The sequence below is a fragment of the Aulonocara stuartgranti genome, assembly GCF_965226115.1.
Source record: "Aulonocara stuartgranti genome assembly, chromosome: 14".
Classification (NCBI taxonomy): domain Eukaryota; kingdom Metazoa; phylum Chordata; class Actinopteri; order Cichliformes; family Cichlidae; genus Aulonocara; species Aulonocara stuartgranti.
This window is the reverse complement of record NC_138950.1, coordinates 849,354-993,532: the sequence shown is the minus strand read 5'-3', so window position 1 is coordinate 993,532 and position 144,179 is coordinate 849,354. Positions and strand designations below refer to the sequence as shown.

Below are 144,179 nucleotides of genomic sequence, written 5' to 3'. Positions count from 1 at the left end.
CTGAAAAACAAGGAGCACTGGAAAAGGAACCCCCCACACAGGTCCAGCTCCCCGTGGAAGGGTTCCAGCGGCGGAGGCGACACGCCGCGGTGCACGGGGTCGGACGGCCTAGTTTGTAATTTATTCTGAGTGTCACTGAGCTCTTGACAACGGTCTTGGAGAGACTGGAGCTGCTGATCGTGGCGACCGAGGATAGCGCCCTGTTTATTAATAGCGGAGCGGAGTGGATCTGCTGGGTCCATACTGGCCAGTCCGTACTGTCATGAACCGAAGTTCCGAGCGCAGGCAGGACCCAGTAGCAGAACACACACACTAGGGTAGGAGCGAATAAAGAAAGTAATTTTTATTGCAACTAAAGGTGTCCCGTGAGGGTAGCCAGAAAAACAACGTATGAAACCAGAAGAAACCGAGGGACCGCACAGGGAACGCCGAGAGCGGGGCTGTGAGAGGCTGTAAAACAAAAAGAGAGACAGATTACTGGGGTGCGGAAAAAAGGCAGCATACGAGGGAAGGTGGAGTGTGCGTCTCACGGTGATAGCCGGGCCGAGTGAACCAGAGGGGGGTGGAGCTCCAAAAGGGGTCGAGACGGCGAAGCTGAATGTGAACCAAATCTCAGGCGGACAGGTGGACAGGCAGGTGGCTCGAAAACAAAAACACGCCAAGTTGTGATCGCTGAGAGGCGACTACGGACTGGCGTGGAGCAGCAGGTAGGGCAGGATTAAATAGTCCACCTGGTGATCGCCTGGGATGGGATGCAGGTGTGGGGTTAGCAGCCACGCTCGTGGGCGTGGACATCCCAGCAGCACCCCGGACGCCGGGCCGCGGACCATGACACAGTTGGCATGGGGCAACCAAGATAATGAAGTACTATTCAATTCTATTCTATTTTATTCTATTCTATTCTAACAAAAGACAAATATACATTTTTCTGAAGGCCCATTTGTGTTTTCGAAACCACTAGTTTAAAATCTCTCCGGTGTGTCCCCTGATGATGACGTCATACTGCTGCAGTGAAAAGGATAAAACAAGAAGTGATTCAGTGCAGTTGGGAGGGACTTACAATCAGGCCGCTGATGGGTGATTCTCATCCTTAAATGTAGCTCCGTTTGTGCACAGTTTAAGTGATGTATGGTAAAAACAAAAAGAGGATCATGATGAACTCTTCACAGGTTTCATATTTCACACTCACTGCCTACCTCGACAGCGGGGCTTTGAAATATTTATATTTCACAGTTGTTGCATTTTTATATATTGTTATTGTTACTGTCAATGTCCTGCTGATTGTGGTTATCTGTGTGAACAGAAGCTTACATGAACCTATGTACATGTTTCTGTGCAGCCTGTTTGTGAATGAGCTGTATGGTAGTACAGGGCTGTTTCCGTTCCTCCTGGTTCAGATCCTCTCTGATGTTCACACTGTTTCTGCTCCTCTCTGCTTCCTGCAGATCTTCTGTGTGTACTCTTATGCAAATTTGCAGCTCAGTAACTTAGCCGTCATGTCTTATGACAGATATCTTGCAATATGTTTTCCTCTTCAATATCACACACGTATGAGTCCATGCAAGGTATCCATGCTCATTGTTCTAACGTGGTTTTCCTCATTTCTTGGAATCACTCTTTTGATTTCTCTGAGTGCTCCTCTGCAGCTGTGTGGGAACATCATTAACAAAGTGTACTGTGACAACTATTCTGTTGTTAAACTGGCCTGTTCTGACACCACAGTCAATAACATCTATGGAATACTTGGTGCTATTTTCATAACCATATCCTCTGTCACTCTGATTCTCTACACCTACATGAGGATCCTCAAAGTCTGTTTTTCTGGATCCAAACAGACGCGACAGAAAGCCGTCAGCACCTGCACGCCTCACCTCGCTTCTCTGCTCAACTTTTCATGTGGTTCCTTCTTCGAAACTGCACAAAGTAGATCCAACATGAAACACGTCCCAAATATGGTGCGTATTTTTTTATCATTATATTGGCTCATATGCCCACCGCTCTGTAATCCTTTACTTTATGGACTGAGTCTGACCAAAATCCGGATCATATATAAAGGTCTAATCTTTGTAAAATGCAGGTGCTTGATGTTGAAACTTAGACAAGGCAGTGCATTAGTAAAGAGGAAATGAGAGTAAGAGGGTTGTGGGCTGCTGGCTCATGCTCAATTTACTGTTGACAGTTTATGAGAATAAAGTCATCTCTTATTATCGCTTTATTTATCATAACTCACTATTAATTTATTGTTTAAATCCTTTGATCATTTGCTCTCATGTCAGCTACCATAAAGACACCTGCTTACAGACTAAATCTGAACAAAACTGAAACAAATGCAAACTTTAACCTGTAATTCTTTGCTAAAATATACATCGGTACTTTAGTCATTAAATATGTGACCTCAGTTTTTAAAAAAATATTTTTTCTTTTCCTGAATTTTCCGAGTTTAAGACTTTGAAGCGTGTCACATCTTGTTTAAGAAATCACTGTGATCATTTCATTTTGCTGCTATCATCAAACACAATGTTTGAATAATTTATTTTTTTATGAATAAAAATTTGTTGTAACTATGTGCCTGAAAACAAAAGCAGAATTACATTTTACTTTCGATTTGTAGCTCAAATGCAATTATATTTAAAGCAGTGTCATTGGTAGGCAGCTACTAGGCCAAATGATTTAAGTTTTATTCAGTCATCACAAATTACACATATTGCTCTTTAGTTTGAAGCCTAATCTTGAAAGTAGAGATAGTGTCTGTCTCCTGAATCCAAACTGAAGCTGGTTCCACAGAAGAGGGGCCTGAAAAACTTAAAATGGCGCCGATGAGGTCGGCTGCCGTGCTGGATGCTCTGCCCTAACTTCTCCACTTTTTGCAGTTTTTCGTCACTTTTTGCTATATCTGCGATAATCTTGCATGGGCATCATGCAAAACACACGAATCCGCTACAGTAGAGACACTTTGGTTTCTATTGGTCTGCAGTACACGAACATTTCACCATGTTTAACTCCGGACCCAAACTGGCCAAAGGAGATCCTGAGAGAGAACAAAGGACGCGACCCTAAGCGACGGCCTCGAGGTAAAAGAGCCGGCATCAGGAACAGGCTACGGGCTCGCGCACACCGCGCACCCATGCCCAGTATCCTGCTAGCCAATGTTCAATCCATCGAGAACAAGCTTGATGACCTCAGAGCCAGAATCAAGTTCCAGAGAGACATTCGGGACTGCAACCTCCTCTGCTTCACCGAGACTTGGCTGAACCCAGCGATACCAGACCACGCCGTGCAGCCGACGGGGTTCTTTTCGGTTTACCGCATGGACAGGACAATGGAGTCGGGGAAGAAAAGAGGTGGTGGAGTGTGTTTGATGGTGAACAACAGATGGTGCGACAGCACAAACATCTCCCCACTCACACGCTCTTGCTCGCCCAATCTGGAGCTTTTGATCGTTAAGTGTCGCCCTTTCTATCTCCCTCGGGAATTCACTGCGGTCGTTGCCTGCACTGTTTACATTCCGCCTCACGCGGACTCGGACACTGCCTTATGTGAGCTACATGAGGCTCTCACACATCAACAAACACTTCACCGAGATGCCGCACTCATTGTTATGGGAGATTTTGACAGAGTGAATCTCAAACGGACATTTCACAACCTTCACCAGCACATCAACTGCCCCACCCGGGGCACGAGGACATTAGACCACTGCTACACCCTGTTCAAGAACTGTTACAAGGCTCAGCCCCTGCCGGCATTTGGAAAATCGGACCATGCCGCCATCTTCCTCATGCCTGCTTACAAACAAAGGCTAAAGCAGCAACCGCCAATCAGGAGGGAGGTCGCTCGCTGGACGGACCAATCGGTGGCCGCGCTGCAGGACGCACTGGATGACGCAGACTGGGACATGTTTCGGCGCAGCTCTGATGACATCAACATGTTTACGGAAGCGGTTGTGGGATTTATCGGGAAACTAGCGGACGACACAGCAGAAAGAACTATCATCCGAACGTTTCCCAACCAGAAGCCGTGGGTGGATAAAAACATCCGCGACGCTCTGAGATCACGCACCGATGCCTACAATGAAGGGCTTGTCTCCGGTAATATGGACCTATACAAGGCTGCGTCCTACAACGTGCGCAGCACGGTCCGAAAGGCAAAGCGGAGCTACGGGGAAAAACTAGAGTCACAGCTACGACAGTGCGACTCTAGGAGCCTGTGGAAAGGACTGCGGACTATAACGGACTATAAACGACCAGCTTCTTCAATGATGAATGCAGATGCTTCACTGGCTGATGAGCTGAACACGTTTTATGCTCGCTTCGACGCCGCAGCAATTAAAACAACAAACGGCTGCGCGCGCTCGGAGTGCACCAGTGAAGAAAATGCATCGTCATCACAGAGCATGCCGTGAGGAACACCTTCAGGAGGGTGAACACCAGGAAGGCAGCAGGACCAGATGCAATCCCTGGCCGGGTCCTTAGAGCCTGCGCTGATCAACTAGCACCGGTGTTCACGGAGATCTTCAACCTCTCCCTGGCCCAAGCTGTGGTTCCCACGTGCTTCAAACGGTCCATTATTGTCCCTGTTCCAAAGAAACAACAGCCCGCTTGCCACAATGACTACCGTCCAGTAGCACTGACTTCAGTTGTGATGAAGTGTTTTGAAAGACTGATGAGAGATCACATCACTTCTTCACTTCCTCCCACCATCGACTCACTTCAGTTTGCTTACCGGACTAATCGTTCCACAGACGATGCCATATCTCACCTGCTCCACACATCCCTGAGTCACCTGGACACTGGCAGAGGGAATTATGTTAGGATGCTGTTCGTGGACTACAGTTCAGCATTCAACACAATAATTCCCTCTAAGCTTTTCACCAAGTTGACGGATCTAGGACTCAGCTCATCACTGTGTCAGTGGATCCTCAACTTCCTCACAGACAGACCCCAATCAGTGAGGGTGGGAAAACAAGTCTCCCCCTCCATCTCACTCAGCACTGGAGTGCCTCAGGGCTGTGTTTTAAGCCCCCTGCTGTACTCACTGTACACTTATGACTGTGTAGCCACATCCGACACCACCTTCATTGTCAAGTTTGCTGACGACACTGCTGTTGTGGGCCTGATCTCCGACAACATCGAGACGGCCTACCTGGAGGAGATTAGGAACCTGGAGACCTGGTGCCAGGAGAATAACCTCCTCCTAAACATCAGCAAGACTAAGGAGCTGATCGTGGACTTCACTACAAAGCAGGCGAGGAATTACAAACCCCTCATCATCAGTGGCACCGATACCTGGGTGTCCACATCACTCAGGACCTGTCATGGTCCTGTCACATCAACACCCTGGTTAAGAAAGCCCGTCAGCGTCTCTTCTTCCTCAGAAGACTTAGAGACTTCCATCTGCCACTGAAGGTGCTCAAGAACTTCTACTCCTGCACCATCGAGAGCGTCCTGACGGCAAACATCTGCACCTGGTTTGGGAACAGCACCAAGCAGGACAGACGAGATCTGCAAAGGGTGGTGCGCTCGGCAGAACGCATCATTCAATCAGAGCTCCCTGACCTGCTGTCCATCTACACCAAGCGGTGCAAGTCCAAAGCTAGGAAGATTATGATGGACCTCTCCCATCCCAACAATGGACTCTTCTCACTGTTGAGGTCTGGGAAGCGCTTCCGCTCCCTTAAAGCCAAAACAGAGAGAATGAGGAGGAGCTTCTTCCCCCAGGCTATTCGGGCCCTGAACCAGGTGTAGGACTGGACTCTCCCAAACACGTCACTATAAGACTGGACTCTCACACACGTCACCACATGCACCACCACACATTTCCTATAATCCTATAATTCCTATAATTTATAATCCTTATCTTTATAATCTCTTCTGCTATTTGCACATTCTTTACTGTAAATTTCTAAGTTAATTTGTAAATTTTGTAGTAACCTGTAAATTGTAAATATTGTAAAACTTTCTTCTGTCATTTAATGGTCGGGCATTGTACAGCTACAAGCATTTCACCCCCATGTCATACTGTGTATGGTTGTGTGTGTGTGACAAATAAAATTTGAATTTGAATTTGAATTTGAAAACTGAAGGCTCTGCCTCCCATTCTACTTTTAAATACTCTAGGAACAATTCTCACTGTTAAAGGCCTTAAAGGTGTTTGGGTGACAATCATTCCACCCTGGAAAAACAACAGCTCAAAGAATCATTAAACACTCGTGCCAGTGTGTGGCACTGATAGGAAAGAGGCCAAAAGTGCTGCAGAGATGGATTTGCTGCAGCAGTATCTGATTTCTGAGAGCTTGTGGGAAATTTGCAATAATTTTTTAAAATTCAACTAATAAACTCACAACATAGAAAAGCATCAACAATTTTTTGTTTTCTCTTATCTTTTTATTTTAATTAATAATTTTTATGGAACATAAATGTATTCTTGTTGAAAGGCCATTTTTACAGTTCAAAGTTAATTACTGATTTTTAACTTTCTTCAGGTTTGATCTTTGGCATTGTTATGATCCAATGTTGTCAGTGTTTGTTTTATGTGTGGTTCCTCCCACCAGACGATGGCTGTGGGTCTTTTTCCCCTTTTCTTTCTTAGGGGTGGACACCTGGGCGTGCCTGCTGAGTAGTTGGGTGGAGTCTCTTCCTGTCCTGGGACTGGATAATTGGTTGATCACCTCCAGTATTTAACATTCCCTGATCTGTAAACGTGTATTCATAGCCTAAAAACTCTTCACCTACTAAGAACTGTTATATTTCCGTCATATATATAACTCGAAAAGCTCTTGATAAACATGTGAAGCACTAATAAGCTAACAGTGTTTTTAATGTTAGAAGTGGTTACACATCACAGTGTGTTCAGTTACATCTCTGAGAGCAACGATGTTGCATTACAAACTAAAAATGTACAAAGAATTTAGTTTCCTTTTTTAACTTTGGGGGGAATAAAATATATTTATTGATATATTATGAAATTCTTACTTGGTTCCCAGTCAGCCGAGGATTTAATATTTTTGTTTGGAAAATGGAAAAAATATGTTTTTTTATGGTTTTGAGTTGAGTGTATTTCCTATAAACATGTGGTTTGTGCCTCAGCTGCAGGGGAGGCTGGAACAGCTAGCAGCCATGAGCTAATTAAGCCTCTCCTTGTTTTACGCTGGGACTGGGCCAGAAGGAGAGAAGCTGACAGCGAGGAGGCTGGTGCTGTACACTGAAGCTGACCAGGCATTAGTGCAAAAGCACTGAGTAAAAGCTGTATAAAACAATAAAGAGTTATACTGGACTGGAAATGCTGCATCCTGTTTGTGGTCAGCCTCTAAATTTAGAAGCTCGTTACAGTGATGAAAGCTGTAGGTGCTGGCTTGCTGGTACCTTTGCTAACCTTCAGTTATCACCACACTTTATTTAGCTTCCAAGACATGATTTGTTATCATTGTTGAGCTATTTCAGAACTTGTATTTGGAATTACTTGTCACATGAAAAATGAGTTTAGGCTCTGTGGAGTCTGGAAAGAGAGTAACTGGAATTTTGTTTCTGTTGTTTTCGAGAAACTTACAAAACCTCCTCAGGCTCATCCGTGTCCTGTAACACTTTCTAGCACTGGATTTACTAACCCTGGGCAAATTTGCTTAAAAGTACAGTGAATGCAACTTTGACACCTGTACCTTGAATGCATCACCGATTAAACACTTAACAATATTATGTTATTATCTCCCTGGCATATTGAATCACTTATTTACTGAGGGGCAACCGATCCGGCTAACTTTGCCCTGAGCTGTTAATGTACATTCAGGACAGTAACTAAGACAGATGTTTATTGCTGTGGTTATATTAGGCAGAAAACACGTAAAACATAAAAAAGCCACCATGAGAATAATCATAGAAATAATCTGAGTTATTTTCCCAAACAGTCAACCCATTTTTTCAACTCCTGACAGGAACATTTAATAAAAACATATCCAATTTTGTCAATGTTCATTCTGATCTTTTTATTTCAACTTATTGAATTTATTTATTTATTTATTTTAATATATTTTGATACTAAAACATGTTTATTTTTACTCATGTACAGGTGTTAAAATTGAAATTGGCAGGTGGGGAACCCTGAGATAGATGAAGCAGTGCCAAAAGGGGGATTTTTATTTTCCCCTTTACTTACTTCCCCAGCTTATTGAATTTAAAGAAATATACCACAGTTTCCACATCAAGCATTTGCATTTTACCAAAAATCAGAATTTTACATTCGATGCGGACTTTGGTCAGATTCAGTCCGTAGAGCACAGGATTGAAGAGCGGCTGAAATGTGAGCCAATATAAAGATTAAAAAAATACGCAACAGATTTGGGACGTGTTTCATATCAAGTCTGTTTTGCACAATTTAAAAAGAAAAGTAGAGTAGAGTAGAGAAGTGAGGTGAGGTGCTGACGGCTTTCTGTCGGGTCTGTTTGGACCCAGAAAAACAGACTTTGAGGATCCTCATGTAGGTGTAAAGCAGCGGTTCCCAAACCTTTTTGCAAACATTCAGTAAACAATTAAGCAAATACAAGTAACGCTGTGGCCACGTTATTGTTTACAGGAGATGAATCACAGAATGGCAGATAGAGACGAAATACTGTTAATCTGACTGTCTGCAGGTTTTACACGCAGTTACTGTCCCTCCATCTACAAAGGCAGAGGCGTCACAGTGTGATTATTTTACTGTAGTTGTTTTTTCCTGTGTAATAATGTTCAACATTGCTGTCAATACATTTTTCAAAAAATGCCTCTCTGTGCAAAATGGGTTTAAAAACATAAACAGCTGTGGGATCCTGTTTGTCCGTGATTTGAACGGGGGAGCAAATCGTGGCAGGATCAGCCTGATGTTATTTGTGTCCAGCTGTAACTTTACTGTATAAAGAGCAAACATCTCCAACATGTCAGGAGTCGTTAGTCATTACAACAAGTGTTTGAACTAAAGATCAAGAATGTGCGACCCCATCATAAGACCCCCACGGTGTGCTGCAAACTCTGTGTCTCTGTGTGTGTGTATGCACGTGCACGTGAGTGCCTGTGTGTCTATGTGAGTGCACGTGAGTGAGTGTGCATGTAGGTGTGGGTGTGTCGTAACAGTCAAAGCACTGTGTGTGTGTGTGTGTGTGTGTGTGTGTGTCTGTATACGTGACTTCCTGGGGTCATAAAAGTAATCTCCTCACCCAAGCTACACCAGATTCCTCTACACAACATAGAAAACACAGTTAACATATTAGAAACACTGAGACTCCCACTCTGCATCCACTGGGCCAGTGGCCTCTTGTTGACTTACATTTACAGATAAGGTGGAGAGTCTCCTGCAAACCTGCTTCTAAGTTTAGAACAATTATGAGTTTTATTAAAGGTACAAGCATCAGCAACCCCCAACTGTAGCTTCCTGTCTCCTTCTATGGCAGGCTGACCCCAGTGTCCATAAATTCCTTTCCTTCTAAACAATTACACTCTCAGGCTACAGCTAAGCCAAACTAAAACACAGACCAATCCTTCCTTATTCCTCTGATCTAAACAAATTTAGCACATCATATTATAATAATTATTTTCTTGAGCTAATCTGAAGGCCACATGAAGTTTGGCTCTGCAAAAAGTTGGTGACCTCTGCACACTGTGCATCTCAGCATCCACTGACCCCACTCTGTGATTTTACATGGCCATCATGGCTGAGCTGCTGTTGTTCCCAATCACTTCCACTTGGTTATTATCCCACTAACATCTCACTGTGGAATTTTTAGTTGCGCAGGTGTCGTCCTATCACAGTAACACACTGGAGTTCACTGAGCTCCTGAGAGCGAACCATTCATTCACAGTGAATTCAGTGATTTGGATGGGGGAGTAAACGTGTATTAGATGTATTATTGTGTATAATTACTAACACCTCTATGTGTTATCGTAGGATTTACCTTACATTATAAAGCACTTGGACATAACTGTTATTGTGATGTGACACTATAAATAAAATGTAACTGGACTAAGTATCTATTAATGTTGTTGTGGCTACATAAGTGGAAAAAAATAAGCATTTCAATGACAGGGTCAGAGGTTTTACTCCCGGCCCAGACCTTTGTGATAAATGACTTTAATTACAACCTAACCCCATATACATGTGCCGAGCTGGAAGCTTCTACACTGTATCCCACTCCCCAGTTTTAAACCATCACAGATTTAACAGTTTTTATGGAAAACCATTTTTAAGGGAACCATCATGGATTCTTGTGATGGATGTTTCTACCAATGTTTCTGTGAGTGTCTATCAGGCCAGCTTGAACTATTGAGGTCAGCGTTGATCGCTGTTCAGCTCCACATTTGTAATCACGGTGTTGCAAGAATTCAGCTGCCTCAGCAGAGTACTGTGACCACTGATAAACCTGCAGCTGCACAATGCTGTTCATTAACACGGCATATTATAATCAGCAATTAAAAGACAAAGATGAAGGCGCTTCCAAAGAATACTTTATTGGATTTCTTTTAATTTTAAATTAAAATGTTTCCATTCATTTATCCTGTTCGTTGAGACTTTTATGGACCGTTGTTTCCTCTAGTTTACAAAATCCTTGATTCATCATTGAGACTAGAAAAGTTTTACATAAACACCACGCTATGTACCATTCTGACTAATGTGCTTAAATATGTTTTATTCTCTGTTATGTGAGAATTGATTGTGTAAATAAATGTTTCATTTATAAGATTTCTAAATATCCTTATTGTGAAAGATTAGCATTTCATATTATTCAAAGTGACAATATGTGACAAAGATTTAAATAAACTAGTTTTGTTTGAACTTGTTTTGAAAAATGTAAATGTAATGCCTGTTACAGTCACACATATTCCAAACAGTTCCAGAAATCAACTTAGTAAAGTATCTATTAACTTTTTAAATTCATATCTTACCAAATAAAAGACTTTTACATATGAGTCGGATTTTGGTTAGTTTGAGTCCGTACAGGACGGGGTTGAAAGCTGGTTGGCAAGTGAGAAAATATATTGATAGGAAAATGCGTAAAATCATGGGAGCTCTGCTCAGGTTAAACCTGCTCTGCACTATTTCAAAGAAGCAACCAAATGAAAAGTTGAGCAGAGAAGCGAGGTGAGGCGTGCAGGTGCTGATGGCTTTCTGTCGGGTCTGTTTGGATCCAGAAAAACACACTTTAAGAATCTTAACATAAGTGAACAAGTTTAGCAATGCAAGACCAATTAGTACAGTGAATGTGTACATGAGTCCATAGATGTTATTAATTGTTGTGTCAAAGCAGGCCAGTTTCACGACAGAGTAATTGTTGCAGTACAGTGTGTCAACAGTGTGTCCACAGAGCTGCAGTGAGGCATTCAGTGATATCATCACGACTATATTCAGAATAGGGAACAGCCATGTGAGAACGATGAGCTTGGCAACCTTGTTAAACGTCATATGTGTGTGATACTGTAGAGGACAGCAGATAGCAAGATACCTGTCATAAGACATGATGGCTAAGTTATAAAACTCTACATTTGCATAAGTGTACAGACAGAAGATCTGCAGGAAGCAGAGAGGAGCAGAAACAGTGTGAACATCAGAGAGGATCTGAAGCAGGAGGGACGGAAACAGCCCTGTACTACCATACAGCTCATTCACAAACAGGCTGCACAGAAACATGTACATAGGTTCATGTAAGCTTCTGTTCACACAGATAACCACAATCAGCAGCAGGTTAGATCCAAATATAAACACATACAGAGACATGACAATAGTGAAATATAAGTATTTGAATGGCCCAGTGTCAAAGTAGGCACTGAAAGTGAAATATGAAACCTGTGAAAGGTTCGTCATGATCAACAGTTTGCTTCTCGGAACTATGAAAGTTAAACGAGGATCACAGTGTTATTTAATAGAACTGCCAAACAAAAGTAGTTTTCAGTCTACTTACAGCATGTTGCAGAAGTGAATTAGCATAAAACTGACTGACATGCAGACGTTCCTTCATTTAAACTCTTCAACCGGGTGATGTAATAGTCTGAGCTCATTGCCAACGGACACTAATTGTGTCTCACCGCTACTCTCAGCATGAAAACAACTTTTGCTGAAATACAAAAAACTGTAATTCTAAACTTATTAAAGGGTTTTATATGTGGAGCTGTTATATTTCTATAATTTTTGATCTTTTGATTGGCTGATATGTTTCAGTGTGAATGCCAAAATTATATAGTTTAACATTCAGGACTGCCCATCCGCCACCTAGTCTGGATCTTTGTAATATATCCCACTTTATACGTGAATGCCTGTTAATCCATATGAATGACTCGAGCAGAGCACTTTTTTCCAGTAATCGACTGGGGGGGGCTAAAGGAAACATTGAACTTATAAAATGAATTCTTGGTAATACATTCATTTTAACTACAGCGATCCGAGCTGGCACTGACGCATGCGTCCATCTATTAACATCCTTTTCTATCTTTTTAAAAATATCACAGCAGTTGCTCTTAACAATAGAGGCTACAGACATCACTACCTAAGTACCTAAATAATTAACCTGTCCTACAATGTTTATATCTGGTGGGGTATTGAGAGTGTTCCAGTCTAATTTGAGTAACATAAGAGCAGATTTCCCGAGGTTAATCTTAAAACCTGATAGCTTACCAAAAGTATCTATTAAGTTCAATAGTGTGGGTAAGGTCGACTGGATAGCCGACATGTCGTCCGACAGACATCATCGGCATATAATGAAATATGGTGTTTTGTACACCCTATAGAAACAGGGATGAAGGTGTTGTTTTGCCGTGTTGACTGTGCTAAGGGTTCTATAAAAAGGTTAAAGGAGTGGGGAGAGTTGACATCTGTTAGGTTTATATTGCTGGATTGTCATTTATGCTTAGAAATATTTACTCATATATGCTTACAGTTATATAATCAATTGCATATTGATAGGATGTCTGATCCTTAGCAGCCTGCAAAGACTCTGTGTGCCTCCCAGAGCACTCTGGCATACACACACATCTTAAGGTCACAAGAGAGGTCGTACCTTCTCTTACTGCAGGCATGTCCAAAGTCCGGCCCGCGGCCCAATCACGGCCCACAGCTTCAGTCTAATTATGTGTAATTTATGGCTCACTTTCTAAGTCTGAATAAATAAATCCTGGCTTTAAAGGTGTAGTTCCTTTTTTCACCACATGGTGGCTGCACATTTTTTCTGCTACTTGCGCCTGTGCGGCGAGCCCGCCCTTCTCTGCTCATTTCTGCCATGGCGACTGTACAAAAAAAGAGAAAGGTTGATGGTGAGGGCCGCTGCTTTCAGGAGCGGTGGGAATTGCAGTATTTTTTTACTGAAATTCGAGGCAATTGTGTTTGCCTGATTTGTAAAGACACTGTTGCCTTGTTTAAGGATTTTAACATTAGGAGACACTACGAGACTAAACATGCTGCAACATATAACAAGCTAACAAGGAGTGAGCGCGCTGAAAAAGTGAAGCAACTCCAAGCTGCTCTGGCTTCGCAACAGCGGTTTTTCATGCGGGCCTGTGAGACACATGAAAATATCATGAAAGCCAGCTACGAAGTGGCTATGTTAATAGCGAAACATGGCAAACCTTTCACTGAAGGTACGTTTGTCAAAGACTGTGTCATGAAAATGGTGGAGAACATTTGCCCCGAGTGGAAGCAAGAATTTCTGAATGCTTGCTTGGCACGCAACACTGTGGCACGAAGAGGTGAGGATATATCGTCAGACATTCACAGACAGCTGCGGGACAGAGGAGTGGATTTTGATTATTTCTCATTAGCCTGTGATGAAAGCACCGATGCATCTGACACCGCGCAACTGCTGATTCTTTTATGAGGAGTCGACGACAAGATGAACGTGACAGAGGAGCTGCTGGATCTCAAAAGCCTTAAGGGTCAAACCAGAGGATTGGATTTATTCATTTCTGTTTGTGAAGCTGTTGATGATATGAAGCTACCATGGAGTGAAGTTTCTGGGATCATTACTGATGGTGCACCTGCCGTGGCTGGTGAGCGAAGCGGATTGTCCACACTGATCTGCAATAAAGTCAGCAAACAAGCAGGTAACGGTGTTAAACTTCACTGTATCATTCATCAGCAGGCTCTCTGTGCCAAACATCTCAAATTTGATGATGTTATGAAACCAGTAGCAAAGACAGTCAACTGTATTCGCTCTAAAGCTCTGTACCACCGACAGTTTCAGGAGTTTCTGCACGACATCCAGGCTGAATATGGTGACTTAATTTATTACAATGATGTGAGGTGGCTCGCATCAAGTCCTTTGGAACCAAACTGCAACTTTTCCAAAGACACTTGTCCCTAACAGAGCCACTTCCCAGCTTTGAAAGAGGTTATTGACAGTTTCCCAGAGGACATTAATGTTCAAATGAAGAGGTACGCAACAGCTATCGCGTCTCTTTCTGGAGAATTTAACAAACGCTTTCAGGACTTTGCAGCTATTGAAAAAGACATGCTGCTTTTCTCATCTCCCTTCTCCGTGGACCCTGATGATGCTCCAGCTTCAGCTGGAGCTCATTGAACTGCAGTGTGACGATGAGTGGAAAACACCGGCAGTCTTCTCTTGTTGACTTTTATCGGCAGCTAGACAAAGACAGGTTTCCTGAAGTGCGATCTCTTGCCAAGAAAATGCTGAGCTTATTTGGTTCCACATATTTGTGTGAGCAAACTTTCTCTGTCATGAACTTAAACAAGAACCGATTGAGATCAAGGATGAGTGACTCCCACTTGCGTGATATTTTACGCATCTCAACCACTGCCCTCAAACCAGACCTAATTGCTTTACTAAAATCTAGATCTCAGTATCACCCCTCTCATTAGTCCAGGGATGCCCAAATTCTGTGCTGGAGAGCTGCTATGCATGTTTTAGTTCCTTCTGGTTTAGCACAGTTGAATCAAATGAAGAGCAGGCCTCCAGGAGTGACATCCCTGCATTAGTCATGTGTTCCTGAACAGTAAAAAGCATAAAGCATGCTAATGCAATCCACAAAAGGAAACGTATTTTGTTAAACTCTTAAGATTTGGTTTTAACTGTTGATGTTATGCTCTTAATTCATAGTTGAGTGTGTTGTGTACATATTGTGTAAATTTACAAATGTGGTTATTTCTTGCGGCAAGTGAACTTCCAGTTGTGCAATCTTCCAGTAGATGTGAAAAACTTTGGCTTCCTGAATAGTCTTGCAAAAGTCAAGGGCGAAATTCACTTTAAAAAAACGTTATTGATAACAGAACACTTTGCATTACTTATAACTCCTGTTTAAATGTTCATTAGGCAAAGATATGGCAAACTCATGGAAATTTAGGGTATTCTATACAGTTTGTTCACTGTTGTCTGACTCTCCAGATATAAATGAAAGGCGGAATTGTGTCTTTAGAGTTGTAAATGCTTGAGTGTCTTTTATTTAGGTACATTTCTATTTTAAAAATAAAGGTAATTGTGACTATTAAAACTGTTCTTCATTATATTTTCATGTAACTTTGTTATGAAAAAGAAAGTCAAAAGGAACCATTGGCCCCCAGGCATCTTCACTTTATAAAATTTGGCCCTCTTTGCAAAAAGTTTGGACACCCCGTCTTACTGATTTATGGTATTGGAGGCCACCTACTCTGTGTCTGGTTAAGTATAAGAGCCCTTTGTTTAGGTGGACGGATGGACTCCTGGCACCAGCTTTAGGGAGTCCAGCGTCATATCTTGACACACACACACACACACACAAACACACACGCATCCCTACACGACATACGGACAAGGTACACTCTCTTCACATGTATGCCTATGTAAGACGTCATATGTTAATGAACTTATGCATAGTCATGAAACTGCAATACAGAGCAGTGCTACGAGGGAGCAGACGAGAGCAACTGGGGTCAAGCGAAGGAACAGCGCTCGTCAGCCCTCCCTCGTGCACGAGTAACACAAAGAACTTTGGTGACTTGCGTCCTGCTTTTGCTGTTGTAGTAGAATTGTCTCGTTCCAGCGGTGGGACAGAACCATCAACATCCCTGTCTTGTCCTGTGAAATATACTAAATGTAGATGAGGGACTTTCACCAATACAGACATTGGCTGAAGGCTCGGTGTATAAAATTTTCATCATCTTAATAACTTTTGGGCCAAAGTTAAATTTTCTAATACTTTCTACAAAAACCTCCACTCCACTTGGTCAAATGCATTCTGGACGTTCATAAAGAAAAGACCAATCAGAGATCGGGACCTACTAGATTCATCAGTAATATGGCCTTAGTCGGAAATAGGTCGATAGTTATTGCACTCCAGGGGATCCTTGCCTTACCAGACTTTGGCAAGACTGTTATTAAGGCTGTACTAAAGGTTGTTTAGTCCCACACATGGGAAATTTGTTTTGTTACAGCAGACAGTGGACAGTGCATAGTTAGATCGCAAAAATAAGTAAAACACTGGAATAGGATAAGAATAAGATACTGTACACAATACATTAGAATAAAATAAAATAAAATACTATATACAACTGAGTATAATACAACATTGTCAGAAAAAGAATATTGCACTTAGTGTTATTGCTATTGCACATGTGGAGTCTGACAGTAGCTGGAAGGAGACCTGCGTCCCACATGCCAGGTGGGTGCCGCAGCCACTGAAGGAGCTGCTCAGTGCTGTCAGAGTCTGCTGCATGGGCTGGGAGATGTTGTCCAACAGGGATGACAGCTTAGCCACCATTCTCCTGTCACTCACCACCTCCACTGGGTCCAGAGGGCACCTGTGTCACCCTGTGTCACCCTGTGTTCCACGGTGTCCTGTTCCTCGTCTGCGTCTCTCTACTTCTCATCCCTTTATCGTATGCTCCCAGGTCTGTTATTTTTAGTTCCCCCAGTTTAGGTGTCTTCAGTTATTTGTCATGCCCCACTGCTTGTTTGCCACTACACCTTTGTAAATAAACCTCACTAGCATTTCATCCACTGCCTGCATCTTGGGTCCTTCTTCCAACTCCACACGGCTCGCCTCGGCAGCCGTGACAGTACGAACCGGCCACAATGGACCCAGCAGCATTCAACCCGCCCGAGGAGCTCCGGGAGGATATTATTTATTCTGTGGACCGTCTAATTAATTTATGGCTGGGGCATGAGGAGAAGGGATTCCGCCAAGCCATAACTAATCGATTGGAGCGACTGGTTTCCGGTCTCCCCAGGCTGCTCAGCTCACTCCACCCACTTGTTCAGAATTTCTTTCTGAACGAGCTGCACCTTCACCCCCCTACCGCTCGTCTGCTCAGCCCACCGGAGGATAAGCAGTCTGAACTGCCGGATGTGGAGTTACCCGGCCTGTCGGAGCGTTCTCCGAGGAGGAAGCAACGTTCGCGTTGTAGGCGCCTCACCCCACAGCCGGGTGGTGGGACTTCAGAACTGCCAGCTGTGGTGAGTGAAAAAGACACTCTTTCTGTTTCTCCAGACTTTGGGACTGTTAATTCTGGGGCTGTGTTTATTCAGTTAGCCGCCCGGCCTCAAGCTCAGTTAGCCGCCCGGCCTCAAGCTCAGTTAGCCGCCCGGCCTCAAGCTCAGTCTCCAATTCCACCACCGTCGTCATCCCAACCATTATTTCAGTCACCCTCAGTTCAGCCTCCTGTTCAGCAGCCACTAGCCCTGCATCCTGTGTCACTTGCTACTCCGGTACGACAAGCTCAGTCAAATCAATCTGAAAGGAACTGTGTTTCGTCCGTTTGTTCTAAGCAGAGAGACGAACCTAATAATAACGTAATCATTCCTAAAAAGCTGGCTAGTTCAGAGACTGTGATGCGCTCCAGGGCCTCCCCAGAGGCTGAGTTTCAGCCCTCAGCCCACTCTGGACCCCTGGAGGCTAGGAACCCAGCTGAGGACTGCACCCGTCTGTCACTGCCTGAGCAGAGTCAATGCTCTGCGCAGCTGCAGTCTGCTATGTGTTTGCCAGAGGCCACTGTGGCTGCTGGTCCTGTTCTGTCCCTGCCAGAGGCCCGTGCGCCTGCTGGTTTTGTCCTGTGTGTTCCAGGGGCCCCTGTACCCACTGGTCCTGAGACTGTTCTCGCTGGAGGGCCCGAGGAGCCCGTCCAGCCTTTTGCCTCGTCAGCTGGAGGGCCCGAGGAGCCCGTCCAGCCACCAGCTGCTCCACCAGCAGCCTCATCCACGCTTGCAGTGCCTCCGTCTCCAGCTTCCACGCCGCCGCCAGCTGCAGCCTCATCAGCGCCACCTGGTCCAGCTTCAGCATCCTCATCAGCGTCGCCTGGTCCAGCTTCAGCAGCTTCATCCTCGCCTGGTCCGGCCTCAGCAGCTTCATCCTCGCCCGCCTCGCCTGGTCCGGCTTCAGCCTCCGCCTCAGCTTCTGCCTTGTCTGGTCCAGCCTCCGCCTCGCCTGGTGCCGCAGGGATCACGCTACCTTCAGGTCCCAAACTGCCGCCTCAACATCATCGAGCATTTGTCAGGCCGCTTGTTGGGCATCATCACCACCGTGGCCGCCCTCCGGACTTCTGTTGCCGCCCCCGCCTTCTGCGTGGACGACCTCCTACACGCCGCCACTGCCTTCCGCATGGCCGGCCTCCAGACTTGCATTCCCGCCGCCGTTGCCGTCCGCACGGTCGGCCCCCAGAACTGCATTCGCGCCGCTGTTGCCGTCCGCACAGTCGGCCCCCAGAACTGTTTCCACGCCACTGCCTACTGCGTGGCCGGCCTCCGGACCTGCCCCACTGCCGCTGCCATTCGCATGGTCGGCCTCCGGAACTGAACTGTTTTGGCCTCCTGCACTGTCGGCTCCCTGAACTTGGCCATCTGGGCCTTTTTTGGACTCTGTCCCTCCGTCCTGGACCCTCTCCGCCCGCCCTGGTCGGGTCGTTTTCTGTTTTGTTTTGGTCCGTTTTTGTGTTTCTGCAGGGCTGTCTGGAGCCAGCCCTTGAGGGGGGGGGGGGGGGGGGGGGTACTGTCATGGTCCTGGGTCGGTGACCCAGTGCTTTTAGTTTGTTATCATTTTCTAGTTTATTATGATGATGATGATGATTATTGTTTGAGTTCTATGTGTTATATTCGGTCTGCCTTTGAGTCTGAGTCTGTATCTCTGTCTATCTATGGTGTCACCCCGTCTGTTTGTGAAGCTGTCTGTTTAGTTCTGTGTCTTGTTTGGTTCCCCGTGTTTGAGTTTCCTGTTTTATTGTGAAGGTCTCTGTCTGATGTGAGTGTCTTCAGTTTACGTTTCCCCTGTCCCGTCAGCTCCGATTCCTCCCAGCTGTGTTGCCCTCCTGTCTCTCATCCCCTGATTACTGGAGTGTGTATTTAAGCCCTGTGTGTTCTCCTGCCTGTTGCCCGTTCGTCTGTGTTACTTCGTGTCAGTCTGTGTTACCCGGTGTCCTGTTCCTCGTCTGCGTCTCTCTGCTTCTCATCCCTTTATCGTATGCTCCCAGGTCTGTTATTTTTAGTTCCCCCAGTTTAGGTGTCTTCAGTTATTTGTCATGCCCCACTGCTTGTTTGCCACTACACCTTTGTAAATAAACCTCACTAGCATTTCATCCACTGCCTGCATCTTGGGTCCTTCTTCCAACTCCACACGGCTCGCCTCTGCAGCCATGACATTTTCAGTCTCTTCCTGTCCACAGCAGAGATACTGCCACACCAGCAGACCACACCTTAAAAGATGGCTGAGGCCACCACAGAGTCATAGAAGCTCTTCAGGAGTGGGCCCTTCACTCCAAAAGACCTAAGCCTCCTCTCCAGGAACAGCCTGCTCTGCCCTTTGCCAGCAATATGGACTAAGCTATCACAACAGTTAAACACAGGGATTGATGGACACCTAAGCTGAATGAGATTGTATCTTTTCACCAACTCCATAAAACATGTAGACTGGTTCGGCAAACTCCCACACACCCTGAAATATCCTTTACAGAACAAAGAGCTTGTCCATTGTTCCATGACCAGGATGAAAACTCCATTGTTTGTCTTTCTTCCCAGTACCCTGCCATCAAAATTCCCAGGAGACTGAGGAGACTGAGGAGTGTGATGCCGCTGTAATTAGAGTGCAGAGTGTGAAGATGGCGCCCGTGCGGTCGGCTGCCGTCACGACTGCTCCGACCACCTTTTCTTTGTTTTTGTTTTTTAAGTTAGTTTTCAGCGTTTTTAAATGAGCAAAATCATCACCATGCGGTACATTAGGTATGACAGAGACACTCTTGTTTCTATTGGTATACAATGTACTCACAATTTAAAGTTTTTAACTCCGGATCCGAGCTGGCCGAGTGAGATCTTGAGGGAGAACAAAGGACGTGACGCGAAGCGGCAGCCTCGAGGGAAACGAGCCGGCGTCAGGAACAGGCTGAGAGCTCGTGCACACCGCACACCTCTGCCTAGCATCCTGCTCGCCAATGTCCAGTCACTGGAGAACAAGCTTGACGACCTCAGGGCCAGGATAAAGTTCCAGAGAGACATTCGGGACTGCAATCTCCTCTGCTTCACCGAGACATGGCTGAACCCAGCGGTGCCGGACCACGCCATCCAGCCGGCCGAGTTCTTCTCGGTTCACCGCATGGACAGGACACGGGACTCGGGGAAGTCAAGGGGAGGCGACGTGTGTTTAATGGTGAACAACAACTGATGCAACAGTGCGAACGTTGTTCCTCTCACACGCTCCTGCACACCAAATCTGGAACTACTGTCCATCATGTGTCGTCCTTTTTATCTACCTCGGGAATTTACATCGGTCATTGTAAGTGCCGTTTATATTCCACCACAAGCGGACACGGTCACCGCCTTATGCGAGCTGCATGAGGCACTCACACAGCACCAGACACAACACCGGGACGCTGCGCTTATTGTGACGGGGGACTTTAATAGCGCCAACCTCAAATGCGCAGCGCCGAACTTTTATCAACACATCACCTGCCCCACCAGGGGTGAAAGGACACTGGACCACTGCTACACTACGGTCAAGGACGGCTACAAGGCACAATCCCGCCCCCCGTTTGGCAAATCCGATCACGCTGCCATCTTCCTCATGCCAAAATACAAACAAAGGCTGAAACAGGAAGTTCCGGTTCAGAGGAAGGTCGCGCGCTGGACGGACCAATCGGTGGCCGCGTTACAGGACGCACTCGATGACGCAGACTGGGACATGTTCAGAAACAGCTCCAATGATGTCAACGTGTTTACGGAAGCGGTTGTGGGATTCATCGGGAAACTAGCGGATGATACCGTGGAGACAAAGACTATCACAACGTTTCCCAACCAGAAGCCGTGGGTGGATAAAACCATCCGCGACGCTCTGAGATCCCGCACCGCTGCCTACAACACGGGACTCACGACGGGGGACATGGACCCGTACAAAGCCGCGTCATATAACGTGCGGAGGGCGGTGAAAGAGGCGAAGCAGCGCTACGGGAGGAAACTAGAGTCACAACTCCAACAGAGTGACTCTAGGAGCCTGTGGCGGGGACTAAGGACAATAACGGACTATAAAGCACCAACAACCGGTATGATGAACGCGGCCGTGACTCTGGCAGACGAGCTGAACACCTTCTATGCTCGCTTCGAGGCTCCAGCTAAGGACTCCAATGATGCTAGTGCTAACGGCGCTAACGGCTGCAGACAGGAAGATACTGCCAGCACCGGAAACGTGCTCGTCATCTCCGAGCATGAAGTAAGGAGAGCCTTCAAGAGAGTGAACACCAGGAAAGCAGCAGGACCAGACGGCATCCCAGGTCGTATCCTCAGAGACTGCGCATACCAGCTAGCTCCTGTGTTCACTGAGATATTCAACATCTCTTTATCTCAGTCGGTGATCCCCACATGCTTCAAAGAGTCCATCATTGTTCCTGTCCCGAAGAAACCCCACCCTGCTTCTCTCAATGACTATCGCCCTGTAGCCCTCACCTCAGTAGTGATGAAGTGCTTTGAACGCCTGGTCAGAGACTTCATCATTTCTTCACTACCAGACACACTGGACCCACTACAGTTCGCTTACCGTCCAAATCGTTCCACAGACGATGCCATCTCTCATCTCCTCCACACATCACTCACTCACTTGGACACTAGAAGGGGGAATTATGTTAAAATGCTCTTCATAGACTACAGCTCTGCATTTAACACCATAATTCCCTCCACACTCACCACCAAGCTGGAGCATCTGGGACTCAGCTCATCTATGTGTCAGTGGATCTCCAACTTCCTAACTGGCAGACCACAGGCAGTAAGGATGGGCGGACATGTCTCAGCCTCCACCACTCTCAGCACTGGAGCCCCCCAGGGGTGTGTTCTGAGCCCCCTGCTGTACTCTTTGTACACATATGACTGTGTGGCCACTACCAGCTCCACCACCATCATCAAGTTTGCTGACGACACCGTCGTGGTGGGCCTGATCTCTGATAACAACGAGACGGCCTACCTGAAGGAGATTAGGAATCTGGAGAACTGGTGCCAGAGGAACAACCTCCTTCTAAACGTCAGTAAGACAAAGGAGCTGATAGTGGACTTCAGCACTAAGCAGGAGAGGAACTACCAGACCCCCGTCATCAACGAGTGCCCAGTGGAGAGAGTGGACAGCTTCAAATACCTCGGAGTTCACATCACGCAGGACCTGTCATGGTCCTGTCACATCAACACCGTGGTGAAAAAGGCCCAACAGCGTCTCTACCACCTCAGACGCTTGAGAGACTTCCAACTGCCCTCCAAGGTGCTCAGGAACTTTTACTCCTGCACCATAGAGAGCATCCTGGCGGGAAACATCTTAACCTGGTTCGGGAACAGCACCATGCAGGACAGACGAGCTCTACAGAGGGTTGTGCGGTCAGCTGAGCGCACCATCCGCTCCGAGCTCCCTGACCTGCACTCAATCTACAGCAGGCGGTGCTGGACCAAGGCCAGGAAGATGGTGAAGGACCTCAGCCATCCCAACAACAGACTGTTCTCTCTGCTGAGGTCAGGAAAGCGATTCCGCTCCCTGAAGACCAACACAGAGAGACTGAGGAGGAGCTTCTTCCCGCAGGCGATACGGTCTCTCAATCACACCACCACACAGTACTGACCCACACATACAGTTCTTACACACACACTGGACTTTCTGGACATTTATTTACACTTGTGGCCACTGCACAACTACACTGTGTGGTCATCTAATCGAATCACTTTATCACAAGTTGCTTAAATAAATCACTTTAAGCATATTTGCACTGCACAAGACACTTACACATGTGGATTGCACAACCCTGGACATTATATTTCTTCATTAGCATTTAGTATTTGTACAGCTGCTGTTACTGTTCTATATTTCCTCATATATTCTTATATATGTTCTATATTGTGTATTTGTGTATTTTGTTGTACAGTTATTTTATTTTTAACTTAAATTTTTGAGAAAAATGAGAAAAAGAGAATAAACAAAGCAAAAATGAAAGTATTTGAAACATAGTTTTACGTTCTAAAATTATTTTATAGGCTAATAGTAAACTGTTTTCAAACACAGAGCATGAGCATATACAGAAGACAGAAGGAGCCTGGATCCTCTCCACATTTCCTCTCTGCTGTTGCACTGACTGGTCCAAGTTCTAACATCAAGCATTTAGACTTTACTTAAGATTAGACCTTTATATATGATCCGGATTTTGGTCAGACTCAGTCCATAAAGTAAAGGATTACAGAGCGGTGGGCATATGAGCCAATATAATGATAAAAAAATACGCACCATATTTGGGACATGTTTCATGTTAAGTCTGCTTTGTGCAATTTCAAAAAAGGCACTGCATGAATAGTTGAGCAGAGAAGCGAGGTGAGGCGTGCAGGTGCTGATGGCTTTCTGTCGCGTCTGTTTGGATCCAGAAAAACAGACTTTCAGGATCCTCATGTAGGTGTAGAGAATCAGAGAGACAGCCGATATTGTGGTGAGAGAAGTGGAAATAAGTCCACAGATGTTATTGACTGTGGTGTCAGAACAGGCCAGTTTAACAACAGAATAGTTGTCACAGTACACTTTGTTAATGATGTTCCCACACAGCTGCAGAGGAGCACTCAGAGAAATCAAAAGAGTGATTCCAAGAAATGAGGAAAACCACGTTAGAACAATGAGCATGGATACCTTGCATGGACTCATTCGTGTGTGATATTGAAGAGGAAAACATATTGCAAGATATCTGTCTTCTTATGTCTGTTCATAGTGATTTTGGGGTAATTAGTGTTAAAACTTTGGGGAATATTGGATTGATTAAATGTATTGCTGTTTATTTTGGGGGCGAATATTGAGTTAAGAGGTTATGTTTTAAGTAAATAAGCGTGTTTATTTTGATGTGGGTTGAGGCCAGCCAGACAAACAGTAGTTCAGGGTATTTGGTTTGTTTGACCAGCAGAAACGCGGTTTCGGGCGTCGAAATAACTGGGGGCGAAGACCCCGCAGTGACGCTTATAATACACTTGAGTAAATTTTCTTAGGACGGGGGCGTGGCCCCTAAGGGCGCAGTTGCTCAGCGTGTGACGGCGACCCCTGATCGTGGACGCACGGCCAGGTTAAAGTTCGGGTGGTACCCGGGGGACTTCGGGCACCCCTTAAAAACTAAAGTGAACAAGGGGTTCACTTTCCTGCCTGCTTTCTTCTCTTACCCAAATCGAACGAATCTTAACAGTTGCCAAGGTGATAGTAATCTCGAAAAACCAGTAAAAGGACTGTGTCAGAGTTAAATCACAGTATGAGGCATAGGGTGCCAATGGTGGGAGCGCCGTTTCCTCTGGGAAGAGGGTGCCGGCTGGCTGAGCAACAGAACCTCTGGCAGGATGGCTCCCTGCCCTAGGTCAGGTACGTGGCAGGGTGTGGATTGGGTGGATTCTTTTACATTTTGATGGAAGCCAGTTAAGTCTAATAATAGATTAAATGCCTTGTTGAGGGTGTCATTTTTAGTATCTATATGAATGTTAAAATGACCCTGAACAGTTGTTTTATGGGAGCAAGCTATTAACAAGCTAGAGTAGACAGGCTAAACATATCCAATTGAGGAGGGGAACAGAGGGTTGGAGTGCCATGCATTTCACGCTAGGACCAATTCTGTTTACATTATGCATTTTTCCCCAAGGCAGTATCATAAGAAGGAATAGCATAATAAAAATAATAATAATATTAATAATGATAATAATACATTTTATTTATAGGTGCCTTTAAGACCCTGAAGGTCACCTTACCATAGCACAAGAACAATAGCAGCAATACAATATAACAATGGCAACCAAAAAAAAAATAAGCACAATTCTGAATACATGGGTTTTGAGATGTGATTTAAAAGAGGTGAGAGAGTGTAAAGGCTTTGAGTCCCGTGGTAGTCAGGCAAGCAGGTGGAACAGACAGAAGAGAAGCTGAAGAAGAGTGAAGTGCACGAGCAGGTGAGTATGTAGTTCAAGTTCAAGTTCAAATTTTATTCGCCACATGCAGTGGCAGGTTTCCCTGCAGTGGAATGAACCCGCCCCCCGACCTTACACACACAACACAGACATCACATGAGGATATAAGTCAGAGAACGGTTGCATTACAGAAAACCACTGAAATGTACACTGCAATGGGAAAGTACAAGAGGAAAAAAAGAGCCCTCTGCTCATGCTGGGCTATAGAGGACAGCATGAGAACAGGAAACAAAAAAACTCTTCTGCACAGAAAGCACATAAATGTCCACAGCACAACATTATAGAGCGCGTGACCAGCAACAGGGTTGGGTAGGGGATAAGGAGTAATCCCAGGCAACACAGCAGCCATCCTGCCACTGCGCCGACTCTCCAGCGCGGGCCCAGACCCGCCTCGTGTTCCCAGGAGGCAACAAGCATCGAAGGCGTTGGAAGGGGAGGGGGGATGTGTGAGTGCTTATCAGTGTAAATGTATGTGTGTGTGTGTCCAGAGTTCAGCTGAGACAGTGTCCTCCGCCCTATCAGGCTAAGTAAACAGTCTACCAGCCAACCCAGGTGGCCTTGCATGGAATGGGAAGGAACAGAATCAACACAGTCGTTATCAGGGAGTTTTGTTCAGCTCCGGCCTTGAGACCGCAGCTGGCGCCGAAGGGGTAGCCGCATTATGATGGTGATTTTTCTTTTGTGACAACTCAGGAGAATTTCAAGCTGTTTTTAACACTCCGACACCGACACTGGTCTCTCAATCTCCCGTTGGATAGCTGCTTTGAAGTTTTGAAATTTAAGCTTAAATTTCAGAACTTACATTTTAACTACTGATTTTATCTACTGTTCTGATTTTATCTGTTTTGATTTTATATACTTTTTTGTTTGTTTGTTTGTTTGTTTGTTTGTTTGCTTGTTTTAATCAATTTTAAATCATGCTTTTTATTTGTTTTTGTTTCTAATGTCTCTGTAAAGCACTTTGACTCACCTTGTTGAATTGTGCTATACAAATAAACTTGCCTTGCCTTGCGAGTTTCTCCATGATGTTATTTACCTTCAATTCCGTGGTCTTTTCACTCTTTTGCTCAGAGAGCAGATTCTGAGACCTCACAACCGCAGCCAACTGATCCGCGATGTAATCCAGCTTCCACCCAGAGGTGTTGTTCCGAGTGGATTCTTCCCTGATGTAATCCAATATACGCTCAGAGGTGTTATTCTGAGTATTCACTGCAGCCGTTAGCGCCTCCAAGCTCTTAACCATGCTGCATTCAGTGTGTCCTTTCTGAGAAGCCGCACCTCGTCCCATCGTTTCAATCCCAGCGGGCAGTCTTGTGGGGATTTGAACAGCCGGTTCCGCTTTCTTAATTCTCCGATAAGCCAGGGCCAAGCCAGCTCCGATCAGCAAGAACCCTGTTATCATGGTTCCGAATAGGTAGATATCTTCAGCGTCCTCGATCGACAGTCCCGCCATGCACACGACCCTCCAGTTCTGCCACCCGTCCATCGTGTACCCGGCAGGGAAAGTCCCTCCAGGGCACTCAGGCTCTCCCGAGCCCAGACTTCTCGTTGAGAAAAGGGTGTCAATAGCATTCAGAGACCAGTTGATCAAATCCATAATTCTCTTTTAGGTTTTAGAAACAGACTGTGAGAGAGTGTTCCAGGGAAGTGAAATACACATGAGACAAGACAAAGACACAAGAGGCTAAGCAGGGAAGATAAGGGGAAGGAGAAGAGGAGAAAAGTGCGACTGCCTTCGCCGAGAGCCAAACGAGAATGTATGTAGAAGATCAGATAAATATGGAGGAGCGAGGTTATGAAGCGCTTTGAAAGTGAGAAGCGGGATGTTGAAATTGACACGGAGGTGAATCGGAAGCCAATGGAGCTGTTTAAGAACAGCTGTTATATATTCAGTGGATCTAATTCTGGAAATAATACGAGCATCTTTATTTTGAACTAACTGCAATTTATGGAGGGATTTATGAGGTAAACCATAGAGAAGAGAATTACAGTAATCTAAACGAGATGACAAGAGCATTGACGAGTATGGCGGTACTGCTTGCAGTGAGTGAGGGATGAAGACGATTAATATTACGGAGATGAAAGTAGGAAGACTGAGTGATATCATTTATATGTGCTGTGAAGGACAGAGTGCTGTCGAGGATGAATCCAAGACTCTTAACCTGAGGGGAGGGTGTGACATCAGAGTTATCAATGGATAACGAAAAATTTCTGGTTGGGACTGTGGTCAGTTTTGATTTGGTGCCTATTAAAATTAACTCTGTTTTATTGCCATTAAGTTTAAGAAAGTTGTGAGTAAACCAGACCTTGATTTCACTTAAACAGTCAGAAATGGATGTGGGTGGGAGAGTAGCTGTGGGTTTGGAGGATAGGTAGAGCTGGGTGTCATCTGCGTAGCAGTGAAACTGGATGTTATGCTTCCTAAAAATATTACCAAGGGGTAGGAGATAGATGATAAAAAGTAAAGGACCCAGGACAGAGCCTTGGGGTACACCAGAATTAACTGGAGTAGATACTGATCTGTGAGGGAGTAACTGAACAAACTGTGAGCGGCCAGAGAGATAAGAGGTAAACCAGGTGAGTGCTGTACCATTGATGCCAATAGATGCCAACCTGTGAAAAAGGATGCAGTGGAAGATAGTGTCAAAAGCTGCTGTAAGGTCAAGGAGAATGAGGATGGAGATGAGTCCAGAGTCAGCTGCAAGCAGAAGATCATTAGTGATTTTTACTAGAGATGTTTCTGTACTGTGACATGAACGGAAGCCGGACTGAAACTGCTCGTACGAGTAATTTCCAGTGGGATGACGATGAACCTGTGCAGCCACTATCTTTTCCAGAATTTTGGCTAAGAAAGGCAAATTTGAAATTGGCCTGAAATTATTTAGATTGGAGGGATTTGAACCATTCTTTTTCAGTATTGGGGTTATTATTGCAGTTTTAAGAGAAGAAGGAACAGAACCCGATATAAGAGAGGAGTGTACGATATTAGCAATCAGTGGGGTAAGAGACGGGAGTGAGAGTTTAACAAGATTAGTCACCAGTGGATCAACTTTATTTATCCATGAAGCCAGATGACACATACCAATTAGTTAAACTGCAGGAATGTCCTAAAGACATAAAGACCTGGATTGCCGCTAACTTTCTGTTTCTTAATTCAGATCAAACTGAATTTAGAAGCAGCCCTAAACATCTTAGAAATATGGTATCTAAAGAAATCTTACTCTGGATGGCATGACCTTGGTCTCCAGTAACACTGTGAATCTTGGAGTCATTTTTGACCAGGATATGTCCTTCAATGCACATATCAAATAAATATGTAGGACTGCTTTCTTTTGAATGAGCTCTCCCCACTCTAGAGGTGCTCATTGGTCGGCAAATGTGCTGCATTCCTCACCAAATATTGGTGTCATGTTTCTGCTCCTCTGGGCAGAGTCGACCTAGTTTTTTTCCTGGGAGCTGCATCTGGGGCTGATTAGGAGCTACAGTATTTAAGACCAGCACACACAACAACTCTTTGCCATATCATCAGCTACCCAGCGTTAGTTCAGCCAACTCATGTACTTCATTGAATCTCATGCTTGTACTTACCTTGTTTCTCTTGTGCTTAGTTGTGTCCATGGATTACTCACTTCACCATCTACATTTCTCCTTCCACTCGGTCACTGGACTTTTACTGCTGTATTCTCCACCCTCACTCCGGTATAGACTCCATTCTTCTCACCTGCTTGCCTCTCTGCACTTGCAATTGGACTTCTTCACGGATTGGAATACCTCAAACTCAACCAGACCTTCTCCAAATTTACTACATGTGCCGGCAGACAAGTAAGCTACTGGGAATCAGTGTCATTGGATAATCTTGCAGACCGTTTAAACCCCACGCTGATACCACTCTCCTCTGTTACGGTCTCTTTGACCATCGATCAATTCCAGTGTCTGTGTTTTTAACGTGCCCCATGGGTCCATCCTGTTTCTGACGGCCTGTGCCATGACAGATATAGGCTAAGTTCCCAGACAAACCGGCAAGTGACAGTACTGAACTCTCTGCTCCTGAGTTTGTCAAGCAGGACTCAGAATCATGACTTGTCTGCCACATTCTGGGATTTCCCTTAGGATTAGACTGGCTGTCAATCAGAGACTGATCCTTATGTTTGTCAGTCTAAAGACTTTGAATCTGCTCTTTGTGTGCTGTGTTTTGAACCTGCCTGTAAAAGTGTTGTGCCGGCTGCTCCAAGCACTATGTCTAGCTACCTACAGCAAATTTTTCTGTAGTCTGTGTTTTCTCTCGCTGAGCTAACCTCTTCAAAGACTGATGTTTGTATGGGTCAAACATGAGGCCAATACTAAGCCATCTCTTTTTCCTGTGCCAGCTTCCAGGGTGAGGTTAGCCAAGACCCAGTCCGCCTTAGCACCCGGACTAGTTCCACGGGTGGGGGTGGCTTGGGTTCAGTGGGTTTCTGCACCTGTGCCGGGTGCCTGCACCTGTGCCAGGTCCCAGGGTGAGGGTAGCTGAGACCCAGTCCCCTTCTGCACCTGTAACTGTTGGGTTTTGGGGAGGTTATTGTCCAACTAGTTTCTGTGCCTGCAAGCGCTGCAAAGCCCCAGCCAGAGCAATCAGAGCCTTTTGCGAGCCAGAGGTTTTCATGTCATCTGGCCCAGCCATGTCTCAGCGAGAGGTCTTAGTGTCATCTGGTTCTGTACTTGCCAAGCCTGCCACACCGAGTCCTGCACGTCTTGTGCCTGCCATGCCACATCCTGCACTGCCTGCACTTGCCAAGCCACATCCTGCACCATTTGCGCCTGCCAAACTGTCTTCACCCAGGCCGCGGCCAACCACCTGCCAAGTCATTCAAGGATCTTTGCCCATGCTGCCGCTGACCACCTGCCAAGCTGCCTGAGGATGCTTTGTCTCCATCGCCATCGTGGCATGGAGCCTGCCATTGTGTTTTGTTTTGGACTCCTGTGCCCCGGGTTTTGACAACTAGTGATACTTTTTTGTATCCTTTCTGGTCTGTATCAGTTTGTCTCTGCTGGCTTCCTGTTAAATCCAGAATTGAATTCAAAATCCTGCTCCTCACAGGATTTAAATAATCAGGCCCCATCTTATGTTAATGACCTTAAAGACACTTCCGGTGCTGCTCCGAGCTGGCAGCCAGTATCAGCAGCTCCGACCTGAACAAATCCTTCTTTTTCTCTTTAATATATGTTTCTTTGTTGTTTGTGTTTATTGTTTTTGTTTTTCTATTGTGGACTGCTGTCCCCCACAATGGAGCTCAGAATTCTATGGACAATGGTGTTCGTTATTACATTTTTTACAGCGTCTTTGTCCGGAGAGCGCGTGGAGGTCCGACCTCCCATTGTTTACAGCAGCTGTTAGCCCTCGGAGCCTCCGCTGCCCTGCCTACCGCCGAGCAAGCTAACATCCCCCGTGAGGTGAGGAGGAAAAGACGCGGTACTCGGGCCGGGATCGGGCGTCGCAGTAAAGTTAGGAGGTACCGGCCAGCGATTCCATCTGTTATTATGGGGAATGTGAGATCTCTCCCCAATAAAGTAGATGAACTGGCAGCCCTTACCCGACATCAGAGGAGCTACAGGGAGTGCAGCCTGATGTGCTTCACAGAGTCGTGGCTAACTGCGCTAACTCCGGACTCACACGTAAACATGGATGGTTTTCATCTGATCCAGGCCGACAGAACAACGGAGAGTGGTAAGAAGAGAGGAGGGGGTCTGGCTGTGTTTGTGAACGATAGATGGTGTAACTCTGGTCATTTATCTATCAAAGAGACGCTATGCTGTAAGGACATTGAGCTGCTAGCGGTTAGCATGAGACCGTACCGCGAGAGTTTTCATAGCTAATAGCTGTGTATGTCCCGCCCTCTGCTAACGCTGCAGCAGCCTGTGAGGTCCTGCACACTGTAACCAGCAGACTCCAAACACAGCACCCTCAGGCCCTTTTCCTGATCTCTGGGGACTTTAATCACATCTCCCTGTCCTCCACTCTCCCCACCTTCACCCAGTATGTTACCTGCCACACCAGAGACAATAAAACATTGCCAACACCAAGGAGGCATACAGCTCATCACCTCTTCCTCCCCTGGGGGGCTCTGATCACAATCTGGTTCATCTCCAGCCTGTGTATAAACCTCTAGTACACAGAGAACCAGTTGTGAAACGCACAGTAAGGAAATGGTTGGCAGAGACTGAAGAGGCCCTGAGGGACTGTTTCCGCTCTACTGTGTGGGACAACCTCTGCAGCCCCCTGGAGGATGACCTCAGCAGCATCACAGACTGCATTACGGATTACATGAACTTCTGTGTGGACAACACCGTACCCATCAAAAAGGTACGGTGTTTTTCTAACAACAAGCCATGGATAAATCCTGAAATTAAGGCTCTCCTCAAGGAGAATAAGAGTCTTTAGATCTGGAGACAAACAGGAGCTGAGAGTTGTTCAGAAGAAGCTGAAATGGAAGATAAGGCAAGGGAAGGAAAACTACAGCAGGAAGATGGAAGAGCAGCTGCAACAGGACAACATCAGAGGGGTTTGGAACAGCCTGAAGACAATTCAGGACAAAAACCAACCCCCCAGGCTGCAGGAGACTTGGGGTGGGTGAATGACCTAAATAAATATTTTAAAAGGTTTGATCAAACACCCACCCCTCCCACAGCATCGTCCCCCCCTGCTGCAATCTCCTTCATCTTCAGGGACGTCCTGTCCTTCATCTCAGGACTTCACACCTCCCAGCTCCCAGCCATTACACTCACCCCCGGCTTCTGTGGACTCCAACATACACACCACTCCCCCAAAATCCACTCTTACTATCTCAGCACTTCAAGCGAGGAACGAGCTTCGCAAGATCAAGGTGAGGAAGGCTGCAGGTCCAGATGGCGTCAGCTCCAGGCTCCTGAGGTGCTGCGCAGATGAACTGTGTGGCATCCTAGGTTATCCCTTCAACCTGAGCCTGTCACTGGGGAAAGTACCACAGCTGTGGAAGACCTCCTGTGTGGTACCGGTACCAAAGACCTCCCATCCCAAGGACCTCAGCAGCACTGTACTGCCCTATATTGCATCTTAATTTGTTTTTATATAATTGCGTGAAATGAGTCTTGAGTTGAATGTTTTTTAATAGGCAAAAAATACTTAAATAAGAAAATGGCGAATTACATTTTTGTCTTCTTTTTTTTTCTGCTGATCTGAAAATTGATCCGATCAGTGACGAAAAAAACGTGATCCAATCCAAACTATGAGACTTTTGATCCTTTGCACCACTAAACATCACTCACTGTAACAGTTCAAAATGAAACAGATTACCAGAGTTACTGTACCACATATTAAAACCCTTATTTGTAGCGCACCTGCAGAATTTTGCCTCTTTTTGTTTTGTTTCATTTTTTAACTATGAAGACATCAAAGGTTTTACTGTGTTCAGTTCATGAAATCTGTTCATACATCAAGATTTGCTGCAGTTAGTTTTACTATTAGCACGGATATAATAACAGGGTGTTACATGTCAGCACAGAGTAGTTTTTTGCAGGTGAGAGAGATTTTGGACAGGGTCAGTCCATACATTAAAGGGTTGAATACAGGTTGACATGTTAGAAAGTATAATGATAAAAATATCCTCAGCATGCTGGGTACACTGTTCATGTTAAACCTGCTCTGCAGAATTTCAAAAAAGCAGCCGAAAGAGAAGTTGAGCAGAGAAGCGAGGTGAGGCGTGCAGGTGCTGACGGCTTTCTGTCGGGTCTGTTTGGATCCAGAAAAACAGATTTTAAGGATCCTCATGTAGGTGTAGAGAATCAGAGATACAGGGCATAGGATAACGAGAGGAGTGGAAATGAGTCCATAGATGTTATTGACTGTGGTGTCAGAACAGGCCAGTTTAACAATGGAGTAGTTGTCACAGTACACTTTGTTAATGATGTTCCCACACAGCTGCAGAGGAGCACTCAGAGAAATCAAAACAGTGATTACAAGAAATGAGGAAAACCACGTTAGAACAATGAGCATGGATACCTTGCATGGACTCATACGTGTGTGATATTGAAGAGGAAAACATATTGCAAGATATCTGTCATAAGACATGACGGCTAAGTTAGCAAGCTCTGCAGTTCCATATGTGTGCACACAGAAGATCTGCAGGAAGCAGAGAGGAGCAGAAACAGTGTGAACATCAGAGAGGATCTGAAGCAGGAGGAACGGAAACAGCCCTGTACTACCATACAGCTCATTCACAAACAGGCTGCACAGAAACATGTACATAGGTTCATGTAAGCTTCTGTTCACACAGATAACCACAATCAGCAGGACATTGGCAGTAATGATTAAAAAATATAAAGACATAACGATCACAAAAAATAAATATTTCAAATGCCCGCTGTCAAAATAGGCACTGAACACCAAGAATGAACTCTGAGATGAGTTTACCGTCATCCTCCTCTCCATTCAAAAAACAAAGGTAATACTGTTTGCAGGATCCATATTATTTATCATCACATCATATAACCACAGGTTTTCAAAACAGTGAAACTCCAACAAAGCAACAGACATGAAACAGTTGGGGAAGAATTTCACTGATGATAATCCATCATGGTAAATGTCCAGCGCTTACCATTCAACAGAGTGCTTAGGCAACGTGGGTTATGACATTGTACTCAGACCCCTGAATCACTCCCCACTGAGCTAAAGTTCTGCTTCTGCTTCTTCATAAACTCTGTTCTGAAAACACGCCCACTGTGGCACACTGACCTCATGACTGAAAGAATGCCCCAAGGGTCAGAAAAAAAATCCTTCATGAAAACACAGGTGGAAAAATTATCAGGTCGCCCAATCTTTTAAGCTATGAGTGCTCAATTCACCTCCTCAGAGACTTCATATGATCACAAGAAATCAATGTGTAAACTACAATTCAATAAATAATTAGATCAAACACATGTGAGACTAGGAAAAGTCAAACAATCAGCTGTACTCATTTATGAAGGAACAAAAATGAATTCACACAAGTCACTGAAGGTGTTTACATCACGACATTTGAATATTTATTGTATAGACTTTATTCGAAATGGCGCCATGAAAGGGAGCCGGAGATCGACAGACGGATTGGGGCTGCAGCTGCAGTAATGCGGACGCTGCACCGGTCCATCGTGGTGAAGAGGGAGCTGAGTGTAAAAGCGAAGCTCTCAATTTGCCGGTCGATCTACGTCCCTACCCTCACCTATGGCCACGAGCTGTGGGTAGTGACCGAAAGAACGAGATTGCGGATACAAGCGGCAGAAATGAGCTTCCTCCGAAGGGTGGCTGGCCTCTCCCTTAGAGATAGGGTGAGAAGGTCGGCCATCCGGGAGGGGCTCAGAGTAGAGCAGCTGCTGCTCCACATCGAAAGGAGCCAGCTGAGGTGGTTTGGGCATCTGACAAGGATGCCCCCTGGGCGCCTCCTGGGTGAGGTGTTCCAGGCAGACCCAGGACACGCTGGAGAGATTATATCTCTCGGCTGGCCTGGGAACGCCTTGGTATTCCCCCGGATAAGCTGGAGGAGGTGGCTGGGGAGAGAGAGGTCTGGGCCTCTTTGCTTAGGCTGCTGTCCCCGCGACCCGGCCTCGGATAAAGCGGATGAAGATGGATGGCGCCGTGAAAGAAAACTTGCCTTTACATTTGGTCTCAACACGCCATTTAACTAGTCACCTGACCTCTCCGCTGATTCTGTTTCACTATAACTTCAGTGTTTTGAATGAAGTTGTGCAAAACACTCAGAAGACATTAGAGCATCTCAAAGGAATCATTTTGACCATTTGTGATATCAGGATCATCTTCAAGCATTGGATGGTGGTGGAAAAGCTAGGAGGCAGGTGCACAGAACTGAGCTTGTCCCTGCTACCTGGCACTGACGAGTGGGTGGAGCTAAAAAGTACGCAGTAGCTTTTTCAATTGGAGCTTTCATTTGCTTCTGCATGAAGAAGACTTTAGATTTACATTTGGTTAAGTAGGTTAAGAAGCAGTTGAAACCGAGCTACTCTGGAGACCTTACGTAAGCGTGGGTACAGCGTGGCTTCTGGGTCCTGTGTTGGCATCCGTTGGCTTTTCGGCTAACTGGCCCGGCCAGTGGGCCTGTTTCCGAGCAATGTGAGTGGAGCTGTGAGCTTTGCTGGTGGTTGATCTTGCTGAACTTCGTGGAGGTGGTGAGCAGCTGGAGTTACTTCATAAATGGATTTAGCAGAAAGGAGATGACTAGATGGATCAACGAAGCAGACTGGATTGTTGTGCGGCGAGAAAACTGCTCGAAAGTTTCCCTCGATGGTCTGCAGCATTCAGCACTCCCTGAAGCACCGCAATGACATTCATTGTGTTCGATATTCTTGGACTGCCTGAAAGGGATGCGATGAAGCAGAGCTGAGCAAAGCAAATGGAAGGGTGGATGACTGGATATGTAAAGCGCTTTGGGGTCCTTAGGGACTAGAAAAGCGCTATATAAATACAGGCCATTTACCATTTACCAAATAATGTTACTCTTGTGAGATAAGCTGTGTTAAAAACCTTCTCAAAAGGTGTACGTGGGAGAACGAACAGCTTCCTAGGGGGATCATATAGATAAGAACCGGAAGGCACTTGTTTGGAGGCATGGTCTCACTCCTGAAATTCAGATATTTTATCTCCAATTCTGGTTCTCTGGATTCTGATTTATATTCATTATATTATTCCTGCCTCTCTTGTGTTCCCGATTTGTAATTAACTTGATTGTGACTACCTTCATTATTCCTGGAATTCTTAGTCTTCTCTGTTTCTTTTGGATTGTGGGCTTTGCTTGCCTCTGTCTTTAGATTTATTTTTAGGACCTAAACAACCTTAACAAAGGCTCACCTTTAATCACGAACTTGATTAATGAAAACATTCTTTTTTTTTTTTTTTTTTTTTGCCTGTCCCGTTTGGCTCTTTTGCATCAGAATTATTGTCTAAAGGCAAAGAAAGATGCCCAACGGATTTACTTTACCAAATTGACCATCCCAGCCTTGCCGTAATGGTCCATTTGATTCACCTTTTATTGTTTATTTTATTTTCACTTACTGAATACGGGACAGACTTGACTGGGGGAAAGAAGGGGAGAAAGAAAGAGGGAAAGAGAAACAGCTGAGAAGAGGGACGGGGGAGAAGGGCAAAAGACAAAAACCAACAGAATGAGCAGAGAAAAAAAATGCATATATCAATCACCTGGGTCACCTGCTGAGAAAGAAAAAAGAAAGCAAGCAGAAGAGAACAAGAGTAATAGAATAAACAACATCACAATGATATATGGGAATATGACAGTAAATACTAAATATTAAACATTATTGTGCAGCACATAAGATCAACAGAACACAGTGTGCTTTGAGGTAGGAGCCAAAAAGGGTGTAGTTTGTGGGTGTGATCACCCGTGTGTACACCTGTGAGCATGGACGCGCTTGTTTTTTTAAAAGGTTCCTTCATGTAATAATCTGCTAGAGGGTGTGGGGGGGCCACAGCCCCGTCCTCCAGGGTATGAAGCAGGTATGGAGGAGATCAAAACTCCAGACATCCAGAGGCCCCCAGAACACAAGAGACCAAGGAAGACCAACAGAGGGGCAGCCGCGCCACTGTCCCAGAAAGAGCTGAGGAAAGTCCCAGATGAGGGCTCACTCAGCAGCCGCGGAGCAGAAGCCAGGGGGAGTTGCAGTGACGCGCCCGTGAGCTCCGCCGGCAGCCAGCTGTGTCTGAGTGACCGAAGTTACCGTGTCTGAGTTACCCGCCAGGGAAAGGGGGCCCAGGCCCATCCAGACCGGGGCCCAGTGCAGCAGCGCCTCCCGGCCCCACAGAGCCCGGGACAGTCCACCCGACCCCACCACAGAGAAAACTGCACCCACCCCACCATCCACTCATCTTCCAGACTACATAAGACAATAAACACCCATGCTGAGATCTTCCTCCACCTCTCCTGTATCTCCCCCTCCTGCAGAGGGCGCCCCTGAGGAGAGGAAAGCTCCTGCAAGATGTGACAATCTTCCCCACCAGTTGAAGAGCCCCCCAGGTGGCTCGATGCACCGGCGGCATCCTGCTCCAGGGCTGGGCCCCCATGCACCCACCCGCCCACAACCCCAGCAACACACAAACCAGGACCCAAGGCCCCGAGGCCCGGCCAGGGCCCCAGCCCAGAGACGGAGCGCCCCCAGAACCTCACGCCCATCCCGGACCCACCCAGGGGCAGCCAGGCTACCAGGTCAGTAACCCACGTCCGTCAGCACAGACCCTCCCCTAGTCCCGCTGCATGCAGCCGCGAGGAAACAGTCACCTGAGAACCAACAGAGCCCCTAACCGGACATGACCGCTACCCCGGGTTGAGCCCCGCAAGGAAGATGCCTCCGGGGAACCCCCCGACGCCCTAAGCCTGTCCCTACCCCCACACCAATCACAACAGTGAAGGCGGGACCAAACTATGACCCCCCCCCCACCCCACCCCCACTAGGTGATGGAGCTGATCAAAGGAGCCCAGAGCAATTGATCTGATGTGGTGGCAGAGGCTGTATCAAGACTAATGTAATCTAATAGATAATTTCTATATTGGTTAGAATTAAGATTATTTTTATTTTTCCAGTTCATGAGGACAGTTTTCTTGGCTATGCATAGGGCAGTGAAGACCATATGGGCGATATTCTTTTCTGAAGTGACATTATCTAAGCTGCCCAACAAACACACTAAGGGGGAAGTTGGAATGTTACATTTCAGACACTTCGATAAGTCTTCACATATCTCGCGCCAAAACTTCTGAACTGGTGGACAGAACCAAAGAGCGTGGATATAATTGTCCGGTGAATTGGTTTGGCAGTGTGAGCAGTTGTTGGTAGACGTAAAGCCCATCTTGAACATCCGATGACCTGTATAGTGCACTCTATGTAATATTTTGTATTGAATTAATTGAAGACTGGGATTTCTAATTAGATGAAAGGTTTTTAAGCAAATCTGAGACCAGAAGTTTAGGTCTAAGTTAACTGATAAATCCGCTTCCCATTTTGCAATAGGAAGTGATATTGATTCATCTGTTTTAGAAAGCATTCTGTATATTTTGGATAGTAATTTGGGGGTTTTAAGAGTAAGAAATTGAACCACACTTGGTGGTGTTTGTAGTTCAACTTGACCCGGTTTAAATTTCTTTTTTACTATGGATTTAATTTGTTGATATTCTAAAAATCTTTTCTTGTTGATCCCATATTGTGTAACTAGTCCGTCAAATGAAATAAATTCTGTTCCTTCTAGTATATGTTCTAAATATTTGATTCCTTTGCAACTCCAATCTGAAAAGTTTATCATATTATTGTTTTGTAATATGTCAGGGTTGTTCCAGATAGGTGTACGTTTGCATGGGATTAATGAAGACGCCGTCAATTTTAGAAACTCCCACCATGCTGTCAGAGAAGAGCTGATGTTGATGCTTTTAAAGCATTCATGTCGTTGGATGTTTGAGCTGATAAATGGTAGGTCTGAGATCTCTAGATTATTGCAGAGTGCTTGTTCTACATCTAGCCAAGGTTCATCTAAGAGGGTATGTTTTAGCCATCCTGAGATAAACTGAAGCCTGTTGGCTAAGAAGTAGTGCTGAAAGTTAGGCAGTTCTAATCCTCCTTTATCCTTGGTCTTTTGTAGTGTTTTTAAGCTTATACGTGGGGGTTTCTTTTTCCAAAGGAATTTGGACATACATGAATCTAGAGATCTGAACCAATCTTGTGGCGGTTTAGTTGGGATCATTGAGAATAAATAATTTATTTTTGGTAAGACCATCATTTTTATAGCGGCAACCCTTCCCATGAGTGATATGGGTAGACATTTCCATCTAGCCAGATCATCTTCTACCTTCTTTAAAAGTGGGATATGGTTTAATTGAGTTAGATCTGCAAGCTTGGGAGAAACATTAATACCTAAATATTTTATATTTCCCGATTGCAGTGGTGTAGAAGAGGAATTATGGAGGGAGCAATTAATCGGTAGAACTGTAGATTTTGACCAGTTAATTGAGTAATCTGATATTCTTGCAAAAGAGTTTATCAATTCAATCACCCCAGAGATATTGGTTTGTGAATTTTGGAGAAAGAGTAACACATCATCCGCATAAAGGCTGATTTTATGTCCTTAATTACTGAATTCTGTCTAATTGCTGCTGCTAGTGGTTCAATAAAAATTGCAAACAGTGAAGGGGAGAGTGGGCATCCCTGCCTGGTGCCCCTCAAGAGACAGAAGCTGGAGGATGTCTGGTCATTTGTTCTAACACAAGCTGTTGGGGGATTATACACTGAACAAAAATATAAACGCAACACTTTTGTTTTTGCTCCCATTCCCCATGGGATGGACGTAGAGACCTAAAATTCATTCCAGATACACAATATAACCATCCCTCCCAAACAGTGGTCACAAATCAGTCCAAATGTGTGGTAGTGGGCACATCTGCTATATTGAGATAATCCATCCCACCTCACAGGTGTGCCACATCAGGATGCTGATCTGACATCATGAGTAGTGCACAGGTGTACCTCAGACTGCCCACAACAAAAGGCCACCCTGGAATGTGCAGTTTTGTCTCACAGCAAAATGCCACAGATGCCACAAGCAATGAGGGAGCTTGCAATTGGCATGCTGACAGCAGGAATGTCAACCAGATCTGTCGCCCGTGCATTGAATGTTCATTTCTCAACCATAAGCCGTCTCCACAGGCGTTTCAGAGAATATGGCAGCACATCCAACCGGCCTCACAACCGCAGACCTCGTGTAACCACACCAGCCCAGGACCTCCACATCCAGCAGGTTCACCTCCAAGATCGTCTGAGACCAGCCACCCAGACAGCTGCTGGAACAATTGGTTTGCACAACCAAACAATTTCTGCACAAACTGTCAGAAACCGTCTGAGGGACGCTCAACTGCATGCCCGTCGTCCTCATCGGTGCCTTGACCTGACTCCAGCTCGTCGCCGTAACAGACTTGTGTGGGCAAATGCTCACATTCGATGGCGTCTGGCACGTTGGAGAGGTGTGCGCTTCACGGATGAATCATGGTTCACATTGTTCAGGGCAGATGGCAGCTGAGAATGTCCCAGTTCTTGCATGGCCAGCATACTCACCGGACATGTCACCCATTGAGCATGTTCGGGATGTGCTTGACCGGCGTATACGACAGCGTGTACCAGTTCCCACGAATATCCAACAACCTCGCACAGCCATTGAAGTGGAGTGGACCAACATTCCACAGGCCACAATTGACAATCTGATAGACTCCATGCGACGATGTGTTGCACTGCATGAGGCGAATGGTGGTCACACCAGATACTGACCGGTTCTGGGTCCCCAGACCCCCAATAGCGCAAAAAACTGAGACCTTTTTATTCGGAATAACTTGTATTTTATGTTCCTAACCGAACCTTGGCAGCAGAATATGGAACGTGTTCATTTTAGTGAACTGTGCCCAGCAGACTGTAATTGTCTAACCACACTGCACCTTTCAGTACGTGGAGGTGGGCTGGAAGTTATTGCTAGAAACTCCTTTTTCTGTTGTCTGGTGAAAACCCCCTTCCTTTAACTCTTTTGAAATTCAGATGATGGAGCTCAATAGGACTTATCCCTTCTATGTGATCTTAATCTATAGGCCACCGGGACTAGCCAGGAGTTTCTTAGTGGAGTTTGTGGACTTTCTATCCTCAACCATCAAGCTGGAAAGAATCCTTCTGCTGGGGGATTTTAATTTCCATGTTGCTGACAGTTCATGTCACGCTGCTTCTCATTTTCTTACTCTCTTAGACTAGACTTTGCCCAACACACAGCGGAGGCCATAATTTATCTGAAACCGATGATATAGATATATGTGGCCTCCTTCAACTCGCAATGTCAAAAAATTCTAGATAAAGTGGCTCCTCTTAAATCAGAAAAGGCAGTAGTGCTTAATCCCTGCCCTGGTTCACAGAAGCTATCCGCAGCTTTAGGCAAATGTGCTGCAAAGCTGATCGCCTGTGGAAAACCACAAAACTTGAGGTTCAGAAGCTCCACTTTCTGGGCACCCACATCTCAGCTGATCTCACCTGGACCCACAACAGCATCGCCCTGGAAAAGAAGACCCAGCGGCAGCTGTACCTCCTCTGTGTCCTGAGGACGAATACCCTGGACCAGAAGCTGCTGCTGGCCTTCTACTGCTCCTCAGTGGAGAGCGTGCTCTCCTCAGGGGCCACGACTGAGAGCAGGAAGGCTGCACAGAGGGTCATTAACACTGCCAAAAACATCATTGGCTGCCCTCTGACACCCCTGGAGGTCATCACCTGATCCTCCTGTCTCAGTTTGTCATGAACTGAAGTTCCGAGCGCAGGCAGGACCCAGTAGCAGAACACACACACTAGGGTAGGAGCGAATAAAGAAAGTAATTTTTATTGCAACTAAAGGTGTCCCGTGAGGGTAGCCAGAAAAACAATGTATGAAACCAGAAGAAACCGAGGGACCGCACGGGGAACGCCGAGAGCGGGGCTGTGAGAGGCTGTAAAACAAAAAGAGAGACAGATTACTGGGGTGCGGAAAAAAGGCAGCATACGAGGGAAGGTGGAGTGTGCGTCTCACGGTGATAGCCGGGCCGAGTGAACCAGAGGGGGGTGGAGCTCCAAAAGGGGTCGAGACGGCGAAGCTGAATGTGAACCAAATCTCAGGCAGACAGGTGGACAGGCAGGTGGCTCGAAAACAAAAACACGCCGAGTTGTGATCGCTGAGAGGCGACTACGGACTGGCGTGGAGCAGCAGGTAGGGCAGGATTAAATAGTCCACCTGGTGATCGCCTGGGATGGGATGCAGGTGTGTGGTTAGCAGCCACGCTCGTGGGCGTGGACATCCCAGCAGCACCCCGGACACCGGGCCGCGGACCATGACAGTACCCCCCCCTCAAGGGTCGCCCCCAGGCGACCGGCCGGGACCCCGCCTGCGGAGAGAAGCACGGAAAGCAGAGATGAGACGAGGGTCCAGAATGAAGGAGCGCGGGACCCAGAGGCGGTCCTCGGGGCCATACCCCTCCCAATCCACAAGATACTGCCAGCCGCGCCGGCGCGCATCCAGGATCCGCCGGACCGCATAGGCCGGATGGCCGCCGACGAGCCGGGCGGGAGGAGGGGGCTCGGAAGGAGGGCACAGGGGGCTGAGGCGGACCGGCTTAAGTTGAGATACATGGAACGTGGGATGCACACGCCGAGAGGCCGGAAGCCGGAGCCTGACTGCCACCGGGTTGATGACTCGGTCCACTTCGTACGGCCCGATGAAACGGGGAGCCAGTTTGCGGGACGTGCCCCGGAGCGGGATGTTCCCAGCAGCCAACCAAACCTTCTGTCCCAGCTGGTAGTCAGGGGCTGGGGCGCGGCGACGATCGGCGTAGTGCGCCTGTCGTTCCTTTGCGCGCAGGAGGGCGCGGCGAGCGCAGCGCCACACACGTTGGCAGCGCCGGAGGTGATGAGGGGCCGACGGGACGGAGAGGGACAGGTCCTCTTCCGGGAAGAGCGGAGGCTGATACCCGAGGGACGCTTCGAAAGGAGAGAAGCCGGTGGAGGACGAGGTGTGAGTATTGTGGGCGTACTCCACCCAGGGCAGGTAAGTAACCCAGGAGGAGGGGTTTTGACTGGCTACGCACCTCAGCATAGTCTCCAGCTCCTGATTAAGGCGTTCAGTTTGCCCATTGGATTGCGGGTGGAAACCGGAACTCAAACTGACCTTGGCGCCGAGAATGGAGCAGAAGGTCCTCCACACTTGTGAGGTGAACTGGGGACCGCGATCGGAGACAATGTCCAGGGGAATTCCGTGGAGCCTGAAGACTTCCGTGACTAACGCTTGGGCAGTCTCAGCAGCCGAGGGCAGCTTGGCTAGCGGGACGAAGTGGGCGGCCTTAGAAAACCGATCCACAACGGTGAGGATGACACATTTTCCAGAAGAGGTGGGGAGACCGATAACAAAGTCGAGCGAGATGTGAGACCAGGGCCGGTGGGGAGTAGTGAGTGGGTGGAGCTGGCCCATGGGATGTTTCGTGGATGATTTATTACGAGCGCAGATGGCACAGGCAGACACGTAGTCCCTCACGTCCCGTAGTAGCGATTTCCACCAGAAGTGTCTGCTGAGGAGGCGCGCCGTTCTGCTCACGCCCGGGTGGCACGCGAATCGTGCTGTGTGGATCCAGTGGATGACTGCTCCCCGGGCGGCGGCGGGAACGAAGCGCCGTCCTGGCGGTCCAGTCCCTGGGTCAGGGTCCCCCGGGAGCGCTTGGCGAATGGTCTCCTCAATCTCCCAGGTGAGAGCACCCACCACGCAGGAGGCAGGCAGGATGGTGGCGGGGGGGGGGCGCCTCGCTGTCGGGGGAATACAGACGGGAGAGCGCATCGGGTTTGATGTTTCGTGACCCGGGACGATAGGAGAGTGTGAAGTTGAAGCGGGCGAAGAATAGGGACCAGCGAGCTTGACGGGGATTTAACCTCTTGGCGGTTCTAAGGTACAGTAGATTTTTATGATCCGTCCATATAACGAAGGGCTGTTCGGTCCCCTCCAGCCAGTGACGCCATTCCTCCAATGCGAGTTTTACCGCTAGGAGTTCCCTGTCGCCGATGTCGTAATTCCTCTCCGCGGGGGTGAGTCGGCGCGAGAAAAAGGCGCACGGCCGGAGTTTGTTCAGGGGCCCAGACCGCTGGGAAAGAACCGCCCCGACTCCCGCATCAGATGCGTCGACCTCAACAACAAACTGTTTAGAAGAGTCAGGATGGGTCAGAATGGGTGTGGACGTGAATAATCGCTTCAATTTAGCGAAGGCTGCGTGGGCCTCAGGGGACCATGTGAAAGACACCTTGGGTGAGGTGAGTTGGGTGAGAGGCGCGGCCACCTGGCTGTAGTTTCGAATGAAACGGCGATAAAAATTCGCAAACCCCAAGAAGCTCTGAAGCTTCTTTCGTGTCTCCGGAACCGGCCATTCCAATATTGCTTTGATCTTCACCGGGTCGGTCTTCACCTGCCCACCAGCGAGGATGTAGCCCAAGAAGGAAATGGATGAGGCGTGGAACTCACACTTTTCCGCTTTTACGTACAGTCTATTTTCGAGCAGCCGTTGTAGCACGCTCCTCACATGGATGCGATGGTCCTCGAGCGTCTTGGAGAAAATCAAAATATCATCCAGGTAAACAAAAACAAACACGTTCAGGAAATCCCGTAACACGTCGTTGACTAGGGCTTGAAAAACCGCCGGGGCGTTCGTTAACCTGAACGGCATCACTAGATATTCAAAATGCCCTAGTGGGGTATTGAAGGCGGTCTTCCACTCGTCGCCTTCACGTATCCGTACCAGGTGGTAGGCGTTCCACAGATCTAGTTTGGTGAAGACCGTAGCTCCCTGGAGTGAGTTAAAAATAGAACTAATGAGTGGGAGGGGATATTTGTTTTTGACGGTGACGTCATTCAGCCCCCTGTAATCGATGCACGGGCGGAGCGTCCCGTCTTTCTTTCCCACGAAGAAAAAACCCGCAGCCACGGGAGAGGATGACGGCCTAATACATCCTGCAGTTAGCGACTCCTGGATGTAATTCTCCATGGTTTCTCTTTCGGGGCGAGACAGGTTGTATAATCTGCTAGAGGGCAGCGATGCACCCGGGAGCAGATCGATAGCACAGTCATATGGACGGTGAGGCGGGAGTGAGAGCGCCTCATCTTTACTGAACACCTGCTGGAGATCATGATAGTCGGGGGGCACGGAAGAGAGGTCCGGCGCGGGTGGCGGGGCGGGCCTCCGTTCCGTTGAGGCGGAGGGAACGGCTGACCTCAGGCAGTTCGCCAGACAAAACACACTCCAGCTCGCGATACTTTTTCCGGCCCAATCTATGTGTGGGTTATGTCTCTGTAACCAGGGGTAGCCTAGGATAAGCGGGGTGTCAGGAGCAGGAAAAGTGAAAAAGGACAGCTGCTCTTGGTGGTTACCTGATGTGATTAACCGTACAGGCGCGGTTTGGTGAGTTATGTATGCAAACACTTGGTTGTTTAATGTAGACGCAGGGATGGGCGGTTCGAGTGGAGTAAGAGACACAGCTAGCCTCTTAGCCAGCTTCTCATCCATAAGGTTCTGTTCCGCCCCGGAGTCCACTAACGCGGGGCATGTAAAAGTCTGATTAGAAGTCACGATAGTAACGGACAGTAACAATCGGGGTCTAGTAGTGCTTAGAGTGCTGCCCACCCGTATCCCCGGACTCACCGGTGGGCCGGGTCGTTTGGGCGGACCGGGCAAGCAGCGATGCGGTGACCGGGCCTCCCACAGTACAGACATTCTCCAGCCCGAAATCGGCGTTCCCTCTCCTCCGGAGAAAGCCGAGAGCGTCCGATCTGCATGGGTTCAGGCGGGGGCGGCGACGGAGAGCGCGCACACGCAGCTGGGGGCGGGGGCGGAGAAACGCGAAACCCGGGGCGCAATACGGAGCCCATAGGCTTAGACCGCCGCTCGGCATCCCTCTCCCGCAAGCGTCTGTCAATCCTACGGGAGAGGGAGGCCAATTCATCAAAGGATCTGGTCTCCTCGTGAAAAGCTAGTTGGTCCTTCATCTGGTCATTTAACGACCGTAAAAAAAACCCACGAAGAGCCGAATCGGGCCAACCCACGGCGACCGCTCGAGTACGGAATTCAACTAGGTACTCCGCAATACTGCGCCGCCCCTGACGGAGCCCCAGCAACTTCTGCGCGGCATCGTCCTCTGATACCGGAGGGGAAAACGTAGCCTGGAACTCCTCCAGGAAGTCATCGTAATCGCAATCACGAATGGGGTGAGAATTTAAGTAGGCTTCAGCCCATGCTAGAGCACGCCCCCGTAACAATCCCACGAAGTGGGAGATCTTAGCAGTATCCGTGGGGAACGCGTGAGGCGTGCGACTGAAAAACAAGGAGCACTGGAAAAGGAACCCCCCACACAGGTCCAGCTCCCCGTGGAAGGGTTCCAGCGGCGGAGGCGACACGCCGCGGTGCACGGGGTCGGACGGCCTAGTTTGTAATTTATTCTGAGTGTCACTGAGCTCTTGACAACGGTCTTGGAGAGACTGGAGCTGCTGATCGTGGCGACCGAGGATAGCGCCCTGTTTATTAATAGCGGAGCGGAGTGGATCTGCTGGGTCCATACTGGCCAGTCCGTACTGTCATGAACCGAAGTTCCGAGCGCAGGCAGGACCCAGTAGCAGAACACACACACTAGGGTAGGAGCGAATAAAGAAAGTAATTTTTATTGCAACTAAAGGTGTCCCGTGAGGGTAGCCAGAAAAACAACGTATGAAACCAGAAGAAACCGAGGGACCGCACAGGGAACGCCGAGAGCGGGGCTGTGAGAGGCTGTAAAACAAAAAGAGAGACAGATTACTGGGGTGCGGAAAAAAGGCAGCATACGAGGGAAGGTGGAGTGTGCGTCTCACGGTGATAGCCGGGCCGAGTGAACCAGAGGGGGGTGGAGCTCCAAAAGGGGTCGAGACGGCGAAGCTGAATGTGAACCAAATCTCAGGCGGACAGGTGGACAGGCAGGTGGCTCGAAAACAAAAACACGCCAAGTTGTGATCGCTGAGAGGCGACTACGGACTGGCGTGGAGCAGCAGGTAGGGCAGGATTAAATAGTCCACCTGGTGATCGCCTGGGATGGGATGCAGGTGTGGGGTTAGCAGCCACGCTCGTGGGCGTGGACATCCCAGCAGCACCCCGGACGCCGGGCCGCGGACCATGACACAGTTGGCATGGGGCAACCAAGATAATGAAGTACTATTCAATTCTATTCTATTTTATTCTATTCTATTCTAACAAAAGACAAATATACATTTTTCTGAAGGCCCATTTGTGTTTTCGAAACCACTAGTTTAAAATCTCTCCGGTGTGTCCCCTGATGATGACGTCATACTGCTGCAGTGAAAAGGATAAAACAAGAAGTGATTCAGTGCAGTTGGGAGGGACTTACAATCAGGCCGCTGATGGGTGATTCTCATCCTTAAATGTAGCTCCGTTTGTGCACAGTTTAAGTGATGTATGGTAAAAACAAAAAGAGGATCATGATGAACTCTTCACAGGTTTCATATTTCACACTCACTGCCTACCTCGACAGCGGGGCTTTGAAATATTTATATTTCACAGTTGTTGCATTTTTATATATTGTTATTGTTACTGTCAATGTCCTGCTGATTGTGGTTATCTGTGTGAACAGAAGCTTACATGAACCTATGTACATGTTTCTGTGCAGCCTGTTTGTGAATGAGCTGTATGGTAGTACAGGGCTGTTTCCGTTCCTCCTGGTTCAGATCCTCTCTGATGTTCACACTGTTTCTGCTCCTCTCTGCTTCCTGCAGATCTTCTGTGTGTACTCTTATGCAAATTTGCAGCTCAGTAACTTAGCCGTCATGTCTTATGACAGATATCTTGCAATATGTTTTCCTCTTCAATATCACACACGTATGAGTCCATGCAAGGTATCCATGCTCATTGTTCTAACGTGGTTTTCCTCATTTCTTGGAATCACTCTTTTGATTTCTCTGAGTGCTCCTCTGCAGCTGTGTGGGAACATCATTAACAAAGTGTACTGTGACAACTATTCTGTTGTTAAACTGGCCTGTTCTGACACCACAGTCAATAACATCTATGGAATACTTGGTGCTATTTTCATAACCATATCCTCTGTCACTCTGATTCTCTACACCTACATGAGGATCCTCAAAGTCTGTTTTTCTGGATCCAAACAGACGCGACAGAAAGCCGTCAGCACCTGCACGCCTCACCTCGCTTCTCTGCTCAACTTTTCATGTGGTTCCTTCTTCGAAACTGCACAAAGTAGATCCAACATGAAACACGTCCCAAATATGGTGCGTATTTTTTTATCATTATATTGGCTCATATGCCCACCGCTCTGTAATCCTTTACTTTATGGACTGAGTCTGACCAAAATCCGGATCATATATAAAGGTCTAATCTTTGTAAAATGCAGGTGCTTGATGTTGAAACTTAGACAAGGCAGTGCATTAGTAAAGAGGAAATGAGAGTAAGAGGGTTGTGGGCTGCTGGCTCATGCTCAATTTACTGTTGACAGTTTATGAGAATAAAGTCATCTCTTATTATCGCTTTATTTATCATAACTCACTATTAATTTATTGTTTAAATCCTTTGATCATTTGCTCTCATGTCAGCTACCATAAAGACACCTGCTTACAGACTAAATCTGAACAAAACTGAAACAAATGCAAACTTTAACCTGTAATTCTTTGCTAAAATATACATCGGTACTTTAGTCATTAAATATGTGACCTCAGTTTTTAAAAAAATATTTTTTCTTTTCCTGAATTTTCCGAGTTTAAGACTTTGAAGCGTGTCACATCTTGTTTAAGAAATCACTGTGATCATTTCATTTTGCTGCTATCATCAAACACAATGTTTGAATAATTTATTTTTTTATGAATAAAAATTTGTTGTAACTATGTGCCTGAAAACAAAAGCAGAATTACATTTTACTTTCGATTTGTAGCTCAAATGCAATTATATTTAAAGCAGTGTCATTGGTAGGCAGCTACTAGGCCAAATGATTTAAGTTTTATTCAGTCATCACAAATTACACATATTGCTCTTTAGTTTGAAGCCTAATCTTGAAAGTAGAGATAGTGTCTGTCTCCTGAATCCAAACTGAAGCTGGTTCCACAGAAGAGGGGCCTGAAAAACTTAAAATGGCGCCGATGAGGTCGGCTGCCGTGCTGGATGCTCTGCCCTAACTTCTCCACTTTTTGCAGTTTTTCGTCACTTTTTGCTATATCTGCGATAATCTTGCATGGGCATCATGCAAAACACACGAATCCGCTACAGTAGAGACACTTTGGTTTCTATTGGTCTGCAGTACACGAACATTTCACCATGTTTAACTCCGGACCCAAACTGGCCAAAGGAGATCCTGAGAGAGAACAAAGGACGCGACCCTAAGCGACGGCCTCGAGGTAAAAGAGCCGGCATCAGGAACAGGCTACGGGCTCGCGCACACCGCGCACCCATGCCCAGTATCCTGCTAGCCAATGTTCAATCCATCGAGAACAAGCTTGATGACCTCAGAGCCAGAATCAAGTTCCAGAGAGACATTCGGGACTGCAACCTCCTCTGCTTCACCGAGACTTGGCTGAACCCAGCGATACCAGACCACGCCGTGCAGCCGACGGGGTTCTTTTCGGTTTACCGCATGGACAGGACAATGGAGTCGGGGAAGAAAAGAGGTGGTGGAGTGTGTTTGATGGTGAACAACAGATGGTGCGACAGCACAAACATCTCCCCACTCACACGCTCTTGCTCGCCCAATCTGGAGCTTTTGATCGTTAAGTGTCGCCCTTTCTATCTCCCTCGGGAATTCACTGCGGTCGTTGCCTGCACTGTTTACATTCCGCCTCACGCGGACTCGGACACTGCCTTATGTGAGCTACATGAGGCTCTCACACATCAACAAACACTTCACCGAGATGCCGCACTCATTGTTATGGGAGATTTTGACAGAGTGAATCTCAAACGGACATTTCACAACCTTCACCAGCACATCAACTGCCCCACCCGGGGCACGAGGACATTAGACCACTGCTACACCCCGTTCAAGAACTGTTACAAGGCTCAGCCCCTGCCGGCATTTGGAAAATCGGACCATGCCGCCATCTTCCTCATGCCTGCTTACAAACAAAGGCTAAAGCAGCAACCGCCAATCAGGAGGGAGGTCGCTCGCTGGACGGACCAATCGGTGGCCGCGCTGCAGGACGCACTGGATGACGCAGACTGGGACATGTTTCGGCGCAGCTCTGATGACATCAACATGTTTACGGAAGCGGTTGTGGGATTTATCGGGAAACTAGCGGACGACACAGCAGAAAGAACTATCATCCGAACGTTTCCCAACCAGAAGCCGTGGGTGGATAAAAACATCCGCGACGCTCTGAGATCACGCACCGATGCCTACAATGAAGGGCTTGTCTCCGGTAATATGGACCTATACAAGGCTGCGTCCTACAACGTGCGCAGCGCGGTCCGAAAGGCAAAGCGGAGCTACGGGGAAAAACTAGAGTCACAGCTACGACAGTGCGACTCTAGGAGCCTGTGGAAAGGACTGCGGACTATAACGGACTATAAACGACCAGCTTCTTCAATGATGAATGCAGATGCTTCACTGGCTGATGAGCTGAACACGTTTTATGCTCGCTTCGACGCCGCAGCAATTAAAACAACAAACGGCTGCGCGCGCTCGGAGTGCACCAGTGAAGAAAATGCATCGTCATCACAGAGCATGCCGTGAGGAACACCTTCAGGAGGGTGAACACCAGGAAGGCAGCAGGACCAGATGCAATCCCTGGCCGGGTCCTTAGAGCCTGCGCTGATCAACTAGCACCGGTGTTCACGGAGATCTTCAACCTCTCCCTGGCCCAAGCTGTGGTTCCCACGTGCTTCAAACGGTCCATTATTGTCCCTGTTCCAAAGAAACAACAGCCCGCTTGCCACAATGACTACCGTCCAGTAGCACTGACTTCAGTTGTGATGAAGTGTTTTGAAAGACTGATGAGAGATCACATCACTTCTTCACTTCCTCCCACCATCGACTCACTTCAGTTTGCTTACCGGACTAATCGTTCCACAGACGATGCCATATCTCACCTGCTCCACACATCCCTGAGTCACCTGGACACTGGCAGAGGGAATTATGTTAGGATGCTGTTCGTGGACTACAGTTCAGCATTCAACACAATAATTCCCTCCAAGCTTTTCACCAAGTTGACGGATCTAGGACTCAGCTCATCACTGTGTCAGTGGATCCTCAACTTCCTCACAGACAGACCCCAATCAGTGAGGGTGGGAAAACAAGTCTCCCCCTCCATCTCACTCAGCACTGGAGTGCCTCAGGGCTGTGTTTTAAGCCCCCTGCTGTACTCACTGTACACTTATGACTGTGTAGCCACATCCGACACCACCTCCATTGTCAAGTTTGCTGACGACACTGCTGTTGTGGGCCTGATCTCCGACAACATCGAGACGGCCTACCTGGAGGAGATTAGGAACCTGGAGACCTGGTGCCAGGAGAATAACCTCCTCCTAAACATCAGCAAGACTAAGGAGCTGATCGTGGACTTCACTACAAAGCAGGCGAGGAATTACAAACCCCTCATCATCAGTGGCACCGATACCTGGGTGTCCACATCACTCAGGACCTGTCATGGTCCTGTCACATCAACACCCTGGTTAAGAAAGCCCGTCAGCGTCTCTTCTTCCTCAGAAGACTTAGAGACTTCCATCTGCCACTGAAGGTGCTCAAGAACTTCTACTCCTGCACCATCGAGAGCGTCCTGACGGCAAACATCTGCACCTGGTTTGGGAACAGCACCAAGCAGGACAGACGAGATCTGCAAAGGGTGGTGCGCTCGGCAGAACGCATCATTCAATCAGAGCTCCCTGACCTGCTGTCCATCTACACCAAGCGGTGCAAGTCCAAAGCTAGGAAGATTATGATGGACCTCTCCCATCCCAACAATGGACTCTTCTCACTGTTGAGGTCTGGGAAGCGCTTCCGCTCCCTTAAAGCCAAAACAGAGAGAATGAGGAGGAGCTTCTTCCCCCAGGCTATTCGGGCCCTGAACCAGGTGTAGGACTGGACTCTCCCAAACACGTCACTATAAGACTGGACTCTCACACACGTCACCACATGCACCACCACACATTTCCTATAATCCTATAATTCCTATAATTTATAATCCTTATCTTTATAATCTCTTCTGCTATTTGCACATTCTTTACTGTAAATTTCTAAGTTAATTTGTAAATTTTGTAGTAACCTGTAAATTGTAAATATTGTAAAACTTTCTTCTGTCATTTAATGGTCGGGCATTGTACAGCTACAAGCATTTCACCCCCATGTCATACTGTGTATGGTTGTGTGTGTGTGACAAATAAAATTTGAATTTGAATTTGAATTTGAAAACTGAAGGCTCTGCCTCCCATTCTACTTTTAAATACTCTAGGAACAATTCTCACTGTTAAAGGCCTTAAAGGTGTTTGGGTGACAATCATTCCACCCCGGAAAAACAACAGCTCAAAGAATCATTAAACACTCGTGCCAGTGTGTGGCACTGATAGGAAAGAGGCCAAAAGTGCTGCAGAGATGGATTTGCTGCAGCAGTATCTGATTTCTGAGAGCTTGTGGGAAATTTGCAATAATTTTTTAAAATTCAACTAATAAACTCACAACATAGAAAAGCATCAACAATTTTTTGTTTTCTCTTATCTTTTTATTTTAATTAATAATTTTTATGGAACATAAATGTATTCTTGTTGAAAGGCCATTTTTACAGTTCAAAGTTAATTACTGATTTTTAACTTTCTTCAGGTTTGATCTTTGGCATTGTTATGATCCAATGTTGTCAGTGTTTGTTTTATGTGTGGTTCCTCCCACCAGACGATGGCTGTGGGTCTTTTTCCCCTTTTCTTTCTTAGGGGTGGACACCTGGGCGTGCCTGCTGAGTAGTTGGGTGGAGTCTCTTCCTGTCCTGGGACTGGATAATTGGTTGATCACCTCCAGTATTTAACATTCCCTGATCTGTAAACGTGTATTCATAGCCTAAAAACTCTTCACCTACTAAGAACTGTTATATTTCCGTCATATATATAACTCGAAAAGCTCTTGATAAACATGTGAAGCACTAATAAGCTAACAGTGTTTTTAATGTTAGAAGTGGTTACACATCACAGTGTGTTCAGTTACATCTCTGAGAGCAACGATGTTGCATTACAAACTAAAAATGTACAAAGAATTTAGTTTCCTTTTTTAACTTTGGGGGGAATAAAATATATTTATTGATATATTATGAAATTCTTACTTGGTTCCCAGTCAGCCGAGGATTTAATATTTTTGTTTGGAAAATGGAAAAAATATGTTTTTTTATGGTTTTGAGTTGAGTGTATTTCCTATAAACATGTGGTTTGTGCCTCAGCTGCAGGGGAGGCTGGAACAGCTAGCAGCCATGAGCTAATTAAGCCTCTCCTTGTTTTACGCTGGGACTGGGCCAGAAGGAGAGAAGCTGACAGCGAGGAGGCTGGTGCTGTACACTGAAGCTGACCAGGCATTAGTGCAAAAGCACTGAGTAAAAGCTGTATAAAACAATAAAGAGTTATACTGGACTGGAAATGCTGCATCCTGTTTGTGGTCAGCCTCTAAATTTAGAAGCTCGTTACAGTGATGAAAGCTGTAGGTGCTGGCTTGCTGGTACCTTTGCTAACCTTCAGTTATCACCACACTTTATTTAGCTTCCAAGACATGATTTGTTATCATTGTTGAGCTATTTCAGAACTTGTATTTGGAATTACTTGTCACATGAAAAATGAGTTTAGGCTCTGTGGAGTCTGGAAAGAGAGTAACTGGAATTTTGTTTCTGTTGTTTTCGAGAAACTTACAAAACCTCCTCAGGCTCATCCGTGTCCTGTAACACTTTCTAGCACTGGATTTACTAACCCTGGGCAAATTTGCTTAAAAGTACAGTGAATGCAACTTTGACACCTGTACCTTGAATGCATCACCGATTAAACACTTAACAATATTATGTTATTATCTCCCTGGCATATTGAATCACTTATTTACTGAGGGGCAACCGATCCGGCTAACTTTGCCCTGAGCTGTTAATGTACATTCAGGACAGTAACTAAGACAGATGTTTATTGCTGTGGTTATATTAGGCAGAAAACACGTAAAACATAAAAAAGCCACCATGAGAATAATCATAGAAATAATCTGAGTTATTTTCCCAAACAGTCAACCCATTTTTTCAACTCCTGACAGGAACATTTAATAAAAACATATCCAATTTTGTCAATGTTCATTCTGATCTTTTTATTTCAACTTATTGAATTTATTTATTTATTTATTTTAATATATTTTGATACTAAAACATGTTTATTTTTACTCATGTACAGGTGTTAAAATTGAAATTGGCAGGTGGGGAACCCTGAGATAGATGAAGCAGTGCCAAAAGGGGGATTTTTATTTTCCCCTTTACTTACTTCCCCAGCTTATTGAATTTAAAGAAATATACCACAGTTTCCACATCAAGCATTTGCATTTTACCAAAAATCAGAATTTTACATTCGATGCGGACTTTGGTCAGATTCAGTCCGTAGAGCACAGGATTGAAGAGCGGCTGAAATGTGAGCCAATATAAAGATTAAAAAAATACGCAACAGATTTGGGACGTGTTTCATATCAAGTCTGTTTTGCACAATTTAAAAAGAAAAGTAGAGTAGAGTAGAGAAGTGAGGTGAGGTGCTGACGGCTTTCTGTCGGGTCTGTTTGGACCCAGAAAAACAGACTTTGAGGATCCTCATGTAGGTGTAAAGCAGCGGTTCCCAAACCTTTTTGCAAACATTCAGTAAACAATTAAGCAAATACAAGTAACACTGTGGCCACGTTATTGTTTACAGGAGATGAATCACAGAATGGCAGATAGAGACGAAATACTGTTAATCTGACTGTCTGCAGGTTTTACACGCAGTTACTGTCCCTCCATCTACAAAGGCAGAGGCGTCACAGTGTGATTATTTTACTGTAGTTGTTTTTTCCTGTGTAATAATGTTCAACATTGCTGTCAATACATTTTTCAAAAAATGCCTCTCTGTGCAAAATGGGTTTAAAAACATAAACAGCTGTGGGATCCTGTTTGTCCGTGATTTGAACGGGGGAGCAAATCGTGGCAGGATCAGCCTGATGTTATTTGTGTCCAGCTGTAACTTTACTGTATAAAGAGCAAACATCTCCAACATGTCAGGAGTCGTTAGTCATTACAACAAGTGTTTGAACTAAAGATCAAGAATGTGCGACCCCATCATAAGACCCCCACGGTGTGCTGCAAACTCTGTGTCTCTGTGTGTGTGTATGCACGTGCACGTGAGTGCCTGTGTGTCTATGTGAGTGCACGTGAGTGAGTGTGCATGTAGGTGTGGGTGTGTCGTAACAGTCAAAGCACTGTGTGTGTGTGTGTGTGTGTGTGTGTGTGTGTCTGTATACGTGACTTCCTGGGGTCATAAAAGTAATCTCCTCACCCAAGCTACACCAGATTCCTCTACACAACATAGAAAACACAGTTAACATATTAGAAACACTGAGACTCCCACTCTGCATCCACTGGGCCAGTGGCCTCTTGTTGACTTACATTTACAGATAAGGTGGAGAGTCTCCTGCAAACCTGCTTCTAAGTTTAGAACAATTATGAGTTTTATTAAAGGTACAAGCATCAGCAACCCCCAACTGTAGCTTCCTGTCTCCTTCTATGGCAGGCTGACCCCAGTGTCCATAAATTCCTTTCCTTCTAAACAATTACACTCTCAGGCTACAGCTAAGCCAAACTAAAACACAGACCAATCCTTCCTTATTCCTCTGATCTAAACAAATTTAGCACATCATATTATAATAATTATTTTCTTGAGCTAATCTGAAGGCCACATGAAGTTTGGCTCTGCAAAAAGTTGGTGACCTCTGCACACTGTGCATCTCAGCATCCACTGACCCCACTCTGTGATTTTACATGGCCATCATGGCTGAGCTGCTGTTGTTCCCAATCACTTCCACTTGGTTATTATCCCACTAACATCTCACTGTGGAATTTTTAGTTGCGCAGGTGTCGTCCTATCACAGTAACACACTGGAGTTCACTGAGCTCCTGAGAGCGAACCATTCATTCACAGTGAATTCAGTGATTTGGATGGGGGAGTAAACGTGTATTAGATGTATTATTGTGTATAATTACTAACACCTCTATGTGTTATCGTAGGATTTACCTTACATTATAAAGCACTTGGACATAACTGTTATTGTGATGTGACACTATAAATAAAATGTAACTGGACTAAGTATCTATTAATGTTGTTGTGGCTACATAAGTGGAAAAAAATAAGCATTTCAATGACAGGGTCAGAGGTTTTACTCCCGGCCCAGACCTTTGTGATAAATGACTTTAATTACAACCTAACCCCATATACATGTGCCGAGCTGGAAGCTTCTACACTGTATCCCACTCCCCAGTTTTAAACCATCACAGATTTAACAGTTTTTATGGAAAACCATTTTTAAGGGAACCATCATGGATTCTTGTGATGGATGTTTCTACCAATGTTTCTGTGAGTGTCTATCAGGCCAGCTTGAACTATTGAGGTCAGCGTTGATCGCTGTTCAGCTCCACATTTGTAATCACGGTGTTGCAAGAATTCAGCTGCCTCAGCAGAGTACTGTGACCACTGATAAACCTGCAGCTGCACAATGCTGTTCATTAACACGGCATATTATAATCAGCAATTAAAAGACAAAGATGAAGGCGCTTCCAAAGAATACTTTATTGGATTTCTTTTAATTTTAAATTAAAATGTTTCCATTCATTTATCCTGTTCGTTGAGACTTTTATGGACCGTTGTTTCCTCTAGTTTACAAAATCCTTGATTCATCATTGAGACTAGAAAAGTTTTACATAAACACCACGCTATGTACCATTCTGACTAATGTGCTTAAATATGTTTTATTCTCTGTTATGTGAGAATTGATTGTGTAAATAAATGTTTCATTTATAAGATTTCTAAATATCCTTATTGTGAAAGATTAGCATTTCATATTATTCAAAGTGACAATATGTGACAAAGATTTAAATAAACTAGTTTTGTTTGAACTTGTTTTGAAAAATGTAAATGTAATGCCTGTTACAGTCACACATATTCCAAACAGTTCCAGAAATCAACTTAGTAAAGTATCTATTAACTTTTTAAATTCATATCTTACCAAATAAAAGACTTTTACATATGAGTCGGATTTTGGTTAGTTTGAGTCCGTACAGGACGGGGTTGAAAGCTGGTTGGCAAGTGAGAAAATATATTGATAGGAAAATGCGTAAAATCATGGGAGCTCTGCTCAGGTTAAACCTGCTCTGCACTATTTCAAAGAAGCAACCAAATGAAAAGTTGAGCAGAGAAGCGAGGTGAGGCGTGCAGGTGCTGATGGCTTTCTGTCGGGTCTGTTTGGATCCAGAAAAACACACTTTAAGAATCTTAACATAAGTGAACAAGTTTAGCAATGCAAGACCAATTAGTACAGTGAATGTGTACATGAGTCCATAGATGTTATTAATTGTTGTGTCAAAGCAGGCCAGTTTCACGACAGAGTAATTGTTGCAGTACAGTGTGTCAACAGTGTGTCCACAGAGCTGCAGTGAGGCATTCAGTGATATCATCACGACTATATTCAGAATAGGGAACAGCCATGTGAGAACGATGAGCTTGGCAACCTTGTTAAACGTCATATGTGTGTGATACTGTAGAGGACAGCAGATAGCAAGATACCTGTCATAAGACATGATGGCTAAGTTATAAAACTCTACATTTGCATAAGTGTACAGACAGAAGATCTGCAGGAAGCAGAGAGGAGCAGAAACAGTGTGAACATCAGAGAGGATCTGAAGCAGGAGGGACGGAAACAGCCCTGTACTACCATACAGCTCATTCACAAACAGGCTGCACAGAAACATGTACATAGGTTCATGTAAGCTTCTGTTCACACAGATAACCACAATCAGCAGCAGGTTAGATCCAAATATAAACACATACAGAGACATGACAATAGTGAAATATAAGTATTTGAATGGCCCAGTGTCAAAGTAGGCACTGAAAGTGAAATATGAAACCTGTGAAAGGTTCGTCATGATCAACAGTTTGCTTCTCGGAACTATGAAAGTTAAACGAGGATCACAGTGTTATTTAATAGAACTGCCAAACAAAAGTAGTTTTCAGTCTACTTACAGCATGTTGCAGAAGTGAATTAGCATAAAACTGACTGACATGCAGACGTTCCTTCATTTAAACTCTTCAACCGGGTGATGTAATAGTCTGAGCTCATTGCCAACGGACACTAATTGTGTCTCACCGCTACTCTCAGCATGAAAACAACTTTTGCTGAAATACAAAAAACTGTAATTCTAAACTTATTAAAGGGTTTTATATGTGGAGCTGTTATATTTCTATAATTTTTGATCTTTTGATTGGCTGATATGTTTCAGTGTGAATGCCAAAATTATATAGTTTAACATTCAGGACTGCCCATCCGCCACCTAGTCTGGATCTTTGTAATATATCCCACTTTATACGTGAATGCCTGTTAATCCATATGAATGACTCGAGCAGAGCACTTTTTTCCAGTAATCGACTGGGGGGGGCTAAAGGAAACATTGAACTTATAAAATGAATTCTTGGTAATACATTCATTTTAACTACAGCGATCCGAGCTGGCACTGACGCATGCGTCCATCTATTAACATCCTTTTCTATCTTTTTAAAAATATCACAGCAGTTGCTCTTAACAATAGAGGCTACAGACATCACTACCTAAGTACCTAAATAATTAACCTGTCCTACAATGTTTATATCTGGTGGGGTATTGAGAGTGTTCCAGTCTAATTTGAGTAACATAAGAGCAGATTTCCCGAGGTTAATCTTAAAACCTGATAGCTTACCAAAAGTATCTATTAAGTTCAATAGTGTGGGTAAGGTCGACTGGATAGCCGACATGTCGTCCGACAGACATCATCGGCATATAATGAAATATGGTGTTTTGTACACCCTATAGAAACAGGGATGAAGGTGTTGTTTTGCCGTGTTGACTGTGCTAAGGGTTCTATAAAAAGGTTAAAGGAGTGGGGAGAGTTGACATCTGTTAGGTTTATATTGCTGGATTGTCATTTATGCTTAGAAATATTTACTCATATATGCTTACAGTTATATAATCAATTGCATATTGATAGGATGTCTGATCCTTAGCAGCCTGCAAAGACTCTGTGTGCCTCCCAGAGCACTCTGGCATACACACACATCTTAAGGTCACAAGAGAGGTCGTACCTTCTCTTACTGCAGGCATGTCCAAAGTCCGGCCCGCGGCCCAATCACGGCCCACAGCTTCAGTCTAATTATGTGTAATTTATGGCTCACTTTCTAAGTCTGAATAAATAAATCCTGGCTTTAAAGGTGTAGTTCCTTTTTTCACCACATGGTGGCTGCACATTTTTTCTGCTACTTGCGCCTGTGCGGCGAGCCCGCCCTTCTCTGCTCATTTCTGCCATGGCGACTGTACAAAAAAAGAGAAAGGTTGATGGTGAGGGCCGCTGCTTTCAGGAGCGGTGGGAATTGCAGTATTTTTTTACTGAAATTCGAGGCAATTGTGTTTGCCTGATTTGTAAAGACACTGTTGCCTTGTTTAAGGATTTTAACATTAGGAGACACTACGAGACTAAACATGCTGCAACATATAACAAGCTAACAAGGAGTGAGCGCGCTGAAAAAGTGAAGCAACTCCAAGCTGCTCTGGCTTCGCAACAGCGGTTTTTCATGCGGGCCTGTGAGACACATGAAAATATCATGAAAGCCAGCTACGAAGTGGCTATGTTAATAGCGAAACATGGCAAACCTTTCACTGAAGGTACGTTTGTCAAAGACTGTGTCATGAAAATGGTGGAGAACATTTGCCCCGAGTGGAAGCAAGAATTTCTGAATGCTTGCTTGGCACGCAACACTGTGGCACGAAGAGGTGAGGATATATCGTCAGACATTCACAGACAGCTGCGGGACAGAGGAGTGGATTTTGATTATTTCTCATTAGCCTGTGATGAAAGCACCGATGCATCTGACACCGCGCAACTGCTGATTCTTTTATGAGGAGTCGACGACAAGATGAACGTGACAGAGGAGCTGCTGGATCTCAAAAGCCTTAAGGGTCAAACCAGAGGATTGGATTTATTCATTTCTGTTTGTGAAGCTGTTGATGATATGAAGCTACCATGGAGTGAAGTTTCTGGGATCATTACTGATGGTGCACCTGCCGTGGCTGGTGAGCGAAGCGGATTGTCCACACTGATCTGCAATAAAGTCAGCAAACAAGCAGGTAACGGTGTTAAACTTCACTGTATCATTCATCAGCAGGCTCTCTGTGCCAAACATCTCAAATTTGATGATGTTATGAAACCAGTAGCAAAGACAGTCAACTGTATTCGCTCTAAAGCTCTGTACCACCGACAGTTTCAGGAGTTTCTGCACAACATCCAGGCTGAATATGGTGACTTAATTTATTACAATGATGTGAGGTGGCTCGCATCAAGTCCTTTGGAACCAAACTGCAACTTTTCCAAAGACACTTGTCCCTAACAGAGCCACTTCCCAGCTTTGAAAGAGGTTATTGACAGTTTCCCAGAGGACATTAATGTTCAAATGAAGAGGTACGCAACAGCTATCGCGTCTCTTTCTGGAGAATTTAACAAACGCTTTCAGGACTTTGCAGCTATTGAAAAAGACATGCTGCTTTTCTCATCTCCCTTCTCCGTGGACCCTGATGATGCTCCAGCTTCAGCTGGAGCTCATTGAACTGCAGTGTGACGATGAGTGGAAAACACCGGCAGTCTTCTCTTGTTGACTTTTATCGGCAGCTAGACAAAGACAGGTTTCCTGAAGTGCGATCTCTTGCCAAGAAAATGCTGAGCTTATTTGGTTCCACATATTTGTGTGAGCAAACTTTCTCTGTCATGAACTTAAACAAGAACCGATTGAGATCAAGGATGAGTGACTCCCACTTGCGTGATATTTTACGCATCTCAACCACTGCCCTCAAACCAGACCTAATTGCTTTACTAAAATCTAGATCTCAGTATCACCCCTCTCATTAGTCCAGGGATGCCCAAATTCTGTGCTGGAGAGCTGCTATGCATGTTTTAGTTCCTTCTGGTTTAGCACAGTTGAATCAAATGAAGAGCAGGCCTCCAGGAGTGACATCCCTGCATTAGTCATGTGTTCCTGAACAGTAAAAAGCATAAAGCATGCTAATGCAATCCACAAAAGGAAACGTATTTTGTTAAACTCTTAAGATTTGGTTTTAACTGTTGATGTTATGCTCTTAATTCATAGTTGAGTGTGTTGTGTACATATTGTGTAAATTTACAAATGTGGTTATTTCTTGCGGCAAGTGAACTTCCAGTTGTGCAATCTTCCAGTAGATGTGAAAAACTTTGGCTTCCTGAATAGTCTTGCAAAAGTCAAGGGCGAAATTCACTTTAAAAAAACGTTATTGATAACAGAACACTTTGCATTACTTATAACTCCTGTTTAAATGTTCATTAGGCAAAGATATGGCAAACTCATGGAAATTTAGGGTATTCTATACAGTTTGTTCACTGTTGTCTGACTCTCCAGATATAAATGAAAGGCGGAATTGTGTCTTTAGAGTTGTAAATGCTTGAGTGTCTTTTATTTAGGTACATTTCTATTTTAAAAATAAAGGTAATTGTGACTATTAAAACTGTTCTTCATTATATTTTCATGTAACTTTGTTATGAAAAAGAAAGTCAAAAGGAACCATTGGCCCCCAGGCATCTTCACTTTATAAAATTTGGCCCTCTTTGCAAAAAGTTTGGACACCCCGTCTTACTGATTTATGGTATTGGAGGCCACCTACTCTGTGTCTGGTTAAGTATAAGAGCCCTTTGTTTAGGTGGACGGATGGACTCCTGGCACCAGCTTTAGGGAGTCCAGCGTCATATCTTGACACACACACACACACACACAAACACACACGCATCCCTACACGACATACGGACAAGGTACACTCTCTTCACATGTATGCCTATGTAAGACGTCATATGTTAATGAACTTATGCATAGTCATGAAACTGCAATACAGAGCAGTGCTACGAGGGAGCAGACGAGAGCAACTGGGGTCAAGCGAAGGAACAGCGCTCGTCAGCCCTCCCTCGTGCACGAGTAACACAAAGAACTTTGGTGACTTGCGTCCTGCTTTTGCTGTTGTAGTAGAATTGTCTCGTTCCAGCGGTGGGACAGAACCATCAACATCCCTGTCTTGTCCTGTGAAATATACTAAATGTAGATGAGGGACTTTCACCAATACAGACATTGGCTGAAGGCTCGGTGTATAAAATTTTCATCATCTTAATAACTTTTGGGCCAAAGTTAAATTTTCTAATACTTTCTACAAAAACCTCCACTCCACTTGGTCAAATGCATTCTGGACGTTCATAAAGAAAAGACCAATCAGAGATCGGGACCTACTAGATTCATCAGTAATATGGCCTTAGTCGGAAATAGGTCGATAGTTATTGCACTCCAGGGGATCCTTGCCTTACCAGACTTTGGCAAGACTGTTATTAAGGCTGTACTAAAGGTTGTTTAGTCCCACACATGGGAAATTTGTTTTGTTACAGCAGACAGTGGACAGTGCATAGTTAGATCGCAAAAATAAGTAAAACACTGGAATAGGATAAGAATAAGATACTGTACACAATACATTAGAATAAAATAAAATAAAATACTATATACAACTGAGTATAATACAACATTGTCAGAAAAAGAATATTGCACTTAGTGTTATTGCTATTGCACATGTGGAGTCTGACAGTAGCTGGAAGGAGACCTGCGTCCCACATGCCAGGTGGGTGCCGCAGCCACTGAAGGAGCTGCTCAGTGCTGTCAGAGTCTGCTGCATGGGCTGGGAGATGTTGTCCAACAGGGATGACAGCTTAGCCACCATTCTCCTGTCACTCACCACCTCCACTGGGTCCAGAGGGCACCTGTGTTCCACAGTGTCCCCCTGTGTCCCCCTGTGTCACCCTGTGTTCCACGGTGTCCTGTTCCTCGTCTGCGTCTCTCTACTTCTCATCCCTTTATCGTATGCTCCCAGGTCTGTTATTTTTAGTTCCCCCAGTTTAGGTGTCTTCAGTTATTTGTCATGCCCCACTGCTTGTTTGCCACTACACCTTTGTAAATAAACCTCACTAGCATTTCATCCACTGCCTGCATCTTGGGTCCTTCTTCCAACTCCACACGGCTCGCCTCGGCAGCCGTGACAGTACGAACCGGCCACAATGGACCCAACAGCATTCAACCCGCCCGAGGAGCTCCGGGAGGATATTATTTATTCTGTGGACCGTCTAATTAATTTATGGCTGGGGCATGAGGAGAAGGGATTCCGCCAAGCCATAACTAATCGATTGGAGCGACTGGTTTCCGGTCTCCCCAGGCTGCTCAGCTCACTCCACCCACTTGTTCAGAATTTCTTTCTGAACGAGCTGCACCTTCACCCCCCTACCGCTCGTCTGCTCAGCCCACCGGAGGATAAGCAGTCTGAACTGCCGGATGTGGAGTTACCCGGCCTGTCGGAGCGTTCTCCGAGGAGGAAGCAACGTTCGCGTTGTAGGCGCCTCACCCCACAGCCGGGTGGTGGGACTTCAGAACTGCCAGCTGTGGTGAGTGAAAAAGACACTCTTTCTGTTTCTCCAGACTTTGGGACTGTTAATTCTGGGGCTGTGTTTATTCAGTTAGCCGCCCGGCCTCAAGCTCAGTTAGCCGCCCGGCCTCAAACTCAGTTAGCCGCCCGGCCTCAAGCTCAGTCTCCAATTCCACCACCGTCGTCATCCCAACCATTATTTCAGTCACCCTCAGTTCAGCCTCCTGTTCAGCAGCCACTAGCCCTGCATCCTGTGTCACTTGCTACTCCGGTACGACAAGCTCAGTCAAATCAATCTGAAAGGAACTGTGTTTCGTCCGTTTGTTCTAAGCAGAGAGACGAACCTAATAATAACGTAATCATTCCTAAAAAGCTGGCTAGTTCAGAGACTGTGATGCGCTCCAGGGCCTCCCCAGAGGCTGAGTTTCAGCCCTCAGCCCACTCTGGACCCCTGGAGGCTAGGAACCCAGCTGAGGACTGCACCCGTCTGTCACTGCCTGAGCAGAGTCAATGCTCTGCGCAGCTGCAGTCTGCTATGTGTTTGCCAGAGGCCACTGTGGCTGCTGGTCCTGTTCTGTCCCTGCCAGAGGCCCGTGCGCCTGCTGGTTTTGTCCTGTGTGTTCCAGGGGCCCCTGTACCCACTGGTCCTGAGACTGTTCTCGCTGGAGGGCCCGAGGAGCCCGTCCAGCCTTTTGCCTCGTCAGCTGGAGGGCCCGAGGAGCCCGTCCAGCCACCAGCTGCTCCACCAGCAGCCTCATCCACGCTTGCAGTGCCTCCGTCTCCAGCTTCCACGCCGCCGCCAGCTGCAGCCTCATCAGCGCCACCTGGTCCAGCTTCAGCATCCTCATCAGCGTCGCCTGGTCCAGCTTCAGCAGCTTCATCCTCGCCTGGTCCGGCCTCAGCAGCTTCATCCTCGCCCGCCTCGCCTGGTCCGGCTTCAGCCTCCGCCTCAGCTTCTGCCTTGTCTGGTCCAGCCTCCGCCTCGCCTGGTGCCGCAGGGATCACACTACCTTCAGGTCCCAAACTGCCGCCTCAACATCATCGAGCATTTGTCAGGCCGCTTGTTGGGCATCATCACCACCGTGGCCGCCCTCCGGACTTCTGTTGCCGCCCCCGCCTTCTGCGTGGACGACCTCCTACACGCCGCCACTGCCTTCCGCATGGCCGGCCTCCAGACTTGCATTCCCGCCGCCGTTGCCGTCCGCACGGTCGGCCCCCAGAACTGCATTCGCGCCGCTGTTGCCGTCCGCACAGTCGGCCCCCAGAACTGTTTCCACGCCACTGCCTACTGCGTGGCCGGCCTCCGGACCTGCCCCACTGCCGCTGCCATTCGCATGGTCGGCCTCCGGAACTGAACTGTTTTGGCCTCCTGCACTGTCGGCTCCCTGAACTTGGCCATCTGGGCCTTTTTTGGACTCTGTCCCTCCGTCCTGGACCCTCTCCGCCCGCCCTGGTCGGGTCGTTTTCTGTTTTGTTTTGGTCCGTTTTTGTGTTTCTGCAGGGCTGTCTGGAGCCAGCCCTTGAGGGGGGGGGGGGGGGGGGGGGGGGTACTGTCATGGTCCTGGGTCGGTGACCCAGTGCTTTTAGTTTGTTATCATTTTCTAGTTTATTATGATGATGATGATGATTATTGTTTGAGTTCTATGTGTTATATTCGGTCTGCCTTTGAGTCTGAGTCTGTATCTCTGTCTATCTATGGTGTCACCCCGTCTGTTTGTGAATCTGTCTGTTTAGTTCTGTGTCTTGTTTGGTTCCCCGTGTTTGAGTTTCCTGTTTTATTGTGAAGGTCTCTGTCTGATGTGAGTGTCTTCAGTTTACGTTTCCCCTGTCCCGTCAGCTCCGATTCCTCCCAGCTGTGTTGCCCTCCTGTCTCTCATCCCCTGATTACTGGAGTGTGTATTTAAGCCCTGTGTGTTCTCCTGCCTGTTGCCCGTTCGTCTGTGTTACTTCGTGTCAGTCTGTGTTACCCGGTGTCCTGTTCCTCGTCTGCGTCTCTCTGCTTCTCATCCCTTTATCGTATGCTCCCAGGTCTGTTATTTTTAGTTCCCCCAGTTTAGGTGTCTTCAGTTATTTGTCATGCCCCACTGCTTGTTTGCCACTACACCTTTGTAAATAAACCTCACTAGCATTTCATCCACTGCCTGCATCTTGGGTCCTTCTTCCAACTCCACACGGCTCGCCTCTGCAGCCATGACATTTTCAGTCTCTTCCTGTCCACAGCAGAGATACTGCCACACCAGCAGACCACACCTTAAAAGATGGCTGAGGCCACCACAGAGTCATAGAAGCTCTTCAGGAGTGGGCCCTTCACTCCAAAAGACCTAAGCCTCCTCTCCAGGAACAGCCTGCTCTGCCCTTTGCCAGCAATATGGACTAAGCTATCACAACAGTTAAACACAGGGATTGATGGACACCTAAGCTGAATGAGATTGTATCTTTTCACCAACTCCATAAAACATGTAGACTGGTTCGGCAAACTCCCACACACCCTGAAATATCCTTTACAGAACAAAGAGCTTGTCCATTGTTCCATGACCAGGATGAAAACTCCATTGTTTGTCTTTCTTCCCAGTACCCTGCCATCAAAATTCCCAGGAGACTGAGGAGACTGAGGAGTGTGATGCCGCTGTAATTAGAGTGCAGAGTGTGAAGATGGCGCCCGTGCGGTCGGCTGCCGTCACGACTGCTCCGACCACCTTTTCTTTGTTTTTGTTTTTTAAGTTAGTTTTCAGCGTTTTTAAATGAGCAAAATCATCACCATGCGGTACATTAGGTATGACAGAGACACTCTTGTTTCTATTGGTATACAATGTACTCACAATTTAAAGTTTTTAACTCCGGATCCGAGCTGGCCGAGTGAGATCTTGAGGGAGAACAAAGGACGTGACGCGAAGCGGCAGCCTCGAGGGAAACGAGCCGGCGTCAGGAACAGGCTGAGAGCTCGTGCACACCGCACACCTCTGCCTAGCATCCTGCTCGCCAATGTCCAGTCACTGGAGAACAAGCTTGACGACCTCAGGGCCAGGATAAAGTTCCAGAGAGACATTCGGGACTGCAATCTCCTCTGCTTCACCGAGACATGGCTGAACCCAGCGGTGCCGGACCACGCCATCCAGCCGGCCGAGTTCTTCTCGGTTCACCGCATGGACAGGACACGGGACTCGGGGAAGTCAAGGGGAGGCGACGTGTGTTTAATGGTGAACAACAACTGATGCAACAGTGCGAACGTTGTTCCTCTCACACGCTCCTGCACACCAAATCTGGAACTACTGTCCATCATGTGTCGTCCTTTTTATCTACCTCGGGAATTTACATCGGTCATTGTAAGTGCCGTTTATATTCCACCACAAGCGGACACGGTCACCGCCTTATGCGAGCTGCATGAGGCACTCACACAGCACCAGACACAACACCGGGACGCTGCGCTTATTGTGACGGGGGACTTTAATAGCGCCAACCTCAAATGCGCAGCGCCGAACTTTTATCAACACATCACCTGCCCCACCAGGGGTGAAAGGACACTGGACCACTGCTACACTACGGTCAAGGACGGCTACAAGGCACAATCCCGCCCCCCGTTTGGCAAATCCGATCACGCTGCCATCTTCCTCATGCCAAAATACAAACAAAGGCTGAAACAGGAAGTTCCGGTTCAGAGGAAGGTCGCGCGCTGGACGGACCAATCGGTGGCCGCGTTACAGGACGCACTCGATGACGCAGACTGGGACATGTTCAGAAACAGCTCCAATGATGTCAACGTGTTTACGGAAGCGGTTGTGGGATTCATCGGGAAACTAGCGGATGATACCGTGGAGACAAAGACTATCACAACGTTTCCCAACCAGAAGCCGTGGGTGGATAAAACCATCCGCGACGCTCTGAGATCCCGCACCGCTGCCTACAACACGGGACTCACGACGGGGGACATGGACCCGTACAAAGCCGCGTCATATAACGTGCGGAGGGCGGTGAAAGAGGCGAAGCAGCGCTACGGGAGGAAACTAGAGTCACAACTCCAACAGAGTGACTCTAGGAGCCTGTGGCGGGGACTAAGGACAATAACGGACTATAAAGCACCAACAACCGGTATGATGAACGCGGCCGTGACTCTGGCAGACGAGCTGAACACCTTCTATGCTCGCTTCGAGGCTCCAGCTAAGGACTCCAATGATGCTAGTGCTAACGGCGCTAACGGCTGCAGACAGGAAGATACTGCCAGCACCGGAAACGTGCTCGTCATCTCCGAGCATGAAGTAAGGAGAGCCTTCAAGAGAGTGAACACCAGGAAAGCAGCAGGACCAGACGGCATCCCAGGTCGTATCCTCAGAGACTGCGCATACCAGCTAGCTCCTGTGTTCACTGAGATATTCAACATCTCTTTATCTCAGTCGGTGATCCCCACATGCTTCAAAGAGTCCATCATTGTTCCTGTCCCGAAGAAACCCCACCCTGCTTCTCTCAATGACTATCGCCCTGTAGCCCTCACCTCAGTAGTGATGAAGTGCTTTGAACGCCTGGTCAGAGACTTCATCATTTCTTCACTACCAGACACACTGGACCCACTACAGTTCGCTTACCGTCCAAATCGTTCCACAGACGATGCCATCTCTCATCTCCTCCACACATCACTCACTCACTTGGACACTAGAAGGGGGAATTATGTTAAAATGCTCTTCATAGACTACAGCTCTGCATTTAACACCATAATTCCCTCCACACTCACCACCAAGCTGGAGCATCTGGGACTCAGCTCATCTATGTGTCAGTGGATCTCCAACTTCCTAACTGGCAGACCACAGGCAGTAAGGATGGGCGGACATGTCTCAGCCTCCACCACTCTCAGCACTGGAGCCCCCCAGGGGTGTGTTCTGAGCCCCCTGCTGTACTCTTTGTACACATATGACTGTGTGGCCACTACCAGCTCCACCACCATCATCAAGTTTGCTGACGACACCGTCGTGGTGGGCCTGATCTCTGATAACAACGAGACGGCCTACCTGAAGGAGATTAGGAATCTGGAGAACTGGTGCCAGAGGAACAACCTCCTTCTAAACGTCAGTAAGACAAAGGAGCTGATAGTGGACTTCAGCACTAAGCAGGAGAGGAACTACCAGACCCCCGTCATCAACGAGTGCCCAGTGGAGAGAGTGGACAGCTTCAAATACCTCGGAGTTCACATCACGCAGGACCTGTCATGGTCCTGTCACATCAACACCGTGGTGAAAAAGGCCCGACAGCGTCTCTACCACCTCAGACGCTTGAGAGACTTCCAACTGCCCTCCAAGGTGCTCAGGAACTTTTACTCCTGCACCATAGAGAGCATCCTGGCGGGAAACATCTTAACCTGGTTCGGGAACAGCACCATGCAGGACAGACGAGCTCTACAGAGGGTTGTGCGGTCAGCTGAGCGCACCATCCGCTCCGAGCTCCCTGACCTGCACTCAATCTACAGCAGGCGGTGCTGGACCAAGGCCAGGAAGATGGTGAAGGACCTCAGCCATCCCAACAACAGACTGTTCTCTCTGCTGAGGTCAGGAAAGCGATTCCGCTCCCTGAAGACCAACACAGAGAGACTGAGGAGGAGCTTCTTCCCGCAGGCGATACGGTCTCTCAATCACACCACCACACAGTACTGACCCACACATACAGTTCTTACACACACACTGGACTTTCTGGACATTTATTTACACTTGTGGCCACTGCACAACTACACTGTGTGGTCATCTAATCGAATCACTTTATCACAAGTTGCTTAAATAAATCACTTTAAGCATATTTGCACTGCACAAGACACTTACACATGTGGATTGCACAACCCTGGACATTATATTTCTTCATTAGCATTTAGTATTTGTACAGCTGCTGTTACTGTTCTATATTTCCTCATATATTCTTATATATGTTCTATATTGTGTATTTGTGTATTTTGTTGTACAGTTATTTTATTTTTAACTTAAATTTTTGAGAAAAATGAGAAAAAGAGAATAAACAAAGCAAAAATGAAAGTATTTGAAACATAGTTTTACGTTCTAAAATTATTTTATAGGCTAATAGTAAACTGTTTTCAAACACAGAGCATGAGCATATACAGAAGACAGAAGGAGCCTGGATCCTCTCCACATTTCCTCTCTGCTGTTGCACTGACTGGTCCAAGTTCTAACATCAAGCATTTAGACTTTACTTAAGATTAGACCTTTATATATGATCCGGATTTTGGTCAGACTCAGTCCATAAAGTAAAGGATTACAGAGCGGTGGGCATATGAGCCAATATAATGATAAAAAAATACGCACCATATTTGGGACATGTTTCATGTTAAGTCTGCTTTGTGCAATTTCAAAAAAGGCACTGCATGAATAGTTGAGCAGAGAAGCGAGGTGAGGCGTGCAGGTGCTGATGGCTTTCTGTCGCGTCTGTTTGGATCCAGAAAAACAGACTTTCAGGATCCTCATGTAGGTGTAGAGAATCAGAGAGACAGCCGATATTGTGGTGAGAGAAGTGGAAATAAGTCCACAGATGTTATTGACTGTGGTGTCAGAACAGGCCAGTTTAACAACAGAATAGTTGTCACAGTACACTTTGTTAATGATGTTCCCACACAGCTGCAGAGGAGCACTCAGAGAAATCAAAAGAGTGATTCCAAGAAATGAGGAAAACCACGTTAGAACAATGAGCATGGATACCTTGCATGGACTCATTCGTGTGTGATATTGAAGAGGAAAACATATTGCAAGATATCTGTCTTCTTATGTCTGTTCATAGTGATTTTGGGGTAATTAGTGTTAAAACTTTGGGGAATATTGGATTGATTAAATGTATTGCTGTTTATTTTGGGGGCGAATATTGAGTTAAGAGGTTATGTTTTAAGTAAATAAGCGTGTTTATTTTGATGTGGGTTGAGGCCAGCCAGACAAACAGTAGTTCAGGGTATTTGGTTTGTTTGACCAGCAGAAACGCGGTTTCGGGCGTCGAAATAACTGGGGGCGAAGACCCCGCAGTGACGCTTATAATACACTTGAGTAAATTTTCTTAGGACGGGGGCGTGGCCCCTAAGGGCGCAGTTGCTCAGCGTGTGACGGCGACCCCTGATCGTGGACGCACGGCCAGGTTAAAGTTCGGGTGGTACCCGGGGGACTTCGGGCACCCCTTAAAAACTAAAGTGAACAAGGGGTTCACTTTCCTGCCTGCTTTCTTCTCTTACCCAAATCGAACGAATCTTAACAGTTGCCAAGGTGATAGTAATCTCGAAAAACCAGTAAAAGGACTGTGTCAGAGTTAAATCACAGTATGAGGCATAGGGTGCCAATGGTGGGAGCGCCGTTTCCTCTGGGAAGAGGGTGCCGGCTGGCTGAGCAACAGAACCTCTGGCAGGATGGCTCCCTGCCCTAGGTCAGGTACGTGGCAGGGTGTGGATTGGGTGGATTCTTTTACATTTTGATGGAAGCCAGTTAAGTCTAATAATAGATTAAATGCCTTGTTGAGGGTGTCATTTTTAGTATCTATATGAATGTTAAAATGACCCTGAACAGTTGTTTTATGGGAGCAAGCTATTAACAAGCTAGAGTAGACAGGCTAAACATATCCAATTGAGGAGGGGAACAGAGGGTTGGAGTGCCATGCATTTCACGCTAGGACCAATTCTGTTTACATTATGCATTTTTCCCCAAGGCAGTATCATAAGAAGGAATAGCATAATAAAAATAATAATAATATTAATAATGATAATAATACATTTTATTTATAGGTGCCTTTAAGACCCTGAAGGTCACCTTACCATAGCACAAGAACAATAGCAGCAATACAATATAACAATGGCAACCAAAAAAAAAATAAGCACAATTCTGAATACATGGGTTTTGAGATGTGATTTAAAAGAGGTGAGAGAGTGTAAAGGCTTTGAGTCCCGTGGTAGTCAGGCAAGCAGGTGGAACAGACAGAAGAGAAGCTGAAGAAGAGTGAAGTGCACGAGCAGGTGAGTATGTAGTTCAAGTTCAAGTTCAAATTTTATTCGCCACATGCAGTGGCAGGTTTCCCTGCAGTGGAATGAACCCGCCCCCCGACCTTACACACACAACACAGACATCACATGAGGATATAAGTCAGAGAACGGTTGCATTACAGAAAACCACTGAAATGTACACTGCAATGGGAAAGTACAAGAGGAAAAAAAGAGCCCTCTGCTCATGCTGGGCTATAGAGGACAGCATGAGAACAGGAAACAAAAAAACTCTTCTGCACAGAAAGCACATAAATGTCCACAGCACAACATTATAGAGCGCGTGACCAGCAACAGGGTTGGGTAGGGGATAAGGAGTAATCCCAGGCAACACAGCAGCCATCCTGCCACTGCGCCGACTCTCCAGCGCGGGCCCAGACCCGCCTCGTGTTCCCAGGAGGCAACAAGCATCGAAGGCGTTGGAAGGGGAGGGGGGATGTGTGAGTGCTTATCAGTGTAAATGTATGTGTGTGTGTGTCCAGAGTTCAGCTGAGACAGTGTCCTCCGCCCTATCAGGCTAAGTAAACAGTCTACCAGCCAACCCAGGTGGCCTTGCATGGAATGGGAAGGAACAGAATCAACACAGTCGTTATCAGGGAGTTTTGTTCAGCTCCGGCCTTGAGACCGCAGCTGGCGCCGAAGGGGTAGCCGCATTATGATGGTGATTTTTCTTTTGTGACAACTCAGGAGAATTTCAAGCTGTTTTTAACACTCCGACACCGACACTGGTCTCTCAATCTCCCGTTGGATAGCTGCTTTGAAGTTTTGAAATTTAAGCTTAAATTTCAGAACTTACATTTTAACTACTGATTTTATCTACTGTTCTGATTTTATCTGTTTTGATTTTATATACTTTTTTGTTTGTTTGTTTGTTTGTTTGTTTGTTTGCTTGTTTTAATCAATTTTAAATCATGCTTTTTATTTGTTTTTGTTTCTAATGTCTCTGTAAAGCACTTTGACTCACCTTGTTGAATTGTGCTATACAAATAAACTTGCCTTGCCTTGCGAGTTTCTCCATGATGTTATTTACCTTCAATTCCGTGGTCTTTTCACTCTTTTGCTCAGAGAGCAGATTCTGAGACCTCACAACCGCAGCCAACTGATCCGCGATGTAATCCAGCTTCCACCCAGAGGTGTTGTTCCGAGTGGATTCTTCCCTGATGTAATCCAATATACGCTCAGAGGTGTTATTCTGAGTATTCACTGCAGCCGTTAGCGCCTCCAAGCTCTTAACCATGCTGCATTCAGTGTGTCCTTTCTGAGAAGCCGCACCTCGTCCCATCGTTTCAATCCCAGCGGGCAGTCTTGTGGGGATTTGAACAGCCGGTTCCGCTTTCTTAATTCTCCGATAAGCCAGGGCCAAGCCAGCTCCGATCAGCAAGAACCCTGTTATCATGGTTCCGAATAGGTAGATATCTTCAGCGTCCTCGATCGACAGTCCCGCCATGCACACGACCCTCCAGTTCTGCCACCCGTCCATCGTGTACCCGGCAGGGAAAGTCCCTCCAGGGCACTCAGGCTCTCCCGAGCCCAGACTTCTCGTTGAGAAAAGGGTGTCAATAGCATTCAGAGACCAGTTGATCAAATCCATAATTCTCTTTTAGGTTTTAGAAACAGACTGTGAGAGAGTGTTCCAGGGAAGTGAAATACACATGAGACAAGACAAAGACACAAGAGGCTAAGCAGGGAAGATAAGGGGAAGGAGAAGAGGAGAAAAGTGCGACTGCCTTCACCGAGAGCCAAACGAGAATGTATGTAGAAGATCAGATAAATATGGAGGAGCGAGGTTATGAAGCGCTTTGAAAGTGAGAAGCGGGATGTTGAAATTGACACGGAGGTGAATCGGAAGCCAATGGAGCTGTTTAAGAACAGCTGTTATATATTCAGTGGATCTAATTCTGGAAATAATACGAGCATCTTTATTTTGAACTAACTGCAATTTATGGAGGGATTTATGAGGTAAACCATAGAGAAGAGAATTACAGTAATCTAAACGAGATGACAAGAGCATTGACGAGTATGGCGGTACTGCTTGCAGTGAGTGAGGGATGAAGACGATTAATATTACGGAGATGAAAGTAGGAAGACTGAGTGATATCATTTATATGTGCTGTGAAGGACAGAGTGCTGTCGAGGATGAATCCAAGACTCTTAACCTGAGGGGAGGGTGTGACATCAGAGTTATCAATGGATAACGAAAAATTTCTGGTTGGGACTGTGGTCAGTTTTGATTTGGTGCCTATTAAAATTAACTCTGTTTTATTGCCATTAAGTTTAAGAAAGTTGTGAGTAAACCAGACCTTGATTTCACTTAAACAGTCAGAAATGGATGTGGGTGGGAGAGTAGCTGTGGGTTTGGAGGATAGGTAGAGCTGGGTGTCATCTGCGTAGCAGTGAAACTGGATGTTATGCTTCCTAAAAATATTACCAAGGGGTAGGAGATAGATGATAAAAAGTAAAGGACCCAGGACAGAGCCTTGGGGTACACCAGAATTAACTGGAGTAGATACTGATCTGTGAGGGAGTAACTGAACAAACTGTGAGCGGCCAGAGAGATAAGAGGTAAACCAGGTGAGTGCTGTACCATTGATGCCAATAGATGCCAACCTGTGAAAAAGGATGCAGTGGAAGATAGTGTCAAAAGCTGCTGTAAGGTCAAGGAGAATGAGGATGGAGATGAGTCCAGAGTCAGCTGCAAGCAGAAGATCATTAGTGATTTTTACTAGAGATGTTTCTGTACTGTGACATGAACGGAAGCCGGACTGAAACTGCTCGTACGAGTAATTTCCAGTGGGATGACGATGAACCTGTGCAGCCACTATCTTTTCCAGAATTTTGGCTAAGAAAGGCAAATTTGAAATTGGCCTGAAATTATTTAGATTGGAGGGATTTGAACCATTCTTTTTCAGTATTGGGGTTATTATTGCAGTTTTAAGAGAAGAAGGAACAGAACCCGATATAAGAGAGGAGTGTACGATATTAGCAATCAGTGGGGTAAGAGACGGGAGTGAGAGTTTAACAAGATTAGTCACCAGTGGATCAACTTTATTTATCCATGAAGCCAGATGACACATACCAATTAGTTAAACTGCAGGAATGTCCTAAAGACATAAAGACCTGGATTGCCGCTAACTTTCTGTTTCTTAATTCAGATCAAACTGAATTTAGAAGCAGCCCTAAACATCTTAGAAATATGGTATCTAAAGAAATCTTACTCTGGATGGCATGACCTTGGTCTCCAGTAACACTGTGAATCTTGGAGTCATTTTTGACCAGGATATGTCCTTCAATGCACATATCAAATAAATATGTAGGACTGCTTTCTTTTGAATGAGCTCTCCCCACTCTAGAGGTGCTCATTGGTCGGCAAATGTGCTGCATTCCTCACCAAATATTGGTGTCATGTTTCTGCTCCTCTGGGCAGAGTCGACCTAGTTTTTTTCCTGGGAGCTGCATCTGGGGCTGATTAGGAGCTACAGTATTTAAGACCAGCACACACAACAACTCTTTGCCATATCATCAGCTACCCAGCGTTAGTTCAGCCAACTCATGTACTTCATTGAATCTCATGCTTGTACTTACCTTGTTTCTCTTGTGCTTAGTTGTGTCCATGGATTACTCACTTCACCATCTACATTTCTCCTTCCACTCGGTCACTGGACTTTTACTGCTGTATTCTCCACCCTCACTCCGGTATAGACTCCATTCTTCTCACCTGCTTGCCTCTCTGCACTTGCAATTGGACTTCTTCACGGATTGGAATACCTCAAACTCAACCAGACCTTCTCCAAATTTACTACATGTGCCGGCAGACAAGTAAGCTACTGGGAATCAGTGTCATTGGATAATCTTGCAGACCGTTTAAACCCCACGCTGATACCACTCTCCTCTGTTACGGTCTCTTTGACCATCGATCAATTCCAGTGTCTGTGTTTTTAACGTGCCCCATGGGTCCATCCTGTTTCTGACGGCCTGTGCCATGACAGATATAGGCTAAGTTCCCAGACAAACCGGCAAGTGACAGTACTGAACTCTCTGCTCCTGAGTTTGTCAAGCAGGACTCAGAATCATGACTTGTCTGCCACATTCTGGGATTTCCCTTAGGATTAGACTGGCTGTCAATCAGAGACTGATCCTTATGTTTGTCAGTCTAAAGACTTTGAATCTGCTCTTTGTGTGCTGTGTTTTGAACTTGCCTGTAAAAGTGTTGTGCCGGCTGCTCCAAGCACTATGTCTAGCTACCTACAGCAAATTTTTCTGTAGTCTGTGTTTTCTCTCGCTGAGCTAACCTCTTCAAAGACTGATGTTTGTATGGGTCAAACATGAGGCCAATACTAAGCCATCTCTTTTTCCTGTGCCAGCTTCCAGGGTGAGGTTAGCCAAGACCCAGTCCGCCTTAGCACCCGGACTAGTTCCACGGGTGGGGGTGGCTTGGGTTCAGTGGGTTTCTGCACCTGTGCCGGGTGCCTGCACCTGTGCCAGGTCCCAGGGTGAGGGTAGCTGAGACCCAGTCCCCTTCTGCACCTGTAACTGTTGGGTTTTGGGGAGGTTATTGTCCAACTAGTTTCTGTGCCTGCAAGCGCTGCAAAGCCCCAGCCAGAGCAATCAGAGCCTTTTGCGAGCCAGAGGTTTTCATGTCATCTGGCCCAGCCATGTCTCAGCGAGAGGTCTTAGTGTCATCTGGTTCTGTACTTGCCAAGCCTGCCACACCGAGTCCTGCACGTCTTGTGCCTGCCATGCCACATCCTGCACTGCCTGCACTTGCCAAGCCACATCCTGCACCATTTGCGCCTGCCAAACTGTCTTCACCCAGGCCGCGGCCAACCACCTGCCAAGTCATTCAAGGATCTTTGCCCATGCTGCCGCTGACCACCTGCCAAGCTGCCTGAGGATGCTTTGTCTCCATCGCCATCGTGGCATGGAGCCTGCCATTGTGTTTTGTTTTGGACTCCTGTGCCCCGGGTTTTGACAACTAGTGATACTTTTTTGTATCCTTTCTGGTCTGTATCAGTTTGTCTCTGCTGGCTTCCTGTTAAATCCAGAATTGAATTCAAAATCCTGCTCCTCACAGGATTTAAATAATCAGGCCCCATCTTATGTTAATGACCTTAAAGACACTTCCGGTGCTGCTCCGAGCTGGCAGCCAGTATCAGCAGCTCCGACCTGAACAAATCCTTCTTTTTCTCTTTAATATATGTTTCTTTGTTGTTTGTGTTTATTGTTTTTGTTTTTCTATTGTGGACTGCTGTCCCCCACAATGGAGCTCAGAATTCTATGGACAATGGTGTTCGTTATTACATTTTTTACAGCGTCTTTGTCCGGAGAGCGCGTGGAGGTCCGACCTCCCATTGTTTACAGCAGCTGTTAGCCCTCGGAGCCTCCGCTGCCCTGCCTACCGCCGAGCAAGCTAACATCCCCCGTGAGGTGAGGAGGAAAAGACGCGGTACTCGGGCCGGGATCGGGCGTCGCAGTAAAGTTAGGAGGTACCGGCCAGCGATTCCATCTGTTATTATGGGGAATGTGAGATCTCTCCCCAATAAAGTAGATGAACTGGCAGCCCTTACCCGACATCAGAGGAGCTACAGGGAGTGCAGCCTGATGTGCTTCACAGAGTCGTGGCTAACTGCGCTAACTCCGGACTCACACGTAAACATGGATGGTTTTCATCTGATCCAGGCCGACAGAACAACGGAGAGTGGTAAGAAGAGAGGAGGGGGTCTGGCTGTGTTTGTGAACGATAGATGGTGTAACTCTGGGCATTTATCTATCAAAGAGACGCTATGCTGTAAGGACATTGAGCTGCTAGCGGTTAGCATGAGACCGTACCGCGAGAGTTTTCATAGCTAATAGCTGTGTATGTCCCGCCCTCTGCTAACGCTGCAGCAGCCTGTGAGGTCCTGCACACTGTAACCAGCAGACTCCAAACACAGCACCCTCAGGCCCTTTTCCTGATCTCTGGGGACTTTAATCACATCTCCCTGTCCTCCACTCTCCCCACCTTCACCCAGTATGTTACCTGCCACACCAGAGACAATAAAACATTGCCAACACCAAGGAGGCATACAGCTCATCACCTCTTCCTCCCCTGGGGGGCTCTGATCACAATCTGGTTCATCTCCAGCCTGTGTATAAACCTCTAGTACACAGAGAACCAGTTGTGAAACGCACAGTAAGGAAATGGTTGGCAGAGACTGAAGAGGCCCTGAGGGACTGTTTCCGCTCTACTGTGTGGGACAACCTCTGCAGCCCCCTGGAGGATGACCTCAGCAGCATCACAGACTGCATTACGGATTACATGAACTTCTGTGTGGACAACACCGTACCCATCAAAAAGGTACGGTGTTTTTCTAACAACAAGCCATGGATAAATCCTGAAATTAAGGCTCTCCTCAAGGAGAATAAGAGTCTTTAGATCTGGAGACAAACAGGAGCTGAGAGTTGTTCAGAAGAAGCTGAAATGGAAGATAAGGCAAGGGAAGGAAAACTACAGCAGGAAGATGGAAGAGCAGCTGCAACAGGACAACATCAGAGGGGTTTGGAACAGCCTGAAGACAATTCAGGACAAAAACCAACCCCCCAGGCTGCAGGAGACTTGGGGTGGGTGAATGACCTAAATAAATATTTTAAAAGGTTTGATCAAACACCCACCCCTCCCACAGCATCGTCCCCCCCTGCTGCAATCTCCTTCATCTTCAGGGACGTCCTGTCCTTCATCTCAGGACTTCACACCTCCCAGCTCCCAGCCATTACACTCACCCCCGGCTTCTGTGGACTCCAACATACACACCACTCCCCCAAAATCCACTCTTACTATCTCAGCACTTCAAGCGAGGAACGAGCTTCGCAAGATCAAGGTGAGGAAGGCTGCAGGTCCAGATGGCGTCAGCTCCAGGCTCCTGAGGTGCTGCGCAGATGAACTGTGTGGCATCCTAGGTTATCCCTTCAACCTGAGCCTGTCACTGGGGAAAGTACCACAGCTGTGGAAGACCTCCTGTGTGGTACCGGTACCAAAGACCTCCCATCCCAAGGACCTCAGCAGCACTGTACTGCCCTATATTGCATCTTAATTTGTTTTTATATAATTGCGTGAAATGAGTCTTGAGTTGAATGTTTTTTAATAGGCAAAAAATACTTAAATAAGAAAATGGCGAATTACATTTTTGTCTTCTTTTTTTTTCTGCTGATCTGAAAATTGATCCGATCAGTGACGAAAAAAACGTGATCCAATCCAAACTATGAGACTTTTGATCCTTTGCACCACTAAACATCACTCACTGTAACAGTTCAAAATGAAACAGATTACCAGAGTTACTGTACCACATATTAAAACCCTTATTTGTAGCGCACCTGCAGAATTTTGCCTCTTTTTGTTTTGTTTCATTTTTTAACTATGAAGACATCAAAGGTTTTACTGTGTTCAGTTCATGAAATCTGTTCATACATCAAGATTTGCTGCAGTTAGTTTTACTATTAGCACGGATATAATAACAGGGTGTTACATGTCAGCACAGAGTAGTTTTTTGCAGGTGAGAGAGATTTTGGACAGGGTCAGTCCATACATTAAAGGGTTGAATACAGGTTGACATGTTAGAAAGTATAATGATAAAAATATCCTCAGCATGCTGGGTACACTGTTCATGTTAAACCTGCTCTGCAGAATTTCAAAAAAGCAGCCGAAAGAGAAGTTGAGCAGAGAAGCGAGGTGAGGCGTGCAGGTGCTGACGGCTTTCTGTCGGGTCTGTTTGGATCCAGAAAAACAGATTTTAAGGATCCTCATGTAGGTGTAGAGAATCAGAGATACAGGGCATAGGATAACGAGAGGAGTGGAAATGAGTCCATAGATGTTATTGACTGTGGTGTCAGAACAGGCCAGTTTAACAATGGAGTAGTTGTCACAGTACACTTTGTTAATGATGTTCCCACACAGCTGCAGAGGAGCACTCAGAGAAATCAAAACAGTGATTACAAGAAATGAGGAAAACCACGTTAGAACAATGAGCATGGATACCTTGCATGGACTCATACGTGTGTGATATTGAAGAGGAAAACATATTGCAAGATATCTGTCATAAGACATGACGGCTAAGTTAGCAAGCTCTGCAGTTCCATATGTGTGCACACAGAAGATCTGCAGGAAGCAGAGAGGAGCAGAAACAGTGTGAACATCAGAGAGGATCTGAAGCAGGAGGAACGGAAACAGCCCTGTACTACCATACAGCTCATTCACAAACAGGCTGCACAGAAACATGTACATAGGTTCATGTAAGCTTCTGTTCACACAGATAACCACAATCAGCAGGACATTGGCAGTAATGATTAAAAAATATAAAGACATAACGATCACAAAAAATAAATATTTCAAATGCCCGCTGTCAAAATAGGCACTGAACACCAAGAATGAACTCTGAGATGAGTTTACCGTCATCCTCCTCTCCATTCAAAAAACAAAGGTAATACTGTTTGCAGGATCCATATTATTTATCATCACATCATATAACCACAGGTTTTCAAAACAGTGAAACTCCAACAAAGCAACAGACATGAAACAGTTGGGGAAGAATTTCACTGATGATAATCCATCATGGTAAATGTCCAGCGCTTACCATTCAACAGAGTGCTTAGGCAACGTGGGTTATGACATTGTACTCAGACCCCTGAATCACTCCCCACTGAGCTAAAGTTCTGCTTCTGCTTCTTCATAAACTCTGTTCTGAAAACACGCCCACTGTGGCACACTGACCTCATGACTGAAAGAATGCCCCAAGGGTCAGAAAAAAAATCCTTCATGAAAACACAGGTGGAAAAATTATCAGGTCGCCCAATCTTTTAAGCTATGAGTGCTCAATTCACCTCCTCAGAGACTTCATATGATCACAAGAAATCAATGTGTAAACTACAATTCAATAAATAATTAGATCAAACACATGTGAGACTAGGAAAAGTCAAACAATCAGCTGTACTCATTTATGAAGGAACAAAAATGAATTCACACAAGTCACTGAAGGTGTTTACATCACGACATTTGAATATTTATTGTATAGACTTTATTCGAAATGGCGCCATGAAAGGGAGCCGGAGATCGACAGACGGATTGGGGCTGCAGCTGCAGTAATGCGGACGCTGCACCGGTCCATCGTGGTGAAGAGGGAGCTGAGTGTAAAAGCGAAGCTCTCAATTTGCCGGTCGATCTACGTCCCTACCCTCACCTATGGCCACGAGCTGTGGGTAGTGACCGAAAGAACGAGATTGCGGATACAAGCGGCAGAAATGAGCTTCCTCCGAAGGGTGGCTGGCCTCTCCCTTAGAGATAGGGTGAGAAGGTCGGCCATCCGGGAGGGGCTCAGAGTAGAGCAGCTGCTGCTCCACATCGAAAGGAGCCAGCTGAGGTGGTTTGGGCATCTGACAAGGATGCCCCCTGGGCGCCTCCTGGGTGAGGTGTTCCAGGCAGACCCAGGACACGCTGGAGAGATTATATCTCTCGGCTGGCCTGGGAACGCCTTGGTATTCCCCCGGATAAGCTGGAGGAGGTGGCTGGGGAGAGAGAGGTCTGGGCCTCTTTGCTTAGGCTGCTGTCCCCGCGACCCGGCCTCGGATAAAGCGGATGAAGATGGATGGCGCCGTGAAAGAAAACTTGCCTTTACATTTGGTCTCAACACGCCATTTAACTAGTCACCTGACCTCTCCGCTGATTCTGTTTCACTATAACTTCAGTGTTTTGAATGAAGTTGTGCAAAACACTCAGAAGACATTAGAGCATCTCAAAGGAATCATTTTGACCATTTGTGATATCAGGATCATCTTCAAGCATTGGATGGTGGTGGAAAAGCTAGGAGGCAGGTGCACAGAACTGAGCTTGTCCCTGCTACCTGGCACTGACGAGTGGGTGGAGCTAAAAAGTACGCAGTAGCTTTTTCAATTGGAGCTTTCATTTGCTTCTGCATGAAGAAGACTTTAGATTTACATTTGGTTAAGTAGGTTAAGAAGCAGTTGAAACCGAGCTACTCTGGAGACCTTACGTAAGCGTGGGTACAGCGTGGCTTCTGGGTCCTGTGTTGGCATCCGTTGGCTTTTCGGCTAACTGGCCCGGCCAGTGGGCCTGTTTCCGAGCAATGTGAGTGGAGCTGTGAGCTTTGCTGGTGGTTGATCTTGCTGAACTTCGTGGAGGTGGTGAGCAGCTGGAGTTACTTCATAAATGGATTTAGCAGAAAGGAGATGACTAGATGGATCAACGAAGCAGACTGGATTGTTGTGCGGCGAGAAAACTGCTCGAAAGTTTCCCTCGATGGTCTGCAGCATTCAGCACTCCCTGAAGCACCGCAATGACATTCATTGTGTTCGATATTCTTGGACTGCCTGAAAGGGATGCGATGAAGCAGAGCTGAGCAAAGCAAATGGAAGGGTGGATGACTGGATATGTAAAGCGCTTTGGGGTCCTTAGGGACTAGAAAAGCGCTATATAAATACAGGCCATTTACCATTTACCAAATAATGTTACTCTTGTGAGATAAGCTGTGTTAAAAACCTTCTCAAAAGGTGTACGTGGGAGAACGAACAGCTTCCTAGGGGGATCATATAGATAAGAACCGGAAGGCACTTGTTTGGAGGCATGGTCTCACTCCTGAAATTCAGATATTTTATCTCCAATTCTGGTTCTCTGGATTCTGATTTATATTCATTATATTATTCCTGCCTCTCTTGTGTTCCCGATTTGTAATTAACTTGATTGTGACTACCTTCATTATTCCTGGAATTCTTAGTCTTCTCTGTTTCTTTTGGATTGTGGGCTTTGCTTGCCTCTGTCTTTAGATTTATTTTTAGGACCTAAACAACCTTAACAAAGGCTCACCTTTAATCACGAACTTGATTAATGAAAACATTCTTTTTTTTTTTTTTTTTTTTTGCCTGTCCCGTTTGGCTCTTTTGCATCAGAATTATTGTCTAAAGGCAAAGAAAGATGCCCAACGGATTTACTTTACCAAACTGACCATCCCAGCCTTGCCGTAATGGTCCATTTGATTCACCTTTTATTGTTTATTTTATTTTCACTTACTGAATACGGGACAGACTTGACTGGGGGAAAGAAGGGGAGAAAGAAAGAGGGAAAGAGAAACAGCTGAGAAGAGGGACGGGGGAGAAGGGCAAAAGACAAAAACCAACAGAATGAGCAGAGAAAAAAAATGCATATATCAATCACCTGGGTCACCTGCTGAGAAAGAAAAAAGAAAGCAAGCAGAAGAGAACAAGAGTAATAGAATAAACAACATCACAATGATATATGGGAATATGACAGTAAATACTAAATATTAAACATTATTGTGCAGCACATAAGATCAACAGAACACAGTGTGCTTTGAGGTAGGAGCCAAAAAGGGTGTAGTTTGTGGGTGTGATCACCCGTGTGTACACCTGTGAGCATGGACGCGCTTGTTTTTTTAAAAGGTTCCTTCATGTAATAATCTGCTAGAGGGTGTGGGGGGGCCACAGCCCCGTCCTCCAGGGTATGAAGCAGGTATGGAGGAGATCAAAACTCCAGACATCCAGAGGCCCCCAGAACACAAGAGACCAAGGAAGACCAACAGAGGGGCAGCCGCGCCACTGTCCCAGAAAGAGCTGAGGAGAGTCCCAGATGAGGGCTCACTCAGCAGCCGCGGAGCAGAAGCCAGGGGGAGTTGCAGTGACGCGCCCGTGAGCTCCGCCGGCAGCCAGCTGTGTCTGAGTGACCGAAGTTACCGTGTCTGAGTTACCCGCCAGGGAAAGGGGGCCCAGGCCCATCCAGACCGGGGCCCAGTGCAGCAGCGCCTCCCGGCCCCACAGAGCCCGGGACAGTCCACCCGACCCCACCACAGAGAAAACTGCACCCACCCCACCATCCACTCATCTTCCAGACTACATAAGACAATAAACACCCATGCTGAGATCTTCCTCCACCTCTCCTGTATCTCCCCCTCCTGCAGAGGGCGCCCCTGAGGAGAGGAAAGCTCCTGCAAGATGTGACAATCTTCCCCACCAGTTGAAGAGCCCCCCAGGTGGCTCGATGCACCGGCGGCATCCTGCTCCAGGGCTGGGCCCCCATGCACCCACCCGCCCACAACCCCAGCAACACACAAACCAGGACCCAAGGCCCCGAGGCCCGGCCAGGGCCCCAGCCCAGAGACGGAGCGCCCCCAGAACCTCACGCCCATCCCGGACCCACCCAGGGGCAGCCAGGCTACCAGGTCAGTAACCCACGTCCGTCAGCACAGACCCTCCCCTAGTCCCGCTGCATGCAGCCGCGAGGAAACAGTCACCTGAGAACCAACAGAGCCCCTAACCGGACATGACCGCTACCCCGGGTTGAGCCCCGCAAGGAAGATGCCTCCGGGGAACCCCCCGACGCCCTAAGCCTGTCCCTACCCCCACACCAATCACAACAGTGAAGGCGGGACCAAACTATGACCCCCCCCCCACCCCACCCCCACTAGGTGATGGAGCTGATCAAAGGAGCCCAGAGCAATTGATCTGATGTGGTGGCAGAGGCTGTATCAAGACTAATGTAATCTAATAGATAATTTCTATATTGGTTAGAATTAAGATTATTTTTATTTTTCCAGTTCATGAGGACAGTTTTCTTGGCTATGCATAGGGCAGTGAAGACCATATGGGCGATATTCTTTTCTGAAGTGACATTATCTAAGCTGCCCAACAAACACACTAAGGGGGAAGTTGGAATGTTACATTTCAGACACTTCGATAAGTCTTCACATATCTCGCGCCAAAACTTCTGAACTGGTGGACAGAACCAAAGAGCGTGGATATAATTGTCCGGTGAATTGGTTTGGCAGTGTGAGCAGTTGTTGGTAGACGTAAAGCCCATCTTGAACATCCGATGACCTGTATAGTGCACTCTATGTAATATTTTGTATTGAATTAATTGAAGACTGGGATTTCTAATTAGATGAAAGGTTTTTAAGCAAATCTGAGACCAGAAGTTTAGGTCTAAGTTAACTGATAAATCCGCTTCCCATTTTGCAATAGGAAGTGATATTGATTCATCTGTTTTAGAAAGCATTCTGTATATTTTGGATAGTAATTTGGGGGTTTTAAGAGTAAGAAATTGAACCACACTTGGTGGTGTTTGTAGTTCAACTTGACCCGGTTTAAATTTCTTTTTTACTATGGATTTAATTTGTTGATATTCTAAAAATCTTTTCTTGTTGATCCCATATTGTGTAACTAGTCCGTCAAATGAAATAAATTCTGTTCCTTCTAGTATATGTTCTAAATATTTGATTCCTTTGCAACTCCAATCTGAAAAGTTTATCATATTATTGTTTTGTAATATGTCAGGGTTGTTCCAGATAGGTGTACGTTTGCATGGGATTAATGAAGACGCCGTCAATTTTAGAAACTCCCACCATGCTGTCAGAGAAGAGCTGATGTTGATGCTTTTAAAGCATTCATGTCGTTGGATGTTTGAGCTGATAAATGGTAGGTCTGAGATCTCTAGATTATTGCAGAGTGCTTGTTCTACATCTAGCCAAGGTTCATCTAAGAGGGTATGTTTTAGCCATCCTGAGATAAACTGAAGCCTGTTGGCTAAGAAGTAGTGCTGAAAGTTAGGCAGTTCTAATCCTCCTTTATCCTTGGTCTTTTGTAGTGTTTTTAAGCTTATACGTGGGGGTTTCTTTTTCCAAAGGAATTTGGACATACATGAATCTAGAGATCTGAACCAATCTTGTGGCGGTTTAGTTGGGATCATTGAGAATAAATAATTTATTTTTGGTAAGACCATCATTTTTATAGCGGCAACCCTTCCCATGAGTGATATGGGTAGACATTTCCATCTAGCCAGATCATCTTCTACCTTCTTTAAAAGTGGGATATGGTTTAATTGAGTTAGATCTGCAAGCTTGGGAGAAACATTAATACCTAAATATTTTATATTTCCCGATTGCAGTGGTGTAGAAGAGGAATTATGGAGGGAGCAATTAATCGGTAGAACTGTAGATTTTGACCAGTTAATTGAGTAATCTGATATTCTTGCAAAAGAGTTTATCAATTCAATCACCCCAGAGATATTGGTTTGTGAATTTTGGAGAAAGAGTAACACATCATCCGCATAAAGGCTGATTTTATGTTCCACATTCTTGCATTTTATGCCCTTAATTACTGAATTCTGTCTAATTGCTGCTGCTAGTGGTTCAATAAAAATTGCAAACAGTGAAGGGGAGAGTGGGCATCCCTGCCTGGTGCCCCTCAAGAGACAGAAGCTGGAGGATGTCTGGTCATTTGTTCTAACACAAGCTGTTGGGGGATTATACACTGAACAAAAATATAAACGCAACACTTTTGTTTTTGCTCCCATTCCCCATGGGATGGACGTAGAGACCTAAAATTCATTCCAGATACACAATATAACCATCCCTCCCAAACAGTGGTCACAAATCAGTCCAAATGTGTGGTAGTGGGCACATCTGCTATATTGAGATAATCCATCCCACCTCACAGGTGTGCCACATCAGGATGCTGATCTGACATCATGAGTAGTGCACAGGTGTACCTCAGACTGCCCACAACAAAAGGCCACCCTGGAATGTGCAGTTTTGTCTCACAGCAAAATGCCACAGATGCCACAAGCAATGAGGGAGCTTGCAATTGGCATGCTGACAGCAGGAATGTCAACCAGATCTGTCGCCCGTGCATTGAATGTTCATTTCTCAACCATAAGCCGTCTCCACAGGCGTTTCAGAGAATATGGCAGCACATCCAACCGGCCTCACAACCGCAGACCTCGTGTAACCACACCAGCCCAGGACCTCCACATCCAGCAGGTTCACCTCCAAGATCGTCTGAGACCAGCCACCCAGACAGCTGCTGGAACAATTGGTTTGCACAACCAAACAATTTCTGCACAAACTGTCAGAAACCGTCTGAGGGACGCTCAACTGCATGCCCGTCGTCCTCATCGGTGCCTTGACCTGACTCCAGCTCGTCGCCGTAACAGACTTGTGTGGGCAAATGCTCACATTCGATGGCGTCTGGCACGTTGGAGAGGTGTGCGCTTCACGGATGAATCATGGTTCACATTGTTCAGGGCAGATGGCAGCTGAGAATGTCCCAGTTCTTGCATGGCCAGCATACTCACCGGACATGTCACCCATTGAGCATGTTCGGGATGTGCTTGACCGGCGTATACGACAGCGTGTACCAGTTCCCACGAATATCCAACAACCTCGCACAGCCATTGAAGTGGAGTGGACCAACATTCCACAGGCCACAATTGACAATCTGATAGACTCCATGCGACGATGTGTTGCACTGCATGAGGCGAATGGTGGTCACACCAGATACTGACCGGTTCTGGGTCCCCAGACCCCCAATAGCGCAAAAAACTGAGACCTTTTTATTCGGAATAACTTGTATTTTATGTTCCTAACCGAACCTTGGCAGCAGAATATGGAACGTGTTCATTTTAGTGAACTGTGCCCAGCAGACTGTAATTGTCTAACCACACTGCACCTTTCAGTACGTGGAGGTGGGCTGGAAGTTATTGCTAGAAACTCCTTTTTCTGTTGTCTGGTGAAAACCCCCTTCCTTTAACTCTTTTGAAATTCAGATGATGGAGCTCAATAGGACTTATCCCTTCTATGTGATCTTAATCTATAGGCCACCGGGACTAGCCAGGAGTTTCTTAGTGGAGTTTGTGGACTTTCTATCCTCAACCATCAAGCTGGAAAGAATCCTTCTGCTGGGGGATTTTAATTTCCATGTTGCTGACAGTTCATGTCACGCTGCTTCTCATTTTCTTACTCTCTTAGACTAGACTTTGCCCAACACACAGCGGAGGCCATAATTTATCTGAAACCGATGATATAGATATATGTGGCCTCCTTCAACTCGCAATGTCAAAAAATTCTAGATAAAGTGGCTCCTCTTAAATCAGAAAAGGCAGTAGTGCTTAATCCCTGCCCTGGTTCACAGAAGCTATCCGCAGCTTTAGGCAAATGTGCTGCAAAGCTGATCGCCTGTGGAAAACCACAAAACTTGAGGTTCAGAAGCTCCACTTTCTGGGCACCCACATCTCAGCTGATCTCACCTGGACCCACAACAGCATCGCCCTGGAAAAGAAGACCCAGCGGCAGCTGTACCTCCTCTGTGTCCTGAGGACGAATACCCTGGACCAGAAGCTGCTGCTGGCCTTCTACTGCTCCTCAGTGGAGAGCGTGCTCTCCTCAGGGGCCACGACTGAGAGCAGGAAGGCTGCACAGAGGGTCATTAACACTGCCAAAAACATCATTGGCTGCCCTCTGACACCCCTGGAGGTCATCACCTGATCCTCCTGTCTCAGTTTGTCATGAACCGAAGTTCCGAGCGCAGGCAGGACCCAGTAGCAGAACACACACACTAGGGTAGGAGCGAATAAAGAAAGTAATTTTTATTGCAACTAAAGGTGTCCCGTGAGGGTAGCCAGAAAAACAATGTATGAAACCAGAAGAAACCGAGGGACCGCACGGGGAACGCCGAGAGCGGGGCTGTGAGAGGCTGTAAAACAAAAAGAGAGACAGATTACTGGGGTGCGGAAAAAAGGCAGCATACGAGGGAAGGTGGAGTGTGCGTCTCACGGTGATAGCCGGGCCGAGTGAACCAGAGGGGGGTGGAGCTCCAAAAGGGGTCGAGACGGCGAAGCTGAATGTGAACCAAATCTCAGGCAGACAGGTGGACAGGCAGGTGGCTCGAAAACAAAAACACGCCGAGTTGTGATCGCTGAGAGGCGACTACGGACTGGCGTGGAGCAGCAGGTAGGGCAGGATTAAATAGTCCACCTGGTGATCGCCTGGGATGGGATGCAGGTGTGTGGTTAGCAGCCACGCTCGTGGGCGTGGACATCCCAGCAGCACCCCGGACACCGGGCCGCGGACCATGACAGTACCCCCCCCTCAAGGGTCGCCCCCAGGCGACCGGCCGGGACCCCGCCTGCGGAGAGAAGCACGGAAAGCAGAGATGAGACGAGGGTCCAGAATGAAGGAGCGCGGGACCCAGAGGCGGTCCTCGGGGCCATACCCCTCCCAATCCACAAGATACTGCCAGCCGCGCCGGCGCGCATCCAGGATCCGCCGGACCGCATAGGCCGGATGGCCGCCGACGAGCCGGGCGGGAGGAGGGGGCTCGGAAGGAGGGCACAGGGGGCTGAGGCGGACCGGCTTAAGTTGAGATACATGGAACGTGGGATGCACACGCCGAGAGGCCGGAAGCCGGAGCCTGACTGCCACCGGGTTGATGACTCGGTCCACTTCGTACGGCCCGATGAAACGGGGAGCCAGTTTGCGGGACGTGCCCCGGAGCGGGATGTTCCCAGCAGCCAACCAAACCTTCTGTCCCAGCTGGTAGTCAGGGGCTGGGGCGCGGCGACGATCGGCGTAGTGCGCCTGTCGTTCCTTTGCGCGCAGGAGGGCGCGGCGAGCGCAGCGCCACACACGTTGGCAGCGCCGGAGGTGATGAGGGGCCGACGGGACGGAGAGGGACAGGTCCTCTTCCGGGAAGAGCGGAGGCTGATACCCGAGGGACGCTTCGAAAGGAGAGAAGCCGGTGGAGGACGAGGTGTGAGTATTGTGGGCGTACTCCACCCAGGGCAGGTAAGTAACCCAGGAGGAGGGGTTTTGACTGGCTACGCACCTCAGCATAGTCTCCAGCTCCTGATTAAGGCGTTCAGTTTGCCCATTGGATTGCGGGTGGAAACCGGAACTCAAACTGACCTTGGCGCCGAGAATGGAGCAGAAGGTCCTCCACACTTGTGAGGTGAACTGGGGACCGCGATCGGAGACAATGTCCAGGGGAATTCCGTGGAGCCTGAAGACTTCCGTGACTAACGCTTGGGCAGTCTCAGCAGCCGAGGGCAGCTTGGCTAGCGGGACGAAGTGGGCGGCCTTAGAAAACCGATCCACAACGGTGAGGATGACACATTTTCCAGAAGAGGTGGGGAGACCGATAACAAAGTCGAGCGAGATGTGAGACCAGGGCCGGTGGGGAGTAGTGAGTGGGTGGAGCTGGCCCATGGGATGTTTCGTGGATGATTTATTACGAGCGCAGATGGCACAGGCAGACACGTAGTCCCTCACGTCCCGTAGTAGCGATTTCCACCAGAAGTGTCTGCTGAGGAGGCGCGCCGTTCTGCTCACGCCCGGGTGGCACGCGAATCGTGCTGTGTGGATCCAGTGGATGACTGCTCCCCGGGCGGCGGCGGGAACGAAGCGCCGTCCTGGCGGTCCAGTCCCTGGGTCAGGGTCCCCCGGGAGCGCTTGGCGAATGGTCTCCTCAATCTCCCAGGTGAGAGCACCCACCACGCAGGAGGCAGGCAGGATGGTGGCGGGGGGGGGCGCCTCGCTGTCGGGGGAATACAGACGGGAGAGCGCATCGGGTTTGATGTTTCGTGACCCGGGACGATAGGAGAGTGTGAAGTTGAAGCGGGCGAAGAATAGGGACCAGCGAGCTTGACGGGGATTTAACCTCTTGGCGGTTCTAAGGTACAGTAGATTTTTATGATCCGTCCATATAACGAAGGGCTGTTCGGTCCCCTCCAGCCAGTGACGCCATTCCTCCAATGCGAGTTTTACCGCTAGGAGTTCCCTGTCGCCGATGTCGTAATTCCTCTCCGCGGGGGTGAGTCGGCGCGAGAAAAAGGCGCACGGCCGGAGTTTGTTCAGGGGCCCAGACCGCTGGGAAAGAACCGCCCCGACTCCCGCATCAGATGCGTCGACCTCAACAACAAACTGTTTAGAAGAGTCAGGATGGGTCAGAATGGGTGTGGACGTGAATAATCGCTTCAATTTAGCGAAGGCTGCGTGGGCCTCAGGGGACCATGTGAAAGACACCTTGGGTGAGGTGAGTTGGGTGAGAGGCGCGGCCACCTGGCTGTAGTTTCGAATGAAACGGCGATAAAAATTCGCAAACCCCAAGAAGCTCTGAAGCTTCTTTCGTGTCTCCGGAACCGGCCATTCCAATATTGCTTTGATCTTCACCGGGTCGGTCTTCACCTGCCCACCAGCGAGGATGTAGCCCAAGAAGGAAATGGATGAGGCGTGGAACTCACACTTTTCCGCTTTTACGTACAGTCTATTTTCGAGCAGCCGTTGTAGCACGCTCCTCACATGGATGCGATGGTCCTCGAGCGTCTTGGAGAAAATCAAAATATCATCCAGGTAAACAAAAACAAACACGTTCAGGAAATCCCGTAACACGTCGTTGACTAGGGCTTGAAAAACCGCCGGGGCGTTCGTTAACCCGAACGGCATCACTAGATATTCAAAATGCCCTAGTGGGGTATTGAAGGCGGTCTTCCACTCGTCGCCTTCACGTATCCGTACCAGGTGGTAGGCGTTCCACAGATCTAGTTTGGTGAAGACCGTAGCTCCCTGGAGTGAGTTAAAAATAGAACTAATGAGTGGGAGGGGATATTTGTTTTTGACGGTGACGTCATTCAGCCCCCTGTAATCGATGCACGGGCGGAGCGTCCCGTCTTTCTTTCCCACGAAGAAAAAACCCGCAGCCACGGGAGAGGATGACGGCCTAATACGTCCTGCAGTTAGCGACTCCTGGATGTAATTCTCCATGGTTTCTCTTTCGGGGCGAGACAGGTTGTATAATCTGCTAGAGGGCAGCGATGCACCCGGGAGCAGATCGATAGCACAGTCATATGGACGGTGAGGCGGGAGTGAGAGCGCCTCATCTTTACTGAACACCTGCTGGAGATCATGATAGTCGGGGGGCACGGAAGAGAGGTCCGGCGCGGGTGGCGGGGCGGGCCTCCGTTCCGTTGAGGCGGAGGGAACGGCTGACCTCAGGCAGTTCGCCAGACAAAACACACTCCAGCTCGCGATACTTTTTCCGGCCCAATCTATGTGTGGGTTATGTCTCTGTAACCAGGGGTAGCCTAGGATAAGCGGGGTGTCAGGAGCAGGAAAAGTGAAAAAGGACAGCTGCTCTTGGTGGTTACCTGATGTGATTAACCGTACAGGCGCGGTTTGGTGAGTTATGTATGCAAACACTTGGTTGTTTAATGTAGACGCAGGGATGGGCGGTTCGAGTGGAGTAAGAGACACAGCTAGCCTCTTAGCCAGCTTCTCATCCATAAGGTTCTGTTCCGCCCCGGAGTCCACTAACGCGGGGCATGTAAAAGTCTGATTAGAAGTCACGATAGTAACGGACAGTAACAATCGGGGTCTAGTAGTGCTTAGAGTGCTGCCCACCCGTATCCCCGGACTCACCGGTGGGCCGGGTCGTTTGGGCGGACCGGGCAAGCAGCGATGCGGTGACCGGGCCTCCCACAGTACAGACATTCTCCAGCCCGAAATCGGCGTTCCCTCTCCTCCGGAGAAAGCCGAGAGCGTCCGATCTGCATGGGTTCAGGCGGGGGCGGCGACGGAGAGCGCGCACACGCAGCTGGGGGCGGGGGCGGAGAAACGCGAAACCCGGGGCGCAATACGGAGCCCATAGGCTTAGACCGCCGCTCGGCATCCCTCTCCCGCAAGCGTCTGTCAATCCTACGGGAGAGGGAGGCCAATTCATCAAAGGATCTGGTCTCCTCGTGAAAAGCTAGTTGGTCCTTCATCTGGTCATTTAACGACCGTAAAAAAAACCCACGAAGAGCCGAATCGGGCCAACCCACGGCGACCGCTCGAGTACGGAATTCAACTAGGTACTCCGCAATACTGCGCCGCCCCTGACGGAGCCCCAGCAACTTCTGCGCGGCATCGTCCTCTGATACCGGAGGGGAAAACGTAGCCTGGAACTCCTCCAGGAAGTCATCGTAATCGCAATCACGAATGGGGTGAGAATTTAAGTAGGCTTCAGCCCATGCTAGAGCACGCCCCCGTAACAATCCCACGAAGTGGGAGATCTTAGCAGTATCCGTGGGGAACGCGTGAGGCGTGCGACTGAAAAACAAGGAGCACTGGAAAAGGAACCCCCCACACAGGTCCAGCTCCCCGTGGAAGGGTTCCAGCGGCGGAGGCGACACGCCGCGGTGCACGGGGTCGGACGGCCTAGTTTGTAATTTATTCTGAGTGTCACTGAGCTCTTGACAACGGTCTTGGAGAGACTGGAGCTGCTGATCGTGGCGACCGAGGATAGCGCCCTGTTTATTAATAGCGGAGCGGAGTGGATCTGCTGGGTCCATACTGGCCAGTCCGTACTGTCATGAACCGAAGTTCCGAGCGCAGGCAGGACCCAGTAGCAGAACACACACACTAGGGTAGGAGCGAATAAAGAAAGTAATTTTTATTGCAACTAAAGGTGTCCCGTGAGGGTAGCCAGAAAAACAACGTATGAAACCAGAAGAAACCGAGGGACCGCACAGGGAACGCCGAGAGCGGGGCTGTGAGAGGCTGTAAAACAAAAAGAGAGACAGATTACTGGGGTGCGGAAAAAAGGCAGCATACGAGGGAAGGTGGAGTGTGCGTCTCACGGTGATAGCCGGGCCGAGTGAACCAGAGGGGGGTGGAGCTCCAAAAGGGGTCGAGACGGCGAAGCTGAATGTGAACCAAATCTCAGGCAGACAGGTGGACAGGCAGGTGGCTCGAAAACAAAAACACGCCAAGTTGTGATCGCTGAGAGGCGACTACGGACTGGCGTGGAGCAGCAGGTAGGGCAGGATTAAATAGTCCACCTGGTGATCGCCTGGGATGGGATGCAGGTGTGGGGTTAGCAGCCACGCTCGTGGGCGTGGACATCCCAGCAGCACCCCGGACGCCGGGCCGCGGACCATGACACAGTTGGCATGGGGCAACCAAGATAATGAAGTACTATTCAATTCTATTCTATTTTATTCTATTCTATTCTAACAAAAGACAAATATACATTTTTCTGAAGGCCCATTTGTGTTTTCGAAACCACTAGTTTAAAATCTCTCCGGTGTGTCCCCTGATGATGACGTCATACTGCTGCAGTGAAAAGGATAAAACAAGAAGTGATTCAGTGCAGTTGGGAGGGACTTACAATCAGGCCGCTGATGGGTGATTCTCATCCTTAAATGTAGCTCCGTTTGTGCACAGTTTAAGTGATGTATGGTAAAAACAAAAAGAGGATCATGATGAACTCTTCACAGGTTTCATATTTCACACTCACTGCCTACCTCGACAGCGGGGCTTTGAAATATTTATATTTCACAGTTGTTGCATTTTTATATATTGTTATTGTTACTGCCAATGTCCTGCTGATTGTGGTTATCTGTGTGAACAGAAGCTTACATGAACCTATGTACATGTTTCTGTGCAGCCTGTTTGTGAATGAGCTGTATGGTAGTACAGGGCTGTTTCCATTCCTCCTGGTTCAGATCCTCTCTGATGTTCACACTGTTTCTGCTCCTCTCTGCTTCCTGCAGATCTTCTGTGTGTACTCTTATGCAAATTTGCAGCTCAGTAACTTAGCCGTCATGTCTTATGACAGATATCTTGCAATATGTTTTCCTCTTCAATATCACACACGTATGAGTCCATGCAAGGTATCCATGCTCATTGTTCTAACGTGGTTTTCCTCATTTCTTGGAATCACTCTTTTGATTTCTCTGAGTGCTCCTCTGCAGCTGTGTGGGAACATCATTAACAAAGTGTACTGTGACAACTATTCTGTTGTTAAACTGGCCTGTTCTGACACCACAGTCAATAACATCTATGGAATACTTGGTGCTATTTTCATAACCATATCCTCTGTCACTCTGATTCTCTACACCTACATGAGGATCCTCAAAGTCTGTTTTTCTGGATCCAAACAGACGCGACAGAAAGCCGTCAGCACCTGCACGCCTCACCTCGCTTCTCTGCTCAACTTTTCATGTGGTTCCTTCTTCGAAACTGCACAAAGTAGATCCAACATGAAACACGTCCCAAATATGGTGCGTATTTTTTTATCATTATATTGGCTCATATGCCCACCGCTCTGTAATCCTTTACTTTATGGACTGAGTCTGACCAAAATCCGGATCATATATAAAGGTCTAATCTTTGTCAAATGCAGGTGCTTGATGTTGAAACTTAGACAAGGCAGTGCATTAGTAAAGAGGAAATGAGAGTAAGAGGGTTGTGGGCTGCTGGCTCATGCTCAATTTACTGTTGACAGTTTATGAGAATAAAGTCATCTCTTATTATCGCTTTTTTTTATCATAACTCACTATTAATTTATTGTTTAAATCCTTTGATCATTTGCTCTCATGTCAGCTACCATAAAGACACCTGCATACAGACTAAATCTGAACAAAACTGAAACAAATGCAAACTTTAACCTGTAATTCTTTGCTAAAATATACATCGGTACTTTAGTCATTAAATATGTGACCTCAGTTTTTAAAAAAATATTTTTTCTTTTCCTGAATTTTCCGAGTTTAAGACTTTGAAGCGTGTCACATCTTGTTTAAGAAATCACTGTGATCATTTCATTTTGCTGCTATCATCAAACACAATGTTTGAATAATTTATTTTTTTATGAATAAAAATTTGTTGTAACTATGTGCCTGAAAACAAAAGCAGAATTACATTTTACTTTCGATTTGTAGCTCAAATGCAATTATATTTAAAGCAGTGTCATTGGTAGGCAGCTACTAGGCCAAATGATTTAAGTTTTATTCAGTCATCACAAATTACACATATTGCTCTTTAGTTTGAAGCCTAATCTTGAAAGTAGAGATAGTGTCTGTCTCCTGAATCCAAACTGAAGCTGGTTCCACAGAAGAGGGGCCTGAAAAACTTAAAATGGCGCCGGTGAGGTCGGCTGCCGTGCTGGATGCTCTGCCCTAACTTCTCCACTTTTTGCAGTTTTTCGTCACTTTTTGCTATATCTGCAATAATCTTGCATGGGCATCATGCAAAACACACGAATCCGCTACAGTAGAGACACTTTGATTTCTATTGGTCTGCAGTACACGAACATTTCACCATGTTTAACTCCGGACCCAAACTGGCCAAAGGAGATCCTGAGAGAGAACAAAGGACGCGACCCTAAGCGACGGCCTCGAGGTAAAAGAGCCGGCATCAGGAACAGGCTACGGGCTCGCGCACACCGCGCACCCATGCCCAGTATCCTGCTAGCCAATGTTCAATCCATCGAGAACAAGCTTGATGACCTCAGAGCCAGAATCAAGTTCCAGAGAGACATTCGGGACTGCAACCTCCTCTGCTTCACCGAGACTTGGCTGAACCCAGCGATACCAGACCACGCCGTGCAGCCGACGGGGTTCTTTTCGGTTTACCGCATGGACAGGACAAAGGAGTCGGGGAAGAAAAGAGGTGGTGGAGTGTGTTTGATGGTGAACAACAGATGGTGCGACAGCACAAACATCTCCCCACTCACACGCTCTTGCTCGCCCAATCTGGAGCTTTTGATCGTTAAGTGTCGCCCTTTCTATCTCCCTCGGGAATTCACTGCGGTCATTGCCTGCACTGTTTACATTCCGCCTCACGCGGACTCGGACACTGCCTTATGTGAGCTACATGAGGCTCTCACACATCAACAAACACTTCACCGAGATGCCGCACTCATTGTTATGGGAGATTTTAACAGAGTGAATCTCAAACGGACATTTCACAACCTTCACCAGCACATCAACTGCCCCACCCGGGGCACGAGGACATTAGACCACTGCTACACCCCGTTCAAGAACTGTTACAAGGCTCAGCCCCTGCCGGCATTTGGAAAATCAGACCATGCCGCCATCTTCCTCATGCCTGCTTACAAACAAAGGCTAAAGCAGCAACCGCCAATCAGGAGGGAGGTCGCTCGCTGGACGGACCAATCGGTGGCCGCGCTGCAGGACGCACTGGATGACGCAGACTGTGACATGTTTCGGCGCAGCTCTGATGACATCAACATGTTTGCGGAAGCGGTTGTGGGATTTATCGGGAAACTAGCGGACGACACAGCAGAAAGAACTATCATCCGAACGTTTCCCAACCAGAAGCCGTGGGTGGATAAAAACATCCGCGACGCTCTGAGATCACGCACCGATGCCTACAATGAAGGGCTTGTCTCCGGTAATATGGACCTATACAAGGCTGCGTCCTACAACGTGCGCAGCGCGGTCCGAAAGGCAAAGCGGAGCCACGGGGAAAAACTAGAGTCACAGCTACGACAGTGCGACTCTAGGAGCCTGTGGAAAGGACTGCGGACTATAACGGACTATAAACGACCAGCTTCTTCAATGATGAATGCAGATGCTTCACTGGCTGATGAGCTGAACACGTTTTATGCTCGCTTCGACGCCGCAGCAATTAAAACAACAAACGGCTGCGCGCGCTCGGAGTGCACCAGTGAAGAAAATGCATCGTCATCACAGAGCATGCCGTGAGGAACACCTTCAGGAGGGTGAACACCAGGAAGGCAGCAGGACCAGATGCAATCCCTGGCCGGGTCCTTAGAGCCTGCGCTGATCAACTAGCACCGGTGTTCACGGAGATCTTCAACCTCTCCCTGGCCCAAGCTGTGGTTCCCACGTGCTTCAAACGGTCCATTATTGTCCCTGTTCCAAAGAAACAACAGCCCGCTTGCCACAATGACTACCGTCCAGTAGCACTGACTTCAGTTGTGATGAAGTGTTTTGAAAGACTGATGAGAGATCACATCACTTCTTCACTTCCTCCCACCATCGACTCACTTCAGTTTGCTTACCGGACTAATCGTTCCACAGACGATGCCATATCTCACCTGCTCCACACATCCCTGAGTCACCTGGACACTGGCAGAGGGAATTATGTTAGGATGCTGTTCGTGGACTACAGTTCAGCATTCAACACAATAATTCCCTCCAAGCTTTTCACCAAGTTGACGGATCTAGGACTCAGCTCATCACTGTGTCAGTGGATCCTCAACTTCCTCACAGACAGACCCCAATCAGTGAGGGTGGGAAAACAAGTCTCCCCCTCCATCTCACTCAGCACTGGAGTGCCTCAGGGCTGTGTTTTAAGCCCCCTGCTGTACTCACTGTACACTTATGACTGTGTAGCCACATCCGACACCACCTCCATTGTCAAGTTTGCTGACGACACTGCTGTTGTGGGCCTGATCTCCGACAACATCGAGACGGCCTACCTGGAGGAGATTAGGAACCTGGAGACCTGGTGCCAGGAGAATAACCTCCTCCTAAACATCAGCAAGACTAAGGAGCTGATCGTGGACTTCACTACAAAGCAGGCGAGGAATTACAAACCCCTCATCATCAGTGGCACCGATACCTGGGTGTCCACATCACTCAGGACCTGTCATGGTCCTGTCACATCAACACCCTGGTTAAGAAAGCCCGTCAGCGTCTCTTCTTCCTCAGAAGACTTAGAGACTTCCATCTGCCACTGAAGGTGCTCAAGAACTTCTACTCCTGCACCATCGAGAGCGTCCTGACGGCAAACATCTGCACCTGGTTTGGGAACAGCACCAAGCAGGACAGACGAGATCTGCAAAGGGTGGTGCGCTCGGCAGAACGCATCATTCAATCAGAGCTCCCTGACCTGCTGTCCATCTACACCAAGCGGTGCAAGTCCAAAGCTAGGAAGATTATGATGGACCTCTCCCATCCCAACAATGGACTCTTCTCACTGTTGAGGTCTGGGAAGCGCTTCCGCTCCCTTAAAGCCAAAACAGAGAGAATGAGGAGGAGCTTCTTCCCCCAGGCTATTCGGGCCCTGAACCAGGTGTAGGACTGGACTCTCCCAAACACGTCACTATAAGACTGGACTCTCACACACGTCACCACATGCACCACCACACATTTCCTATAATCCTATAATTCCTATAATTTATAATCCTTATCTTTATAATCTCTTCTGCTATTTGCACATTCTTTACTGTAAATTTCTAAGTTAATTTGTAAATTTTGTAGTAACCTGTAAATTGTAAATATTGTAAAACTTTCTTCTGTCATTTAATGGTCGGGCATTGTACAGCTACAAGCATTTCACCCCCATGTCATACTGTGTATGGTTGTGTGTGTGTGACAAATAAAATTTGAATTTGAATTTGAATTTGAAAACTGAAGGCTCTGCCTCCCATTCTACTTTTAAATACTCTAGGAACAATTCTCACTGTTAAAGGCCTTAAAGGTGTTTGGGTGACAATCATTCCACCCCGGAAAAACAACAGCTCAAAGAATCATTAAACACTCGTGCCAGTGTGTGGCACTGATAGGAAAGAGGCCAAAAGTGCTGCAGAGATGGATTTGCTGCAGCAGTATCTGATTTCTGAGAGCTTGTGGGAAATTTGCAATAATTTTTTAAAATTCAACTAATAAACTCACAACATAGAAAAGCATCAACAATTTTTTGTTTTCTCTTATCTTTTTATTTTAATTAATAATTTTTATGGAACATAAATGTATTCTTGTTGAAAGGCCATTTTTACAGTTCAAAGTTAATTACTGATTTTTAACTTTCTTCAGGTTTGATCTTTGGCATTGTTATGATCCAATGTTGTCAGTGTTTGTTTTATGTGTGGTTCCTCCCACCAGACGATGGCTGTGGGTCTTTTTCCCCTTTTCTTTCTTAGGGGTGGACACCTGGGCGTGCCTGCTGAGTAGTTGGGTGGAGTCTCTTCCTGTCCTGGGACTGGATAATTGGTTGATCACCTCCAGTATTTAACATTCCCTGATCTGTAAACGTGTATTCATAGCCTAAAAACTCTTCACCTACTAAGAACTGTTATATTTCCGTCATATATATAACTCGAAAAGCTCTTGATAAACATGTGAAGCACTAATAAGCTAACAGTGTTTTTAATGTTAGAAGTGGTTACACATCACAGTGTGTTCAGTTACATCTCTGAGAGCAACGATGTTGCATTACAAACTAAAAATGTACAAAGAATTTAGTTTCCTTTTTTAACTTTGGGGGGAATAAAATATATTTATTGATATATTATGAAATTCTTACTTGGTTCCCAGTCAGCCGAGGATTTAATATTTTTGTTTGGAAAATGGAAAAAATATGTTTTTTTATGGTTTTGAGTTGAGTGTATTTCCTATAAACATGTGGTTTGTGCCTCAGCTGCAGGGGAGGCTGGAACAGCTAGCAGCCATGAGCTAATTAAGCCTCTCCTTGTTTTACGCTGGGACTGGGCCAGAAGGAGAGAAGCTGACAGCGAGGAGGCTGGTGCTGTACACTGAAGCTGACCAGGCATTAGTGCAAAAGCACTGAGTAAAAGCTGTATAAAACAATAAAGAGTTATACTGGACTGGAAATGCTGCATCCTGTTTGTGGTCAGCCTCTAAATTTAGAAGCTCGTTACAGTGATGAAAGCTGTAGGTGCTGGCTTGCTGGTACCTTTGCTAACCTTCAGTTATCACCACACTTTATTTAGCTTCCAAGACATGATTTGTTATCATTGTTGAGCTATTTCAGAACTTGTATTTGGAATTACTTGTCACATGAAAAATGAGTTTAGGCTCTGTGGAGTCTGGAAAGAGAGTAACTGGAATTTTGTTTCTGTTGTTTTCGAGAAACTTACAAAACCTCCTCAGGCTCATCCGTGTCCTGTAACACTTTCTAGCACTGGATTTACTAACCCTGGGCAAATTTGCTTAAAAGTACAGTGAATGCAACTTTGACACCTGTACCTTGAATGCATCACCGATTAAACACTTAACAATATTATGTTATTATCTCCCTGGCATATTGAATCACTTATTTACTGAGGGGCAACCGATCCAGCTAACTTTGCCCTGAGCTGTTAATGTACATTCAGGACAGTAACTAAGACAGATGTTTATTGCTGTGGTTATATTAGGCAGAAAACACGTAAAACATAAAAAAGCCACCATGAGAATAATCATAGAAATAATCTGAGTTATTTTCCCAAACAGTCAACCCATTTTTTCAACTCCTGACAGGAACATTTAATAAAAACATATCCAATTTTGTCAATGTTCATTCTGATCTTTTTATTTCAACTTATTGAATTTATTTATTTATTTATTTTAATATATTTTGATACTAAAACATGTTTATTTTTACTCATGTACAGGTGTTAAAATTGAAATTGGCAGGTGGGGAACCCTGAGATAGATGAAGCAGTGCCAAAAGGGGGATTTTTATTTTCCCCTTTACTTACTTCCCCAGCTTATTGAATTTAAAGAAATATACCACAGTTTCCACATCAAGCATTTGCATTTTACCAAAAATCAGAATTTTACATTCGATGCGGACTTTGGTCAGATTCAGTCCGTAGAGCACAGGATTGAAGAGCGGCTGAAATGTGAGCCAATATAAAGATTAAAAAAATACGCAACAGATTTGGGACGTGTTTCATATCAAGTCTGTTTTGCACAATTTAAAAAGAAAAGTAGAGTAGAGTAGAGAAGTGAGGTGAGGTGCTGACGGCTTTCTGTCGGGTCTGTTTGGACCCAGAAAAACAGACTTTGAGGATCCTCATGTAGGTGTAAAGCAGCGGTTCCCAAACCTTTTTGCAAACATTCAGTAAACAATTAAGCAAATACAAGTAACGCTGTGGCCACGTTATTGTTTACAGGAGATGAATCACAGAATGGCAGATAGAGACGAAATACTGTTAATCTGACTGTCTGCAGGTTTTACACGCAGTTACTGTCCCTCCATCTACAAAGGCAGAGGCGTCACAGTGTGATTATTTTACTGTAGTTGTTTTTTCCTGTGTAATAATGTTCAACATTGCTGTCAATACATTTTTCAAAAAATGCCTCTCTGTGCAAAATGGGTTTAAAAACATAAACAGCTGTGGGATCCTGTTTGTCCGTGATTTGAACGGGGGAGCAAATCGTGGCAGGATCAGCCTGATGTTATTTGTGTCCAGCTGTAACTTTACTGTATAAAGAGCAAACATCTCCAACATGTCAGGAGTCGTTAGTCATTACAACAAGTGTTTGAACTAAAGATCAAGAATGTGCGACCCCATCATAAGACCCCCACGGTGTGCTGCAAACTCTGTGTCTCTGTGTGTGTGTATGCACGTGCACGTGAGTGCCTGTGTGTCTATGTGAGTGCACGTGAGTGAGTGTGCATGTAGGTGTGGGTGTGTCGTAACAGTCAAAGCACTGTGTGTGTGTGTGTGTGTGTGTCTGTATACGTGACTTCCTGGGGTCATAAAAGTAATCTCCTCACCCAAGCTACACCAGATTCCTCTACACAACATAGAAAACACAGTTAACATATTAGAAACACTGAGACTCCCACTCTGCATCCACTGGGCCAGTGGCCTCTTGTTGACTTACATTTACAGATAAGGTGGAGAGTCTCCTGCAAACCTGCTTCTAAGTTTAGAACAATTATGAGTTTTATTAAAGGTACAAGCATCAGCAACCCCCAACTGTAGCTTCCTGTCTCCTTCTATGGCAGGCTGACCCCAGTGTCCATAAATTCCTTTCCTTCTAAACAATTACACTCTCAGGCTACAGCTAAGCCAAACTAAAACACAGACCAATCCTTCCTTATTCCTCTGATCTAAACAAATTTAGCACATCATATTATAATAATTATTTTCTTGAGCTAATCTGAAGGCCACATGAAGTTTGGCTCTGCAAAAAGTTGGTGACCTCTGCACACTGTGCATCTCAGCATCCACTGACCCCACTCTGTGATTTTACATGGCCATCATGGCTGAGCTGCTGTTGTTCCCAATCACTTCCACTTGGTTATTATCCCACTAACATCTCACTGTGGAATTTTTAGTTGCGCAGGTGTCGTCCTATCACAGTAACACACTGGAGTTCACTGAGCTCCTGAGAGCGAACCATTCATTCACAGTGAATTCAGTGATTTGGATGGGGGAGTAAACGTGTATTAGATGTATTATTGTGTATAATTACTAACACCTCTATGTGTTATCGTAGGATTTACCTTACATTATAAAGCACTTGGACATAACTGTTATTGTGATGTGACACTATAAATAAAATGTAACTGGACTAAGTATCTATTAATGTTGTTGTGGCTACATAAGTGGAAAAAAATAAGCATTTCAATGACAGGGTCAGAGGTTTTACTCCCGGCCCAGACCTTTGTGATAAATGACTTTAATTACAACCTAACCCCATATACATGTGCCGAGCTGGAAGCTTCTACACTGTATCCCACTCCCCAGTTTTAAACCATCACAGATTTAACAGTTTTTATGGAAAACCATTTTTAAGGGAACCATCATGGATTCTTGTGATGGATGTTTCTACCAATGTTTCTGTGAGTGTCTATCAGGCCAGCTTGAACTATTGAGGTCAGCGTTGATCGCTGTTCAGCTCCACATTTGTAATCACGGTGTTGCAAGAATTCAGCTGCCTCAGCAGAGTACTGTGACCACTGATAAACCTGCAGCTGCACAATGCTGTTCATTAACACGGCATATTATAATCAGCAATTAAAAGACAAAGATGAAGGCGCTTCCAAAGAATACTTTATTGGATTTCTTTTAATTTTAAATTAAAATGTTTCCATTCATTTATCCTGTTCGTTGAGACTTTTATGGACCGTTGTTTCCTCTAGTTTACAAAATCCTTGATTCATCATTGAGACTAGAAAAGTTTTACATAAACACCACGCTATGTACCATTCTGACTAATGTGCTTAAATATGTTTTATTCTCTGTTATGTGAGAATTGATTGTGTAAATAAATGTTTCATTTATAAGATTTCTAAATATCCTTATTGTGAAAGATTAGCATTTCATATTATTCAAAGTGACAATATGTGACAAAGATTTAAATAAACTAGTTTTGTTTGAACTTGTTTTGAAAAATGTAAATGTAATGCCTGTTACAGTCACACATATTCCAAACAGTTCCAGAAATCAACTTAGTAAAGTATCTATTAACTTTTTAAATTCATATCTTACCAAATAAAAGACTTTTACATATGAGTCGGATTTTGGTTAGTTTGAGTCCGTACAGGACGGGGTTGAAAGCTGGTTGGCAAGTGAGAAAATATATTGATAGGAAAATGCGTAAAATCATGGGAGCTCTGCTCAGGTTAAACCTGCTCTGCACTATTTCAAAGAAGCAACCAAATGAAAAGTTGAGCAGAGAAGCGAGGTGAGGCGTGCAGGTGCTGATGGCTTTCTGTCGGGTCTGTTTGGATCCAGAAAAACACACTTTAAGAATCTTAACATAAGTGAACAAGTTTAGCAATGCAAGACCAATTAGTACAGTGAATGTGTACATGAGTCCATAGATGTTATTAATTGTTGTGTCAAAGCAGGCCAGTTTCACGACAGAGTAATTGTTGCAGTACAGTGTGTCAACAGTGTGTCCACAGAGCTGCAGTGAGGCATTCAGTGATATCATCACGACTATATTCAGAATAGGGAACAGCCATGTGAGAACGATGAGCTTGGCAACCTTGTTAAACGTCATATGTGTGTGATACTGTAGAGGACAGCAGATAGCAAGATACCTGTCATAAGACATGATGGCTAAGTTATAAAACTCTACATTTGCATAAGTGTACAGACAGAAGATCTGCAGGAAGCAGAGAGGAGCAGAAACAGTGTGAACATCAGAGAGGATCTGAAGCAGGAGGGACGGAAACAGCCCTGTACTACCATACAGCTCATTCACAAACAGGCTGCACAGAAACATGTACATAGGTTCATGTAAGCTTCTGTTCACACAGATAACCACAATCAGCAGCAGGTTAGATCCAAATATAAACACATACAGAGACATGACAATAGTGAAATATAAGTATTTGAATGGCCCAGTGTCAAAGTAGGCACTGAAAGTGAAATATGAAACCTGTGAAAGGTTCGTCATGATCAACAGTTTGCTTCTCGGAACTATGAAAGTTAAACGAGGATCACAGTGTTATTTAATAGAACTGCCAAACAAAAGTAGTTTTCAGTCTACTTACAGCATGTTGCAGAAGTGAATTAGCATAAAACTGACTGACATGCAGACGTTCCTTCATTTAAACTCTTCAACCGGGTGATGTAATAGTCTGAGCTCATTGCCAACGGACACTAATTGTGTCTCACCGCTACTCTCAGCATGAAAACAACTTTTGCTGAAATACAAAAAACTGTAATTCTAAACTTATTAAAGGGTTTTATATGTGGAGCTGTTATATTTCTATAATTTTTGATCTTTTGATTGGCTGATATGTTTCAGTGTGAATGCCAAAATTATATAGTTTAACATTCAGGACTGCCCATCCGCCACCTAGTCTGGATCTTTGTAATATATCCCACTTTATACGTGAATGCCTGTTAATCCATATGAATGACTCGAGCAGAGCACTTTTTTCCAGTAATCGACTGGGGGGGGCTAAAGGAAACATTGAACTTATAAAATGAATTCTTGGTAATACATTCATTTTAACTACAGCGATCCGAGCTGGCACTGACGCATGCGTCCATCTATTAACATCCTTTTCTATCTTTTTAAAAATATCACAGCAGTTGCTCTTAACAATAGAGGCTACAGACATCACTACCTAAGTACCTAAATAATTAACCTGTCCTACAATGTTTATATCTGGTGGGGTATTGAGAGTGTTCCAGTCTAATTTGAGTAACATAAGAGCAGATTTCCCGAGGTTAATCTTAAAACCTGATAGCTTACCAAAAGTATCTATTAAGTTCAATAGTGTGGGTAAGGTCGACTGGATAGCCGACATGTCGTCCGACAGACATCATCGGCATATAATGAAATATGGTGTTTTGTACACCCTATAGAAACAGGGATGAAGGTGTTGTTTTGCCGTGTTGACTGTGCTAAGGGTTCTATAAAAAGGTTAAAGGAGTGGGGAGAGTTGACATCTGTTAGGTTTATATTGCTGGATTGTCATTTATGCTTAGAAATATTTACTCATATATGCTTACAGTTATATAATCAATTGCATATTGATAGGATGTCTGATCCTTAGCAGCCTGCAAAGACTCTGTGTGCCTCCCAGAGCACTCTGGCATACACACACATCTTAAGGTCACAAGAGAGGTCGTACCTTCTCTTACTGCAGGCATGTCCAAAGTCCGGCCCGCGGCCCAATCACGGCCCACAGCTTCAGTCTAATTATGTGTAATTTATGGCTCACTTTCTAAGTCTGAATAAATAAATCCTGGCTTTAAAGGTGTAGTTCCTTTTTTCACCACATGGTGGCTGCACATTTTTTCTGCTACTTGCGCCTGTGCGGCGAGCCCGCCCTTCTCTGCTCATTTCTGCCATGGCGACTGTACAAAAAAAGAGAAAGGTTGATGGTGAGGGCCGCTGCTTTCAGGAGCGGTGGGAATTGCAGTATTTTTTTACTGAAATTCGAGGCAATTGTGTTTGCCTGATTTGTAAAGACACTGTTGCCTTGTTTAAGGATTTTAACATTAGGAGACACTACGAGACTAAACATGCTGCAACATATAACAAGCTAACAAGGAGTGAGCGCGCTGAAAAAGTGAAGCAACTCCAAGCTGCTCTGGCTTCGCAACAGCGGTTTTTCATGCGGGCCTGTGAGACACATGAAAATATCATGAAAGCCAGCTACGAAGTGGCTATGTTAATAGCGAAACATGGCAAACCTTTCACTGAAGGTACGTTTGTCAAAGACTGTGTCATGAAAATGGTGGAGAACATTTGCCCCGAGTGGAAGCAAGAATTTCTGAATGCTTGCTTGGCACGCAACACTGTGGCACGAAGAGGTGAGGATATATCGTCAGACATTCACAGACAGCTGCGGGACAGAGGAGTGGATTTTGATTATTTCTCATTAGCCTGTGATGAAAGCACCGATGCATCTGACACCGCGCAACTGCTGATTTATTTACGAGGAGTCGACGACAAGATGAACGTGACAGAGGAGCTGCTGGATCTCAAAAGCCTTAAGGGTCAAACCAGAGGATTGGATTTATTCATTTCTGTTTGTGAAGCTGTTGATGATATGAAGCTACCATGGAGTGAAGTTTCTGGGATCATTACTGATGGTGCACCTGCCGTGGCTGGTGAGCGAAGCGGATTGTCCACACTGATCTGCAATAAAGTCAGCAAACAAGCAGGTAACGGTGTTAAACTTCACTGTATCATTCATCAGCAGGCTCTCTGTGCCAAACATCTCAAATTTGATGATGTTATGAAACCAGTAGCAAAGACAGTCAACTGTATTCGCTCTAAAGCTCTGTACCACCGACAGTTTCAGGAGTTTCTGCACGACATCCAGGCTGAATATGGTGACTTAATTTATTACAATGATGTGAGGTGGCTCGCATCAAGTCCTTTGGAACCAAACTGCAACTTTTCCAAAGACACTTGTCCCTAACAGAGCCACTTCCCAGCTTTGAAAGAGGTTATTGACAGTTTCCCAGAGGACATTAATGTTCAAATGAAGAGGTACGCAACAGCTATCGCGTCTCTTTCTGGAGAATTTAACAAACGCTTTCAGGACTTTGCAGCTATTGAAAAAGACATGCTGCTTTTCTCATCTCCCTTCTCCGTGGACCCTGATGATGCTCCAGCTGCAGCTGGAGCTCATTGAACTGCAGTGTGACGATGAGTGGAAAACACCGGCAGTCTTCTCTTGTTGACTTTTATCGGCAGCTAGACAAAGACAGGTTTCCTGAAGTGCGATCTCTTGCCAAGAAAATGCTGAGCTTATTTGGTTCCACATATTTGTGTGAGCAAACTTTCTCTGTCATGAACTTAAACAAGAACCGATTGAGATCAAGGATGAGTGACTCCCACTTGCGTGATATTTTACGCATCTCAACCACTGCCCTCAAACCAGACCTAATTGCTTTACTAAAATCTAGATCTCAGTATCACCCCTCTCATTAGTCCAGGGATGCCCAAATTCTGTGCTGGAGAGCTGCTATGCATGTTTTAGTTCCTTCTGGTTTAGCACAGTTGAATCAAATGAAGAGCAGGCCTCCAGGAGTGACATCCCTGCATTAGTCATGTGTTCCTGAACAGTAAAAAGCATAAAGCATGCTAATGCAATCCACAAAAGGAAACGTATTTTGTTAAACTCTTAAGATTTGGTTTTAACTGTTGATGTTATGCTCTTAATTCATAGTTGAGTGTGTTGTGTACATATTGTGTAAATTTACAAATGTGGTTATTTCTTGCGGCAAGTGAACTTCCAGTTGTGCAATCTTCCAGTAGATGTGAAAAACTTTGGCTTCCTGAATAGTCTTGCAAAAGTCAAGGGCGAAATTCACTTTAAAAAAACGTTATTGATAACAGAACACTTTGCATTACTTATAACTCCTGTTTAAATGTTCATTAGGCAAAGATATGGCAAACTCATGGAAATTTAGGGTATTCTATACAGTTTGTTCACTGTTGTCTGACTCTCCAGATATAAATGAAAGGCGGAATTGTGTCTTTAGAGTTGTAAATGCTTGAGTGTCTTTTATTTAGGTACATTTCTATTTTAAAAATAAAGGTAATTGTGACTATTAAAACTGTTCTTCATTATATTTTCATGTAACTTTGTTATGAAAAAGAAAGTCAAAAGGAACCATTGGCCCCCAGGCATCTTCACTTTATAAAATTTGGCCCTCTTTGCAAAAAGTTTGGACACCCCGTCTTACTGATTTATGGTATTGGAGGCCACCTACTCTGTGTCTGGTTAAGTATAAGAGCCCTTTGTTTAGGTGGACGGATGGACTCCTGGCACCAGCTTTAGGGAGTCCAGCGTCATATCTTGACACACACACACACACACACAAACACACACGCATCCCTACACGACATACGGACAAGGTACACTCTCTTCACATGTATGCCTATGTAAGACGTCATATGTTAATGAACTTATGCATAGTCATGAAACTGCAATACAGAGCAGTGCTACGAGGGAGCAGACGAGAGCAACTGGGGTCAAGCGAAGGAACAGCGCTCGTCAGCCCTCCCTCGTGCACGAGTAACACAAAGAACTTTGGTGACTTGCGTCCTGCTTTTGCTGTTGTAGTAGAATTGTCTCGTTCCAGCGGTGGGACAGAACCATCAACATCCCTGTCTTGTCCTGTGAAATATACTAAATGTAGATGAGGGACTTTCACCAATACAGACATTGGCTGAAGGCTCGGTGTATAAAATTTTCATCATCTTAATAACTTTTGGGCCAAAGTTAAATTTTCTAATACTTTCTACAAAAACCTCCACTCCACTTGGTCAAATGCATTCTGGACGTTCATAAAGAAAAGACCAATCAGAGATCGGGACCTACTAGATTCATCAGTAATATGGCCTTAGTCGGAAATAGGTCGATAGTTATTGCACTCCAGGGGATCCTTGCCTTACCAGACTTTGGCAAGACTGTTATTAAGGCTGTACTAAAGGTTGTTTAGTCCCACACATGGGAAATTTGTTTTGTTACAGCAGACAGTGGACAGTGCATAGTTAGATCGCAAAAATAAGTAAAACACTGGAATAGGATAAGAATAAGATACTGTACACAATACATTAGAATAAAATAAAATAAAATACTATATACAACTGAGTATAATACAACATTGTCAGAAAAAGAATATTGCACTTAGTGTTATTGCTATTGCACATGTGGAGTCTGACAGTAGCTGGAAGGAGACCTGCGTCCCACATGCCAGGTGGGTGCCGCAGCCACTGAAGGAGCTGCTCAGTGCTGTCAGAGTCTGCTGCATGGGCTGGGAGATGTTGTCCAACAGGGATGACAGCTTAGCCACCATTCTCCTGTCACTCACCACCTCCACTGGGTCCAGAGGGCACCTGTGTTCCACAGTGTCCCCCTGTGTCCCCCTGTGTCACCCTGTGTTCCACGGTGTCCTGTTCCTCGTCTGCGTCTCTCTACTTCTCATCCCTTTATCGTATGCTCCCAGGTCTGTTATTTTTAGTTCCCCCAGTTTAGGTGTCTTCAGTTATTTGTCATGCCCCACTGCTTGTTTGCCACTACACCTTTGTAAATAAACCTCACTAGCATTTCATCCACTGCCTGCATCTTGGGTCCTTCTTCCAACTCCACACGGCTCGCCTCGGCAGCCGTGACAGTACGAACCGGCCACAATGGACCCAACAGCATTCAACCCGCCCGAGGAGCTCCGGGAGGATATTATTTATTCTGTGGACCGTCTAATTAATTTATGGCTGGGGCATGAGGAGAAGGGATTCCGCCAAGCCATAACTAATCGATTGGAGCGACTGGTTTCCGGTCTCCCCAGGCTGCTCAGCTCACTCCACCCACTTGTTCAGAATTTCTTTCTGAACGAGCTGCACCTTCACCCCCCTACCGCTCGTCTGCTCAGCCCACCGGAGGATAAGCAGTCTGAACTGCCGGATGTGGAGTTACCCGGCCTGTCGGAGCGTTCTCCGAGGAGGAAGCAACGTTCGCGTTGTAGGCGCCTCACCCCACAGCCGGGTGGTGGGACTTCAGAACTGCCAGCTGTGGTGAGTGAAAAAGACACTCTTTCTGTTTCTCCAGACTTTGGGACTGTTAATTCTGGGGCTGTGTTTATTCAGTTAGCCGCCCGGCCTCAAGCTCAGTTAGCCGCCCGGCCTCAAACTCAGTTAGCCGCCCGGCCTCAAGCTCAGTCTCCAATTCCACCACCGTCGTCATCCCAACCATTATTTCAGTCACCCTCAGTTCAGCCTCCTGTTCAGCAGCCACTAGCCCTGCATCCTGTGTCACTTGCTACTCCGGTACGACAAGCTCAGTCAAATCAATCTGAAAGGAACTGTGTTTCGTCCGTTTGTTCTAAGCAGAGAGACGAACCTAATAATAACGTAATCATTCCTAAAAAGCTGGCTAGTTCAGAGACTGTGATGCGCTCCAGGGCCTCCCCAGAGGCTGAGTTTCAGCCCTCAGCCCACTCTGGACCCCTGGAGGCTAGGAACCCAGCTGAGGACTGCACCCGTCTGTCACTGCCTGAGCAGAGTCAATGCTCTGCGCAGCTGCAGTCTGCTATGTGTTTGCCAGAGGCCACTGTGGCTGCTGGTCCTGTTCTGTCCCTGCCAGAGGCCCGTGCGCCTGCTGGTTTTGTCCTGTGTGTTCCAGGGGCCCCTGTACCCACTGGTCCTGAGACTGTTCTCGCTGGAGGGCCCGAGGAGCCCGTCCAGCCTTTTGCCTCGTCAGCTGGAGGGCCCGAGGAGCCCGTCCAGCCACCAGCTGCTCCACCAGCAGCCTCATCCACGCTTGCAGTGCCTCCGTCTCCAGCTTCCACGCCGCCGCCAGCTGCAGCCTCATCAGCGCCGCCTGGTCCAGCTTCAGCATCCTCATCAGCGTCGCCTGGTCCAGCTTCAGCAGCTTCATCCTCGCCTGGTCCGGCCTCAGCAGCTTCATCCTCGCCCGCCTCGCCTGGTCCGGCTTCAGCCTCCGCCTCAGCTTCTGCCTTGTCTGGTCCAGCCTCCGCCTCGCCTGGTGCCGCAGGGATCACGCTACCTTCAGGTCCCAAACTGCCGCCTCAACATCATCGAGCATTTGTCAGGCCGCTTGTTGGGCATCATCACCACCGTGGCCGCCCTCCGGACTTCTGTTGCCGCCCCCGCCTTCTGCGTGGACGACCTCCTACACGCCGCCACTGCCTTCCGCATGGCCGGCCTCCAGACTTGCATTCCCGCCGCCGTTGCCGTCCGCACGGTCGGCCCCCAGAACTGCATTCGCGCCGCTGTTGCCGTCCGCACGGTCGGCCCCCAGAACTGTTTCCACGCCACTGCCTACTGCGTGGCCGGCCTCCGGACCTGCCCCACTGCCGCTGCCATTCGCATGGTCGGCCTCCGGAACTGAACTGTTTTGGCCTCCTGCACTGTCGGCTCCCTGAACTTGGCCATCTGGGCCTTTTTTGGACTCTGTCCCTCCGTCCTGGACCCTCTCCGCCCGCCCTGGTCGGGTCGTTTTCTGTTTTGTTTTGGTCCGTTTTTGTGTTTCTGCTGGGCTGTCTGGAGCCAGCCCTTGAGGGGGGGGGGGGGTACTGTCATGGTCCTGGGTCGGTGACCCAGTGCTTTTAGTTTGTTATCATTTTCTAGTTTATTATGATGATGATGATGATTATTGTTTGAGTTCTATGTGTTATATTCGGTCTGCCTTTGAGTCTGAGTCTGTATCTCTGTCTATCTATGGTGTCACCCCGTCTGTTTGTGAAGCTGTCTGTTTAGTTCTGTGTCTTGTTTGGTTCCCCGTGTTTGAGTTTCCTGTTTTATTGTGAAGGTCTCTGTCTGATGTGAGTGTGTTCAGTTTACGTTTCCCCTGTCCCGTCAGCTCCGATTCCTCCCAGCTGTGTTGCCCTCCTGTCTCTCATCCCCTGATTACTGGAGTGTGTATTTAAGCCCTGTGTGTTCTCCTGCCTGTTGCCCGTTCGTCTGTGTTACTTCGTGTCAGTCTGTGTTACCCGGTGTCCTGTTCCTCGTCTGCGTCTCTCTGCTTCTCATCCCTTTATCGTATGCTCGCAGGTCTGTTATTTTTAGTTCCCCCAGTTTAGGTGTCTTCAGTTATTTGTCATGCCCCACTGCTTGTTTGCCACTACACCTTTGTAAATAAACCTCACTAGCATTTCATCCACTGCCTGCATCTTGGGTCCTTCTTCCAACTCCACACGGCTCGCCTCTGCAGTCATGACATTTTCAGTCTCTTCCTGTCCACAGCAGAGATACTGCCACACCAGCAGACCACACCTTAAAAGATGGCTGAGGCCACCACAGAGTCATAGAAGCTCTTCAGGAGTGGGCCCTTCACTCCAAAAGACCTAAGCCTCCTCTCCAGGAACAGCCTGCTCTGCCCTTTGCCAGCAATATGGACTAAGCTATCACAACAGTTAAACACAGGGATTGATGGACACCAAAGCTGAATGAGATTGTATCTTTTCACCAACTCCATAAAACATGTAGACTGGTTCGGCAAACTCCCACACACCCTGAAATATCCTTTACAGAACAAAGAGCTTGTCCATTGTTCCATGACCAGGATGAAAACTCCATTGTTTGTCTTTCTTCCCAGTACCCTGCCATCAAAATTCCCAGGAGACTGAGGAGACTGAGGAGTGTGATGCCGCTGTAATTAGAGTGCAGAGTGTGAAGATGGCGCCCGTGCGGTCGGCTGCCGTCACGACTGCTCCGACCACCTTTTCTTTGTTTTTGTTTTTTAAGTTAGTTTTCAGCGTTTTTAAATGAGCAAAATCATCACCATGCGGTACATTAGGTATGACAGAGACACTCTTGTTTCTATTGGTATACAATGTACTCACAATTTAAAGTTTTTAACTCCGGATCCGAGCTGGCCGAGTGAGATCTTGAGGGAGAACAAAGGACGTGACGCGAAGCGGCAGCCTCGAGGGAAACGAGCCGGCGTCAGGAACAGGCTGAGAGCTCGTGCACACCGCACACCTCTGCCTAGCATCCTGCTCGCCAACGTCCAGTCACTGGAGAACAAGCTTGACGACCTCAGGGCCAGGATAAAGTTCCAGAGAGACATTCAGGACTGCAATCTCCTCTGCTTCACCGAGACATGGCTGAACCCAGCGGTGCCGGACCACGCCATCCAGCCGGCCGAGTTCTTCTCGGTTCACCGCATGGACAGGACACGGGACTCGGGGAAGTCAAGGGGAGGCGGCGTGTGTTTAATGGTGAACAACAACTGGTGCAACAGTGCGAACGTTGTTCCTCTCACACGCTCCTGCACACCAAATCTGGAACTACTGTCCATCATGTGTCGTCCTTTTTATCTACCTCGGGAATTTACATCGGTCATTGTAAGTGCCGTTTATATTCCACCACAAGCGGACACGGTCACCGCCTTATGCGAGCTGCATGAGGCACTCACACAGCACCAGACACAACACCGGGACGCTGCGCTTATTGTGACGGGGGACTTTAATAGCGCCAACCTCAAATGCGCAGCGCCGAACTTTTATCAACACATCACCTGCCCCACCAGGGGTGAAAGGACACTGGACCACTGCTACACTACGGTCAAGGACGGCTACAAGGCACAATCCCGCCCCCCGTTTGGCAAATCCGATCACGCTGCCATCTTCCTCATGCCAAAATACAAACAAAGGCTGAAACAGGAAGTTCCGGTTCAGAGGAAGGTCGCGCGCTGGACGGATCAATCGGTGGCCGCGTTACAGGACGCACTCGATGACGCAGACTGGGGCATGTTCAGAAACAGCTCCGACGATGACGTCAACGTGTTTACAGAAGCGGTTGTGGGATTCATCGGGAAACTAGCGGATGATACCGTGGAGACAAAGACTATCACAACGTTTCCCAACCAGAAGCCGTGGGTGGATAAAACCATCCGCGACGCTCTGAGATCCCGCACCGCTGCCTACAACACGGGACTCATGACGGGGGACATGGACCCGTACAAAGCCGCGTCATATAACGTGCGGAGGGCGGTGAAAGAGGCGAAGCAGCGCTACGGGAGGAAACTAGAGTCACAACTCCAACAGAGTGACTCTAGGAGCCTGTGGCGGGGACTAAGGACAATAACGGACTATAAAGCACCAACAACCGGTATGATGAACGCGGCCGTGACTCTGGCAGACGAGCTGAACACCTTCTATGCTTGCTTCGAGGCTCCAGCTAAGGACTCCAACAATGCTAGTGTTAGCGGCGCTAACGGCTGCAGACAGGAAGATACTGCCAGCACCGGAAACGTGCTCGTCATCTCCGAGCATGAAGTAAGGAGAGCCTTCAAGAGAGTGAACACCAGGAAAGCAGCAGGACCAGACGGCATCCCAGGTCGTATCCTAAGAGACTGCGCATACCAGCTAGCTCCTGTGTTCACTGAGATATTCAACATCTCTTTATCTCAGTCGGTGATCCCCACATGCTTCAAGGAGTCCATCATTGTTCCTGTCCCGAAGAAACCCCACCCTGCTTCTCTCAATGACTATCGCCCTGTAGCCCTCACCTCAGTAGTGATGGAGTGCTTTGAACACCTGGTCAGAGACTTCATCATTTCTTCACTACCAGACACACTGGACCCACTACAGTTCGCTTACCGTCCAAATCGTTCCACAGACGATGCCATCTCTCATCTCCTCCACACATCACTCACTCACTTGGACACTAGAAGGGGGAATTATGTTAAAATGCTCTTCATAGACTACAGCTCTGCATTTAACACCATAATTCCCTCCACACTCACCACCAAGCTGGAGCATCTGGGACTCAGCTCATCTATGTGTCAGTGGATCTCCAACTTCCTAACTGGCAGACCACAGGCAGTAAGGATGGGCGGACATGTCTCAGCCTCCACCACTCTCAGCACTGGAGCCCCCCAGGGGTGTGTTCTGAGCCCCCTGCTGTACTCTTTGTACACATATGACTGCGTGGCCACTACCAGCTCCACCACCATCATCAAGTTTGCTGACGACACCGTCGTGGTGGGCCTGATCTCTGATAACAACGAGACGGCCTACCTGAAGGAGATTAGGAATCTGGAGAACTGGTGCCAGAGGAACAACCTCCTTCTAAACGTCAGTAAGACAAAGGAGCTGATAGTGGACTTCAGCACTAAGCAGGAGAGGAACTACCAGACCCCCGTCATCAACGAGTGCCCAGTGGAGAGAGTGGACAGCTTCAAATACCTCGGAGTTCACATCACGCAGGACCTGTCATGGTCCTGTCACATCAACACCGTGGTGAAAAAGGCCCGACAGCGTCTCTACCACCTCAGACGCTTGAGAGACTTCCAACTGCCCTCCAAGGTGCTCAGGAACTTTTACTCGTGCACCATCGAGAGCATCCTGACGGGAAACATCTTAACCTGGTTCGGGAACAGCACCATGCAGGACAGACGAGCTCTACAGAGGGTTGTGCGGTCAGCTGAGCGCACCATCCGCTCCGAGCTCCCTGACCTGCACTCAATCTACAGCAGGCGGTGCTGGACCAAGGCCAGGAAGATGGTGAAGGACCTCAGCCATCCCAACAACAGACTGTTCTCTCTGCTGAGGTCAGGAAAGCGATTCCGCTCCCTGAAGACCAACACAGAGAGACTGAGGAGGAGCTTCTTCCCGCAGGCGATACGGTCTCTCAATCACACCACCACACAGTACTGACCCACACATACAGTTCTTACACACACACTGGACTTTCTGGACATTTATTTACACTTGTGGCCACTGCACAACTACACTGTGTGGTCATCTAATCGAATCACTTTATCACAAGTTACTTAAATAAATCACTTTAAGCATATTTGCACTGCACAAGACACTTACACATGTGGATTGCACAACCCTGGACATTATATTTCTTCATTAGCATTTAGTATTTGTACAGCTGCTGTTACTGTTCTATATTTCCTCATATATTCTTATATATGTTCTATATTGTGTATTTGTGTATTTTGTTGTACAGTTATTTTATTTTTAACTTAAATTTTTGAGAAAAATGAGAAAAAGAGAATAAACAAAGCAAAAATGAAAGTATTTGAAACATAGTTTTACGTTCTAAAATTATTTTATAGGCTAATAGTAAACTGTTTTCAAACACAGAGCATGAGCATATACAGAAGACAGAAGGAGCCTGGATCCTCTCCACATTTCCTCTCTGCTGTTGCACTGACTGGTCCAAGTTCTAACATCAAGCATTTAGACTTTACAAAGATTAGACCTTTATATATGATCCGGATTTTGGTCAGACTCAGTCCATAAAGTAAAGGATTACAGAGCGGTGGGCATATGAGCCAATATAATGATAAAAAAATACGCACCATATTTGGGACGTGTTTCATGTTGGATCTACTTTGTGCAGTTTCGAAGAAGGAACCACATGAAAAGTTGAGCAGAGAAGCGAGGTGAGGCGTGCAGGTGCTGACGGCTTTCTGTCGCGTCTGTTTGGATCCAGAAAAACAGACTTTGAGGATCCTCATGTAGGTGTAGAGAATCAGAGTGACAGAGGATATGGTTATGAAAATAGCACCAAGTATTCCATAGATGTTATTGACTGTGGTGTCAGAACAGGCCAGTTTAACAACAGAATAGTTGTCACAGTACACTTTGTTAATGATGTTCCCACACAGCTGCAGAGGAGCACTCAGAGAAATCAAAAGAGTGATTCCAAGAAATGAGGAAAACCACGTTAGAACAATGAGCATGGATACCTTGCATGGACTCATACGTGTGTGATATTGAAGAGGAAAACATATTGCAAGATATCTGTCATAAGACATGATGGCTAAGTTACTGAGCTGCAAATTTGCATAAGAGTACACACAGAAGATCTGCAGGAAGCAGAGAGGAGCAGAAACAGTGTGAACATCAGAGAGGATCTGAAGCAGGAGGAACGGAAACAGCCCTGTACTACCATACAGCTCATTCACAAACAGGCTGCACAGAAACATGTACATAGGTTCATGTAAGCTTCTGTTCACACAGATAACCACAATCAGCAGGACATTGACAGTAACAATAACAATATATAAAAATGCAACAACTGTGAAATATAAATATTTCAAAGCCCCGCTGTCGAGGTAGGCAGTGAGTGTGAAATATGAAACCTGTGAAGAGTTCATCATGATCCTCTTTTTGTTTTTACCATACATCACTTAAACTGTGCACAAACGGAGCTACATTTAAGGATGAGAATCACCCATCAGCGGCCTGATTGTAAGTCCCTCCCAACTGCACTGAATCACTTCTTGTTTTATCCTTTTCACTGCAGCAGTATGACGTCATCATCAGGGGAAAGACGGGATGACACTGACTTTTTTTAAAATTATATAGAATCTTAAAAAGCCATCATGACACGATGCCAATAAATACAAACCATAATTATTTAATTTCATATACACAATGTATATTCAAACAAGTTGTTTGCAAATAAATTAAAACGCTGGACGCAAAGAGTGTTTCGTAGCTGGACCTTTGTGCTAAACCACTTTGACCATTTTGAACACCATGTTCATTTATTATCATTAATTAATGGCAGGACTTCTTTAAGCAGTTTTGTAGGAATGGGGTATAAAAGACATGTTGATGGTTGGAGGAGGTAATTATTAAGGCCCACGGTGAAAAAATATAACAACAAATAAATCAGGTTTTTGAGTTTTCCAGCTAGGGTAGACAAGGCCAAGTGTCAGGCTTTCAGATGAATTAAAACTGTCTTGGCCTTTGGTTAATTAACAAGCTGGAGTGGACAGACTAAGCATATCACTCCTGGTCCAATTGGGGAAGAGAGAATAATAATGGATTGCATTAATATAGCGCTTTTTGAGACCCTCAAAGCGCTTTACAACTCCACTATTCATTCACTCTCACACACTGGTGGAGGCAGCTACAGTTGTAGCCAGAGCTGCCCTGGGGCAGACTGACAGAAGCGAGGCTGCCATATCGCGCCATCGGCGCCTCTGGCTGGAGAGAAAAGGGTTCCATAATAGGACCAATTCTGTTTAAATTATCCATACTTCCGTTAGGCAGTATCATTAGAAGGCTTGCCTGAGCCCTCAGTAGAGACAGGTCGTGGCTGCACAGGCTCAAATGATCCCCCAGCTGACATATGTAGCTTTGGCTGCGGCTGCACAAAGCGACAGAGGTAGCACAGTTGAGTAGGATGAATTGGTTGTGTGGACAAGAGATATTTTATTTTGTATTCTTATGGTGACATTTTATAATCATAACTATCATTGATCAGACATTCATCATTGTTGAATCTGATGACAGTATAATCTTTGTTTTATATCTATGGTAATCTGAGTAAAGATTAATGTATGCATATTATCATCATTTTAATCAGTCTCAAATGGTATCCACAGCATTGTATTCACCGTCCATAACTGGAGGGTCCAGCAGGACCTTGTTCTAATTCATTTGCAGGCCTACATCAGGACATGCACATAGAGTGTTATGTAAACACGCACGTTCGCATACACACTTATTTACACAGGGAGGTCGTGTCAGGACGTTCTCTAGTTGGACTCACAGAACTGCACAACATGACATGTCACACACACTTGTTTTTCTCTAAAGTATCATCTGATGTTTGTATAAGGAGAACTTTGGACTATGGGGAGACTGTTATCATTTCCAGTAAGGTCTAACTGTGTGATGTCATCATGGGTTATATAAGGATGGGGAGCTGTCCACTCTTTGGAGAATCTGTTGCAAGTTTTCTTCCCACACTTCTGCGCAGAGTGTGTAATTAAAGATCACTATTTTGACGCCTCCCTGGACTCAGCTTGCTTTCTTCTCTTACCCAAATCGAACGAATCTTAACAATTCTTGGTGCCGAAACCAGTTGGGGAGGAGAGGAGCGTGCGACTGTGGCCTGGAAGGTGCCAAAACGAACGGAGATCAGCAGCTTATCTGAGTGACAAGCCAGGCGAAATAAAAGGTGAGAGTGCCACCTGTTGATGTTTATCCAAAGGCGCTAAAATTGGAAGTTAAAGCTAAATTTAATTAAATAATATTCACTCAGTATAGGCTTCTTATGTCTGTTCATAGTGATTTTGGGGTAATTAGTGTTAAAACTTTGGGGAATATTGGATTGATTAAATGTATTGCTGTTTATTTTGGGGGCGAATATTGAGTTAAGAGGTTATGTTTTAAGTAAATAAGCGTGTTTATTTTGATGTGGGTTGAGGCCAGCCAGACAAACAGTAGTTCAGGGTATTTGGTTTGTTTGACCAGCAGAAACGCGGTTTCGGGCGTCGAAATAACTGGGGGCGAAGACCCCGCAGTGACGCTTATAATACACTTGAGTAAATTTTCTTAGGACGGGGGCGTGGCCCCTAAGGGCGCAGTTGCTCAGCGTGTGACGGCGACCCCTGATCGTGGACGCACGGCCAGGTTAAAGTTCGGGTGGTACCCGGGGGACTTCGGGCACCCCTTAAAAACTAAAGTGAACAAGGGGTTCACTTTCCTGCCTGCTTTCTTCTCTTACCCAAATCGAACGAATCTTAACAGTTGCCAAGGTGATAGTAATCTCGAAAAACCAGTAAAAGGACTGTGTCAGAGTTAAATCACAGTATGAGGCATAGGGTGCCAATGGTGGGAGCGCCGTTTCCTCTGGGAAGAGGGTGCCGGCTGGCTGAGCAACAGAACCTCTGGCAGGATGGCTCCCTGCCCTAGGTCAGGTACGTGGCAGGGTGTGGATTGGGTGGATTCTTTTACATTTTGATGGAAGCCAGTTAAGTCTAATAATAGATTAAATGCCTTGTTGAGGGTGTCATTTTTAGTATCTATATGAATGTTAAAATGACCCTGAACAGTTGTTTTATGGGAGCAAGCTATTAACAAGCTAGAGTAGACAGGCTAAACATATCCAATTGAGGAGGGGAACAGAGGGTTGGAGTGCCATGCATTTCACGCTAGGACCAATTCTGTTTACATTATGCATTTTTCCCTAAGGCAGTATCATAAGAAGGAATAGCATAATAAAAATAATAATAATATTAATAATGATAATAATACATTTTATTTATAGGTGCCTTTAAGACCCTGAAGGTCACCTTACCATAGCACAAGAACAATAGCAGCAATACAATATAACAAACATGGCAACCAAAAAAAAAATAAGCACAATTCTGAATACATGGTGTTAACCATTCCTCGCCGTCAGTCCCCTGACCGTGGTCGGGAGACACGAGGGGAGATGCTTCCTCCAGGGCCGAAGTTTGTCCTCCTTCGGGGTTAACTCCCTTCACTTTTGTGGAGTAGTGAGGCAGACAGAAATCAGCCGAGGCACCGGAGAGTACTGAAGAGATGAGGCTTTAATAACAGTACTGCACACTTTGGAAACACACTGCATAGCCTGTAGCCCGTTAGAACGCTGCTCCCGGTCGCCCTCTACCCATGACACACTCTCTCACTCTCTTTTTCCTCTTTCGCTCCCCGCGTTTCCTTCACGCGCATGCTCACACACACATTACATACACTCCTTACTGCACCCAGTCACACACAAGACAGCAATTCCTGCAACAATGGGTTTTGAGATGTGATTTAAAAGAGGTGAGAGAGTGTAAAGGCTTTGAGTCCCGTGGTAGTCAGGCAAGCAGGTGGAACAGACAGAAGAGAAGCTGAAGAAGAGTGAAGTGCACGAGCAGGTGAGTATGTAGTTCAAGTTCAAGTTCAAATTTTATTCGCCACATGCAGTGGCAGGTTTCCCTGCAGTGGAATGAACCCGCCCCCCGACCTTACACACACAACACAGACATCACATGAGGATATAAGTCAGAGAACGGTTGCATTACAGAAAACCACTGAAATGTACACTACAATGGGAAAGTACAAGAGGAAAAAAAGAGCCCTCTGCTCATGCTGGGCTATAGAGGACAGCATGAGAACAGGAAACAAAAAAACTCTTCTGCACAGAAAGCACATAAATGTCCACAGTACAACATTATAGAGCGCGTGACCAGCAACAGGGTTGGGTAGGGGATAAGGAGTAATCCCAGGCAACACAGCAGCCATCCTGCCACTGCGCCGACTCTCCAGCGCGGGCCCAGACCCGCCTCGTGTTCCCAGGAGGCAACAAGCATCGAAGGCGTTGGAAGGGGAGGGGGGACGTGTGAGTGCTTATCAGTGTAAATGTATGTGTGTGCGTGTCCAGAGTTCAGCTGAGACAGTGTCCTCCGCCCTATCAGGCTAAGTAAACAGTCTACCAGCCAACCCAGGTGGCCTTGCATGGAATGGGAAGGAACAGAATCAACACAGTCGTTATCAGGGAGTTTTGTTCAGCTCCGGCCTTGAGACCGCAGCTGGCGCCGAAGGGGTAGCCGCATTATGATGGTGATTTTTCTTTTGTGACAACTCAGGAGAATTTCAAGCTGTTTTTAACACTCCGACACCGACACTGGTCTCTCAATCTCCCGTTGGATAGCTGCTTTGAAGTTTTGAAATTTAAGCTTAAATTTCAGAACTTACATTTTAACTACTGATTTTATCTACTGTTCTGATTTTATCTGTTTTGATTTTATATACTTTTTTGTTTGTTTGTTTGTTTGTTAATTAGTTAGTTTGTTTGCTTGTTTTAATCAATTTTAAATCATGCTTTTTATTTGTTTTTGTTTCTAATGTCTCTGTAAAGCACTTTGACTCACCTTGTTGAATTGTGCTATACAAATAAACTTGCCTTGCCTTGCGAGTTTCTCCATGATGTTATTTACCTTCAATTCCGTGGTCTTTTCACTCTTTTGCTCAGAGAGCAGATTCTGAGACCTCACAACCGCAGCCAACTGATCCGCGATGTAATCCAGCTTCCACCCAGAGGTGTTGTTCCGAGTGGATTCTTCCCTGATGTAATCCAATATACGCTCAGAGGTGTTATTCTGAGTATTCACTGCAGCCGTTAGCGCCTCCAAGCTCTTAACCATGCTGCATTCAGTGCGTCCTTTCTGAGAAGCCGCACCTCGTCCCATCGTTTCAATCCCAGCGGGCAGCCTTGTGGGGATTTGAACAGCCGGTTCCGCTTTCTTAATTCTCCGATAAGCCAGGGCCAAGCCAGCTCCGATCAGCAAGAACCCTGTTATCATGGTTCCGAATAGATAGATATCTTCAGCGTCCTCGATCGACAGTCCCGCCAGGCACACGACCCTCCAGTTCTGCCACCCGTCCATCGTGTACCCGGCAGGGAAAGTCCCTCCAGGGCACTCAGGCTCTCCCGAGCCCAGACTTCTCGTTGAGAAAAGGGTGTCAATAGCATTCAGAGACCAGTTGATCAAATCCATAATTCTCTTTTAGGTTTTAGAAACAGACTGTGAGAGAGTGTTCCAGGGAAGTGAAATACACATGAGACAAGACAAAGACACAAGAGGCTAAGCAGGGAAGATAAGGGGAAGGAGAAGAGGAGAAAAGTGCGACTGCCTTCGCCGAGAGCCAAACGAGAATGTATGTAGAAGATCAGATAAATATGGAGGAGCGAGGTTATGAAGCGCTTTGAAAGTGAGAAGCGGGATGTTGAAATTGACACGGAGGTGAATCGGAAGCCAATGGAGCTGTTTAAGAACAGCTGTTATATATTCAGTGGATCTAATTCTGGAAATAATACGAGCATCTTTATTTTGAACTAACTGCAATTTATGGAGGGATTTATGAGGTAAACCATAGAGAAGAGAATTACAGTAATCTAAACGAGATGACAAGAGCATTGACGAGTATGGCGGTACTGCTTGCAGTGAGTGAGGGATGAAGACGATTAATATTACGGAGATGAAAGTAGGAAGACTGAGTGATATCATTTATATGTGCTGTGAAGGACAGAGTGCTGTCGAGGATGAATCCAAGACTCTTAACCTGAGGGGAGGGTGTGACATCAGAGTTATCAATGGATAACGAAAAATTTCTGGTTGGGACTGTGGTCAGTTTTGATTTGGTGCCTATTAAAATTAACTCTGTTTTATTGCCATTAAGTTTAAGAAAGTTGTGAGTAAACCAGACCTTGATTTCACTTAAACAGTCAGAAATGGATGTGGGTGGGAGAGTAGCTGTGGGTTTGGAGGATAGGTAGAGCTGGGTGTCATCTGCGTAGCAGTGAAACTGGATGTTATGCTTCCTAAAAATATTACCAAGGGGTAGGAGATAGATGATAAAAAGTAAAGGACCCAGGACAGAGCCTTGGGGTACACCAGAATTAACTGGAGTAGATACTGATCTGTGAGGGAGTAACTGAACAAACTGTGAGCGGCCAGAGAGATAAGAGGTAAACCAGGTGAGTGCTGTACCATTGATGCCAATAGATGCCAACCTGTGAAAAAGGATGCAGTGGAAGATAGTGTCAAAAGCTGCTGTAAGGTCAAGGAGAATGAGGATGGAGATGAGTCCAGAGTCAGCTGCAAGCAGAAGATCATTAGTGATTTTTACTAGAGATGTTTCTGTACTGTGACATGAACGGAAGCCGGACTGAAACTGCTCGTACGAGTAATTTCCAGTGGGATGACGATGAACCTGTGCAGCCACTATCTTTTCCAGAATTTTGGCTAAGAAAGGCAAATTTGAAATTGGCCTGAAATTATTTAGATTGGAGGGATTTGAACCATTCTTTTTCAGTATTGGGGTTATTATTGCAGTTTTAAGAGAAGAAGGAACAGAACCCGATATAAGAGAGGAGTGTACGATATTAGCAATCAGTGGGGTAAGAGACGGGAGTGAGAGTTTAACAAGATTAGTCACCAGTGGATCAACTTTATTTATCCATGAAGCCAGATGACACATACCAATTAGTTAAACTGCAGGAATGTCCTAAAGACATAAAGACCTGGATTGCCGCTAACTTTCTGTTTCTTAATTCAGATCAAACTGAATTTAGAAGCAGCCCTAAACATCTTAGAAATATGGTATCTAAAGAAATCTTACTCTGGATGGCATGACCTTGGTCTCCAGTAACACTGTGAATCTTGGAGTCATTTTTGACCAGGATATGTCCTTCAATGCACATATCAAATAAATATGTAGGACTGCTTTCTTTTGAATGAGCTCTCCCCACTCTAGAGGTGCTCATTGGTCGGCAAATGTGCTGCATTCCTCACCAAATATTGGTGTCATGTTTCTGCTCCTCTGGGCAGAGTCGACCTAGTTTTTTTCCTGGGAGCTGCATCTGGGGCTGATTAGGAGCTACAGTATTTAAGACCAGCACACACAACAACTCTTTGCCATATCATCAGCTACCCAGCGTTAGTTCAGCCAACTCATGTACTTCATTGAATCTCATGCTTGTACTTACCTTGTTTCTCTTGTGCTTAGTTGTGTCCATGGATTACTCACTTCACCATCTACATTTCTCCTTCCACTCGGTCACTGGACTTTTACTGCTGTATTCTCCACCCTCACTCCGGTATAGACTCCATTCTTCTCACCTGCTTGCCTCTCTGCACTTGCAATTGGACTTCTTCACGGATTGGAATACCTCAAACTCAACCAGACCTTCTCCAAATTTACTACATGTGCCGGCAGACAAGTAAGCTACTGGGAATCAGTGTCATTGGATAATCTTGCAGACCGTTTAAACCCCACGCTGATACCACTCTCCTCTGTTACGGTCTCTTTGACCATCGATCAATTCCAGTGTCTGTGTTTTTAACGTGCCCCATGGGTCCATCCTGTTTCTGACGGCCTGTGCCATGACAGATATAGGCTAAGTTCCCAGACAAACCGGCAAGTGACAGTACTGAACTCTCTGCTCCTGAGTTTGTCAAGCAGGACTCAGAATCATGACTTGTCTGCCACATTCTGGGATTTCCCTTAGGATTAGACTGGCTGTCAATCAGAGACTGATCCTTATGTTTGTCAGTCTAAAGACTTTGAATCTGCTCTTTGTGTGCTGTGTTTTGAACCTGCCTGTAAAAGTGTTGTGCCGGCTGCTCCAAGCACTATGTCTAGCTACCTACAGCAAATTTTTCTGTAGTCTGTGTTTTCTCTCGCTGAGCTAACCTCTTCAAAGACTGATGTTTGTATGGGTCAAACATGAGGCCAATACTAAGCCATCTCTTTTTCCTGTGCCAGCTTCCAGGGTGAGGTTAGCCAAGACCCAGTCCGCCTTAGCACCCGGACTAGTTCCACGGGTGGGGGTGGCTTGGGTTCAGTGGGTTTCTGCACCTGTGCCGGGTGCCTGCACCTGTGCCAGGTCCCAGGGCGAGGGTAGCTGAGACCCAGTCCCCTTCTGCACCTGTAACTGTTGGGTTTTGGGGAGGTTATTGTCCAACTAGTTTCTGTGCCTGCAAGCGCTGCAAAGCCCCAGCCAGAGCAATCAGAGCCTTTTGCGAGCCAGAGGTTTTCATGTCATCTGGCCCAGCCATGTCTCAGCGAGAGGTCTTAGTGTCATCTGGTTCTGTACTTGCCAAGCCTGCCACACCGAGTCCTGCACGTCTTGTGCCTGCCATGCCACATCCTGCACTGCCTGCACTTGCCAAGCCACATCCTGCACCATTTGCGCCTGCCAAACTGTCTTCACCCAGGCCGCGGCCAACCACCTGCCAAGTCATTCAAGGATCTTTGCCCATGCTGCCGCTGACCACCTGCCAAGCTGCCTGAGGATGCTTTGTCTCCATCGCCATCGTGGCATGGAGCCTGCCATTGTGTTTTGTTTTGGACTCCTGTGCCCCGGGTTTTGACAACTAGTGATACTTTTTTGTATCCTTTCTGGTCTGTATCAGTTTGTCTCTGCTGGCTTCCTGTTAAATCCAGAATTGAATTCAAAATCCTGCTCCTCACAGGATTTAAATAATCAGGCCCCATCTTATGTTAATGACCTTAAAGACACTTCCAGTGCTGCTCCGAGCTGGCAGCCAGTATCAGCAGCTCCGACCTGAACAAATCCTTCTTTTTCTCTTTAATATATGTTTCTTTGTTGTTTGTGTTTATTGTTTTTGTTTTTCTATTGTGGACTGCTGTCCCCCACAATGGAGCTCAGAATTCTATGGACAATGGTGTTCGTTATTACATTTTTTACAGCGTCTTTGTCCGGAGAGCGCGTGGAGGTCCGACCTCCCATTGTTTACAGCAGCTGTTAGCCCTCGGAGCCTCCGCTGCCCTGCCTACCGCCGAGCAAGCTAACATCCCCCGTGAGGTGAGGAGGAAAAGACGCGGTACTCGGGCCGGGATCGGGCGTCGCAGTAAAGTTAGGAGGTACCGGCCAGCGATTCCATCTGTTATTATGGGGAATGTGAGATCTCTCCCCAATAAAGTAGATGAACTGGCAGCCCTTACCCGACATCAGAGGAGCTACAGGGAGTGCAGCCTGATGTGCTTCACAGAGTCGTGGCTAACTGCGCTAACTCCGGACTCACACGTAAACATGGATGGTTTTCATCTGATCCAGGCCAACAGAACAACGGAGAGTGGTAAGAAGAGAGGAGGGGGTCTGGCTGTGTTTGTGAACGATAGATGGTGTAACTCTGGTCATTTATCTATCAAAGAGACGCTATGCTGTAAGGACATTGAGCTGCTAGCGGTTAGCATGAGACCGTACCGCGAGAGTTTTCATAGCTAATAGCTGTGTATGTCCCGCCCTCTGCTAACGCTGCAGCAGCCTGTGAGGTCCTGCACACTGTAACCAGCAGACTCCAAACACAGCACCCTCAGGCCCTTTTCCTGATCTCTGGGGACTTTAATCACATCTCCCTGTCCTCCACTCTCCCCACCTTCACCCAGTATGTTACCTGCCACACCAGAGACAATAAAACATTGCCAACACCAAGGAGGCATACAGCTCATCACCTCTTCCTCCCCTGGGGGGCTCTGATCACAATCTGGTTCATCTCCAGCCTGTGTATAAACCTCTAGTACACAGAGAACCAGTTGTGAAACGCACAGTAAGGAAATGGTTGGCAGAGACTGAAGAGGCCCTGAGGGACTGTTTCCGCTCTACTGTGTGGGACAACCTCTGCAGCCCCCTGGAGGATGACCTCAGCAGCATCACAGACTGCATTACGGATTACATGAACTTCTGTGTGGACAACACCGTACCCATCAAAAAGGTACGGTGTTTTTCTAACAACAAGCCATGGATAAATCCTGAAATTAAGGCTCTCCTCAAGGAGAATAAGAGTCTTTAGATCTGGAGACAAACAGGAGCTGAGAGTTGTTCAGAAGAAGCTGAAATGGAAGATAAGGCAAGGGAAGGAAAACTACAGCAGGAAGATGGAAGAGCAGCTGCAACAGGACAACATCAGAGGGGTTTGGAACAGCCTGAAGACAATTCAGGACAAAAACCAACCCCCCAGGCTGCAGGAGACTTGGGGTGGGTGAATGACCTAAATAAATATTTTAAAAGGTTTGATCAAACACCCACCCCTCCCACAGCATCGTCCCCCCCTGCTGCAATCTCCTTCATCTTCAGGGACGTCCTGTCCTTCATCTCAGGACTTCACACCTCCCAGCTCCCAGTCATTACACCCACCCCTGGCTTCTGTGGACTCCAACATACACACCACTCCCCCAAAATCCACTCTTACTATCTCAGCACTTCAAGCGAGGAACGAGCTTCGCAAGATCAAGGTGAGGAAGGCTGCAGGTCCAGATGGCGTCAGCTCCAGGCTCCTGAGGTGCTGCGCAGATGAACTGTGTGGCATCCTAGGTTATCCCTTCAACCTGAGCCTGTCACTGGGGAAAGTACCACAGCTGTGGAAGACCTCCTGTGTGGTACCGGTACCAAAGACCTCCCATCCCAAGGACCTCAGCAGCACTGTACTGCCCTATATTGCATCTTAATTTGTTTTTATATAATTGCGTGAAATGAGTCTTGAGTTGAATGTTTTTTAATAGGCAAAAAATACTTAAATAAGAAAATGGCGAATTACATTTTTGTCTTCTTTTTTTTTCTGCTGATCTGAAAATTGATCCGATCAGTGACGAAAAAAACGTGATCCAATCCAAACTATGAGACTTTTGATCCTTTGCACCACTAAACATCACTCACTGTAACAGTTCAAAATGAAACAGATTACCAGAGTTACTGTACCACATATTAAAACCCTTATTTGTAGCGCACCTGCAGAATTTTGCCTCTTTTTGTTTTGTTTCATTTTTTAACTATGAAGACATCAAAGGTTTTACTGTGTTCAGTTCATGAAATCTGTTCATACATCAAGATTTGCTGCAGTTAGTTTTACTATTAGCACGGATATAATAACAGGGTGTTACATGTCAGCACAGAGTAGTTTTTTGCAGGTGAGAGAGATTTTGGACAGGGTCAGTCCATACATTAAAGGGTTGAATACAGGTTGACATGTTAGAAAGTATAATGATAAAAATATCCTCAGCATGCTGGGTACACTGTTCATGTTAAACCTGCTCTGCAGAATTTCAAAAAAGCAGCCGAAAGAGAAGTTGAGCAGAGAAGCGAGGTGAGGCGTGCAGGTGCTGACGGCTTTCTGTCGGGTCTGTTTGGATCCAGAAAAACAGATTTTAAGGATCCTCATGTAGGTGTAGAGAATCAGAGATACAGGGCATAGGATAACGAGAGGAGTGGAAATGAGTCCATAGATGTTATTGACTGTGGTGTCAGAACAGGCCAGTTTAACAATGGAGTAGTTGTCACAGTACACTTTGTTAATGATGTTCCCACACAGCTGCAGAGGAGCACTCAGAGAAATCAAAACAGTGATTACAAGAAATGAGGAAAACCACGTTAGAACAATGAGCATGGATACCTTGCATGGACTCATACGTGTGTGATATTGAAGAGGAAAACATATTGCAAGATATCTGTCATAAGACATGACGGCTAAGTTAGCAAGCTCCGCAGTTCCATATGTGTGCACACAGAAGATCTGCAGGAAGCAGAGAGGAGCAGAAACAGTGTGAACATCAGAGAGGATCTGAAGCAGGAGGAACGGAAACAGCCCTGTACTACCATACAGCTCATTCACAAACAGGCTGCACAGAAACATGTACATAGGTTCATGTAAGCTTCTGTTCACACAGATAACCACAATCAGCAGGACATTGGCAGTAATGATTAAAAAATATAAAGACATAACGATCACAAAAAATAAATATTTCAAATGCCCGCTGTCAAAATAGGCACTGAACACCAAGAATGAACTCTGAGATGAGTTTACCGTCATCCTCCTCTCCATTCAAAAAACAAAGGTAATACTGTTTGCAGGATCCATATTATTTATCATCACATCATATAACCACAGGTTTTCAAAACAGTGAAACTCCAACAAAGCAACAGACATGAAACAGTTGGGGAAGAATTTCACTGATGATAATCCATCATGGTAAATGTCCAGCGCTTACCATTCAACAGAGTGCTTAGGCAACGTGGGTTATGACATTGTACTCAGACCCCTGAATCACTCCCCACTGAGCTAAAGTTCTGCTTCTGCTTCTTCATAAACTCTGTTCTGAAAACACGCCCACTGTGGCACACTGACCTCATGACTGAAAGAATGCCCCAAGGGTCAGAAAAAAAATCCTTCATGAAAACACAGGTGGAAAAATTATCAGGTCGCCCAATCTTTTAAGCTATGAGTGCTCAATTCACCTCCTCAGAGACTTCATATGATCACAAGAAATCAATGTGTAAACTACAATTCAATAAATAATTAGATCAAACACATGTGAGACTAGGAAAAGTCAAACAATCAGCTGTACTCATTTATGAAGGAACAAAAATGAATTCACACAAGTCACTGAAGGTGTTTACATCACGACATTTGAATATTTATTGTATAGACTTTATTTGAAATGGCGCCATGAAAGGGAGCCGGAGATCGACAGACGGATTGGGGCTGCAGCTGCAGTAATGCGGACGCTGCACCGGTCCATCGTGGTGAAGAGGGAGCTGAGTGTAAAAGCGAAGCTCTCAATTTGCCGGTCGATCTACGTCCCTACCCTCACCTATGGCCACGAGCTGTGGGTAGTGACCGAAAGAACGAGATTGCGGATACAAGCGGCAGAAATGAGCTTCCTCCGAAGGGTGGCTGGCCTCTCCCTTAGAGATAGGGTGAGAAGGTCGGCCATCCGGGAGGGGCTCAGAGTAGAGCAGCTGCTGCTCCACATCGAAAGGAGCCAGCTGAGGTGGTTTGGGCATCTGACAAGGATGCCCCCTGGGCGCCTCCTGGGTGAGGTGTTCCAGGCAGACCCAGGACACGCTGGAGAGATTATATCTCTCGGCTGGCCTGGGAACGCCTTGGTATTCCCCCGGATAAGCTGGAGGAGGTGGCTGGGGAGAGAGAGGTCTGGGCCTCTTTGCTTAGGCTGCTGTCCCCGCGACCCGGCCTCGGATAAAGCGGATGAAGATGGATGGCGCCGTGAAAGAAAACTTGCCTTTACATTTGGTCTCAACACGCCATTTAACTAGTCACCTGACCTCTCCGCTGATTCTGTTTCACTATAACTTCAGTGTTTTGAATGAAGTTGTGCAAAACACTCAGAAGACATTAGAGCATCTCAAAGGAATCATTTTGACCATTTGTGATATCAGGATCATCTTCAAGCATTGGATGGTGGTGGAAAAGCTAGGAGGCAGGTGCACAGAACTGAGCTTGTCCCTGCTACCTGGCACTGACGAGTGGGTGGAGCTAAAAAGTACGCAGTAGCTCTTTCAATTGGAGCTTTCATTTGCTTCTGCATGAAGAAGACTTTAGATTTACATTTGGTTAAGTAGGTTAAGAAGCAGTTGAAACCGAGCTACTCTGGAGACCTTACGTAAGCGTGGGTACAGCGTGGCTTCTGGGTCCTGTGTTGGCATCCGTTGGCTTTTCGGCTAACTGGCCCGGCCAGTGGGCCTGTTTCCGAGCAATGTGAGTGGAGCTGTGAGCTTTGCTGGTGGTTGATCTTGCTGAACTTCGTGGAGGTGGTGAGCAGCTGGAGTTACTTCATAAATGGATTTAGCAGAAAGGAGATGACTAGATGGATCAACGAAGCAGACTGGATTGTTGTGCGGCGAGAAAACTGCTCGAAAGTTTCCCTCGATGGTCTGCAGCATTCAGCACTCCCTGAAGCACCGCAATGACATTCATTGTGTTCGATATTCTTGGACTGCCTGAAAGGGATGCGATGAAGCAGAGCTGAGCAAAGCAAATGGAAGGGTGGATGACTGGATATGTAAAGCGCTTTGGGGTCCTTAGGGACTAGAAAAGCGCTATATAAATACAGGCCATTTACCATTTACCAAATAATGTTACTCTTGTGAGATAAGCTGTGTTAAAAACCTTCTCAAAAGGTGTACGTGGGAGAACGAACAGCTTCCTAGGGGGATCATATAGATAAGAACCGGAAGGCACTTGTTTGGAGGCATGGTCTCACTCCTGAAATTCAGATATTTTATCTCCAATTCTGGTTCTCTGGATTCTGATTTATATTCATTATATTATTCCTGCCTCTCTTGTGTTCCCGATTTGTAATTAACTTGATTGTGACTACCTTCATTATTCCTGGAATTCTTAGTCTTCTCTGTTTCTTTTGGATTGTGGGCTTTGCTTGCCTCTGTCTTTAGATTTATTTTTAGGACCTAAACAACCTTAACAAAGGCTCACCTTTAATCACGAACTTGATTAATGAAAACATTCTTTTTTTTTTTTTTTTTTTTGCCTGTCCCGTTTGGCTCTTTTGCATCAGAATTATTGTCTAAAGGCAAAGAAAGATGCCCAACGGATTTACTTTACCAAATTGACCATCCCAGCCTTGCCGTAATGGTCCATTTGATTCACCTTTTATTGTTTATTTTATTTTCACTTACTGAATACGGGACAGACTTGACTGGGGGAAAGAAGGGGAGAAAGAAAGAGGGAAAGAGAAACAGCTGAGAAGAGGGACGGGGGAGAAGGGCAAAAGACAAAAACCAACAGAATGAGCAGAGAAAAAAAATGCATATATCAATCACCTGGGTCACCTGCTGAGAAAGAAAAAAGAAAGCAAGCAGAAGAGAACAAGAGTAATAGAATAAACAACATCACAATGATATATGGGAATATGACAGTAAATACTAAATATTAAACATTATTGTGCAGCACATAAGATCAACAGAACACAGTGTGCTTTGAGGTAGGAGCCAAAAAGGGTGTAGTTTGTGGGTGTGATCACCCGTGTGTACACCTGTGAGCATGGACGCGCTTGTTTTTTTAAAAGGTTCCTTCATGTAATAATCTGCTAGAGGGTGTGGGGGGGCCACAGCCCCGTCCTCCAGGGTATGAAGCAGGTATGGAGGAGATCAAAACTCCAGACATCCAGAGGCCCCCAGAACACAAGAGACCAAGGAAGACCAACAGAGGGGCAGCCGCGCCACTGTCCCAGAAAGAGCTGAGGAGAGTCCCAGATGAGGGCTCACTCAGCAGCCGCGGAGCAGAAGCCAGGGGGAGTTGCAGTGACGCGCCCGTGAGCTCCGCCGGCAGCCAGCTGTGTCTGAGTGACCGAAGTTACCGTGTCTGAGTTACCCGCCAGGGAAAGGGGGCCCAGGCCCATCCAGACCGGGGCCCAGTGCAGCAGCGCCTCCCGGCCCCACAGAGCCCGGGACAGTCCACCCGACCCCACCACAGAGAAAACTGCACCCACCCCACCATCCACTCATCTTCCAGACTACATAAGACAATAAACACCCATGCTGAGATCTTCCTCCACCTCTCCTGTATCTCCCCCTCCTGCAGAGGGCGCCCCTGAGGAGAGGAAAGCTCCTGCAAGATGTGACAATCTTCCCCACCAGTTGAAGAGCCCCCCAGGTGGCTCGATGCACCGGCGGCATCCTGCTCCAGGGCTGGGCCCCCATGCACCCACCCGCCCACAACCCCAGCAACACACAAACCAGGACCCAAGGCCCCGAGGCCCGGCCAGGGCCCCAGCCCAGAGACGGAGCGCCCCCAGAACCTCACGCCCATCCCGGACCCACCCAGGGGCAGCCAGGCTACCAGGTCAGTAACCCACGTCCGTCAGCACAGACCCTCCCCTAGTCCCGCTGCATGCAGCCGCGAGGAAACAGTCACCTGAGAACCAACAGAGCCCCTAACCGGACATGACCGCTACCCCGGGTTGAGCCCCGCAAGGAAGATGCCTCCGGGGAACCCCCCGACGCCCTAAGCCTGTCCCTACCCCCACACCAATCACAACAGTGAAGGCGGGACCAAACTATGACCCCCCCCCCCACCCCACCCCCACTAGGTGATGGAGCTGATCAAAGGAGCCCAGAGCAATTGATCTGATGTGGTGGCAGAGGCTGTATCAAGACTAATGTAATCTAATAGATAATTTCTATATTGGTTAGAATTAAGATTATTTTTATTTTTCCAGTTCATGAGGACAGTTTTCTTGGCTATGCATAGGGCAGTGAAAACCATATGGGCGATATTCTTTTCTGAAGTGACATTATCTAAGCTGCCCAACAAACACACTAAGGGGGAAGTTGGAATGTTACATTTCAGACACTTTGATAAGTCTTCACATATCTCGCGCCAAAACTTCTGAACTGGTGGACAGAACCAAAGAGCGTGGATATAATTGTCCGGTGAATTGGTTTGGCAGTGTGAGCAGTTGTTGGTAGACGTAAAGCCCATCTTGAACATCCGATGACCTGTATAGTGCACTCTATGTAATATTTTGTATTGAATTAATTGAAGACTGGGATTTCTAATTAGATGAAAGGTTTTTAAGCAAATCTGAGACCAGAAGTTTAGGTCTAAGTTAACTGATAAATCCGCTTCCCATTTTGCAATAGGAAGTGATATTGATTCATCTGTTTTAGAAAGCATTCTGTATATTTTGGATAGTAATTTGGGGGTTTTAAGAGTAAGAAATTGAACCACACTTGGTGGTGTTTGTAGTTCAACTTGACCCGGTTTAAATTTCTTTTTTACTATGGATTTAATTTGTTGATATTCTAAAAATCTTTTCTTGTTGATCCCATATTGTGTAACTAGTCTGTCAAATGAAATAAATTCTGTTCCTTCTAGTATATGTTCTAAATATTTGATTCCTTTGCAACTCCAATCTGAAAAGTTTATCATATTATTGTTTTGTAATATGTCAGGGTTGTTCCAGATAGGTGTACGTTTGCATGGGATTAATGAAGACGCCGTCAATTTTAGAAACTCCCACCATGCTGTCAGAGAAGAGCTGATGTTGATGCTTTTAAAGCATTCATGTCGTTGGATGTTTGAGCTGATAAATGGTAGGTCTGAGATCTCTAGATTATTGCAGAGTGCTTGTTCTACATCTAGCCAAGGTTCATCTAAGAGGGTATGTTTTAGCCATCCTGAGATAAACTGAAGCCTGTTGGCTAAGAAGTAGTGCTGAAAGTTAGGCAGTTCTAGTCCTCCTTTATCCTTGGTCTTTTGTAGTGTTTTTAAGCTTATACGTGGGGGTTTCTTTTTCCAAAGGAATTTGGACATACATGAATCTAGAGATCTGAACCAATCTTGTGGCGGTTTAGTTGGGATCATTGAGAATAAATAATTTATTTTTGGTAAGACCATCATTTTTATAGCGGCAACCCTTCCCATGAGTGATATGGGTAGACATTTCCATCTAGCCAGATCATCTTCTACCTTCTTTAAAAGTGGGATATGGTTTAATTGAGTTAGATCTGCAAGCTTGGGAGAAACATTAATACCTAAATATTTTATATTTCCCGATTGCAGTGGTGTAGAAGAGGAATTATGGAGGGAGCAATTAATCGGTAGAACTGTAGATTTTGACCAGTTAATTGAGTAATCTGATATTCTTGCAAAAGAGTTTATCAATTCAATCACCCCAGAGATATTGGTTTGTGAATTTTGGAGAAAGAGTAACACATCATCCGCATAAAGGCTGATTTTATGTTCCACATTCTTGCATTTTATGCCCTTAATTACTGAATTCTGTCTAATTGCTGCTGCTAGTGGTTCAATAAAAATTGCAAACAGTGAAGGGGAGAGTGGGCATCCCTGCCTGGTGCCCCTCAAGAGACAGAAGCTGGAGGATGTCTGGTCATTTGTTCTAACACAAGCTGTTGGGGGATTATACACTGAACAAAAATATAAACGCAACACTTTTGTTTTTGCTCCCATTCCCCATGGGATGGACGTAGAGACCTAAAATTCATTCCAGATACACAATATAACCATCCCTCCCAAACAGTGGTCACAAATCAGTCCAAATGTGTGGTAGTGGGCACATCTGCTATATTGAGATAATCCATCCCACCTCACAGGTGTGCCACATCAGGATGCTGATCTGACATCATGAGTAGTGCACAGGTGTACCTCAGACTGCCCACAACAAAAGGCCACCCTGGAATGTGCAGTTTTGTCTCACAGCAAAATGCCACAGATGCCACAAGCAATGAGGGAGCTTGCAATTGGCATGCTGACAGCAGGAATGTCAACCAGATCTGTCGCCCGTGCATTGAATGTTCATTTCTCAACCATAAGCCGTCTCCACAGGCGTTTCAGAGAATATGGCAGCACATCCAACCGGCCTCACAACCGCAGACCTCGTGTAACCACACCAGCCCAGGACCTCCACATCCAGCAGGTTCACCTCCAAGATCGTCTGAGACCAGCCACCCAGACAGCTGCTGGAACAATTGGTTTGCACAACCAAACAATTTCTGCACAAACTGTCAGAAACCGTCTGAGGGACGCTCAACTGCATGCCCGTCGTCCTCATCGGTGCCTTGACCTGACTCCAGCTCGTCGCCGTAACAGACTTGTGTGGGCAAATGCTCACATTCGATGGCGTCTGGCACGTTGGAGAGGTGTGCGCTTCACGGATGAATCATGGTTCACATTGTTCAGGGCAGATGGCAGCTGAGAATGTCCCAGTTCTTGCATGGCCAGCATACTCACCGGACATGTCACCCATTGAGCATGTTCGGGATGTGCTTGACCGGCGTATACGACAGCGTGTACCAGTTCCCACGAATATCCAACAACCTCGCACAGCCATTGAAGTGGAGTGGACCAACATTCCACAGGCCACAATTGACAATCTGATAGACTCCATGCGACGATGTGTTGCACTGCATGAGGCGAATGGTGGTCACACCAGATACTGACCGGTTCTGGGTCCCCAGACCCCCAATAGCGCAAAAAACTGAGACCTTTTTATTCGGAATAACTTGTATTTTATGTTCCTAACCGAACCTTGGCAGCAGAATATGGAACGTGTTCATTTTAGTGAACTGTGCCCAGCAGACTGTAATTGTCTAACCACACTGCACCTTTCAGTACGTGGAGGTGGGCTGGAAGTTATTGCTAGAAACTCCTTTTTCTGTTGTCTGGTGAAAACCCCCTTCCTTTAACTCTTTTGAAATTCAGATGATGGAGCTCAATAGGACTTATCCCTTCTATGTGATCTTAATCTATAGGCCACCGGGACTAGCCAGGAGTTTCTTAGTGGAGTTTGTGGACTTTCTATCCTCAACCATCAAGCTGGAAAGAATCCTTCTGCTGGGGGATTTTAATTTCCATGTTGCTGACAGTTCATGTCACGCTGCTTCTCATTTTCTTACTCTCTTAGACTAGACTTTGCCCAACACACAGCGGAGGCCATAATTTATCTGAAACCGATGATATAGATATATGTGGCCTCCTTCAACTCGCAATGTCAAAAAATTCTAGATAAAGTGGCTCCTCTTAAATCAGAAAAGGCAGTAGTGCTTAATCCCTGCCCTGGTTCACAGAAGCTATCCGCAGCTTTAGGCAAATGTGCTGCAAAGCTGATCGCCTGTGGAAAACCACAAAACTTGAGGTTCAGAAGCTCCACTTTCTGGGCACCCACATCTCAGCTGATCTCACCTGGACCCACAACAGCATCGCCCTGGAAAAGAAGACCCAGCGGCAGCTGTACCTCCTCTGTGTCCTGAGGACGAATACCCTGGACCAGAAGCTGCTGCTGGCCTTCTACTGCTCCTCAGTGGAGAGCGTGCTCTCCTCAGGGGCCACGACTGAGAGCAGGAAGGCTGCACAGAGGGTCATTAACACTGCCAAAAACATCATTGGCTGCCCTCTGACACCCCTGGAGGTCATCACCTGATCCTCCTGTCTCAGTTTGTCATGAACCGAAGTTCCGAGCGCAGGCAGGACCCAGTAGCAGAACACACACACTAGGGTAGGAGCGAATAAAGAAAGTAATTTTTATTGCAACTAAAGGTGTCCCGTGAGGGTAGCCAGAAAAACAATGTATGAAACCAGAAGAAACCGAGGGACCGCACGGGGAACGCCGAGAGCGGGGCTGTGAGAGGCTGTAAAACAAAAAGAGAGACAGATTACTGGGGTGCGGAAAAAAGGCAGCATACGAGGGAAGGTGGAGTGTGCGTCTCACGGTGATAGCCGGGCCGAGTGAACCAGAGGGGGGTGGAGCTCCAAAAGGGGTCGAGACGGCGAAGCTGAATGTGAACCAAATCTCAGGCAGACAGGTGGACAGGCAGGTGGCTCGAAAACAAAAACACGCCGAGTTGTGATCGCTGAGAGGCGACTACGGACTGGCGTGGAGCAGCAGGTAGGGCAGGATTAAATAGTCCACCTGGTGATCGCCTGGGATGGGATGCAGGTGTGTGGTTAGCAGCCACGCTCGTGGGCGTGGACATCCCAGCAGCACCCCGGACACCGGGCCGCGGACCATGACAGTACCCCCCCCTCAAGGGTCGCCCCCAGGCGACCGGCCGGGACCCCGCCTGCGGAGAGAAGCACGGAAAGCAGAGATGAGACGAGGGTCCAGAATGAAGGAGCGCGGGACCCAGAGGCGGTCCTCGGGGCCATACCCCTCCCAATCCACAAGATACTGCCAGCCGCGCCGGCGCGCATCCAGGATCCGCCGGACCGCATAGGCCGGATGGCCGCCGACGAGCCGGGCGGGAGGAGGGGGCTCGGAAGGAGGGCACAGGGGGCTGAGGCGGACCGGCTTAAGTTGAGATACATGGAACGTGGGATGCACACGCCGAGAGGCCGGAAGCCGGAGCCTGACTGCCACCGGGTTGATGACTCGGTCCACTTCGTACGGCCCGATGAAACGGGGAGCCAGTTTGCGGGACGTGCCCCGGAGCGGGATGTTCCCAGCAGCCAACCAAACCTTCTGTCCCAGCTGGTAGTCAGGGGCTGGGGCGCGGCGACGATCGGCGTAGTGCGCCTGTCGTTCCTTTGCGCGCAGGAGGGCGCGGCGAGCGCAGCGCCACACACGTTGGCAGCGCCGGAGGTGATGAGGGGCCGACGGGACGGAGAGGGACAGGTCCTCTTCCGGGAAGAGCGGAGGCTGATACCCGAGGGACGCTTCGAAAGGAGAGAAGCCGGTGGAGGACGAGGTGTGAGTATTGTGGGCGTACTCCACCCAGGGCAGGTAAGTAACCCAGGAGGCGGGGTTTTGACTGGCTACGCACCTCAGCATAGTCTCCAGCTCCTGATTAAGGCGTTCAGTTTGCCCATTGGATTGCGGGTGGAAACCGGAACTCAAACTGACCTTGGCGCCGAGAATGGAGCAGAAGGTCCTCCACACTTGTGAGGTGAACTGGGGACCGCGATCGGAGACAATGTCCAGGGGAATTCCGTGGAGCCTGAAGACTTCCGTGACTAACGCTTGGGCAGTCTCAGCAGCCGAGGGCAGCTTGGCTAGCGGGACGAAGTGGGCGGCCTTAGAAAACCGATCCACAACGGTGAGGATGACACATTTTCCAGAAGAGGTGGGGAGACCGATAACAAAGTCGAGCGAGATGTGAGACCAGGGCCGGTGGGGAGTAGTGAGTGGGTGGAGCTGGCCCATGGGATGTTTCGTGGATGATTTATTACGAGCGCAGATGGCACAGGCAGACACGTAGTCCCTCACGTCCCGTAGTAGCGATTTCCACCAGAAGTGTCTGCTGAGGAGGCGCGCCGTTCTGCTCACGCCCGGGTGGCACGCGAATCGTGCTGTGTGGATCCAGTGGATGACTGCTCCCCGGGCGGCGGCGGGAACGAAGCGCCGTCCTGGCGGTCCAGTCCCTGGGTCAGGGTCCCCCGGGAGCGCTTGGCGAATGGTCTCCTCAATCTCCCAGGTGAGAGCACCCACCACGCAGGAGGCAGGCAGGATGGTGGCGGGGGGGGGCGCCTCGCTGTCGGGGGAATACAGACGGGAGAGCGCATCGGGTTTGATGTTTCGTGACCCGGGACGATAGGAGAGTGTGAAGTTGAAGCGGGCGAAGAATAGGGACCAGCGAGCTTGACGGGGATTTAACCTCTTGGCGGTTCTAAGGTACAGTAGATTTTTATGATCCGTCCATATAACGAAGGGCTGTTCGGTCCCCTCCAGCCAGTGACGCCATTCCTCCAATGCGAGTTTTACCGCTAGGAGTTCCCTGTCGCCGATGTCGTAATTCCTCTCCGCGGGGGTGAGTCGGCGCGAGAAAAAGGCGCACGGCCGGAGTTTGTTCAGGGGCCCAGACCGCTGGGAAAGAACCGCCCCGACTCCCGCATCAGATGCGTCGACCTCAACAACAAACTGTTTAGAAGAGTCAGGATGGGTCAGAATGGGTGTGGACGTGAATAATCGCTTCAATTTAGCGAAGGCTGCGTGGGCCTCAGGGGACCATGTGAAAGACACCTTGGGTGAGGTGAGTTGGGTGAGAGGCGCGGCCACCTGGCTGTAGTTTCGAATGAAACGGCGATAAAAATTCGCAAACCCCAAGAAGCTCTGAAGCTTCTTTCGTGTCTCCGGAACCGGCCATTCCAATATTGCTTTGATCTTCACCGGGTCGGTCTTCACCTGCCCACCAGCGAGGATGTAGCCCAAGAAGGAAATGGATGAGGCGTGGAACTCACACTTTTCCGCTTTTACGTACAGTCTATTTTCGAGCAGCCGTTGTAGCACGCTCCTCACATGGATGCGATGGTCCTCGAGCGTCTTGGAGAAAATCAAAATATCATCCAGGTAAACAAAAACAAACACGTTCAGGAAATCCCGTAACACGTCGTTGACTAGGGCTTGAAAAACCGCCGGGGCGTTCGTTAACCCGAACGGCATCACTAGATATTCAAAATGCCCTAGTGGGGTATTGAAGGCGGTCTTCCACTCGTCGCCTTCACGTATCCGTACCAGGTGGTAGGCGTTCCACAGATCTAGTTTGGTGAAGACCGTAGCTCCCTGGAGTGAGTTAAAAATAGAACTAATGAGTGGGAGGGGATATTTGTTTTTGACGGTGACGTCATTCAGCCCCCTGTAATCGATGCACGGGCGGAGCGTCCCGTCTTTCTTTCCCACGAAGAAAAAACCCGCAGCCACGGGAGAGGATGACGGCCTAATACGTCCTGCAGTTAGCGACTCCTGGATGTAATTCTCCATGGTTTCTCTTTCGGGGCGAGACAGGTTGTATAATCTGCTAGAGGGCAGCGATGCACCCGGGAGCAGATCGATAGCACAGTCATATGGACGGTGAGGCGGGAGTGAGAGCGCCTCATCTTTACTGAACACCTGCTGGAGATCATGATAGTCGGGGGGCACGGAAGAGAGGTCCGGCGCGGGTGGCGGGGCGGGCCTCCGTTCCGTTGAGGCGGAGGGAACGGCTGACCTCAGGCAGTTCGCCAGACAAAACACACTCCAGCTCGCGATACTTTTTCCGGCCCAATCTATGTGTGGGTTATGTCTCTGTAACCAGGGGTAGCCTAGGATAAGCGGGGTGTCAGGAGCAGGAAAAGTGAAAAAGGACAGCTGCTCTTGGTGGTTACCTGATGTGATTAACCGTACAGGCGCGGTTTGGTGAGTTATGTATGCAAACACTTGGTTGTTTAATGTAGACGCAGGGATGGGCGGTTCGAGTGGAGTAAGAGACACAGCTAGCCTCTTAGCCAGCTTCTCATCCATAAGGTTCTGTTCCGCCCCGGAGTCCACTAACGCGGGGCATGTAAAAGTCTGATTAGAAGTCACGATAGTAACGGACAGTAACAATCGGGGTCTAGTAGTGCTTAGAGTGCTGCCCACCCGTATCCCCGGACTCACCGGTGGGCCGGGTCGTTTGGGCGGACCGGGCAAGCAGCGATGCGGTGACCGGGCCTCCCACAGTACAGACATTCTCCAGCCCGAAATCGGCGTTCCCTCTCCTCCGGAGAAAGCCGAGAGCGTCCGATCTGCATGGGTTCAGGCGGGGGCGGCGACGGAGAGCGCGCACACGCAGCTGGGGGCGGGGGCGGAGAAACGCGAAACCCGGGGCGCAATACGGAGCCCATAGGCTTAGACCGCCGCTCGGCATCCCTCTCCCGCAAGCGTCTGTCAATCCTACGGGAGAGGGAGGCCAATTCATCAAAGGATCTGGTCTCCTCGTGAAAAGCTAGTTGGTCCTTCATCTGGTCATTTAACGACCGTAAAAAAAACCCACGAAGAGCCGAATCGGGCCAACCCACGGCGACCGCTCGAGTACGGAATTCAACTAGGTACTCCGCAATACTGCGCCGCCCCTGACGGAGCCCCAGCAACTTCTGCGCGGCATCGTCCTCTGATACCGGAGGGGAAAACGTAGCCTGGAACTCCTCCAGGAAGTCATCGTAATCGCAATCACGAATGGGGTGAGAATTTAAGTAGGCTTCAGCCCATGCTAGAGCACGCCCCCGTAACAATCCCACGAAGTGGGAGATCTTAGCAGTATCCGTGGGGAACGCGTGAGGCGTGCGACTGAAAAACAAGGAGCACTGGAAAAGGAACCCCCCACACAGGTCCAGCTCCCCGTGGAAGGGTTCCAGCGGCGGAGGCGACACGCCGCGGTGCACGGGGTCGGACGGCCTAGTTTGTAATTTATTCTGAGTGTCACTGAGCTCTTGACAACGGTCTTGGAGAGACTGGAGCTGCTGATCGTGGCGACCGAGGATAGCGCCCTGTTTATTAATAGCGGAGCGGAGTGGATCTGCTGGGTCCATACTGGCCAGTCCGTACTGTCATGAACCGAAGTTCCGAGCGCAGGCAGGACCCAGTAGCAGAACACACACACTAGGGTAGGAGCGAATAAAGAAAGTAATTTTTATTGCAACTAAAGGTGTCCCGTGAGGGTAGCCAGAAAAACAACGTATGAAACCAGAAGAAACCGAGGGACCGCACAGGGAACGCCGAGAGCGGGGCTGTGAGAGGCTGTAAAACAAAAAGAGAGACAGATTACTGGGGTGCGGAAAAAAGGCAGCATACGAGGGAAGGTGGAGTGTGCGTCTCACGGTGATAGCCGGGCCGAGTGAACCAGAGGGGGGTGGAGCTCCAAAAGGGGTCGAGACGGCGAAGCTGAATGTGAACCAAATCTCAGGCGGACAGGTGGACAGGCAGGTGGCTCGAAAACAAAAACACGCCAAGTTGTGATCGCTGAGAGGCGACTACGGACTGGCGTGGAGCAGCAGGTAGGGCAGGATTAAATAGTCCACCTGGTGATCGCCTGGGATGGGATGCAGGTGTGGGGTTAGCAGCCACGCTCGTGGGCGTGGACATCCCAGCAGCACCCCGGACGCCGGGCCGCGGACCATGACACAGTTGGCATGGGGCAACCAAGATAATGAAGTACTATTCAATTCTATTCTATTTTATTCTATTCTATTCTAACAAAAGACAAATATACATTTTTCTGAAGGCCCATTTGTGTTTTCGAAACCACTAGTTTAAAATCTCTCCGGTGTGTCCCCTGATGATGACGTCATACTGCTGCAGTGAAAAGGATAAAACAAGAAGTGATTCAGTGCAGTTGGGAGGGACTTACAATCAGGCCGCTGATGGGTGATTCTCATCCTTAAATGTAGCTCCGTTTGTGCACAGTTTAAGTGATGTATGGTAAAAACAAAAAGAGGATCATGATGAACTCTTCACAGGTTTCATATTTCACACTCACTGCCTACCTCGACAGCGGGGCTTTGAAATATTTATATTTCACAGTTGTTGCATTTTTATATATTGTTATTGTTACTGTCAATGTCCTGCTGATTGTGGTTATCTGTGTGAACAGAAGCTTACATGAACCTATGTACATGTTTCTGTGCAGCCTGTTTGTGAATGAGCTGTATGGTAGTACAGGGCTGTTTCCATTCCTCCTGGTTCAGATCCTCTCTGATGTTCACACTGTTTCTGCTCCTCTCTGCTTCCTGCAGATCTTCTGTGTGTACTCTTATGCAAATTTGCAGCTCAGTAACTTAGCCGTCATGTCTTATGACAGATATCTTGCAATATGTTTTCCTCTTCAATATCACACACGTATGAGTCCATGCAAGGTATCCATGCTCATTGTTCTAACGTGGTTTTCCTCATTTCTTGGAATCACTCTTTTGATTTCTCTGAGTGCTCCTCTGCAGCTGTGTGGGAACATCATTAACAAAGTGTACTGTGACAACTATTCTGTTGTTAAACTGGCCTGTTCTGACACCACAGTCAATAACATCTATGGAATACTTGGTGCTATTTTCATAACCATATCCTCTGTCACTCTGATTCTCTACACCTACATGAGGATCCTCAAAGTCTGTTTTTCTGGATCCAAACAGACGCGACAGAAAGCCGTCAGCACCTGCACGCCTCACCTCGCTTCTCTGCTCAACTTTTCATGTGGTTCCTTCTTCGAAACTGCACAAAGTAGATCCAACATGAAACACGTCCCAAATATGGTGCGTATTTTTTTATCATTATATTGGCTCATATGCCCACCGCTCTGTAATCCTTTACTTTATGGACTGAGTCTGACCAAAATCCGGATCATATATAAAGGTCTAATCTTTGTCAAATGCAGGTGCTTGATGTTGAAACTTAGACAAGGCAGTGCATTAGTAAAGAGGAAATGAGAGTAAGAGGGTTGTGGGCTGCTGGCTCATGCTCAATTTACTGTTGACAGTTTATGAGAATAAAGTCATCTCTTATTATCGCTTTTTTTTATCATAACTCACTATTAATTTATTGTTTAAATCCTTTGATCATTTGCTCTCATGTCAGCTACCATAAAGACACCTGCATACAGACTAAATCTGAACAAAACTGAAACAAATGCAAACTTTAACCTGTAATTCTTTGCTAAAATATACATCGGTACTTTAGTCATTAAATATGTGACCTCAGTTTTTAAAAAAATATTTTTTCTTTTCCTGAATTTTCCGAGTTTAAGACTTTGAAGCGTGTCACATCTTGTTTAAGAAATCACTGTGATCATTTCATTTTGCTGCTATCATCAAACACAATGTTTGAATAATTTATTTTTTTATGAATAAAAATTTGTTGTAACTATGTGCCTGAAAACAAAAGCAGAATTACATTTTACTTTCGATTTGTAGCTCAAATGCAATTATATTTAAAGCAGTGTCATTGGTAGGCAGCTACTAGGCCAAATGATTTAAGTTTTATTCAGTCATCACA

At 46.7% G+C, this 144,179-nt stretch overlaps 11 protein-coding genes across 11 annotated transcripts in view; 4 read left to right on the top strand and 7 right to left on the bottom strand.

Moving 5' to 3' along the window:
• Positions 1-1,151: 1,151 nt before the first annotated feature.
• On the top strand, positions 1,152-2,129 carry LOC309686945 (olfactory receptor 11A1-like; the record flags this gene model as incomplete). Its single annotated transcript, XM_082501618.1, has 1 exon — positions 1,152-2,129. The coding sequence occupies one exon, from the start codon at positions 1,152-1,154 to the stop codon at positions 2,127-2,129; it is 978 nt and encodes a 325-aa protein (XP_082357744.1).
• A 6,012-nt stretch (positions 2,130-8,141) lies between these two features.
• LOC309686944 (olfactory receptor 4S2-like) lies at positions 8,142-11,817 on the bottom strand (the record flags this gene model as incomplete). Its single annotated transcript, XM_082501617.1, has 2 exons — positions 8,142-8,282; positions 10,975-11,817. 2 exons carry the CDS (start codon positions 11,815-11,817, stop codon positions 8,142-8,144), a joined length of 984 nt encoding a protein of 327 aa, XP_082357743.1.
• An 11,720-nt stretch (positions 11,818-23,537) lies between these two features.
• On the bottom strand, positions 23,538-33,698 carry LOC309686943 (olfactory receptor 52D1-like; the record flags this gene model as incomplete). The annotated part of the gene is made up of 2 exons (XM_082501616.1): positions 23,538-23,861; positions 33,186-33,698. 2 exons carry the CDS (start codon positions 33,696-33,698, stop codon positions 23,538-23,540), a joined length of 837 nt encoding a protein of 278 aa, XP_082357742.1.
• A 13,704-nt stretch (positions 33,699-47,402) lies between these two features.
• LOC309686942 (olfactory receptor 11A1-like) lies at positions 47,403-48,380 on the top strand (the record flags this gene model as incomplete). Its single annotated transcript, XM_082501615.1, has 1 exon — positions 47,403-48,380. One exon carries the CDS (start codon positions 47,403-47,405, stop codon positions 48,378-48,380), a length of 978 nt encoding a protein of 325 aa, XP_082357741.1.
• A 6,012-nt stretch (positions 48,381-54,392) lies between these two features.
• On the bottom strand, positions 54,393-58,070 carry LOC309686941 (olfactory receptor 4S2-like; the record flags this gene model as incomplete). The annotated part of the gene is made up of 2 exons (XM_082501614.1): positions 54,393-54,533; positions 57,228-58,070. The coding sequence occupies 2 exons, from the start codon at positions 58,068-58,070 to the stop codon at positions 54,393-54,395; spliced, it is 984 nt and encodes a 327-aa protein (XP_082357740.1).
• An 11,743-nt stretch (positions 58,071-69,813) lies between these two features.
• LOC309686940 (olfactory receptor 52D1-like) lies at positions 69,814-79,974 on the bottom strand (the record flags this gene model as incomplete). The annotated part of the gene is made up of 2 exons (XM_082501613.1): positions 69,814-70,137; positions 79,462-79,974. The coding sequence occupies 2 exons, from the start codon at positions 79,972-79,974 to the stop codon at positions 69,814-69,816; spliced, it is 837 nt and encodes a 278-aa protein (XP_082357739.1).
• A 13,725-nt stretch (positions 79,975-93,699) lies between these two features.
• LOC309686939 (olfactory receptor 11A1-like) lies at positions 93,700-94,677 on the top strand (the record flags this gene model as incomplete). The annotated part of the gene is made up of 1 exon (XM_082501612.1): positions 93,700-94,677. One exon carries the CDS (start codon positions 93,700-93,702, stop codon positions 94,675-94,677), a length of 978 nt encoding a protein of 325 aa, XP_082357738.1.
• A 6,013-nt stretch (positions 94,678-100,690) lies between these two features.
• LOC309686938 (olfactory receptor 4S2-like) lies at positions 100,691-104,358 on the bottom strand (the record flags this gene model as incomplete). Its single annotated transcript, XM_082501611.1, has 2 exons — positions 100,691-100,831; positions 103,516-104,358. The coding sequence occupies 2 exons, from the start codon at positions 104,356-104,358 to the stop codon at positions 100,691-100,693; spliced, it is 984 nt and encodes a 327-aa protein (XP_082357737.1).
• An 11,629-nt stretch (positions 104,359-115,987) lies between these two features.
• Positions 115,988-117,019, bottom strand: LOC309686937 (olfactory receptor 11A1-like; the record flags this gene model as incomplete). Its single annotated transcript, XM_082501610.1, has 1 exon — positions 115,988-117,019. One exon carries the CDS (start codon positions 117,017-117,019, stop codon positions 115,988-115,990), a length of 1,032 nt encoding a protein of 343 aa, XP_082357736.1.
• An 11,052-nt stretch (positions 117,020-128,071) lies between these two features.
• Positions 128,072-129,001, bottom strand: LOC309686935 (olfactory receptor 11A1-like; the record flags this gene model as incomplete). Its single annotated transcript, XM_082501608.1, has 1 exon — positions 128,072-129,001. The coding sequence occupies one exon, from the start codon at positions 128,999-129,001 to the stop codon at positions 128,072-128,074; it is 930 nt and encodes a 309-aa protein (XP_082357734.1).
• A 13,635-nt stretch (positions 129,002-142,636) lies between these two features.
• Positions 142,637-144,179, top strand: part of LOC309686934 (olfactory receptor 6E1-like) — a gene marked incomplete at both ends in the record, with an annotated part of 152,373 nt that continues 150,830 nt past the window's right edge. The window contains one exon of the mRNA XM_082501607.1: positions 142,637-142,930. Coding sequence (XP_082357733.1) covers positions 142,637-142,930 — 294 coding nt within the window. The remainder of the gene's footprint in view (positions 142,931-144,179) is intronic.